This window comes from Colletotrichum godetiae (genome assembly GCF_030913485.1).
Source record: "Colletotrichum godetiae strain CBS 193.32 chromosome Unknown BDP55scaffold_88, whole genome shotgun sequence".
NCBI lineage: Eukaryota > Fungi > Ascomycota > Sordariomycetes > Glomerellales > Glomerellaceae > Colletotrichum > Colletotrichum godetiae.
The window spans coordinates 1-131,686 of record NW_026851336.1 but is presented as its reverse complement, the minus strand read 5'-3'; the positions used below and the strand labels follow the sequence as shown (position 1 = coordinate 131,686).

Here is a 131,686-nt window from a genome sequence, read left to right as displayed (position 1 = left end):
ATTTTAAATTTTAAAGTAGCTATTATTTTATCTAATATAAATTATATATATATAATATCTTTATTACTTTTTTTTTAAATAATAATTAAATAAGCGGTATTATTATTAAAAAGCTTAATAAGTTCTTTATTACGTTTAATATTTTTATTAATAATACGCTTTATTTAAAAATAAATATCCTTATTAAATACCGCATCCTTATCTAAATTATAAATAATATTAAGTATTTCGTTATCTTTAATAGTAGCTAGTTCCTAAGCTAGGTTCTTTAGCTACTTTTTTTTAAAAAAAGAGGTAATAAGGGGTATATTATTAAAAAAAAGATATCGTTATTTATTATTAATCAGTTTTTAAAGAGTAAACTTATTAAATAAGAGCTATTAAAGTATTATAGCTAACTAATTATAATAAAGTAAATTTATAAAAGTTTAGGCTATAAGGACTAAATAATAATAAATAAGGTTTATTAAATAACTTCAAAAGAGGTTATATTTTATAAACCGTAAAGTAAAGTTTTAATAATTAATAATAATTTTATTAAAAGGTTCTTAATAAAGATAATTAAAAATAATCGTAAAATTTAATATAAAGTTAATAATTAAAAAAACTATAAAAAATCTATCTTTAAGCCCGGCTTAAATTTATCCTATATATAAATCTTAATCTTAAATATATTTTTTATCCTATATTATTTATAATTATTTAATTATTTATTAAACGGTCGTCTATCCTATTTATTTACGAATATCTATCTTATTTATTTATAAATATCCGTCCTATTTATTTATAAGCGTCCGTTTTTTATCTTATTATATAATTATAGTTATATAACTTGTTTATAGTTCTTTTATTCCGAGGGGAGTCTTCTTAAGTCCGTATTTATATATATATAGTATAGTAGCCGCCTCGGTCCTATAGGACAGGACCCTAGCTTCGCTATACGTATTAGGTCGTAATAGTCGTTTATGTAGATAATAATAAAGTTATATATATAATTTCTAAAAACATAGTTCGTTATTTTTTCAAATATAAGTAATATATTCATAAGTTTAAAAGGTATAACTGAATACTTAAAAAGCCCTTTATATATCTAGAATGATTATTTTTTAAAAAAGATATAATAGATAGAATTCAAGCTGTATCCTTTTTAAAATTCAATTTTTATAGTTTAGTTATTATATTTTAAAAGTCTTATAGAATTTCTTGTTAAAATAAATAATTTCATATATTTTTAATATTTTTTAAATATAGTTTAGAGGAAATTTAATTTTTAATTATTTATATTAGGTGTAATTACTTCAATCGGCTTTATTTTCTCAATATAAGCGAAGTATTTAGGTCGTTTTCATTTATTAAATATTATATAAAACTCGTTTAAACCCTTTTTTAAAAATTATTTAATAATTACGTTTATTTATTAAAAGTAACCTATACTCTAATCTATTTATAGATTATATTTTCTTAACTATATAATTCCTAGAATATATTTTAATTTATTTCTATTTCTATGATATTATAAATAATTTATGTTATTTAATTATTAATATTTATTTTAAAAGAATATAATATTAATAACCGCCTTATATATTTAATTTAAATTATTAAGAGTTTTTTTCTCTAGATATTTCCTTATTAAATTAATATGTTTATATATTATAATTAGTATTTTTATAAGGGAATTAATATACGGGCATGACTTTTATACGGGCATAATAGCTATATATTATTATTAATTTAAAAATATATATAAACTATAAAAACTTCGTCCTAAAAGCGATAAAAGCTCTCTTATTAATATATTTTTATCTTAACGAATTTATATAAAATAGATTTTTAGTAAATTATATTATATCTATTTTCAAGTTTTATTTTTTATATAAAAATATAAGAGTGCTAGTATACGGGTACCTAACCGAGCCTGGCTTAGCTATAAGGCTATAGTTAAGGCTCGACGTAGCCCAACTACAAGCGTAAAAATATTAAACTTAAATCTATATAATATATTAAATTTATTTTTTATATTTTTTTTAATTATAGTATTCAACTATATTTTTTATAATTTTTATATTTTTATAAATTAGTATAGTTAATATAGAATAGAAATATAAGACTAGTATGACGCGGGTAATTAAAATAAAAAAGAATATACTAATAATATACCGATATCTTTTAAAATAATAAATATTAATATAGATAAGCTATAAATATCTTTTATCGATTATAAATATAAAGCTTATTAACTTTTAGCCGATATTAAAATAATTAAGGCTTTAGTTCTACCTATTAAGGGCATATTGTACCCTATATTATATCTAGATTAAAGTCAAAAATAAAATTAAACTCTAGTATTAAATAGTAACGGTAGTTAATAATAATTTAAAAACCTGCCGATTTAGATATAAAAAGAAAGGTAAAAAGAAAGTAAAGAGAATAAAAGGGTATATATGCCGCTATTATATAGGGGAGGCGACCAATAGGATATTATAAATAAAAAGCCTAGCCCTATAATAATAGCTCTTTTTAATAACCTTATTAAACTATTTTACTTAAAATAACTAAAATATTAAAAAGAAATCGCCTATTTTTTTATTAAAAAGTCGGTAAAACCGGAAAGGGTATGGGAATATAAAAAACCCTTAAATTATAAGGGTATGGGAATATAAAAAACCCTTAAATTATAATTAGTAAATACTAAATAACGATATAGTAATAGCTTAAATAAACAATTAAATTAAAGTAGTTAAAAGAATAAGTAACCTCTGCCTAAAGGCCTTAAATAGATACCGAATTAGATAAACTCTCTTTAAAATAGCTCCGTTAATCTAAATATAATAAAAAAACTACCAAGTAAGTTTTAATAATAAAGTAAATTAAAAAGTCTTCTTCTTATTTATTTATTAAAAATATATCGACCTTAAAATATTAAAAAAAAAATATTAAAGAGTACTCTAAGGAATAAAGAAAAAAAAAAGTAACTCCCCTATAATTTTTTATTAATAAAGTATAATTTATAATAATTTAAAGTTACTTTTTAAAGATAGTAAAGAAAAGGCTTATAATTATTTTTTTAATTTACTAATAAAGCTATAAAAAAATAATCCGATATTAAATCGTTATTAATAAGCTAAGGATTATAACCTAAAAGATAGAACGCCTCTATATATTTTATTTAAACTATTAAAGTAACTATAATTATATTAAAAATAAAAAATAATCCGGTACTAAGTTAATAATATAAAAAAAGTCAGTATTTTTAAAACCTACTATAATTATTATAACGGCTCGACTATACTTAATAATATAAAAGTCCTTATAATTAAAGAACTATAATACCGAGTGGTTACCGATAAGGGTCCGGCTAAATAAGAACTCTAAAATATACTACTCCTATAAAAAAATAGGATATATAGCCCGGTAATATTATAATTTACTAAATAACGTACCGATAGGACTAAAGCTAGATATACTAAAAATATTTATAAATATAGTTTAAGAAAATTAAATAATAAAAATAAATAGTTTAAAAAATAAAGAAGCGTAAATATACTACCGGCGCTACCTATACTCTTTAAAAAATCGGTATATATTAAGGTTATTATTAAAAGGTATATTTTAATAATTCAAGGACTTATTAAAAAAAAGGTCCTCATAAATATAAATAGTTATTTTTAAGTGAACTTAATTAATATAAGGCTAATAAAAAAACTAGGTTTTTAATTAATATATACTAAAGTCCTTTCTTTATACGGATTTAATAATAAAAAATAAAAATAAGACCGGCCTTTTAATTAACGTTCTTTTTATTAAATTTAAGAGGGTACCCGAGGAAAATCCGGTAATTATTTATTAAAACCCTATATTTAAAAAGTATAAAGGACCGATTCCTATCCTAATACTCTATAGGATAGGAGGGTATAATAATTAATATAAAAACAAATATTTAATATTATAATCGGATCTCTATTACCGAACCGGCTATATTTATATAAGAAATTATTAAAAATAAGGAAAAGGTATATATATTTTATATTTATAAGGCCGTAACGGATATAGAGCCCTTAATAATATTACTTAAAAAAAAAACGAGGGTCTAATAATAACTATCTTTTAAAAACTATAAAATAAAATAGCTATATTTAATAAAAATATAATAATAAATCCGTTGAATTTAAAAAGAGCTAAGTATAAGATCGACCTTTAAAAAAGAGTAAAATTACTATATAGGCCAATATACCCTTTAAATAAATAATAATTTAATAAATTAAGAAGATATATTATTAAGAATTTTAAAAATAAGAAGATCGTCCTTTTAATAAGTAAGGTAGGAGCCCTAATAATATTCGTCCTTAAAAAAATAGATCCTTTAAACTATATATAGATTGTAAAGGGCTAAATAAAATTATATTAAAGAATAAATATCCCTTTCTTTTAATAAGTAAACTTCTAGATAGGCTTAAGGGGGCTTAGTAGATTTTAAAGGTCGATATTAAGGACGTATATTATTATATTATAATCCGATTAATAAATAAATAAAAAATAACATTTAAGACGAAATATAGTTATTTTAAATATATAGTAATACCGTTCGGCCTTATAAATATACTTATATCGTTCTAAATATATATTTATTAAGTATTTACTAGTTTATTAAATATATATTATATAGTATATATAAATAATATCCTAATTTATTTTAAAGATAGGGATTAATATATAAAGGACTTAAAAAAGGTCCTTAAAAGGTTAAAAATGTTTTATTTATATATTAAACTAAATAAATATAACTTTTATTAATAAAAATAAAATTCTTAAGATATATAATTACCTTAAAAAAAGTCTTAATAAACGAAGATCGAGTACGGTTTATTATTAAATAGGAACTATTATTTATATTTTAAGAAATATAGGTATTCTTAAGATTTTATAACTTTTATTATAAATTTATATTAAAATACTTAGGTATAATATTACCGATAATAAGCCTTTTAAAAGGGAATAAATTAAAAAAGAAAAATAGTAAGTTTATTTAGTTTAATAAAGCCTAGGCTATATTCAGTAAGTTAAAAAAGGCCTTTATATTAATAACGATATTATATTATTAGGACTTTATAAAGAATATTAAAGTAAAAACGGATATCTTTTAAGAAGCAATCTTAAGTATTCTATCCTAATTTATAAATATTAAATAGCGCCTTATAGCTTATTTTAATCAAAAATTTATTAAAATAAAATAAAAATAAGCTATAAAATAATAGGAACTTTTAATTATTATAAAGAGCCTAGACTATTAAATTAAATACCTTTAAAAAACCTTAAAGCGATTTATAGTTCTTATAGATTATTAAGTACTTAAAGGGGTTATTAATATATCGGTAAAAAACTTAAAAGGGCACTTTTTATACTAAGTATATAAATTATCGGTATTTAATTTTAATATTTAGTATCGGCCCGGATCTATAAACCTAGCCGATAGGCTATTTAAAAAGCTAAACTATATAAAGAGGGAGATAAGCTATAAGGATATACTCCCTATATTAATAAATAAATTTAATCCAATTAATAAACTCTTAATAAAAGTATAATAAAGTATAATATCCTTTAAAGAGAAAATAGAAACTTTAAAAGTTTATATAGCTATAATAAAAAGGGTTATAAATAAAGCCCTTATTATAAACGTTTTTATAATAATAATATAAAAATAGAAAAAGGTAAAGTTAATAACTTAAAGCGGATAAATAGAGACTTAAAAGGAATATATTTTAAAAAAAATTATAAAAGAACTATTTAAAAAAAAATGGTATTTTTATGAAGGCCCTTAGATATACTTAAATCCTTTATTAAAAAACTTTGAAACCTTAATAAAGAATACTAGATTTAGTTAAAAAAGTACTAAAAAGCTATAGCTAAATAAAGAGAATATTATTAAATTAATAAAGGTACCTTTTTTTATAAAAGATAATTAATAATCCTTAAAAAGACGGTATTATAAAGAAAAATCCTTTACTGATATTATAATAACCTAAAATTAGGATATATAAGGGTAAATAAAACGACGAAATTAATAATAAAGGAATTCTACTAGCTAAACTTTTTAGCAGATATACGGGACTATATAAATAATTATAATATATATTAGGATATTAAAGTCCCGAAATATAAGCTATATAGATAGCTATAACTATTACCGCTATTTATATATCTATTTTAGGAAATTAGTTTAGACTTTATTATTAAGTTATTATTGAATATATAGGACGATAGAATAAAGTATAATAATATTTTAATTATCGTCTATAAAATAACGAAATTTACCCTATTTTAGCTAATAAAAAAGAACCTTATAATAATATAATTAGCTAAGTATTTATATAAATAAATTAAATATAAGTTTAGAACGCCCGAGGGCATTATAAATAATAAAGATAAGCTTATTATTAATCTTTTTTAAAAAGAATTTATAAAGAAGAGGGTAATTAAGTACTAAATATCTACTATATATTATTTATAAATAGACGGATAAATAAAAAGGATATATTAAACTTTAAAAAAATACTTTTAAATATATACCGAAGGCTCGGTAAATTAATAATCTATATAGCTTATAAAGGTAGAGTTCGTATATAATAATAATAAATACTCTATAATAAGTATATTATTAATAGAAATAATATACGGATATTACCCTAAATATATCGAATACGTACCTATAACGTCGAGGGTTTTAATTTAAAGGGTACGAGAGTATATAAACTATATTATTACCCTAAAAAAAAAAGTATAAAAGTAATAATAAAAAGCTACTAAAGCCTAAACTAAGGAATATAATAAAAAATATTAAGTAAGAAAGTACTATCAAGGATAGGTTATTAGCTTATCGATAAAGAACTTTAAATTTAAAAATAAAAAACTAGTACCTAAGTTTATTAAAACAGTTATTATAGATAAAGTGAGATCTTAAATATACCGGGTCTATTTACTAAAATAATACTATAGGATATATAATATTTTTTTAATAGCGCTAATTAAACCTTAAAACCTAAGAGACGATAATAGTAAAAAGTCGGCCTTATTATCTAACTTAAAAGACGAGCTAGATAAATAAAAAATAAAAAAGATTGTTATATAATAAAAAGACGGTAAATAACTATATTATTTAATAAAATAAATAAGCTAACCGGTAGAATATGATATATAAAAATTAATAAAATATTTATAAAATAAATAAGTTAAAATTAAAAAATTTAAAATATAATTAAAAAAATATTATAAAAAATAAAATAATTAATCGGTAAAAGGCCGGCTACCGTAAAGTAAAAATAAAAATAATTATTATTCTATTTATATAAACACCTTACTTTAATAATTTATAACCTTTAAAAAAGTCAAGATCCTTTTTATAGGCTTAAATAAGTATATTATTAAATACTAAAAAGCAAAAAATAGCTAAATAAAGATTAGTCGGTAGGAGTTTAATAATAAAAGACGTAATCAAGATAAAAGTATATTTATTATCCTAATTTTCAATAAAAAAATACCTATTAACCTCGTTATAAATATAATAATAAATAAAAAAAATATGTATAACAAAATTACGGAAATTCTTAATAATATAGCTAGAAATAGGACGAATAAAAAATATAGTTATATCGTTATAAAAAACTAAAGTAATAACTTAATAAACGATATCATAAATAATTTAAACGTAAATTCTATTAGGAATATCTTTAAAAAGCTCGGTTTAATAAATAAACGGTATTTAGTAAAAAAAAAATTTTTTTAGTAAAATAAAGGGTTACTAAAATATTAATAATAAGGTTAAAAACTATAAAGGCCTTTTATATAATTTCGCTATTAGTTCCGAACTATAACTTATTTTTATAATAACGGTAATACTTCTATAAATTACCCTTATTAAACTTACTTTTTTCTTCCCGATTCTTATACCTCTCTTTCCTTCTTTTATACCTTTCCTTTTTAATCTCTTTTTATAAAGAAGAAGGACTAAAAATTGAAAAGAATAATGATTAATTAATTAGTAAACCGTTATAAAAAGATAAAATAAAAATAATAATTAAACTAAAAACATTAATAAAGAAACGCTTAATAACTTAATAATAGGGCCGTTTAAAGGATTAAGAGAACTAGTATTAGGAGGCTAAATAATAAATTAATAAATATGCTATAGGCTATTTTAAAAACTATAAATACTAAGACTTATATTAAAAATAATTAAAGAACCGTAAAAAATTAAAAAATAAAAAAACGATTAATAATCAATAGGTTAGAGATAGGTAGATTATAAATATCCTCTAAAATAATCTATAACTAATCGGTAATAATATTATTAAAAGTCATTAATAAAAAACTAATCGCTAAAAGGCCTAAAATAGATAATATAGGGATTATTATACCTAGATCAGCGGGTAGCTAGTTAGTAATAGTAATATTAAAAAATACTCTTAAAGAATTAATTACTAAGGAGCTAGGGATAAGCAACATAATAGTCGTCGTAATTAAATTAATAATAAGATTTTAAATAAAAAAGGCGAAATAACGATACTTTATAAAACGCTTGCTATTATTATTAATATCCTTAGGATTAACGGTAATAGCTTTAGGTATAATAACTAATAATATAATAATAGAGACTTTAAGGACGGACTCGTCGTTAATAGGTTCGTTATTATTATTAATAAGGTTATTATTATTACTAATAAGGTCGTTATCGTTATTAATAGGTTCGTTATTATTAAACCCCCTAGTTATAGAGCCTTTAGTAGTACTATCTTCCTTATGAGATATAATAAAGCTACCTTCCTTTTTACTCTCTTTTTTACCCTTAATATTATAGTTAGTTAAGGCCTTAAGGTTCTATTTAATAAGGGTTAATAATAAGGCTAAATATTTAATAAATATAAAGTTAATAAGGCCGATTATATATTAAAAAACGGAATTATTAAAATATTTAATAACGTTATAGTAAAACGTTACTTATTTAAAAAATACTCAAAAATTAATAATTTTACCCTTCTTTAACTCGGGGACCTAGCTCGCTATATCGTAATAAAATAGTTAGTTAATAATATTATAAAAATAAATAAAAAAACCATCATCGTAAAAATATAAAAACTTAAAGTTAACTAAACGATCTATAATATTAAAAAGATCTATAACTAGATAAGCCTAAAGGGAAAAGATTAATAAAAGAATATATAGAAAAAAAGTAACAAACGTGTAAAAACCAAAATTTAAAAATAAAAATATTTATAAATTATAATAAATTCTTATATTTAGATCCGGTTAAAGGCGCCTTTTATACCCTTAACCTGTAAAAAATCGGTAATAAGTTCACCTATATCTATTTAAATAATATTAATATAGCTAAAAATATTAAAAATAATCATTTAAAAATATAGAATATAATTACTATAGGTAGCGGCTTAATAACAAATAATAAAAGTATTTTAATATACTTAAGCGGTATTATAGAGCTCGATAGGAATTTATAAATATAAATTAATAAAAAATAATTCAGTAAGTTATTATAGAACTTATAATAATATACTTCTTCTTTAAAATTAAGTAGGTAATGTAAATATTAATATACTCGCCTATATAATAGATAAATTCGGTAATATTATAATAAATTTAAACAAAATAGCCTAAATAAAAGGCGCCTTTAATAAGGCTAATAAAACCTTGTTCTAGTGAATACTTACGGTTAATAAACAACGCTATTTAAAAAATAATATTTATAATAAATAGGTAGTAACTAATTAAATAAAGGGAGTATAGTAAAAAATAGAAAAATTATTATAAAAAAGTGTAAAAGTCCGTTATTAATAAAAAAAAATTTAATATGACGATTAAATAGCGAAGGGATAAAAAGATAAAAAGATAAGGAGATAAGAACGCTAAGGTAACGGCGTTACTTAAAAGAATATATAATATTAAAGCGGTTATTAACGACCCTTATATAATAGCGGTCGGTTACTAAATATCGGTAATAAATAATAATAAAACAATTACTATAATAAATTAATAATAAAAAAAAATATAAAAAAGTTAAACTAATATAATAAAACCTATACTGCTAGAATTATTAAGAATAGTATATAAAACTATTATTTTTATTATAAATAAAAAAAGCTAGCTTTAAAAATAAATAGATTATAAAAACTCGTTAATAATTGTTGGATTTACAATACCGGGCTTGCTATTAAGATAAGGCTATCTATTAATAATAGGTCGTATAGTAAAAGGGTATTTTAAGGGCTAAAACTTAGAAAAAAAGAGGTAATTATAAAAGTACTAATATACGGGTACCTAACCGAGCCTAGCTTAGCTATAATACTATAACTAAGGCTCGATATAGCCTAACTATAAGGCTACGGCTAAGGCTTAATAAATCTTTAATAAAGCCTAGCCTAAAAAAAAAAGCTAATTTTTATAATGGCCTTATAAAAATATTAAACTTAAGTTTATATAATATACTAGACCTACCTTTTATATCTTTCCTAGCTATAGCACTTAGCTACACCCTTTATAAAAAACCTTTATTTTTATTTAAAGCTCTTTATTAATAAACTATTAATTAGTATCTTAATAGTACGATATTCTATATTTAAGTTTTAGCTAGATATTTTTTCCTAAGCCCTTATATCTCTTATTAAGCCTATTTTAGATATATCTTTATATAATTGACTTTATTTATATATTATTTATTTTACTTTTCATATCCTTTTATTATAATATAAATATTTATAATATAGATATTTATAAATAAATAGGTAGTAGATAAATAATAGATCTTATTAAAGCCCTATCGAGATAATTACGTCTATTAAGGGATAGCGTTGTTACTATTATTAATTAACATTTTCTATCTATACCTTCTTTTTGAATATTTATTTATAATACTTATTTACTAACTTATATTTTTTAAAATTTCTTTATACTAAGTTTATTAGACTGACTTTTAATATATAAGTATAATGAGGTTATAAATTAGCTATTCTTTTATTACCCTTCTTTTTATATAAGCTTTATAATAATTATTTTATTACGACTTTTTAATAGACGGCCTTATTAAATTATTTTTAAAGTTATTAATAAAGGTTTTTTATACTAGTCCCCTAGATTATTATTCTTTTATACAGTAAATTAAATAGGGATAGGTTATACTATATTCTTTGGCCTATTATAGAGGGAGGTAATAATTTTAAGGTCTAAAACCCGATAGTACGGATTTTTAGAGGATATTTCCCTTAGTTTTTAATAAAGATAGACGTCCTATTTTATTAAAGACGTCCTAGTTATAAGCTTTATATATAGATTATATAATAATAAAGAATACTTAATTCTACCGAAATAAGATAGTCGTTTATATAATCTTTAATAAAAAGGGGCCGTAAATAATTATCGGTCGGTAATATTATTTTTATTATTTAGTATTATTCTATAATTAACTTTAAGTATTTTAAAGAAAGTATATTTTAAAGTTTATTTAAGTATTTTAAACTAGCTTTAATATATTAATGGGTAGTTAGTACTTTATTTTTTATATAAGATTACGTAAACCGTAATTTTTAGTTTCGAATTATATCTTATATAATATTAATAAGTTAGTATGAATGATTTAGGTTATTAAGAAGATAGCCTTTAATATTATTATTATTAAATTTGGTCCTTAAAGTAATATAAATATTAAAATTCTAATATTTTTTAGATATAATAGTAAGCTTATTAAGCTTTAATAGGAAGGTATATTTTATAAAGATAATATAATATTAGCTATTAATTATCGAACTCCTTATAGAGACTATTTTATATTTTCTTATATATTATCTCGGTCTTTATAAAAATGATAAGCTTCTATATTATAAGTAGTTTATAATATATATAAGGGATTAAATTATTAATAGGTATATAGATATATACCTAGTCCTTATTACTTAATTCTATTTTTAATATTTTTAAGGGCTTATTATCGTCTTTATAGTCTAAGCTATTACCGGTACCCTCTATTCATTTTCTTTTTATTTATTTCTATTTAGCCTCAGATATAATATTAAAGTTAATATAATAGATATAAAGTTATTACTATATATCGGCGAATTTATAAATTAAGGCGGCCTTTATTTATTTATTAAAGTTAATAATAATAATATTTAGTATGTAAATTAAATATTAATTAAATAATTAACGGATACTCTTTATAAGGAACTAGAACCTTTTTAATTTTTTATTATTAACGAGGCCGAATATTATACTAAAGATAGATCTAATATACGTCTAGTTAGTAGCTTAAAATAGTAAAAATTTAAAGTAATTTATATTATATATATTATTAAAGCTAATTACTTTTAAGAAGTACCTTTATATTAAAAGATAAAATAGGAATATCTATATTAAATCAATAAGCCGGTCCGGTTTATTATTAATTTATTTTATAATATAGGGTACTTTTTATTTATTAATGAGTTTTATTAGAGCGGTTATTAATAAATAGCTATTTAGTTTCTTTCTATTTATAAAGGCTTTAGTATTATAAATATCCTATTAAATAAATATAGAATTTAAAAACTATTCTTAAATAATAATATAAATATTATAGGCCTTAATATTAACTAGGTGGCTAGTAACTTTAATAATATTTTTAATTAATAATATAAGTACCTAATATAAAAGATATATTAAAGAATTAAAATTTAGCCTATAGTTATATTAAATATACTCGGCTTTAATATAATATCGTAAAAACTAAATGCCCCCTTTTTTTATCTTAATAATAATTATTTATTTATAACTATACTTTTATAATTTTTGTTAGTATAACCCTAGACTTTTAATATAGCGTAGTTTATTAAAACGGTTATATAAAAACATACATCTTATTTTCTTATTTTTATATATATATATTTATATTAATACATAATATTAAACTTATTCTTTTTAATAAATACGTTAACTTGGTCGAATAAAATATCGATTATAGGCTCTAAGTTATTAGGAATTTATAGGTCTAGGATCGAGTTAAAAAGAAGTAAAGATAAATATTAACCTAGAGAATAAAAGCCTTATAAAAATAAAGTTAGTAAGTTTATTTAAGAATTAATAAAAGGATATTTTATATAGCGAAAAAGAGAATATAGTAGTAGAAATAATAATATAAATATATTAAATAGGTATAATAAATAACCTTATTTTCGTTATTATTATCAAATTTATCTAAAAGAATTAAGTAGTTTTATAGTTAGCTATCGGCCTTTTTTTATTATTATTTTTTATTAAATATAATATAAATATAAAATCTTATATAGAGGCTACTCATATAGGTTAATATTTTTTGTTTTATAAAGTAGATTTATAAATAAAATATAATAAGAATAAGCCGTATTTTAAACTAAATATTAATATAATTATCTAATAATTTTAAATAATATTCGTTAAAAATAACCGGTATGAAGAGATTTTATAATTATTTTATATTTTTATAGGTATTACGTTATTCCTATACGAGCCGTAAAGGCGAGTAATTTAATAAAACCGGTCTAGGTAGGAAATAAAGATATTCTCAAGAATATTATTATTATTAAGGCTATAATAGGTATCGATATTAATATCCGGATTATTAATAATAAGAAGTTACAAAGTAGAAAAAGACCTATTACGTCGTTATTTTAGGTCGGGCTTATTATTTAAAGTCGAGTTTTTAGCTCGATATTACGGATTATACTTTAATAATAATAAAACGGACTTAAATATAATAAATATTAATATAAATAATATAGTAATAGCACCTTAACTAGATAAATATATTACAATAATAAATTCCGAAAATTAATTCCTAAATATTTCAAGTAGAATCGGTAAAATTAGGACGAGTTAATAATAATTTTTAAGCTAATAATAATACGTAGCTATTATGCCCGTATAAGAGTCATGCCCGTATATCAATTCTTTATGCCCGTGTATTAATTTCCTCTTATAAATACTATATCGTCATTAGCCCGTCTTAATTTTTAATTAGCGATTATTATTTAATGCTTTTTTTTATTTAGGCTATAGCCTCTTTTTATAATTAAAGGTCCTCTCCCTTAATTATAATAAGACTTCTTTTTTATGAAGAATGGTTTTTTTAGCTCTTAATCATTAATTAAATAAATTATTTTCTTTTGAAAAGATTCAGTTTTCGGATTTTAATAAAGCGATTTAATATATAAACCTATAAGCCCTTTTAAATAGATATTTTATAATTTTAATAATTAAAATTATGGAGCTATTTTAATAACGGGCGATTTTGTTTTTAATAAATTATAATTATAAAGACGTTTTAGTTAGGTTATTTAATATTTAAAAACTTTATATTAAGGGCATTATCGAGAGGGATTTTTAAGACGTTAAAGTACGTAACTTTACGTTAAGCTTTAAGAGTATATTTTTTATATTTAAAGGTATAAACCTTACCCTTTTAAATCCTCTTTAAATATTCTTTTCTATGATTATTTATATTAAAGCCTTATGAAATACTAAAAAAGTCCTTTTTAATAGTATATATATTATTTTAACGTATTTTATTTTTAATCTCTTGACCATATACCGGTTTTAAAGGCCCAAAATATCTAATATTCAAAAGTTAAAATAAATAAAATAAATAAACCGGTATATATAGAGTAATAATATTATTCTGTTTATCAAAAAGCTTAAAATCTATAGAATAATGATTTTTATATCTATTAATAATAAAGAGGCAATATTAACCCTTTTTATATAGTCTTATATACCGTTTAAGAAACCAAGCCTAATTTAAGCCTTTTTTATTTATTATCTATTTATTTTTAAACGTTATAATAACCTAATTATATAAGAGACTAGATTCTATATATTAAATAGAAAGGTAAATTTAGCCCGTAATAATAATATATAATAGAACATTATAACCCGACGAGCTAATAGCCTAAATAACTATAAGTTATTTATAATTATTAAGCTATATTATTTTCGTATTTAAATATCTTTTAATATCAATTATAATTATATTAGTTAAGATCTAGTTTATTATAAAGCTAGTTTTATTAAAGTTATAAATACTTAAATCTATAATACTATATTTTATAATTATATTTATTATAAATAAGAATTATATATTTATTATAATTACATGGTCGTATTAGGTTTTTTTATAATTATATTTATAAAAATAATATATATATATAATTATAGTTATTATTTTGTAAAGTTTAAAGTTTATTATTTTTTAATATAGGGTATATTACGATTAATAAATAATCGATTTATTATTCTTTTCATATTATAAAGATAGGGAGGAAAAGATTTAGTATTTAGGTCGAGAATATATTTAATTAGTTTTTTTTTAATAGCGTTAAATTCCGTAAGTTAGGTATATTATTATATTATAATAATATTCTTTTTAATTTATAACTTAAAGTAATATAATTAATATTATAGATCTTTATTATAGCCCGAATATTAAGGTTTCGGTTTTTTTTAAATAGCCTAAACCGCTAAGTTTAATTAATTATTTTTAATATATATTATTATTGTTACTGATGGAGAAATGCGTATTATAATGATGTAGGTGGTATTATAGCGGCTGGGTAGCCTACTCGCTTGTCTGGCCTATTCGCTTATTATGTACGTTATTATAATATAATATTATAAAGTTAGTTTAAATTATAAGACGATTTTACCTTTTGATTTTTAGATATTATTATAATCTTATTAAGTTATTCAAAGTTTATTTCATTGTTTTTTATAATTAATTAGATATTTAAGAGTAAAAAAGTAACATTATTAGTTTTAATGGCGTCTTTTAGTTATTTATTAATGTTTTAAAGGAATTTAATATTAAGAGCTTATAAGATTATAGCTAAAGTTTTAATATTTTTCTTACCGTTTTAGATTTTTATTCTAATGAATATGTTAGGGGTTTTTTAAATATTAATTAATTAATTCTTTGTTATTTTAATAAATAAAGTAGGTGTTATTAAAGTATTTACTTTATAAAGGTTATTTATAAGGTACTTCAATATCTATTTTAAAGGTACCTTTGATAGTTATATTAATAATTTTAGCTTTCTTTTAAAACCTTTTAGGCTATTTATAGTCTTAGACTACAAATTTTAATTTATTATAATTATAATATTTTGAGCTTTTTATTAAGGGTTCTTTAATAATAGCGCTAAGGTTGATAGGATTATCATATCATTTGTAAAATATTAATTATTATTTGGATTTAAAAATTATTACCTTTAAATATTCTTTTTATTTCAAAAAGTTCGTTTAATAATACCTTTTTATATTAATTTAAAGCCGTTAACCATCTTTTTTCATTATTGTTTATAAAGTTGGATATTAATTTGAATAGTCTTTTTTATATAAAATAGGAATTTAATAAGTTAGTCTCTTTTAGTTAACTTACTTTTAACTTCGTTTCTTAATTTAAATTTTAAAATAAAAATATAAGTCTGTTTTCAATTAAATTAGGGTATATTAAGAGTCTTTCAAATTTAAGTATATAATAAAAGGCGAATTTAGTTCATTAAAAGTTAGTTAAATTATGTTTCATTTATTATTTATTATTCAGATTGAAAATAATAGTTTAAAGGAATTTATAATCCTATTATATTATTAACAAAAATCGGTTTTATAGTTATTAAAATAGCCATTATTATTCAAGAAATCTTTTTAATAAAGTTCGAATTATTTAAAAGCTTATTTTTATAAAAAGAAATAACTATATAGTAGGTTCTTTTTTAGCTTTATGATCGTAAAAAATCAACTTTAACGGGATTAGCTTTTAGAGGAAATTATATAGTATAGTATATAATATATATAGTATATAATATATCTATATATAGTATACCCTATATACATATTTAATTTAATACAATAATTTTAGTCTAAAAAATATAATATAATACAGGTAGTTAGATTACCTACTATTAAAGATATATAAAATAATATATTTATATAATAATATAGGTTATTAAGGTTAATAATAGAAGTCGATCGTTAAGATCGGTTATAAAAGTTAAAGGCGGATAGATAACAGAGACTTACTTATACTTACTAGAGACATTTCAAACTTTAATATCGACATAGAGGCTTTTAAAGAAAGGGCTAATATAGCTAGTTTTTTACTACTTATATCAGAGCTTATACGGATTCTTTTTATCTTTATTATATTTTATATTATACATAAAAATACGTACCTAGCCAAGTATATTATTCAATAACTAGTTAAACAGTAGGCTAGTTAGGTAACGATCTTAATATATATACCTAATCTATAAATAATATATAGTTGGTTCTCGGCGGGCTTATTTAATAATATTAATTAATAACTCGGCCCCTCTCGGGCTAGGCGCCCTCTTTAGCTAGCTTAACGCCGAGGTAATTATAATTAATAAAGGTAAGCCTAAAGATTAATATAGAGCCTTTTAATAATATAGAATCCGCTTGAATAAGACTACTAATATTATAAATGACCGGGCTAACATAAACTAAAGAATCTAATAGATGAATATTAAACTTAAAATTATATTTAAAGGAGTTTTTAATAAAAGGAAACGCTTTATTATAAGCTAGAAGATATTATTAAAAAGTTTATTAACCTATATAGAAAAAAGCTATTATATTAGATCTGGCTACTTATATAGGCTAATATTAAAAAGTCTTATATATAACGTATATAATAAGCGAGTGGGCTAGACAAGCGAGTGGGCCACCTAACCGTTATAATGCCACCTATATCATTATAATATGCATTTCTCTATTAAAAATAATAATAATATATATTAAAGATATTTAATTAAACTTAGCGGTTTAGGCTATTTAAAAAAAACTAAAATCTTAATATTCGGGCTATAATAAAGATTTATAATATTAATTATATTACTTTAGGCTATAGATTAAAGGGATCGTTATTATAATATAATAATATACTTAATTTATAGATTTTAAAATTATTAAAATCTATAAAAGCTAATTAAGTATATTCTCGATTTAAATACTACATCTTTTTTTTATCTTTATAATATTAAAAAAATAATAAATCGATTACTTGTTAATTATAATACGCCCTATATTAGGAAGCAATAGGCTTTAAACTTTATAAAGCGATAATTATAATTATAAATACGTCGTTTTCGTAAATATAATTATAAAAGAGCCTAATATAAAGATCTAGTTATCATAAATACGTAGTTCTTATTTATAATAAATATAATTATAAAATATAGTATCGTAGACTTAAATATTTATAACTTTAATAAGACTAGTTTTATAATAAGCTAGATTTTAATTAATATAGTCGTAATTAATATTAAAAAGTATTTAAATATAAAAATAATATAGGTTAATAATCGTAAATAGATTATAGTTATTTAGGTTATTAACTCGTTAAGTTATAGCGTTCTATTATATATTATCGTTATAGGCTAAAATTATCTTTCTATGTAATATATAGAATCTAGTTTTTATACAATTAAGTTATTATAATATTTAAAAATAGATAAATAATAAATAAAAGAGGCCTAAATTAGGCTCGGTATTTTAAATAGTATATAAGACCGTATAAAAAGGGTTAATATTACCTCTTTATTAATAACGGATATAAAAGTTATTACTCTATAGATTTTAAGCTTTTTTATAAAAAAGATAATATTATTATTTTATATATATTAGTTTATTTTTTTATTTATTTTAGCTTTTAAATATTAAATATTTTAGGCTTTTTAAGATAATATATAGTTAAGAAATTAAGGATAAAATACGTTAAAGTAATATATATATTATTAAAAAGGAGTTTTTCCCGGCGTTTTATAGGGCTTTTATATAAGCAATTATAGAAAAAAATATTTAAGGAGGATTTAAAAGGGTAAGGCTTATACTTTTAAATATAGAGAGTATACTTTTAAAGTTTAATATAAAGTTACATACTCCGACGCCTCTAGGATTCTTTTTTAATAATACCCCTAATATAAACTTTTTAAATATTAAAGAACTTAATTAAGGTATCTTTATAGTTATAATTTATTAAAAATAAAATTGCTTATTATTAAAATAGTTTCTTAATTTTAATTATCGAAGTTATAAAGTATTTATTTAAAGGGGCTTATAAGTTTATATATTAGATCGCTTTATTAAGATCTAAAAACTAGATCCTTATAAAAAAGAATAACTTATTTAATTAATATTACAAAGTTAAAAAAAAACTATTTTTAATAAAAAGGAAATCTTATTATAATTAAGGTAAAGGACTTTTAATTATAAAGAGAGGCTATAGCTTAAGTAAAAAAAGAAATATATTAAAGTAATAGTTATTAATTAAAAATTAAAACGGGTTAATAATAATATAGCGTTTATAAAAACATTAATTATAATATATAAATATACTAATTTGATAAGGAAATATTTAAAAAGGAGGACTCTAAATAGTTTAGATTAAATAAATAAGGTAGTTATTAATATTTATACCTTTATATTATATAGTCATGGTTAGGTGGCCTACTCGCTTGTCTGGCCTACTCGCTTATTATATACGTTATTAAAATAAGCAAAGTTAGTTATTTAGATATAGGGCTAGAATTATATAGTAGAAGGTCAGGCGGAAGTCGATAAAGGGGGGTAACAATCGGAGTTTAGTTAATTAATAGTTCGGAATATAGTGTAATATACCTAGTTTTCTAGTTATATAATATAATATATATATTAGTGCCCTAGCGGATGCCTCCGCCGAGAGGAGAAAAACAACTATATACAGAACATACTTGGCTTTATTTTAAAAGTTTATAATATAAAAGGTTTAATAAATCTTAATTTAAATTCAAAATTCTTCAAGTCTTTTAATAGCTTTATTAAAAGTAATCAAGATGTTAAATATTCTAAACTTACATTTGATTTATTTATATAGATACTTGATTAATTATACTACTATAATGTCCTTTTTTATTAACTAGAATAAAATAAACTTTATTATTTTATAAATAACGATTAAAATATTATTATATTTTATTCTATCGTCCTATATACTTAATAATGATCTAATAACAAAATCTAAACTAATTCTTAAAATAAATATATAAATAATAATAATAATCATAACTATCTATATAATTTATATTTCGGGACTTTAATACCCTAACACGTATCGTAGCTATTTATATAATCCTGTATATTTATTAGGAAGTTCGGTTAATAAAACTTCCTTATTATTAGTTCCGTTATTTTATTTACCTCTATATATTTTAACTTCCCCTCGGCGGAGGTATCCGCTAGAGCACCAATATGTACAATATATTATATAACGGGAAAACTGGGTATATTATACTATATTCTTAACTACTAACTAACCGAACTCCGATTATTACCCCCCTTTATCGACTTCTACCCGACCTTCCGCTCTATAATTCCAGCCCTACGCCCAGATAGCCAACTTCACCTACTTTAATATATATAAAACCTTTTAATATTAGCCTATATAGGTAGCTAGATTTAATATAATAATTTCTTTTTTTATTAAAGTCCGTAGACTTTTTAAATAATCTCTCCTTTTTATAATATAGAACGTTTTTATAAGGTTAGTTTTATAAAATATAATTTTACAATTAGCGTTAAATTACCGGATCTTAATATCGTACCCGGTATAGCTATTTATAACGTTTATAGTCTTATTTAATTAAATATTATACTTTTAGAAAGTATTATGTTATTCTGCCGGCGTACCTTCGTAGGTTATAATGGCTAGGGTGTTAAATAGGCCGATTTGATCGAGCCCGAGAGGGGTAGACGTGTCTAGGGCGATAGACATTATTGGCTGGCGGATTTTGTTGCTTAGTGGGTTTGTTTAGTAGTTATATTTTATCTATACTTATATATATAATGTAGAATATAATAAGAATGAAAAGAATCCTTGCAAGCTCTAGTACGGCAAAGTAGCAAGATATTAGCTATATTGGCCCTTTCTCTAAAAACCTCTACTTTGATATTAAAGTTTAAAATATCTCTAGCGGCCTTTAACTTTTAAGGCCGACCTTAGCGGTCGACCTTTACTATTAACCTTAACGGCCTATACCGCTATATAATCTACTTACCTATATTATATTATATTTTTTAAATCAAAATTATTATATTAAGTTAGGCATATATATAGGGTATATTATATATATTATATAGTTAAATTATATATTATATTATATGAATTTCCTTAAAAGCTAATCCCGTTAAGGTTAATCTTTTATGCCTATAAAGCTAAAAAAAAAACACTATATATATTTTAACTTTAAATCGTTATAATATCAATAAAGGATTTCTTTTTATAGTATTACTTTTTTTTAAAAATCATTAATTATCTTTTATCAAAAAGAATACCCTTACTAATTTAATAATACTCTTTTTATTTAGCCGTAACTCCTCAGTACTTCTCTAATCAAATCCGGTATTCTTCATTAAAATTTTAAAATTCTTTAATAAGGGACTTAAATATATTTAAGGGCCTTTATAAAAATACTATTTCTTTTTTAAGTAAATCTTTTATAATTCCTTTTAAAATATGTTCCCTTTAAGTCTCTATTTATCCGCTTTAAATTCCTAATTTTACCTTCTTTTATCTTTATATTATTATTATAAAAATACTTATAATAAAAGCTTTATTTATAGCCCCCCTTATTATAGCTATATAAGCTCTTAAGGTTTTTATTTTCCTTTTAAAAATAATTATATTCTATTATACCTTTATTGAAAGTTCGTTAATTAAGCTAAATTTATTTATTAATATAAAGAATATATCTTTATAATTTATTTCTCCCTTTATATAATCTAGCCTCTTGAATAGCCTATTAACTAGCTTTGTAAATCTAGGTTAATATTAAATATTAAAATCGAATACTAATAATTTATATACTTAATATAAAAAACGCCCTTTTAAGTCCCTTATTAGCATATTAACGACCCTATTAAATACTTAATAATCCGTAAAAGTTATAAATCGCTTTAAAGTCCTTCTTAAATATCTTACTTAATAATCAAGGCTCTTTATAATAACTAGGAGTTCTTATTATCTTATAGCCTACTTTTTTTCCGTTTTAATAAATTTCTAACTAACATAGGCTATAGGGCGCCATTTAATATCTATAGATTAGAATAAAATACCTAAAATCGCCTTTTAAGAGGCATCTATCTCTATTTTAATATCCTTTATAAAGTCCTAATAGTATAATATTATCGTTAATATAAAGGCCTCTTTTAACTTATTAAATATAGCCTAGGCTTTATTTAATTAAATAAATTTATTATTCTTCTTCTTTAATTTACTCCCCTTTAGAAAGTTTATTATTAATAATATTATACTTAAATATTTTAGGGAATTGATATATGGGTATAAAGAATTGATATACGGGTATGACTCTTATATGGGTATAATAGCTATGTACTGTTATTGGCCTAAAAATATGTATAGACTATAAATACTTCATTTTAAAGGTGGTAAAGGCTCCTTTATTAATATATTTTTATCTTAACGAATTTACGTAAAATAGATTTTTACTAAATTATATTATACCTATTTTTAGTTTTTATTTTTTATATAAAAACCTTTATTTTTATTTAAAGCTCTTTATTAATAAGCTATTAGCTGGTATTTTAATAGTACGGTATTTTATATCTGGGTTTTAGCTGGATGTTTCTTCCCGAGCCCTTATATCTTTTATTAAGCTTATTTTAAATATATTTTTATATAGGGAATTGATATACGGGCGTCGCAAATTGATACACGGGCGTCGCTCTTACACGGGCGTCGCTGTTCGACCTTTTGATTGGTCCAAAAAAACAGTACCTCCCCACAAAGGCGGTGAGGGTGACTGCACTAATATGGCTATTCCTACTATCCTCTCTAACCTAAGCTCTGGTTTGAGATTTATAAAAGCTGAATTATAGTAATATAAGCTTTTATAAATCTCAAATGGGCAAGGCTTCCTCTTGCTATGTACTTAAGATATATAGAGAGCAAATCATGGCGACGTTGGTACTATATAACCCCTAAAATGGCCTATTACCTAATTACCTCTTTCGACGTAGTTGCAAAGATTTATCGTCACTACAGACTACTTCCTACTGGCTCCGTTTCCTCCGAATACTAGGCTGTATTGGCCGTCTACTTGCATAATTCCCCGTTGTCCTCCCCTTACTAAGAACGCTAGACTAGCTCTTTGTTTGTCGCTGGGATGAGATTGATATCTGGCTTTGACTTGGTTGATTTGTTTCTTCTGTAAGCCTAGCTAGCGTCGACTTGTTCTTGCTCCTAGGTGGGCGGCCTTGCTTCTTACTACTTGCGCCTTGGCTGCTATAGGTAGTGCGGGCTTGATTGGCTAACCGGCCTTCTTTAGGTAAGGCTAGTTATAATAGAATAGGCTGTACTGTATTCTTTAGCCTACCGCGGAGGGATGCAGTAATCTTAGGGTCAAGGATCCGGCGGTATGGATCTAAGGAAGACGTCTCTCGAAGACGCTACCGAGGGTATACCTCCTACTTACTGAAAGTAGGCGAATCTAATATTTTAGAGTAGATCTTATGGCAGCATAGGATACCTAGCTTAATCAAAACAGTACAGTCTGGACCATAGTATCCGAGGGGGGCTGGGAATGGCCTCTTGCTAGACGGTATTACCTTCTTTACAAGCCGGCCTTACGTCCTAATTAAAGCAAGACATTTTGAGGAAAGCATTGTTCGAAGTTCGCTTAGGTACTTAAAGCAAGTACCTATATACTCCCGGCCTGTAAGCACCTCGTCCTCTGCATAGGCCTGGCGAAAGCATAGCTCCTGATTGCTAATTATGTCCTGCATGACGTCGATAAGCCGATATAGGTGATTAAGACTATTTAAGAGATAACCCTTAATGTTATTATTGCTTAACTCAGTGCCAGAGGTGACGCGAATACTAAAGTTCTGGTATTTTTGGATAGAGCAACGGGCCTACTATGCTCTTAAAGGTAGGTATGTTGCGTGGAGGTACTGGAGGATTAGGCGTTGGTCGTTAAACTCTTTATAGAGCTTGGTCTAGGCTTTCTCGAAAGTGTGCTCAGTCTTAGCGAAAACAATAAGCTTCTATATCATAAGGACCCCACGATACGTATGAGGGGGGGGCTTATCAACAGGCGTATTGATATAGGCCTTATCCTTATCACTTAGCGTAGCTATTGCTTGTGTTGGTAGCTGATATCCCTCGTTATTAGACCTACTGCTATTACTGCTATAGCTGCGGTCCTTAACCTACTTCTGCTTAGCCCTGAGTATAACGTTAGAGTTGATGTGGTGGATGTAGAGTTGTTGCTGAACGTCCGGGAACTGCTTATTTAGTGTAGCCTTTATCTGCTTGTCGTAGTCTGTAATAATAATAGTAGGGTAATGGACTGAGTGTTGGTCCATGAGTTGGCGGATGCTTACCGAGAGAAACCGGAAACCCTCCAGTTTCTCGTTATTAATAAGGCCGAACGCGGCGTTATAGATAGATCCGAGGTAGGTCTGCCTAGTAGCCTGGAAGAGAGGGAGCTTAAAGCGATTGGTATTGTAGGTATTGTCGAAGCTAATTACCTTAGGGAATCGCTTCCATATTTGGAGACAGTAAGGAAAGGTCCAGACAAGGCTAATAAGGCGGTTTGGCTCGTCGTCTGCCTATTTCACTACGTATGGGATGTCTCGCTTATTAAACAGCTTAATTAACGCTATAGTTGGCGAGTATTTAGCTAGTTTCTCTCGGCTTATACGAGCCCTGGCATTGTAGATATCTTGCTGGGTGAATGAGGACTCTAGGAACTGCTCTTGGATAATAGTACGCATATCGCAAGCCCGAATCCTAACTCGTCGGTTTGTAGTTTTAATAGTATCCTGAATTACCTTAGTAAGCCTGCGATGTGAAGGGTGCGCAGAGGCTTCAAGGCTAGGGCTATAATTATACTGATTGTGCTAGGGGTCTAGATGATAACGTAATAGCCACTTGTCCTCCTCTTGAGCCTCGGCAATAACTTGCCATTTATAACCGCATTTACGAGATTTACGCTATCGAATGCCAACGCCTTCTGTAGGCCTAGGCTCGCTAAACCGATCATATTAGAAGGTGTATCGAATGATTCGGCCTCGAACTTTATGCCTATTCCGCTTTATGATACTAAATCTATTAGCTTTTGCAAAGTTATTAACTCGGTCGAAGAGGGCATTATAAGTTTGCTCTAGATCGCCAGGAATCGGTGGGTTTAGAATTTAGGTTATAGGAGGAGAGGAGGATTGGTTGTTTAGAGTGTGGTAGGAGGCTGTAGTTCGGAAAGACGCTGCGCTTTAAGTGGAGGATGGCCGTGGGGGTGAATAGGGTGGTGGGTTGATTTGGGGACCCCATGTTTTTTGCTATTGACGGATATATTCTTGTTGTCGGAGTAGTGCCGTTATTAGTTGTTGATTAGTCCTAATAACCTGTTTAATAAGCTGAAGAATATTATTAAACTGCTCTGTTGTAGGATAGGAAGGTTGCTGGGACTGTTCGTTGGGGGGAGAGGGGTTATGTTCTAGATAAAGTCGTAGGAGGGTAGTCCGCTGGGTTTTTATTGTTCCCTTAGGGAAATGGCGAGTAAGGTATAATATAGGCTCTATATTAGGGTAATCGTTTGTAAGAGGTCACGTGTCTTGTAGTATGCCGGCTGGGAGCTCGGTGATAAGGTTGCGCTGCCCTTTAGGATCATTAACTCTATAGAATTGGCTGACGCTAGGGCGGCTGCTTTCTGAGGAGGGAGATGATGGTGGTTGGCCGGATGATGGTGGGAGGCCGTAATCAATTAATGGTCGCTCTCGTAGAGGGGGAAGTCTCTTAGTAGGGGTATTATTTTGAGATTGGCCTTGGGGAACGTCTCTGACTCTAATTATAGAAGCCATTATAGGTAAATACTATAAGTCAGATTTCGAGGCTTGATGATGTAACCTGAGCGTAAAGGGAGCAAAGGAACAAAGGCTTAGGATACTTTGTGGGCATCTGGTAGAATTTGACTGCACTAACAAATTTTTTTTAGACTAATTAAAAGGTCGAACAGCGACGCCCGTGTAAGAGCGACGCCCGTGTATTAATTTGCGACGCCCGTATATCAATTCCCTTTATATAATTAACTTTATTTATATATTATTTATTTTGCTTTTTATATCTTTTTATTATAATATAGATGTTTATAAATAATTAAATAGTGGATAAATAATAGATCCTATGAAAGCCCTACTTAGATAATTACGTTTGTTAAGGGACGGCCTCGTTATTATTATTAATTAATATCTTTTATTTATACTTTTTTAAAATATTTATTTATAATACCTGTTTATTAGTTTATATTCCTATAGATCTTTTTATGCTGAGTTTATTAAATTAACTTTTAGTATATGGGTATAATGAGGTTATGAATTGGTTATTTTTTTGTTACCCTCCTTTTTATATAAGCCTTATAATAATCGTTTTATTATGACTTCTTAATGGATAGCCTTATTAAGTTATTTTTAAGGTTATTAGTAGCGTTTTTTTATACTAGTCCCCTAGATTATTATCTTTTTATATAATAAATCGAATAGGGATAGGCTATATTATATTTTTTAGCCTGTTATAGAAAGAAATAATAATTTTAAGGTTTAGAATTTAATAGTATAGATTTTTAAAGGATGTTTTTTTTAGTCTTTAATAAGGATAGATATCCTACTTTATAAAAAACGTCCTAATTATAAGCTTTATATAGATTATATAATAATAAAGAATACTTAACTTTACCGAAAGAAAATAATTATTTATATAATCTTTAATAGGAGGGGGCTATAAATAATTGCTAGTCGGTAATGCTATTTTTATTATCCGGTATTATTTTATAATTAACCTTAAGTACTTTAAAGAAAATATACTTTAAAGTTTATTTAGGTATTCTAAACTAGCTTTAATATATTGACGGGTAGTTAATACTTTATCCTTTGTATAGGACTATATAAACCGTAACTTTTAGTTTTAAATTATATCTTATATAATATTAACGAATTAATATAAATAATTTAAGCTATTAAAAAGATAGCCTTTGATATTATTATTATTAAACTCAGTCCTTAAAGTAATATAAAAATTAAAATTCTAATATTTTTTAAATATAATAACGAGTTTATAAAGCTTTAACGGGAAACTATATCCTATAAAAATAACGTAATAATAATATTTAATAAGTAAATCGAATATTAGTTAAATAGTTAACGGATATTCTTTATAAGGAACTAGAACCTTTTTAATCTTTTATTATTAATAAGGCCGAATACTATATTAAAAAATAAATTTAATATATGTTTAGCTAATAGTTTAAAATAGCGGAAATTTAAAGCGATTTATATTATATATATTATTAAAATTGATTATCTCCGGGAAGTGCCTTTATATTAAAAAATAAAATAAGAATATCTATATTAAATTAATAAGCCGGTCCGGTTTATTATTAGCCTATTTTATAATATAAGGTATTTTTTATTTATTAAAGAGCTTTATTAGAGCGGCTATTAATAAGTAGTTATTTAGTTTTTATTTATTTATAAAGGCTTTAGTATTATAGATATCCTATTAAATAAATATAAAATTTAGGAATTATTCTTAAATAATAATACAAACATTATAGGCTTTAATATTAACCTAGCGGTTAATAGCCTTAATAATATTTTTAACTAATAATATAAACCCCCGATATAAAGAATATATTAAGGAATTAAGGCTTGGCCTATAGTTATATTAGGTATATTTAGCTTTAATATAGTATTATAAAAGCTAAGCGCCCCTTTCTTTTATTTTAGTAATAATTATCCACTTATAGCTACATTTTTACAATTTTCGTTAATATAATATAACCGCGTACCCTTAATAGGCCGTAGTTTATTAAAGTAGTCATATTAAAATATATATTTTATTTTTTTACTTTTACATATATATCTATATTAATATATATTATTAAACCCGTTTTTTTCAATAAATATATTAATTTAATCGAATAGGGTATCGATTATAGGCTCTAAGTTATTAAGAATTTATAAGTTTAGGATCAGGTTAGGTAAAAATAAAAATAAACGTTAATTTAGAGAGTAAGAACCTTATAAAAATAAAGTTAACAAGTTTATTTAAAAATTAATAAAAAGATATTTTATATAATGAGGAAGGGAATATAATAGTAAGGGTAATAATATAGATATATTAAATAGGTATAATAAATAACCTTATCTTTATCGCTATTATCGAACTTATTTAAAAGAATTAAGTAGTTTTATAGTTAATTATCGGCCTTTTCTTATTATTATTTTTATTAAATATAATATAAATATAAAATTTTATATAAAGGCTATTTATATAGGTCGATATTTTTTATCTTATAAAATAGATTTATAAGTAAGATATAATAAAAATAAGCCGTATTCTAGGCTAAATATTAATATAATTATTTAATAACTTTAAATAATATTTATTTTATTAAAAACGACCGTTATAAAAATTTCTTATAATTATTTTATATTTTTATAGGTATTATATTATTTTTATGTAAGTAATAAAGGTAAATAATTTAATAGAACCGGTCTAGGTAAGAAATAAAGATATTTTTAAGAGTATTATTATCGCTAAGGTTATAATAGTTATCGATATTAGTATCCGGATTATTAACGGTAAGAGGTTATAAAATAAAAAAAGACCTATTATATTATTATTTTAGGTCGGGCTTGTTATTTAAAGTCGAGCTTTTAGCTTAATATTATAGGTTATACTTTAGTAATAATAAAGTAAATTTAGATATAATAGATGTTAATATAAATAATATAATAATAGCGGCTTAACTAGATAAATACGTTATGATAATAAGTTCCGAAAATTAGTTCCTAGATATTTTAGGTAGAATCGGTAAAATTAGGACGAGTTAATAGTAGTTTTTAGGCTAATAATAGTACATAGCTATTATACCCGTATAAGAGTTATGCCCGTGTATTAATTCTTTATGCCCGTGTATTAATTTCTATTATTAAAACCGCCGGGAATAGTATATAAATCTTTATTATAAATAAAAAAGGCTATTTTTAAAGGTAAAAGAATTATAAATTTTTATTAATAATTATTAAAATTATAATACTAGGTTTATTAATAAAATAAGGCCATTAATTAAGAACAGATTGTATAATAAATAATTATTTTAAAAGCTAAAGTTTAAGAAAAGGGGGGTAATTATAAGAATATTTAATATATAAATACCTAAGTAGGGCTAGCTTAATTATAAGGCTATAGCTAAGGCTCGATATAGCCGAATTTTGAGGTTATAACTAAGGCTTAATGAATTTTTAATATAGCCTAGCTTAAAGAAAAAAGGTAATTTTTATAATAGCTTTATAAGAATGTTAACCTTAACTTTATTTAATATATTAGCCCTACTTTCTATATCTTTCTTAGTTATAGCACTTAGTTATACCTTTTATATTATAATTATTTGAGTATTAAGCTGGCCGAGGGCGCCTAGCCCGAGAGAGGCTAACTTATTAATTGATATTATTAAGTAAGCTTGCCGAGTGCTAACTATATATTATTTAAGTAGGTATACGCTAAGGTAGTTATCTAATTAGCCTGCCGTTTAACTGGTTATTAAGTAGTTGATTCAATTAATATACATTATAATCTATATAGTGATTTTTTCTAGCTTTATAGGCGTGGAAGATTAACCTTAACGGGATTAGCTTTTAAAGGAAATTATACAATATAATACGCAATTTAACTATATAATATATATAATATACCCTATATATATACGTAACTTAATATAGTAATTCTAATTTAAAAATATAATATAATATAAATAAATAGATTATATAGCGGCGTAGGTTATTAAGGTCGATAATAAAGGTCGACCGTTAAGGTCGGCCTTAAAGGTTAAAGGCTACCGGAGATATTCTCAACTCTAATATTAAAGTAGAAGCTTTTAGAGAAAAGGCTAATATAGTTAATACCTTATTACTTTATTATATTAGAGCTTATAAGGATTTTTTTTATTCTTATTATATTCTATATTATATATATAAGTATAAATACTTTATTATTTATAAATATAACTACTAAACAAACTTATTAAATAATAATATCCGCTAAATAATATATAGTCGTTATTTAGCGGGCTTATTTAATAATATCTATTACCTTAAATACATTTACCCCTCTCGGGCTCAATTGAATCTTTAGCCTATTCTATGCCCTAGCTATTATAATTTATAAAGATATACCGGTAAAATAATATAAATGTTTTTTAAAAATACGGTATTTAATTAGATAAAATTATAAATAGTATAAATAATTATACCGGGTATACTATTAAAATCCGATCATTTAATATTAGCTTTAAAATTATATTTTATAAAACTAATTTTATAAAAAATATTCTATATTATAAAAAAAAAGACTATTTAAAAAGTCTTAAGACCTTAATAAGGGAAAAAACTATTATACTAGATCTAGCTGTTTATATAGGCTAGTATTAAGAGGTTTTATATATATACATATATATTAGAGTAGGTAAAGTTAGCTATTCAGGTATAGGGGCGGCGGAAGGTCGGGCGGAAGTTAATAATTAAGAATATAATATAATATACCTAGTTTTCCCGTTATACAATATATTATATATATTGGTGCCCAGTTAAAGTTAGTCTTTTAATTTTTAATGTATTTATTTCTTCTTTTATATATTAATATATAAATTTAAAGTCCGACGATACCTTTTTTCAAAGTTTTTTTTAAATTTAAGCTGTATCTATTATTACCTTTATAATTTATAGTCTTTATTGTATTTCTTTATATATTATTAATTTAAATCTTTAATTTAAATAGAATGAGGATTCCTTTATATTTTTACTAACTATATTATTATATATAAATCAAGTTTTTAATAGTAATATTACCTAATTATTTCAATCGTAGTTTATATAATAACGGAAATATATTTAAAAGTCTAATTAATTCTTTTTATTTAATTATTAATTTATAGGTAAAAAAAGGTTAATAACTTATAGTTTATATTAAATTATGGAATTAAGGATCTCTGAAATTTCAAAATAACTAAAGAGCCTTTATTAAAAATAATCTTTTCTAATTTACTATAATTAGTAATAACGTTTTTAAAAAAACATATATACTAACTCCTTTACGCTATTAGCTTTTTGATAGGGTATAATGTCACGGAACTGGGCGCTAGGCCCCTGTGCGCTCGGGTTTCAGGCACCGAGCGGACCCCCCATAGGTCACGTGACCACTAGACCGCTAGACCTAAAAGCCTAGTACCCTAGATTCCGCCTACTAGTCTATTTTTTCCCTTTTTATGTTAAGTTACGTCTATTAGGTTAATATAGTAGCATTTCGACCTACCTTGAGTTCCTTTTTATAATATTACTTAATATTTATTATAATTCCTTCTCTAAAAATAGAATAAGAATATTTTAACCTATTAAACCTACTATAATAAATAACCACTTTTATTAAGAAAAAGTATAATATTAAGTAATAACCGACTAATTAACTATATAAAATACTTAATACCCCCTAAATATATATATACCCCCTTTATAAAATACTATAATTTAAGATAAGAGCTAAAGAGGATAGATATCCCTTTATATTAACGATTTTTAATAAGGCTATTACTTATATAAATAATATTAGAATATTATAAGTATTAATAAAAATACCGAGCTCCTTATATTCGACCCCGAGGTCGACTTTACCGACTAGCTTATTAAGTAACTTTTATCCTTTATTATATAAAATAACTAGTTTAACTTCCTTTATTATATTATTAATAAATATATATACCCTATTTAAATTTATAATAAAAACCTCTTTAATAATATTAAATAATACCCTATTAATTTTAATTTTATTTAGGAATTATATTAAAAAAAAATAGTAACGCTCTCTATATTTAGGTTAAAGACTAGTTAAAAATATATATTACTTAATATTACTTTAACTAAATATTAATCTTTATATTCGGCTAGCTAAATAAGAATACCGAGCGGCTTTATAAAATAATTAAAGAAAATATTAAGGTCTTTAGTAAAGCTATTATAAAACTTTAAAATACTAAAAAGTAGTTAAATAAGGCCCTTTATATTAACGCTATGCTCGATAAATATATTTAATAACTAGAAACCGGTTTTATATTTAGTATTGATAATAGTAAATATAATAATAATAATAAAGGCCTAAAGTTCCCCTCCTAGCTTTAATATATTATAAAGTATTTTAAAAAATATAAATTTTAATATTAACGGCTATTATTTAGAATATATTATTAATAAGATTAACGGTCTTATAGCTAAGTTTATCTACCCTATACTAACTATTAATAAGATTATTATTATTAACTCACTATTATATAAGCTTAAATCGGCCTATATCAGCCTAATTATTATAAATAATATTAGCTAAAAACTAGATATCTTCTTTATTACCTTTAAAAATATTTATTAAAAGCGCTTTATATTTATTAAGCTTACGTATATTAATAAACTTTTTAAATTTTGATAAAAACGCCGCTTTTATAATAAGCTCCTTATATACTTCTAGAACTAGGCTATTTTTAAATACTTAATAAGGACGCTACTTTTTAAAAGTATATTAAGTACGTTATTTAAATTACTAATATTTATAGCCCCTAGTGGTTAACAATAAGGTCTAGAAGAATACTATACCTACTTATATTACCCTTATTAAAAATAGAGGTAGAGAAAATAGTATTATTAAATAATATACTTATAGTTAAACTATTAATTATAAAACTATCCTTAAGGCCCTATATTAGAAGCTTAAGGATAACGGTATTTATTATATTTATAATAAGTTTGATTATATCTTTTAGGACTACCTTAAAAAGCTAGATATTATTATAATTATTATAAATACTACTATTAATAAATAATATATCTTAAATTTAGAAAATTAGGCCCTTTAATATAAATAATCTCTTAATTAAAAAATAAATATAAAAAAACGGAAAATTAATAATTTATTTAATAAACCTATAAAATCTTATAAAAGGGTAGCCTCTTAAGATTAAGCTTATAATGATATTTAATAAATATAAAATTCGCTTAAAAATCTTATTTAATATAGAAACTAATAAATATAAATTTATAAATAACCGTATAACCCTATTACTATAAAATTTTTATATAGCCCTATTTAATAAATTCTTATACCCTATTCTTATTACCGGATTTAATAGTAAGTAATTTAAAAATACTAATATAATATAGATTATTAACTTATATATTAACCGTTAAGTCCTTTTAAAATTACTCTTATTTTAATTTAATATAAAATACTATGACTTAATTTTTAGATAGAAGTAGTTCGAGTATTATAAAGTTAACTTGAATATATACCGTAAGTGCTTAATATAGCCTAAAGATCTATTGCTATAAAATACTCCTTTTATTATTATTAAGAATATAAAGGACCTAAGTACCCCTAAAATTATTAACATATCATACTAAATCGATACCGAACGGTAATAAAAAATATTTAAAATAAATATAGTATAGTATAATGAATAACTATAAAAGAAATAGGTACCGTTTAAGCCTATTAAGATACTCTATCGACTATAAGGCTTATAAGACCGAGATATATAATAATTTAATAATGCTAAAAAAACCTAAAAAATAATTTGTATATTTGCTAGTACGTTATCGATATCTATAAAGAAAACTAAACCTATATAAACCTCTACTTAGTATAAGGGTACTAATACCGTACTAAATATTACCTTTATTAGTACCCTAGTATTTCAAATTAACCTAAAGTAGGAAAATATAGAACTAAGTTTTATATTATTATATAAATTAAACTGTATAATTAAGAATACGTATAAAAAAAAAGACCCCTTAAAGGATAATAATTAAAAGACCTAAGACTTTATTATTATAAAGCTTTTAGAGGTATTAAGGCCTTAAGTAAATATATTTAGTAAAATAATAAGTAATATACTAATATCGTACCGTAATTATAATTATAAAATAAAGTTTATAAAAGGAGGTTAAAAAAAGCTTACTTATTACTCCTTTTATAAGTAATTAATACCCGAGTTAAAAGTAACTAGAGCTTACCTTTTAGAGTACTTTTATAAAAAATTTGTTAAACCTAGTAATATACCTTTTATATTATTAATACTATTTATTAAAAAAGATGGCGGTAGTTTATAATTCTATATTAACTTTAAAAAATTAAATAAGATTATAGAGAAGGATTAATATTTTTTATTTTTAATTAATAAAACGCTAACGTAACTAAACCGAGTTAAAGTATTTATTAAACTCGATATTAGATAAGCCTTATTTTATATCCGCCTCGACCTTATTTTAAAGGACCTTATAACCTCTTATACCCGTTATAAGATATATAAATATAAGATATTACTTTTTAGCTTTTATAATAAGCTAGCTATATATTAATAATATGTAAACGACATATTAATAAAATGTCTAGACGATTTTTATATTATATATATAAATAATATCTTAATTTTTCTAGACGACCCTTTATAATATTATAAATATATTATAAAAATATGAGATTGCTTATAAAAAGCTAGATTATAGGCCGATATTAAAAATATAAATTTAGTATTATTATTATCAAATACTCAAGTTTTATAATTAATATTAATAATATATAACCCGATAAAGATAAGTTCTTTGTTATATAAAACTAAAAGCCGCCTATATTATTTAAGGGTATTTAATTATTTTTTAGTTTTTATAGTTTTTATAAAAGGTTTATAAAGGACTATAAGTATATAACTAGATTATTAATAAAACTAACTAGTAAAAATATGCTTTTTTAATTTGATACCGATTACGATATTATATTTAAAGCGTTAAAGCTAGCCTTTATAACGGTGCTTGTATTCCGTTATTTGAGGCCTAAGCTACCTATATATTTAAAAAATAATATATTAGACTTAGTATGTATTAGATCCCTAATTTAATAATAAATAGATAATAGCTTATAGTAATTTACAATGCTTTATTTAAAGATTATAAATAGTATAGAGCTTAACTACGCTATATATAATAAGGAGATATTGATAATAATTATTTATTTAAAGGAGTAGCATACTAAATTAATTAGTTACTATTAAAAGTTCGATATTATTACGGACTATTAACTACTTTTATTTTATATAATAAAGTACCTTTTTAATTTATAATAGGCCTACTAGGCTAATACCTTAGCTAATTTTAATTTTTAAATTTAATATTACTTATGGTAGAAAAATATACTTATTAACGTATTATTAAAAAAAACAAGGATATTAAGACCTAATAGGTACTAAAAAAGGCTAACCGAACCCAGGTCTTATTATTATTAGAGCTATTATTATTAAATATTATTATTAAGTTACGAGTATTATTAAAGAACGTAGCGTAATAGCCCGAGTTCGTTATTAGATCCTTTATATTAAAAAATAAGCTTTAAGGGTATTTATTAATTAAAAAGGTATTAAAGCTTAATTACGACCTAACAATAGTATTATTTATTTTAATATAAGCGCTAATAGTTAAAGGCTATAAACGTTAAAGATTTAGAATAATAAATTATTTATAATAAATAATAAGCTCGTTATAACTAAAAAGAATAATTTCTATACTATAAATTATCTATAAAATCTATAAATAAAAACTCTTTATATACTTAGGGTATAATAAAGTAACGAAATCAATTAAATCATAATATTATTAGCCTAGCCTTAAAATAGATATATATTAGTATATTAACAACTATTATATATACCGTTACTTTCAAAAACCCTATAATAGGCCCCTAGGAGAGCTAAGGCCTTTATTTATACCTAACTATTTATAATAATATATTTTAATAAACTTTATAACGGTGCCACCCGACTAAAAAGGCTATAATATAATATATATTATAATTAATAAACTAAGTAAAAGAGCTATTTTAATACCTTACTATAAAACTATTACCATATAGAATATATATAGGATATTTTATAAATAAATATTATTAATTTTTAGGCTATTTAAAATTATTATTTTTTATTACGGTCTTTAGTTTATATCGGACCTTTAAAGAGAATTATATAAGCTTTATAGTATTAAATTATAATTATTAATAATAAACTACCTATAAATAGACGGTTAGACAAAGATTTTAAATTAGTATATTTTTTAATAGTTACGGCCCTTAATTAATTATTATTAAGATAATTAGAATAATACATTACTTATAAAAGACTTTGCTTATATAGCCTAACCTAATAAAATTATAGGATTATTACTTGATAAGGTAGAATTTAGCTGCTAGTTTTAATTATTTTTTAATTAAGCTATTAGAACCCGATATTTTAATTTAATTAAAGAGAAACTTAATTATATTAAAGCTTAATAGATAGTTTAGAATATTTATAAAGTTTAAGAAACTACTAGAAATAATATAAAGGTTGCTTAAATAAAAAACCGGAAATATATTAATTACTATTAACGGCCTAATAACTTAAAGATTAATAATAGGGTATTTATAGATATATTCTATTAAAAAATCTAAAATATTAATAAGCTATGATAATCCTAAGCTAGCCCCTAGTTTATTACTAATATTAGCCTAAATAGTATATAAATTATAAAACTACCTATAAAGAATAAAGTTTGTTCGGTTTTTTATTTAAATAAATTATAAAAGGCTATAAAAGACCCTTTATTTAAATAATATTAAGACCCCCTATTACCGATCTATTATAATATTAATAAATTTAAATATAACATCTTATAAATAATTAAATTACGGATATAATATAGTAAGTTAGAATATTAAATTGATTAAAAAAGGTATAATAACGACCTAATATAATACGACGCTAAAAGCTTCTATTATGTTTTAATAGTAATATAGGTTTTCTATAAATAATACTTTATAGCTATAGGATTACTATAAAACCTTTTATTATTAATAAAAATAGTAATTAATAATAACCTAGCCTTATAATATACCGACGATAACGGTATAATAGCCCTTATTATAATAAATTTATTAATAAATATTTGATGACCTATTAAACTCCTTTCTTTTATAGCTCTATTAAAAAACTATTATTAATAAAAAAGTTAAATATTAGGCCTTACTAACTAATAATTAAATAAAAAAAAGTAATAAATAATTAGTTAAGTTTTAATAGGTTATAAAAAAATAATCACGGAGGATTTAAATAAATAATTAAGTATTATAGATAGTACCTCTTATATTAAAAAGGGGGGTGATATTATAGTATTAGGCACTAGGCCCCTATATATTCGGGCCTTAAATATTAAACAGACCTTTTATAGGTTATATAAATACTAGACCGCTAGGCCTAAAAGCCCAGCGCCCTAGATTCTGCCTATTAGTTTATTTTTCCCCTCTTTACGTTGAGTTATATTTATTAAATTAATATAGTAGTATTTCGACCTACCTCGAGTTCCCTTTTGTAATAATAAAATGAGTAAATTTAATAAGTTAATTAATTATAATTAAGATATTGTTATATTATATATTTATAAATAGTTTTTTAAATTTTGATAATTTAATAATAAAGTCCTATAAAATCGATTATTATACTTTTATAAATAGTTATAATAATTATAGCTTATTATAAAGCTTATATAGGCTATTTTTATTTTTCTTATAGATCGTATAATCTTTAATTATGTTTATAGTTTTAGCGTATGTAGCGGATTTATTAAAATATTATTAAATCCGGTTTTATATTTTAGTAACTTTTTAATCGTTATATATAGGTATACTATAAACTTTTGTAATAAACTTAGGGGTTACTTTTTTAATTAAGCTAATATTAATCTTTTTAACTCATATAAAAAGCTTTATAGTTAATATAAGGCTATTATGCTTTTTTTATTTAAGGATAATTTATATTTCTTTGAGGACTATAACTTTATATATTATAGGATTTTATATTACTTCTATATACTATCTCTTCTATTCATTTAATCATATATACGCTTATATAATATTAATAAGTTTCCGGAATTACGGGTCCCTAATTAACCTGTAATATAGTTCTTTTTTTATCATATAATTACTTTATACCTATATCTAAGTAGTATTACTTAAAGTAACTAGTTCGGCCTATTTATTTATTTAATTACGATAATTAATTTAATTATTAATTTAATTACGTACACGTTATATTGCTTAATAATAGGTTATATAATGCGCTTATAGGGCCGGTATATAATATAGAATTGACGGTATATATATATATATATAAGGTAATAAATTAATGTTATTTAATTAGCCGTATATAGCCGCCCCTTACCGATGGGTTATAGGGTACGTATCTCCGTACTTCTATAGTCGCTAATTACGTAAGCGTAGAAAAACGTTAATTGCGGGCGGATTCGAACCGCCTCCTTTAGAATCGTATTAAAAATAACTATAACTTTATAGTTAGGCTTTTTATTAAAAGCGTCTATTTTATTATTTTTTAAATTCTTTTATAAATAATTAAGAAGTTATATTTTAATAAGAATTTACTTTATTTAATTCATTATTTATTTAGGGTTTTATTTATCATAAAGTTCGTAAGAATTTTATAGTATATATATAGTGGTTTTTTCTAGCTTTATAGGCGTAAAAGATTAACCTTAACGAGATCAGCTTTTAAAGAAAATTATATAATATAGTACGTAATTTAACTATATAATACGTATAATATGCCTTATATACGTACCTAACTTAATATAATAATTTCAATTTAAACAATATAATATAATACGGGTAAGTAAGTTATTTATATAGTGGTATAGGCCGTTAAGGTCGGCCTTAAAGGTCGAAGGCCGCTTATAGAGATATTCTGAATTTTAATATCGAAATAGAGGCTTTTAGAGAAAGGGCCAATATAGCTAATATCCTACTGTTTAGAGCTTGTACGGATTTTATTTATTTTTTTTATATTTTATATTATATATAGAAATATAGATATTAAAATATAACTACTAAATAAACCTAATAAATAACAATATCCGCTTGAGTTATTACTTAACAGGTTAATAATATTTATCGCCCTAGATACGTCTGCCGCTCTCGGGCTCGATCAAATTTTCGGTACATTTAACACCTTAGCTATCGTAGCTTATAAAGAAAGGTATACTAATAAAATAATATAATATTTTTTAAAGGTACGATTTTTAGTTAATAGATTATAAATATAATAAATAATTATATTAAATATAATATTAAGATCTAGTAATTTAATACCGGCCTTAAAATTATATTTTATAACACTAATTTTATAAAAATGCTTTATATTATAGAAAAGAAAGACTATTTAAGAGGTCTATAGACCTTAATAAAGAAAGAAGCTATTATACTAGATCTAGTTACCTATATAGGCTAGTATTAAGAGGTCTTATGTGTATTAGAGTGGGTGAAGTTGGCCGTTTAGGCGTAGGGTTATGTGGCGGAAGGTCAGGCGGAAGTTATTAATAAAGGGGGGTAATAATCGGAGTTCGGTTGGCTGTTAGTAGTTAGGAATGTAGTGTAATATACCTAGTTTTCCCGTTATATAATATATTGTATATATTAGTACCCCGGCGGATGCCTCCGCCAAGGGGTTTTATAGTCTATATAGCCTATAACTTTATATTTAATTCTAGATAATTATAGCCTTTATTTTCAAAATATTTCGATAATAATTATTAATTTTTATTCGTTATAGATTTATTAATTTAATTCTATTTTATAGAATAATTTAAAAATAAAATAATATAAATAAAGCTTTCTTTATTTATCTCATTATTTTAAAATAGCTTTTATAATAAAATCCAAAATATCGGTCTTAACTTTTAAAAAGTTTTTAAAGGTCCGGGATTATAGTTATTAGTTTAAAAATAACTATATTTTTAATTTTAATAAATACCTCTTTATATGTAGAATCTTAAATAAATAAGTTATTTATTTATATTAAGTTATTAAAAGGTCTAAAAATATTAATATAGGCTTTGAGGAATTATCAATAAAAATTAATTAAACTCAAAAATCTTTATATATTTTTAATATTTTATAATATAAGTTAGTCCTTAATTATCTTTATTTTTAAGGTTTATATATAAATTTATTTTAATATAATAATATATTTAAAGAAATCTACCTTTTATATATAGAATTTATATTTAATAAGTTCGATATATAATTTAATATTTTAGAAATTTTAAAATATTATATAAATATACTTTTTATATATTTCAGGGTCGGTAGAAAAAATAAGAACATCGTCGATATAAACAATAATAAAAATATTAACGTACTCCCGGAGTATATAATTAATTATTATTTAAAAAGTTATTAGTATATTAATAAGTCCGAAGGGTATAATACGGTATTTAAAAAGCCCCTTTTAAATTTAAAACGCCGTTTTTTATTTATTTATTTCCTTAATTTGAATTGAATTAAATATTTTTTTAAAGTTTATTATAATAAATTAGCTAGCTTTATATAGTAAATCTCTAAGTTTAGTAGTAAAAGGTAAAAGATAGTAATTTTGTTTTATAATTTTATTAAGTTTTTTATAATTAATAATAGGTTTTAGTTTCTTTTTTTTTTCTTTAATATAAAAAATAAAAGTATTATTACGGGAAAATTCAATAATTAAATATATGTTTTATTAAGTTTTTTATTAATATACTTATTATGGTATTCTTATTCTTCTTAATTTATATAGTATATTAGGAAGAACTTAGGTTATATTCTTTCCTTAAATTTAATTTCTATATTTTAATTATTATATTTTAATAATCCTATTTTTTAAGTTTTATAAATAGTTTTATATATTTCTAGTACTCTTTAAATACAATTAAAAGTTATTATAATCCTTAACTATAAATATTTAGTACGAGAATTTTATAATTCTTTATTACTTTAATAAAGGCTATATATTATATTTGTTTTCGTTTTTTAGGTATTATAATAAATCCGTTTAAATCTTTTTTTAAATCGTTTAATAACTAGATTTCTCTCTTGAATTTAGCTAATTATCTAGTCTATTTATAAATTATATTTTTATAATTATAAAATTCTTAAGATACTATCGATATTTCTAATCTCTATAATATTATATTATAGCTATTTTTAGTAATTATTAATAGTTATTAAGAGGTATATAGTCTCTTAATAAATATATTTATTATTATAATTGACTTTTTCTCCTTTTTCATATTTTATAATCGGTATAGGTTATTTTTATATATCTATAATATATTAAGTTTATTTATAATTTTAATAATATATAACTTTTTTATATACCGCTATTAATTATACTATATAATCTTTAACGTACATAATAAGCGAGTAGGCTAGATATGCGAGTAGGCTACCTAACCGCTATAATGCCACCTATATTATCATAATACGCATTTCTCTACTAAAAACAATAACAATATATATTAAAAATATTTAATTAAACTTAGCGGTTCAGGCTATCTAAAAAGACCAAACCCTTAATATTCGGACTATAAAAAAGATTTATAATATTAATTATATTATTTTAAACTATAGATTAAAGGGAACGTTATTACGACGTAATAATATACCTAACTTATAAAATTTAACGTTATTAAAAAAAAAGAAGTTAATTAAATAGATTCTCGATTTAAATATTAAATCTTTTATTTTTTATTTTTATAATATTAAAGAAATAACAAATTGATTATTTATTAATTATTATATACTTTATATTAAAAAATAATAAACTTTAAACTTTATAAAACGATAACTATAATTATAAATATATTATTTATATAAATACGACTATAAAAGGGCTTAATATAAAGATCTAGTTATAATAAATACATAGTTCTTATTTATAATAAATATAGTTATAAAATATAATATTATAAACTTAAATATTTATAATTTCAATAAAATTGGCTTTATAATAAGCTAGATCTTAATTAGTGTAATTATAATTAATATTAAAAAGTATTTAAATACGAAAATAATATAGCTTAATAATTATAAATAGGTTATAATTATTTAGGCTATTAGCTCGTTAGGTTATAGTATTCTACCGTATATTATCGTTACGGACTAATATTATCTTTTTATTTAATATACGGAATCTAATCTCCTATATAATTAAGTTATTATAATATTTAAAAATAGATAGATAATAAATAAAAGAGGCCTAGATTAGGTTTAATATTTTAAATAGTATATAAGATTATATAAAAAGGGTTAATATCGCCTCCTTATTATTAACGAATATAAAAGTTATTATTTTACGGATTTTAAGTTTTTTTATAAAAAGAATAATATTATTATTTTATATATATTAGCTTATTTATTTTATTTATTTTAGCTTTTAAATATTAGATATTTTGGGCCTTTTAAAACGGTATATAGTTAAGAAATTAAAGATAAGATACGTTAAGGTAATATATATATTATTAAAGAGGACTTTTGCCCGGCGTTTTATAGGGTTTTTATATAAGTAATTATAAAAAAAATATTTAAGGAGGACTTAGAGGGGTAGAGCTTATGCTTTTAAATATAGAAAATATACTTTTAAAACTTAATATAAAATTATATATTTTAATACTTTTACGATCCCTCTCGATAATATCCCCGGTATAGATTTTTTAAATATTAAATAACTTAATAAAAGCGTTTTTATAATTATAATTTATTAAGAATAGAATTGCCCGTTATTAAAATAGCTCTTTAATTTTAATTATCGAAGTTATAGAGTATTTATTTAAAAGGGTTTATAAGTTTATATATTAGATCGCCTTATTAAAATTCGAGAACTAGATCCTTTAAAAGGAAAATAACTTATTTAATCGATACCGGAGAATTAAAAAAACCCGTTTTTAATAAAAAAGAAGTTTTATTATAATTAAAAAAAAGGACCTTTAATTATAAAAAGAGGTTATAGCCTAAATAGAGGAGGAAATATACCGGAATAATAGTTACCGACCGAGGACTAAGATAGGCTAACGACGATATAATATCTATAAGAATATTAATAATAATATATAAATATATTAATTTAATAAGGAAATATTTAAAAAAGAGGATTTTAAATAGTTTAGATTAAATAAATAAGGCGGTTATTAATATTTATACCTTTATATTATATAGTTGTGGTTGGGTAGCCTACTTACTTGTCTGGCCTACTTGCTTATTATATACGTTATATTATATATATTATATAGTTATATTATATATTATATTATATAATTTCCTTTAAAAGCTAATCCCGTTAAAGTTAATCTTTTATATCTATAAAGCTAAAAAACCCCACTATATATTAAATCTATTTTTAATATAATATTCGGTCTTATTAATAACAAAAAATTAAAAGAGTTCTAGTTTTTTATAAAAAGTATCCATTAATTATTTAATTAATATTCAATTTATTTATTAAATATTATTATTACCGATTTTAATAAATAGATAAAGGCCGCTTTAGCTTATAAGTTTACTAATATATAATAATGACTTTATATTTATTATATTAATTTTAATATTATATTTAAGGTTAAATAAAAGTAAGTAAAGGGAAAATAAATGAAAGGTACCGGTAATAGCTCGGACTATAAAGATGATAATAAGCCCTTAAGAATATTAAAAATAAAATTAAATAATAAAGACTAAGTATATATCTATACGCCTATTAATAATTTAATCTTTTATATATATTACGAACTATTTATAATATAAAAGCTTATTATTTTTATAAAAACCGAAGTAATATATAAAAAAGTATAAAATAATCTTTATAAGGAGTTTAATAATTAATAGTTAATATCATATTATTTTTTATAAAAAATACCTTTTTATTAAAGCTTAATAGGCTCGCTATTATATTTAAAAATATTAGAATTTTAATATTTATATTACTTTAAAGACTAAGTCTAATAATAATAATATTAAAGGCTATCTTCTTAATAGCCTAAGTTATTTATACTGATTTATTAATATTATATAGGATATAATTTAAAATTAAGAGTTATAGTTTACATAATCCTATACAAAGGATAAAATATTAATTACCTATTAATATACTAAAGTTAATTTAAAATACTTAAATAAACTTCGTAATATACTATAAGGGTGCCTAGTGCACGGGCACCCAACTAGGCCTAGCTTAGCCATAAGGCTATAGCTAAAGCTTAGCAAATCTTTAGCAAAGCCTAGCCTAAAAAGAAAAACTAATTCTTATAATAACTTTATAAAAATATTAAACTTAAGTTTATATAATATACTAGACTTACCTTTTATATTTTTTCTAATTATAATACTTAACTATATTTTTAATAATTCTTAAACTTTTATAAACTAGTATAACTAATATAACATAAAAATATAGGACTAATATAATATAAATAATTAAAGTAAAAAAAAGTATATTAATAATATATTAATATCTCTTAACATAATAGATATTAATATAGACGAACTATAAGCATTTTTCGTTAATTATAAATATAAAGCTCGCCGACCTTTAGCCGATATTAAAATAATTAGGGCTTTAATTCTACCTATCGGGGGTATATTATACCTTATATTACGTTTAGGTTAAAACGAGAAGCGAAACTAAATTTTAGTATTAGATAATAACGGTAGTTAATAATAACTTAAGAATTTATTAATTTAGGTATAGGAAGAAGGGTGAAAGGGAAATAAGGAGAGTAAGAGGGTATATATACTACTATTATATAAGGGAGGTAATTAATAGGATATTATAAATAAGAAACTTAGCCCCATAATAATAACTCTTTTTAACGACCTTATCGAATATAACGACCCAACATACATAACTAAGACCAGGGCCTACCCTATAGGCTTACGGCGGCTACGGCATACTATATATATACAAAACTAAAAAATATAAGAATCACCTTATAGAATAAAAGAACTATAGAATAAGTTACGTATAAATAAAAAAAATAATTAAATAATAAAATAATCGCTATAATTACCTTAAATAAGTAATTACTTATATCTACCCTTAATTATTAATAAATAAAATAGAGTACTATAAAAAATATATTTAAAAACGAAACTTATATATAAAATAAATTTAAATTAGGCTTAAAAATAGATTTTTTATAGCTTCTTTAGTAATTAACTTAATATTAAATTTTATAATTATTTTTAACTATCTTTATTAAAAACCCTTTTAATAAGATTATAATTAATTATTAAAGCTTTATTTATTTTATGATTTATAGATATAGCTTTAAAGAAGCTATCTATAACTATAATATACTATTTATTTAATATTGTAACTTTAATTTTTATAAATATACTTACTATAACTAACTAACTATAATACTTTAATTACTTTTATTTAATAAATTCACTTTATAAAAGATTAATTAAATAGTATGAATATATTGACCGTTAATAATAATAATATTATATAGCTTATATAAATAGCTCCGCTAACTATTTAATAGCTATATAATATAATTTTTACTCTTAAAAATAAAAACAAGTAGCTTTATACTTAATTTTTAATATTACAACCTCTTTTTATATTTAAAGCTAAGTATTCTAAACCGGAACCCTATGATAAGTCCCCGAATACCCTTTAAAGATTTCTTATCTAAATTAGGGCCTATTTATACTATTATAGAACCTCTTTCTTTATTAAAATAGATAAAGTTCACTATATAGTTTTATTTTTTAGAAAGAATACCTTTACCTAATTCGAACCTTTTATAAAAGACTATTTAAAAAATATATATAAATTTTAAGATAACGATATTAAAAAGATTTTTAATAATTATAAAGAGTTCGAGAAGAGACTTAAAAAAACTTTTAATAACCCCGATAAAGAATAAATTGCTAAATAAAAACTTATAACTCTCACTTAAAAAGCCTTAATTAGTAAATATATTTCAGAATTCCGATAAATTATTTTTAAATTTAATTAAAGTAATAATATATTTATAATAATTTTTTATTATAGTTTAAAAAAGGAAGTTAAAGACGAACTTTCTTAATAAGATCGACCGGACGAACTTTATAAATATATTAATATAATAATTAAAATCGATAACCGCTTTTATAAACGACGTCTTAAATATAAAAGATAAAATACCTAGAATAATCGACCTAAACCTAATACTAAATATAAATATAGATTAATAATTATTATAAGTGGATATTATAACGGACTTATAGATTTTAGTATTATTAAAAAGGAGTAACCTTACTAAAAAAAGGAATTTAAATATTATAACTATAATAAAGCCAGATATATAATAAAAAATTATTAATAACCTAAATATATCTAATACTAACCTATTCTAGAAAAATAAGTTAATTTCGTAATTAAAAAAGTTCCTTATATATAACTATTATAGATAATATATTATAACGATAGCTATCTTATATATTAAAAAAGTAAAAAATAAATAGGATAGTACTTTAAAAAACTTAAGAATAAAGGACGATTAAGATATAATACTATATTATTATTAATTAAAACCCTAGCGGTAATAAGAAAAAAAAAATCCTAATTAAGTCTATCTATATAATAAAACGAGAATATAGAAATAAAAGATTTATTCGTAAAGTTAAAGAATAACTTAAAGACCTAATACGTAAAGAAAAAATTAAACTTATTAAAAGACTAGACCTTAATTTTAAAGAATTTAAAAGAAAAATCGATTTCTAAATTAATAAAGAATTATAAGCTAGTTCTAGTAGCTTTATCTTTAATAAAAACTTACCCTATAATTTAAATAAATTTTATAAAGTTATATGATAATATATTTAAACGGAAATTAGTTAAAGATCCTATTTTAATATTAATAATACTAGTTTTAAAAAAGATTCTAATAAAACTAAATATAAGAACATCGACCTACTTAATAACGAGTAAACCCTATAATTCTATAGAATAAGGGAACCTAAAAAAAAAATTAATAACCCCCCGAACTAAAAAAAATTATTTTTTATTCGATATTAAGGATATATTCTATAAAGAGTTATTTTAGGTAAAGTACCTAGATAATAAATACCTTTAGTACCTTTTATTTAAAAAGGATAATTAGTTTTACCTAAAAAGATATAATAATTAATTTATTAAAGACGTTTACGTTAACGATTAATTACTGAACTAAATATTTATCTACTTTAATAAAACCGATAGAGCGACCTTTAAACTAGACCCGAGTTTTCTTATAAGTTATTAATATAACTAGGATATAAACTAGTATAAATATAAATATAATTAATATTAAATCTATTATATCTATAAAATATAAATATAAAAAGAATGATAAGAACTAATTAAATAAAAAGACTAATTAAGGAAAAAATAATAAAAAACTAAAAAAGCTAATCGTAAAGGAATAACGAAAGGCAAATATTAAAAATAAGTTCCTATACATAACTAAATAACATAACGACGTATACTTATTAATTCTATTTAATATACGTAAATAAAGACTATATATTATAATTAATAGCGGCATATAAAAAAGTTATATATTACTAAAAATAATAAATAAACTCGATATACTATAGGTATATAAAAATAACCTATATTAATTATAAAACGTAAAAAAAAAAAGAGTTAGTTATAATAAAGGATATATTTATCAAGAGACTATATACCTCTTAATAATTATTAATAATTATTAAAAGTAATTACGATACGATATTATAGAGATTAGAGATATCGATATTATCTTAGAAATCTCGTAATTATAAAAATATAACTTATAAATAGACTAGATAATTAGCTAAATTTAGTAAGGAAACTTAATTATTAAACGATTTAAAAAAAAGAGTTTAAACGGATTTATTACGATATTTAAAGAACGAAAACGAATATAATATATAGCCTTTATTAAAATAATAAAAAACTATAAACATCTTATACCGGGTACCGACAATTAAAGATTATAATAATTCTAGATTATACTTAAAGAATATCGGAAATATACAAAACTATTTATAAAACTTAAAGAAATAGGATTACTAAAATATAATAGCTAGGATATAGAAATCGAACTTAAAGAAGGAATATAACCTAGATTCTTTCTAATATACCCTATAAATTAAGAGGAATAAGAATACCTTAATAAATATATTAATAAAAAATTTAATAAAGGATATATTTAATTATTAAATTCTCTTATAAGAGTACCCTTATTTTTTATATTAAAGAAAAGAAAAAAAAATTAAGACCTATTATTAATTATAAAAAACTTAATAAAATTATAAAAAAGAATTATTATCCTCTACCCCTTATTACTAAACTTAAAAACCTATTATATAAAGCTAGTTAATTTACTATAATAGACTTTGAAGAAGTATTTAACTAAATTCAAATTAAAAAAAAAGATAAATAAAAAATAGCGTTCCGAACTTATAAAGGACTTTTTAAATACCTCGTTATACCCTTTAAACTTATTAATATACTAACGACCTTTTAAATAATAATTAATTATATACTCCGGGAATATATTAATATTTTTATTATCGTTTATATTAACGATATCCTTATCTTTTTTCCCGACCTTAAAATATATAAAAAATATATCTATATAGTATTTTAAAAACTCTAAAATACTAAACTATATACCGAACTTATTAAGTATAAGTTCTATATATAAAAGGTAGATTTCCTTAAATATACTATTATACTAAAATAAATTTATATATAAGCTTTAAAAATAAAAGTAATTAAAAATTAACTTATACTATAAAACGTCAAGGACGTATAAGGATTCTTAGGATTCGTCAATTTTTATTAATAATTTTTTAGAAACTATACTAATATTATTAGACCTCTTAATAACTTAATATAAAAGGATAACCTATTTATTTAGAACTTTAAATATAAAAAGGTATTTATTGAAGTTAAGAATATAGTTATCTTCAAGCTAGTAATTATAATCCCGGACTTTTAAAAACCCTTTAAAATCGAAACTAACGCTTCGGACTTTATTATAAAAGCTATCTTAAAATAACAAGATAAATAAAGAAAACTTTACCTATACTACTTTTATTTTAAATTATTTTATAAAATAAAGCTAAACTAATAAATATATAATAAGGAATCAATAACTATTATTAAAATATTTTAAAAATAGAGGCTATAATTATCTAGAACTAAATATAAAATTATAATCTATATAGACTATAAGAATCTTATAAACTTTATAATAAATAAAAACTTAAATAAGCGATAAACTAAATAGAGCGAATTCCTATCGGAATATAACTTTTAAATTATTTATTAAAAAGGTTTAAAAAATAGTAAAATAAACGCTCTTAACAAAAGACCTAATTATGAAGTTACGGTCCCTAAGAAAATATAAATTATCTTTAACTAAAAAAAGAATAGTAGCCTTATATTAATTATAAAGCTTTTTATACTAGTTAAGAAGATTAATACTAGCCTAATTAAAAAAAAATAACCCCTAAATTTATTATAGAAATTTAAAATATACCCGTATATAGCTACTAAAGAGTTATTAAAATATAGAAATAGATTCGATAATATTATAATAAATCTATTATATATATTAAAATTATAAACGTAATTAAGGATTATATAATTTATAAAAAAAGTAAAAATAGCCTGTATAAACCTTATAATAAGCTATAATTATTATAACTACTTATAAAAATATAATAATTAATTATATAAGACTTTATTGTTAAATTATTAAAATCTAAAGAACCATTTATAAATATATAATATAATAGTATCTTAATTATAGTCGACCGACTTACTAAATTCGCCTACTTTATACCTTATAAAGAATCTAATAATATAAAGGAATTAATATATATATTCCTTAAAACCGTTATTATTAACTATAATAGGCCGAAAGAGATTATTTCTAATAAAAACTCTTTATTTATTTTAAAGTTTTAAAAATCTTTAATTTTATAACTTAATATAAATTATAAACTATTAACCTCTTTTTACCTACAAACCGATAATTAAATAAAAAGAATTAATTAAATTCTCGAAATATATTTTTATTATTATATAAATTACGATCAGAACAATTAAATAATATTATTACTAATAGCTTAATTCATATATAATAATATAATTAGCAAAAGCATAAAAGAATCTCTATTTTATTTAAATTACGGATTCTAACTAATAATATATAAAGAAATACGATAAAAATTATAAATTATAAAAGTAATAATAGATATAGTAAAACTTAAAAAAATCTAAAAAAAAGTATCTTTAGATCTCGAGTTTATATACTAATATAAAAAAAAACGTAAATAGATTAAGGATTAAAAGACTAATTTTAAAAAAGAGAGATAACGCTTATTTTTTTCGCTATAATATTAAAATAAAATAACTAAATGATAAATTAAATTATAAAAAACTTAGACCTTTTAAAATTATTTAGAAAGTCTTAAATGTTGATTATAAATTAAAACTCCTAGATATAATGAAGTATTATTTAGTCTTTTATATTTTACTTTTCGAACTAGTATTAAAAGGTTTATATATAAAAAATTATATTATCGTAAAATTTAATAAACTAAAATATAAAATCGAATAAATTATCGACTATAAAATTAAGAATAAAATACGGGAATTCTTCATTAAATAGAAAAATTACGGATATAAAGAAAATATATAAAAACTTATTATGAACCTTTAAAACTTTTAGTAGCTTTTTAAAGAGTATTAAAATTGAAGTTAAAATTAGAATTCCTAGCTATTATGGCATCTTAATTAATTACGTTAAAGGTATTAATAGATTATGCCTCTTATATTAATAAGGATTTGTTAGAAGAAGCTACCTTTTTAAAAAGATTAAGGATCGCCTTATCTTTTTTAAAAACTATCTTTTTTATTTTCCGTAAACGATTTAATTTTAATAAAAATTTATCTATTTTAGCTTATGTCCGATATAAAGCTTCCGCTTATTTTTAAAAAAAAAGATTCTTTTATTTCCTCTTTATATTTTAAATAATTAACCTTGGTTAAAAAACGATCTACTATATTTATATTAATAAAATAAAAATACCGCTACCTAAAGAAAACTTATAATTATAAATCGTATTAACTAACATATTATAAAAGCGATTACGATAAGTATATTCGTAATACTTTAACTTTTTTTTAAGTATTTTATATTTTTAACTTACTAAGTAATAAAATGAATAAGGTATTACGATTTTAAAACTATATTCTTTTATTTTGAGAGCTAGTTTAAGATGACGATAAGTTAAAGAACTAATAAATATTTTAATAAAAATATTTTTTAGGAAGCCCGAAGTAACTAAATAAGGGATTTTATCGATTTATTTATAGGTCTATGGGACTAGACCTTTAAAAGAAAGACCTAATATAATGACCTAATATATATAATTAAAACTAGGGCCTACCCTATAGGCTTATAGCGGCTATAGTATATTATATATATATAAGATTAAGGAATATAGGAGTTACCCTATAAAATAGAAGAACTATAAAATAAATTATATATAGATAAAAAAAGTAATTAAACGATAAGGTGATTATTATAATTACTTTAAGTAAGCGATTATTTATATCTACTTTTAATTATTAACGAATAGAGTAAAGTACTATAAAGGATATATTTAAGAACGAGATTTATATATAGAATATATTTAAGCCGGGTTTAAAGATAGACTTTCTATAGCTTTTTTAATAATTAATTTAATATTAGATTTTATAATTACTTTTAGCTATTTTTATTAAGAACCTTTTTAATAAAATTATAATTAATTACTAAAGTCTTATTTATTTTACGACTTATAAATATAGCTTTAAGGAAGCTATTTACGACTACGATATATTATTTATTTAGTATTATAGCCTTAACTTTTGCAAACATACTTACTATGACTAGCTAGCCGTAATATCGAACTACTTTATTTAAAATAATTAGAATATTAAAAAGAAATTATTTATTTTTTTATTAAAAGGTCGGTAAGGCTAGAAAGGGTATAAGAATATAAAAAACCTTTAAATTATAATTATTAAATATTAAATAACGATATAATAATAGTCTAGATAAATAATTAAATTAAAGCGGTTAAAAAAACGAATAACTTTTATTTAAGGGTTTTAAATAGATATTAAATCAAATAAGCCCTTTTTAAAATAGCTCCGTTAATCTAAATATAATAAAGAAACTATAAAATAAGTTTTAATAATAAAATAAATTAAGAGGTCTTTTTTTTATTTATTTATTAAAAATATATCGACCTTAAAATATAAAAAAGAAAATATTAAAGAGTATTTTAAGGAATAAAGAAGAAGAAAAAGGCAACTTCCTTATAATTCTTTATTAAATAGAGTATAATTTATAATAATCTAAAGTTATTTTTTAAAGATAATAAAAAAAAGGTTTATAATTACTTTTTTAATTTATTAATAAAGCTATAAAAAGAAATAATCCGATACTAAATTATTATCGATAAGCTAAGGATTATAGCTTAAAAAGTAGAATACCTTTATACGTTTTATTTAAATTATTAAGGTAATTATAACCGTATTAAGAATAAAAAGCGATCTAGTATTAAGTTAATAATATAAAAAAGATTAGTACTTTTAAGACTTATTACGACTAACTACTACTATAGCTTAATTATACCCGACGATATAGAAGTTATTATAGTTAAGGAACTATAATACCAAATAGCTACCGACGGGGGTCTAGCTAAATAAAAGCTCTATAATATATTATTTTTATAAAAAAATAGGATGTATAGCCTAATAATATTATAGCTTACTAAACGATATATTAATAGGATTAAAGTTAGATATATTAATGGTATTTATAAATATAATTTAAAGAAGTCGAATAATAAAAATAAATAGTTTAGAAAATAAGGAGGCGTAAGTATATTACCGGCACTATCTATATTCTTTAAATAGTCGGTATACGTTAGGGCTATTATTAAGGGGTATATTTTAGTGATTTAAGGATTTATTAAAGAAGAGGTCCTTATAAATATAAATAGTTATTTTTAAATAGACCTAATTAATACAAAGTTAGTAAAGAGACTAGGCCTTTAATTAATATATATTAAAGTCCTTTTTTTATATAGATTTAATAATAAAAAGATAAAAATAAGACCGGCCTTTTGATTAATATTTTTTTTATTAAATTCGGGAGGGCGTTTAAGAAAGATCTAGTAATTATTTATTAAAGCCTTATATTTAAAAAGTATAGGGGACCTATTTCTATCTTAATATTCTATAAAACAAGAAAGTATAATAATTAATATAAAAATAAATATTTAATATTATAATTAAACTTTTATTATTAAGCCGGCTATATTTATATAAAAGATTATTAAAAATAAAGAGAAGATATATATATTTTATATTTATAGGGCTATAGCGGATATAGAACCCTTAATAATATTATTTAAAAAAAAGGACGAAGGTTTAGTAATAATTATCCTTTAAGAACTATAAAATAAAGCGGCTATATTTAATAAAGGTACGGTAATAAATTTACTAGTTTTAAAAAGAATTAAATATAGGATCGATTTTTAAAAAAGAGTAAAATTACTATATAGGCCGATATACTCTTTAAATAAATAATAACTTAATAAATTAAAAATATATATTATTAAGAATTTTAAAAATAGGAAGATCGTCCTTTTAATAAGTAAGATAGGAGTTTTAATAATATTCGTTCTTAAGAAAGACGGATCCTTTGGATTATATATAGATTATAAAAGGCTAAATAAGATTATATTAAAGAATAAATATCCTCTCTTTTTAATTAATAAACTTCTATATAAGCTTAAAAGGGCTTAATAAATCTTAAAGGTCGATATTAAAGATATATATTATTATATTATAATCTAATTAATAAATAAATAAAAGATAGTATTTAGGACGAGATATGGTTATTTTAAGTATATAATAATATTATTCAGCCTTATAAATATACCTATATTATTTTAGATATATATTTATTAAGTACTTACCGACTTATTAAATACGTATTATATAGTATATATAGATAATATCCTAGTTTATTTTAAAGATAGAGATTAATATATAAAGGACCTAAAAAGGGTTTTTAAAAAGCTAAGAGCGTTTTATTTATATATTAAATTAAATAAATATAGTTTTTATTAATAAAAAGTAGAATTCTTAAGATATATAATTACTTTAAAAGGAGTTTTAATAAATAAGGACCGAATATAGTCTATTATTAAATAAAAGCTACTATTTATATTTTAAGAAATATAGGTATTTTTAAGATTTTATAACTTTTATTATAAATTTATATTAAAATATTTAGGTATAATATTACCGATAATAAGCCTTTTAAAGGCGAATAAGTTAAGGAAAAAAAGTAGCGAGTTTATTTAGCCTAATGAAGTCTAGGTTACGTTTAATAAGTTAAAAAAGGCCTTTATATTAGCAACGATATTATACTATTAGGACCTTATAAGGGATATTAGGGTAGAGACGGATACTTCTTAAAAGGCGAAGTTTTTATAAATTATTAAGTATTTAAGGGGGTTATTAATATATTAATAAGGGATTTAAGGGGGCGCTTTTTATATTAAGTATATAAATTATTGGTATTTAATTTTAATATTTAATATCGGCCCGGATCTATAAACCTAACTAATAGGCTATTTAAGAGGCTAAATTATATAAAGGGGGAAATAAACTATAAGGACGTACTCCTTATATTAATAAATAAATTTAGTTTAATTAGTAAATTCTTAATAAAGGTATAATAAAGTATAATATTTTTTAAAAAGAAAACGGAAGCTTCGAGAGTTTATATAGTTATAATAAAGGGGGTTATAAATAAAGCTTTTATTATAAATATCTTTATAATAATAATATAAAGGTAGAAGAAGGCGGAGTTAGTAATTTAGGACGGATAAATAAAGATTTAAAAAGAACGTATTTTAAAAAAAAATTATAAGAGAATTATTTAAAAGAAAAACGGTATTTTTATAAAGGCCTTTAAATGTATTTAAGTCCTTTATTAAGGAAGTTTAAAACTTTAATAAGGAATACCGGATTTAATTAGAGAAGTATTAAGGAGTTACGGTTAAGTAGAAAAGGTATTATTAAATTAATAAGGGTATCCTTTTTTATAAAGGATAATTAATAATCTTTAAAAAGGCGGCGTTATAGAGAAAAATCTTTTATTAATATTACGATGACTTAAGGTCGGGATATATAGGGGTAAATAAAACAATAGAATTAATAATAAAGAAGTTTTATTAGCTAAACTTTTTAATAAACGTATAGGACTATATAAACAATTACGATATATATTAAGGTATTAAAGTCCTAAGATATAAACTATATAGATAGTTATAATCGCTATTATTACTTATATATTTATTTTAAAAAATTAATTTAGATTTTATTACCGGATTATTATTAAATATATAGAACGATAGAATAGAACATGATAATATCTTAATTATTATTTATAAAATAATAAAGTTTATTTTATTTTAGCCGATAAAAAAGGACCTTATAGCGGTATAATTAACTAGGTATCTATATAAATAAATTAAATATAAGTTTAGAATATTTAAAGGTATTATAAACGATAAGAATAAGTTTATTATTAGCCTTTTTTAAAAAGAATTTATAAAGGAAAAGGCAATTTAATATTAAATATTTATTATATATTACCTATAAATAAATAGATAAATAAAGAGGATATATTAAACTTTAAAAAGATACTTTTAAATATATATTAAAGGCTTAGCGAATCGATAAGCTATATAGCTTATAAAAATAAAGTTTATATATAATTGTTACGGCACTAGGCGCCAGGCCCCTATACGCTCGGGCCTTAGGCACCGAGCGGACCCTCTATAAGTCACGTAACCACTAAACCGCTAGGCCTAAAAGCCTAACGCCCTAGATTCTACCTACTAATCTACTTTTTCCCTCTTTACATTAAATTACGTCTATTAGGTCAATATAGCAGCGTTCCGACCTACCTTAAATTCCCTATTATAACATTACTTAACGTTTATTATAATTCTTTCTCTAGAAACAGAACAATAATATTTTAACCTATTAAACCCGCTATAATAAATAATTACCCTTATTAAAAAAAAGTACAATACTAAGTAATAGTTAACCAATTAACTATATAAAGTAATTAATATCCCTTAAATACGTATATACCCCTTTTATTAAATACTATAATTTAAAATAAAAGCTAGGGAGGATAAATATCCCTTTATACTAACGACTTCTAATAAGGCTATCGTCTATATAAATAACGTTAAAATATTATAAGTATTAATAAGAATACCGAGCTCCTTATATTTAACCTTAAGCTCGACCTTATTAATTAGCTTATCAAGCAGCTTTTACCCTTTATTATATAAAATAACTAATTTAATTTTTTACGTTGTATTATTAATTAATATACGTCCCTTATCTAGATTTATAATAAGGGACTTTTTAATAATATTAAATAATACCTTACTAACTTTAAGTTTATTTAAGAGCTATATTAAAAAAACGACGGTACTATATTTTATACCTAAATTAAAAATTAATTAAAAATACATATTACCTAGTACTAGCTTAAATAAGTACTAATCTCTATAATCAGCTAACTAAATAATAATACCGAGCGGCTATATAAGATAATTAAAAAAAATATTAAGGTTTTTAATAAAGCTATTATAGAGCTTCAAAGTATTAAAAAATAGCTAAATAAAACTTTCCGTACTAACACTATACTTAATAAACGTATTTAATAATTAAAGAACGGCTTAATATCTAATATTTATAATAATAAATATAATAGTAATAGCGAGGTTTATTATACGTTTAAATAGCATTTTATTTAATTTAAAATATAAAAAAGCTATAAAGGTACCTTAGCCTTAGTTTATTAGCCCTTTAGTAAATTAAATAAGATACCCGACGTCCTTATCTTTATAGGTAACGATAATAATAAAGATTTAAAGTTCCTTTACTAGCTTTAGCATATTATAAAACGTTTTAAAAATATAAATTTTAATATTAACGGCTACCGCTTAAAGTATATTATTAATAAGATCGGTAGTTTTACGGCTAAGTTTATTTACCTTATATTGGCTATTAATAAGATTATTACTATTAATTAGCTATTATATAAGCTTAAATCGGCCTATATTAGCCCGACCGTTATAAATAATATTAGCTAAAAGCTAAATACCCTTTTTATTACCTTTAAAGATATCTATTAGAAGCGCTCTATGTTTACTAAGCTTATATACGTTAATAAACTCCCTAAATCTTAATAAAAGTGCTATTTTTATAATAAGCTCCCTATATATCTCCGGAACTAGGCTATTTCTAAATACCTAAATAAAGACGTTATTTTTTAAAAATATACTAAATATATCGCTTAGTTCGCTAACGCTATATAACCCCCAGCGGCTAATAATAAGGTCTAGAAAAATACCGTACCTACCTATACTACCTTTATTAAAAATAAAGGTAAAAGAGGTAGTACTACTAAATAATATATTTATAACTAAACTATTAACTATAAGATTATCTTCAAGGTCTTATATTAAAAGTTTAAAGATAACGGTACCTATTTTATTTATAATAAGTCTAGCTATATTTCCTAGGATTACCTTAAAAAGCTAGATATTATTATAATCGCTATAGATACTATTATTAACAAATAATATATCTTAAATTTAAAAAACTAGGCCCTTTAATATAAATAATCTTTTAATTAAAAGATAAATATAAAGAAAATAAAAGATTAGCAATTTATTTAATAAACTTATAAAATCTTATAAAAGGGTAGCCTCTTAAAATCAAGATTTTAATAATATTTAATAAATATAGAATTTACTTAAAAGCCTTACTTAATACGGAAGTTAATAAATATAGATTTATAAATAACTATATAACTTTATTATTATAAGATTTCTATATAGCCCTATTTAATAAATTATTATACCCTATCTTTATTACTAGATTTAATAGCGAGCAATTAAAGGATGTTAATATAATATAGACTATTAACCTATATATTAACCATTAAGTCCTTTTAAAAATACCCTTATTCTAACTTAATATAAAGTACTATAACCTAATTTTTAAATAGAAGTAGTTTAAGTATTATAAAGTTAATCTAAATATACGCTATAGGTACCTAATATAGCCTAAAGATCTACTACTATAAAATATCCCCTTTATTATTATTAAAGATATAAAGGACCTATATACCCCCGAAATTATCAATATATAATATTAAATTAATATTAAATAACAGTAGGAAATATTTAAAATAAATATAATACGGTATAATAAATAATTATAAAAAAAGCAAGTATTACCTAAGCCTATTAAAATACTCCGTCAACTATAAGGCTTATAAAACCGATATATATAACGGTCTAACAACGCTAAAAATACCTAGAAAATAAATCGCATACTTACCAGTACGCTATCGATATTTATAAAAAAAATTAAACCTATATAAACCTCTACCTAATATAAAGGTACTAATACCGTACTAAATATCGTCTTTATTAGCGCCCTAACATTCGAAATTAACTTAAAACGGGAGAATATAAAACTAAGCTTTATATTACTATATAAACTAAACTATATAATTAAAGATAAATACGAAAAAAAGGACCCTTTAAAGGACGATAACTAAAAGACCCGAGACCTTATTATTACAAAGCTCTTAAAGGTACTAAGGCCCTAAATAGATATATTTAATAAAGCAATAAGCAATATACTAATACCGTACCATAACTACGACTATAAAATAAAACTTATAAAAAAAGGCCGAAAAAAGTTTACCTACTACCCCCTTTATAAATAATTAATATCTAAACTAAAAGTAACTAAAACCTACCTTCTAAAATACCTTTATAAAGGATTTATTAAGCTTAATAATACACCCTTTACGTCGCTAATATTATTTATTAAAAAGTATAACGGTAACCTACGATTCTATATTAACTTTAAAAAACTAAAGAAATTATAAAAAAAGATCGGTACTCTCTACCTTTAATTAATAAAATACTAATATAACTAAGCCGAGCTAAGGTATTTATTAAGCTCGATATTAAATAAGCTTTTTATTATATCTACCTCAATCCTACTTTAAAAGACCTTACGATTTTCTATATCTATTATAAAATATATAAATATAAAATACTACCTTTCGGCCTTTATAATAGGCTAACTATATACTAATAATATATAAACGACGTATTAATAAAATATCTAGATAATTTTTATACTATATATATAAACAATATCTTAATTTTTTTAAATAACCCTTTATAATATTATAAATACGTTACGAAGGTACTAAACCGCTTATAAAAAGCTAAATTATAGACCGATATTAAAAAATACGAATTTAATATTATTATTATAAAATACCTAGGCTTTATAGTTAGTACTAGCAGTATATAACCTAATAAAAATAAGGTCTTTATTATATAAAACTAGAAACCGCTTATATTATTTAAAGGTATTTAATTATTCCTTAACTTTTATAATTTCTATAAAAGATTTATAAAAGATTATAGGTATTTAGCTAGATTATTAACGAAATTAATTAATAAGGGCATACCTTTTTAATTTAATACCGATTATAATACCGCATTCGAAGTACTAAAGCTAGCCTTTATAACGGTACCTATATTCTATTATTTTAAGCCTAAACTACCTATACACTTAAAGATTAATATATTAAACTCGGTATATACTAGAGCCTTAATTTAATAATAAATAAACGATAGCCTATAGTACCCTATAGCATTCTACTTAAAAACTATAAATAATATAAAATTTAATTACGCTATATATAATAAGAAAATACTAGCGATAATTATCTACTTAAAAAAGTAGCGCACTAAATTAATTAATTACTACTAAAAGTTCGATATTATTATAGACTATTAGCTACTTTTATTTTTTATAATAAAGCGCCTCTTTAACTTATAATAAGCCTATTAAGCTAGCACTCTAACCAACTTTAACTTTTAAATCCAGTATCGCCTAGGGCAGGAAAATATATTTACTAATATACTATTAGCAAAAAACGAGAATATTAAGACCTAATAAATGTTAAAAAAGGCTAACTAAACCTAGGTCCTACTACTACTAAAGCTATTATTATTAAATATCGCCGCCGAGCTATAAGTATTATTAAAGAATATAATATAATAACTAAAGCTTACCGTTAAAGCCTTTATACTAAAAAACGAACTTTAAGGGTACCTATTAGTCAAAAAGATACTAAAGCTTAATTACGATCTAATAATAATATCATTTATCCTAATATAAGTACTAATAACCAAGGACTATAAATATTAAAAGATTTAAAATAATAGATTATTTATAATAAATAATAAGCTCATTATACTTAAAGAGGATAATTTACATATTATAATTATCTATAAAATCTATAAATAAAAACTCTTTATATACCTAAGGTATAATAAAATAATTAAAATAATTAAATAATAATATTACTAGCCTAGCTTTACGGCGGATATATATTAGTACGTTAAGAACTACTATATATACTATTACTTTTAAAAACCCCGTAATAGGCCCCCCGGAGAGCTAAGGCCTTTACCTATACCCGACTACCTATAATAATATATTTTAATAAATTTTATAATAATACCCCCCGACCAAAAAGGATATAATATAATATATATTATAATCAATAAATTAAATAAAAAAGCTATTTTAATACCCTATTATAAAACTATTATTATATAGAATATAAGTAGGATATTCTATAAATAAGTATTATTAATTTTTAAATTACCTAAAACTATTACTTTTAACTGTGGTCTTTAATTTATATTAAACTTTTAAGGGGAGCTCTATATACTCTATAGTATTAAGGAATAGTTATTGATAATAGATTATCTATAAATAGACGGTTAAATTAAGATTTTAAACTAATATATCCTTTAACAGCTATAGCCCTTAATTAACTATTATTAAAATAATTAGAGTAATATATTACCTATAATAAACTTTATTTATACGGCCTAACTTAATAAAACCATAAAGCTATTACTTTATAAAGTTAAATTTAGCTATTAATTTTAACTATTTTTTAATTAATTTATTAAAACCTAATATTTTAATTTAATAAGAAAGAAGCTTAATTATACTAAAGCCTAATAAATAACCTAAAATATCTATAAGGCCTAAGAGATGGCTAAAAATAATATAAAGGTCGCTTAAATAAAATACTAGAAATATACTAACTACCGCCAGTAGCCTAATAACCTAAAAATTAATAATAAAATATTTATAAATATATCTTATTAAAAAACCTAAGATATTAATAAATTATAATAGCCCTAGGCTAGTCCCTAGCTTATTATTAATACTAGTTTAGGTAGTATATAGATTATAGAACTACCTATAAAAAATAAAACTTACCCGGTCTTTTACCTAAATAAATTATAAAAGGCTATAAAAGACCCCCTATTTAAATAATATTAAAACCCCCTACCGCTAATCCACTACGGCATTAACGAACCTAAATATAAGATCTTATAAATAATTAAATTATAAATATAATATAATAAACTATAATACTAAACCGACTAAAAGAGGTATAATAACGACCCGATATAATATAATGCTAAAAACTTCCGCTACGCTCTAATAGCACTATAAACTTTCTATAAATAATACCCTATAGCTATAAAACCGCTATAGAACCTCTTATTATAAATAAAAACGGCGGTTAATAATAACCCAGCTTTATTATATATTAATAATAACGCTATAATAACCCTTACTATAATAAATTTATATTAAGCCCTATTAACTAATAATAAAATAAAAGAAAGTAATAGATAATTAATTAAATTCTAATAGCTTACAAAGAGATAATTATAGAGGATTTAGATAAATAATTAAGTATTATAGATAATTCCTTTTATACCGAGAGGAGGGGGTAATATTATAATATTAAGTACTAGGCCCTTATACGCTCGGGCCTTAAGTACCGAGCGGACCTTCTATAGGTTATATAACTACTAGACTGCTAAGCCTAAAAACCTAGCGCCCTAGATTCTACCTACTAGTCTACTTTTTCCCTTTTTATATTAAGTTACGTCTATTAAGTCAATATAGCAGCGTTCCGACTTACCTCGAGTTCCCTATCGTAATATAATAATAATAGGTATTTTATAATAGGTATATTACTAATAGAAATAATATACGGATATTATTTTAAATATATTAAATATATATTTATAATATCGAAGGTTTTAATTTAAAGGGTATAAGAATATATAAATTATACTATTATTTAAAAAAAATATAAAAATAATAATAAAAAACTATTAAGGCCTAAATTAGGGAATATAATAAAAGATATTAAATAAAAAAATACCGTTAGGAATAAGTCGTCGGTTTATTAATAAAGAACTTTAAATTTATAAATAAGAAGTTAGTATTTAGGTTTATTAAGGTAGTTATTATAAATAGAGTAGGATTTTAAATATATTAGGTTTATTTATTAGAATAATATTATAGAATATATAACGTTTTTTTAATAATATTAATTAAGTTTTAGAACCCGAGAGATAATAACGGTAAGAGGTCGGCCTTATTATCTAACCTAAAAGACAAGTTAAATAAGTAAGAAGTAGAGAAGATTATTATATAGTAAAGGGATAATAAATAGCTATATTATTTAATAAAATAAATAGATTAGCTAATAGAATACAATATATAAGAATTAATAGAATATTTATAAAATATATAAGTTAAGGTTAGAAAGTTTAAAATATAATTAAAGAAATTTTATAAAAAGTAGGATAATTAGTTAGTAAAGGGCCAGCTATTATAAAATAAAAATAAAAAATAATTATTATTTTATTTATATAAATACTTTATTTTAATAGCTTATAACCTTTAAAGAAGTTAAGATCTTTTTTATAGGCCTAGGTAAGTATATTAATAAATATTAAAAAATAAAAAATAGTTAAATAAAGATTAGTTAGTGGGAGTTTAATAATAAAAAATATAATCGAGGTAAAGGCGTATTTATTATTTTAAATTTTAATAAGAAAATAGCTATTAACTTTATTATAAATATAATAGTAAATAAAAAGGATATATATAAAAAGATTATAGAAATTCTTAATAATATAATTAAAAATAAGATAAATAAGAAATATAGTTATATTATTATAAGGAATTAAAATAACGATTTAATAAATAATATTATAGGTAAGTTAAGCGCGAGTTTTATTAAAGATATTTTTAAAAGGTTTAGTTTAGTGAACGAGCGGTATTTAGTAAAAAAGAAAAATAAAATTAATAAAGTAAGGGGTTATTAAAATATTAATAATAAAGTTAAAAATTATAAAGGCCTCTTATATAACTTTATTATTAATTCCGAGCTATAGTTTATCTTTATAATAATAGCGATACTTTTATAAATTATTTTTACTAAACTTACTTTTCTTTTTTTAATTCTTATACCTTTCCTTTTTAATCTTTTTTTATAAAAAAAAGAGATTAAAAATTAAAAAAGAATAGCTACCGATTGATTAATAAACCGTTATAAAAGGAAAAGATAGAAGTAGTAATTAAATTAGGAATATTAATAAAAAAAACGTTCGGTAATTTAATAACGGGGCCGTTTAAAGGATTAAGGGAACTAATATTAAAGGGCTAAATAATAGATCGGTAAATATATTTTAAGTTATTTTAAAAGCTAAAAATATTAAGACTTATATTAAATATAATTAAGGAACTATAAAGGATAAATAACCAAAAAAGAAGATTAGTAACCAACAAGTTAAAAGTAAGTAGATTATGAATATCTTTTAAAATAATATATAGTTAATTAATAATAATATTATTAGAAGTTATTTATAAAAGATTAATTATTAAGGAACTTAAAATAAATAATATAATAATTATCATACCTAAATTAACGATAAGATTTTAAATAGGGGAGGTAAAATGGTAATATTTTATAGGATATTCGTTATCGTTATTAATATCTTTAAGATTAATAATAGTGGTTTTAAATATAATAACCGATTATATAATAATAAAAACTTTAAAAATAGACTCGTTATTAATAGGGTTATTATTATTATTAATAAGTTCGTTATCGTTATTAGTAGGCTTATTATCATTAGATCCCTTAATTATTAAGCCCTTAGCGGCGCTATCTTCCTTATTAAATATAATAAAGCTACCCTCTTTCTTATTTACTTTATTATCTTTAATATTATAATTAGCTAAGGCCTTAAAGTTTTATTTAATAGGGGTCGATAATAAATAAGGCCGACCGTTTAATAAATACGGAATTAATAAGGCTAATTACGTATTAAAAAACGGGATTATTAAAATATTTAATAATATTATAATAAAATATTATTTATTTAGGGAATATTTAAAGGTTAGTAATTTTACTTTTCTCTAATTTAGGGACCTAGCTTATTATATTATTATAAAATAATCGGCTAATAATATTATAAAGGTAAATAAAAAGACTATCGTTATGAAAATAAAGGGGCTTAAGGTTAATTAAGCGATCTATAATATTAAAAAATCTATAATTAAATAAACTTAAAAAGAAAAAATTAATAAAAAAATATATAAAAGAAAGAGCGGTAAATATATAAAAACTAGAATTTAAAAATAGAAGTACTTATAGATTATAGTAAGTTTTTATATTTAAATATAATTAAAAACGCCTTTTATACCCTTAGCCCGTAAAAGGTCGGTAATAAGTTTATTTATATTTACTTAAATAATATTAATATAGCTAAGGGTATTAAAAATAATTTCTCTAAAGTACGGAGTATAATTACTATAAATAATAACTTAATAAAAAATAATAAAGGTATTTTAGTATACCTAAATAGCGCTATAAAACTTAATAGGAATTTATAAATATAAATTAATAAAAGATAATTTAATAAGCTATTACAGAATTTATAATAATATATTTTTTTAAAAAAATTAAATAGGTAATATAAATATTAATATACTTACCTATATAATAAATGAATTAAATAGTATTATAATAAATCTAAGTAAGATAGCCTAAATAGAGAGTATTTTTAATAAGGCTAATGAAGCTTTTTTTTAATAAATATTTATAATTAACGAATAATACTATTTAAAAAATAATATTTATAGTAAATAGGTAATAACTAGTTAGATAAAGGGAGTATAATAGAAGATAAAAAAATTATTATAAAAAAATATAGAAGTCTGTTATTAATAAAGGAAAATTTAGTATAATAATTGAGTAATAAAGGAATAAGAAGATAAGAAGATAAGGAGATAGGAACGTTAAGGTAACGGTATTATTTAAGGGAATATATAATATTAAGGCGGTCGTTAATAACCCTTATATAATAGTAGTTAGTTATTAAATATCGGTAATAAATAATAATAAAGCGGTTATTATAATACATTAATAATAAAAAGAAAATATAAAAAAGTTAAATTAATATAATAAAACCTATATTACTAAAACTACCGGGAATAATATATAAAGTTATTATTTTTATTATAAATAAAAAGGGCTAGCTTTAAAAATAAATAGACTATAAAGATTTATTAATAGCTATTAGACTTATAATGCCGGGCTTATTAATAGGGTAGGGCTATTTATTAACAATAGGTTATATAATAAACGGCTATTTTAAGGGCTAAAGTTTAGGGAGAGGGGGGTAATTATAAGGGTATTAATATATAGATACTTAACTAAGCCTAGCTTAATTATAAGGCTATAGCTAAGGCTTAATATAGCCTAATTACGAGGCTATAATTAAAATTTAATAAATTTTTAATAAAGCCTAACCTAAAGAAAAAAGCTAATTTTTATAATAACTTTATAAGAATATTAAGCTTAAATTCATATAATATATTGGACCTATCTTTTATATCTTTCCTAACTATAGCACTTAGCTATACTTTTTATAAAAAGAAAAAGAAAAATTATTATAAAAAGATATAAAAATACATTATTAATAAAGGAAAATTTAATATAATAATTGAATAATAAGGAGATAAAAAGTTAAGAAAATAAAAAAACGGGAATATTAAAGTAATAATATTACTTTTATATATATTTTCTTTATAATATTTAAGGTTAATTATAAAATAATACTAGATAATAAAGATAGTATTATTAACTAATAATTATTTACGGCCCCTTCTTATTAAAAATTATATAAATAACTATTTTATTTTAATAGAGTTAGGTATTTTTTATTATTATATAATCTATATAAGGCTTATAACTAGAACGTTTTTTATAAAATAAAATATTTATCTTTATTAAAGATTAAAAGAAATATTCTTTAAAGATCCGTACTATTAAATTCTAAACTTTAAAATTATTATCTTTTTTTATAATAAACTAAAAAGTATACTATAGCCTATCCCTATTCGATTTATTATATATAAAAAAATAATTTAAAGGACTAATATAAAAAAACGCTATTAATAGCCTTAAAGATAACTCGGTAAGGCTGTTTATTAAGAAATTATAATAAAATAACTATTATAAAGCTTATATAAAAAAAGGGTAATAAAAAAATAATTAATTTATAACCTTATTATACCTATATATTAAAAATTAATTTAATAAACTCGATATAGAGAGATCTATGAAAATATAAATTAATAAACGGGTATTATAAATAAGTATGTAAAGAAAAACAAAATTAAGAGATATTAATTAATAATAATAATAAAACCGTCCTTTAATAAATACAATTATTTAAATAGGGCTTTAATAAGATATATTCTTTTATTATAATATAGATATTTGTAAATAAATAGGTAGTAAATAAATAATAAAAAAACCGAAATAAATAGTATATAAATAAAATCAATTATATAAAGATATATTTAAAATAAGCTTAATAAAAAATATAAAGGCTCGGGAAGAAATATCTAGTTAAAACCTAAATATAAAATACTATGTTATTAGGATATTAATTAATAGCTCATTAATAAAGAACTTAAAATAAAAATAGGGGGTTTTATATAAAAAATAAAACTTAAAAATAAATATAATATAATCTAATAGAAATTTATTTTATATGAATTTATTAAAATAAGAATATATAAATAAAGGAGCCTTTACCGCTTTTAGGATAAAATATTTATAATCTATATATATTTTTAAATTAATAATAGTATATAGCTATTATACCTGTATAAGAGTCATACCCGTATATTAATTCTTTATGCCCGTATATTAATTACCCTTATTAAAGGGTTTTTAATAAAAATAGTTAAAAGTAATAATTAAGATTTATTATAAAATTAATAATTAAAGAAGCTATAAAGAGTCTATTTTTAAACTTAGCTTAAGTTTATATTATATATAAGTCCGATCTTAAAAAACTTTTTTTATATTATTTATTGTATATGTTAATAATCAAAGTATAGATCTTAATAATTACTTATTTAAAGTAATTATAATAATTAACTTACTACATAATTACTCTTTTTATTATTACGTAATTTATATTATAGTTCTTTTATTTTATAAATAATATCAAGTTCTCGATTATAGTATATACAGAGTATACCGTAGCTACTATAAGCCTATAGGGTAGGCCATGGTCTTAGTTATATATATTAGGTCGTAATAATATATTAGTGCCCCGGTAGATGCCTCCGCCGAGGGGATATAATATATTATATATTTTAATATCTTAATAAACACCTTTATTAAAAGAAGAAACAAAATTTGATATTAAATTTAATAATCTATACAAGGTTATGTTAAAAGGTTTTATATATATTAAAATAAATCAAGTTAATTATTTAAATATAAAGATAATCAAAGATCGGGTAAAAGGCCGGGTAAAAGTTAATAATAAAATAAAGAAATTAAGTTATTAAAAATAAAATTAGCTTTTAATTCAGTAGACTAGACCTTAAAAAAATATTCCTTACTTTAAAAGTTAAAATGTCGCTTATTTGTAAAGAAAACTAAAAAAATATATAACCCTATTAGACTATTTATCTTTTATATGCGTAATGTTTACGATCACGATTCTGTTGTTCCTGCACGATGCTTCCTGAACTACCTCCTCATGTATTCGTGAGGTGGTTTTATCAAGACCATTACTCCCACCAGCTTTGGCCTTATGACGTTTTGAGCGTATCGTATACAAATCACTCATCGGCAAAATCAACACTCCTAGAATTCCTAGTGTCGCATTCCGTCTTAGTTTAGTAAGTAGTAGTACAATGGCTCTCCTCAATCGTCGCAATGCTCAATCCTTTGTATGCTGTGTTTCACCACAAAAAAAAAAAACCGCTGCTCCCCTACAGAAGCATGCGTCTGGGATCCTCAATGTACTCCTTGACCTTGACTAAGAACTGGACGGCTTCCCTTCCATCAAGAAGGCGGTGATCATAAGTAAGCGCCAAGTACATCATGGGGCGAATCTCGATCTTGCCGTTGACGGCCACTGCGCGGTCCTTGACTGCGTGGAGTCCCAGGACGGCAGTCTGGGGAAGGTTGATGATAGGGGTGCCCATCAGAGAGCCAAAGACACCGCCGTTGCTGATAGTGAAGGTACCGCCAGCCATGTCCTCGATGGTGAGCTTGTTGTCGCGGGCCTGTGATAGCTCCATATTAGCGTTGAACCTTGATGACGTAGTAGGGACATCATACCTTCTTGCCCATGTCGGCAATGGCCTTCTCGATACCGAGCATGTCCAGCGATTCGGTGTTGCGCACAACAGGGGTGACGAGACCCTTCTCAGTAGCGACCGCAACGCTGATGTCGACGTAGTCGCGGTACACAATTGTATCGCCGCCGTTGGGGCCCTCGATGGAGGCATTGACGGCGGGACTATCGCGCATGGCCAGAACACAAGCGCGGGAGAAAGCGCTCATGAATCCAAGCTTGACGCCAGTCTTCTTGAGGACGTCATCGCGATAGAGCTTGCGGAACTCAATGAGGGAGGACATGTCAACCTCGTTGAAGGTGGTAAGCGAAGCCGCTGTGTTCTGCGACTGCTTGAGTCTTTCGGCGATTCGTAGGCGCATGCGGTTCATTTTCACCTGCGAAGAATTTCTGGTCAACTCTAATGCTCACGGGAAAGACTGCGCGCAGGGGCGCAGGGGCGCAGGGTTTGTGAGAGTAGACATACGCGACGTTCCTCACGGCTGCCAAACGCCGGAGCGGCGCTCGTTGCCGACTCCTTCTCAGGGGCGGGGGCAGGTTTTGATGTCTCCTTTGCCGGGGCAGCGGGCTTGCTGGCAGGCGCAGCATCCTTGGGCGCCTCCTTCTTGGGTTCCGGCTTCGATTCTGACTTGGATGGCTCTGATTTGGATTCGGGTTCCGACTTTTTCTCTTCGGCTGGCTTGGATTCGCTTGAGCTGGACTTCTCACCCCCGAGCTCCATCTTCACAATATCCTGGCCGACAGTGACGGTGTCCTCCTCGTTGACCAAGAACTCCTTAATCGTACCGGCCTCGGGAGCATTAACAGCGACATCGATCTATGCAACAAAAGAAAGAACTGCAGTCAGCAACTGTAACGTCATTTCACCCAAGGGTACTGAATGGGAAAAAAGCTACCTTGTCAGTCTCGATGGTGGCAATCTCCTCATCCTGCTCTACGAAGTCGCCGACCTGCTTCGACCACTGCTTCAGGGTACCTTCAGAAATGGACTCGGCCATCTGCGGCACTTGGACGATTTTGTCGGCATAGCTGCGGACATGTTGCATCATCTGGGGGAGCTGCAGCGGCAGCGAGCGCGGCTGGTACCGGCGCAGCGGCACGGAGCGCGCAGTCGCGACAAGTCTTCTCGAGAGCATCGTGACGGGTGCTCGATGAGGTCTGTGGGGAAAAGGAGAGAAGAGATGAGCGTGGTTGTGTTTTCTGTTTTTTGGGTGCACTCTGGTAGGCTGGTCACACTTCCCGTCTGCGAGAGACCCACAGGTTGGACGGGAAATCGAGGAGCATCGGTAACTGGTACAAAGGCTATGAGCAAAGTAGTACCTAGGTAGTAGGCGGGCTAAGGAATGGGAAGAAATATAGCTACGCCTCTGCCAGTAAGTACTTCGTAAAAATCTCTATGATAATTAGAGGTTATAAAAGTAGTAGCTGAGAATAAATATAATATAAAAATTAATGTAAGCTAATTAATAAGATATAAAAATGATTACAACTTATTATAATTAGCTTTCTAGTTATATAAATTCTAATTATAATAACTCTATATTTAATATTATAATAGCACTTAATTAAAAAATAAATAATAGAAAAAGAAAGATATTAATACTTTTTTTCTTTAGTTTTTTTGTTCTGAAAATAAAAAATACTTAAAGGGCCTTAAGCAGGAAACGACTTTCAACTCTCAGCTGCCATACACTCATTCACTAGGTACTTAAGCTATGTCGAACCTGGAACCCCCTATCGGCTAATGGCGCCTCAGTGCGGGAGATAACGGCACAATATCTTGGGGTAAGCGATGACCTAAGAGCGTTGGGGGTTGCCGCTGTAAGCAGAGGAAGGGTACGCAACGTCGGCCACACGCCGCTTTATCAGCACAAATGTAATACCGTAGGCCTTCTAACATGCCGGGTAGCAATCTTTAATCGAGCGTTACCAAATGTCTGGCAAAATTCTTCTACCACTTCATGCCTCAAAGCTGTCACGTTGAACGTGCGTATTTCTCAACGTGAAAAGCCCGGAGCCATGATGTTCCAAGCAAAAGCGGCGACTGACTTAAGCTGCTCCACCGAGGTGTGGCCCAACAGTGCCCGTCAGCCACGAAAAAATCATGCCCCGATGGCCGAGAGCTCCAATTCAATCCGAAGCTTGCACAGCCGTAGCCCATCCAAACTCATCCGCCCATCCACCCGTCGACCCTCGCTTGCCGTGAATCGCCGTTCATTAACAGCCCGGCGCATTCTCTCCCTCTCCATCATCACCGTCATCTTCCTCTCGTCACCACGTCCGAACATACATCGGAATAGGTCACCATGCTCTCCAGTCGATTGATACCGCGCGCTGCAGCCAAGTCGGCTTTCAGGAAACCCTCGTAAGGAACCATGATAGCAGAGGCTCATTCATCCTTTTGAAGCTGACAGCTATTTGTAGCCTCCCCGCCGTCGCACCCCAGCTCTCCAGATGGAGCCGTGCCTACGCCTCGGCCTCTGGTGTGTTGCCTATACCCCGAATATACTCCACGTGAAACCACTGACACGGTACCAGAGGAGAACGACCTCGTCGTCATTGGCGGCGGCGTTGCCGGCTATGTTGCTGCAATCAAAGCTGGTCAAGAGGGCCTGAAGGTTGCCTGTATTGAAAAACGAGGCACTCTTGGTGGAACATGCCTCAATGTCGGCTGCATTCCCTCGAAGGCACTTCTCAACAACTCCCACCTGTACCACACCATTAAACACGACACTAAGAACCGTGGAATCGATGTCTCGGACGTCAAGGTCAACCTGGAACAGTTCATGAAGGCCAAGGACACCGCTGTCGGCGGCCTGACCAAGGGTGTCGAATTCCTCTTCAAGAAGAACGGCGTCGAATACATCAAGGGTGCTGGCACTTTCGTCAACGAGAACGAGATCAAGGTTTCCCTCAACGACGGTGGCGAAACCTCTGTCAAGGGCAAGAACATTCTGATTGCGACTGGTAGCGAGGCCACCCCCTTCCCCGGCCTCGAGATCGACGAGAAGCGCGTCGTCACCAGCACTGGTGCGCTTTCTCTCGACAAGATTCCGGAGTCCCTCGTTGTCATTGGTGGCGGCATCATTGGTTTGGAAATGGCCTCTGTCTGGTCCCGTCTCGGCTCCAAGGTGACCGTTGTGGAGTTCCTCGGCCAGATCGGTGGCCCTGGAATGGACGCTGAGATTGCCAAGAGCTCTCAAAAGATCCTCAAGAAGCAGGGTATCAACTTCAAGACGGGCACCAAGGTTCTGAGCGGCGACAAGAGCGGCGACAAGGTCAAGCTGGAAGTTGACTCTGCCAAGGGTGGCAAGCCGGAGACGGTAAGAATTGGCCCGGAAACTGTTCTGACCCTATTAGATGTTGACTTTTTCACTAGCTCGATGCCGACGTCGTCCTTGTCGCAATTGGCCGTAGGCCCTATACTGGCGGACTGGGCCTCGAGAACATTGGTCTCGACCTCGACGAGAGAGGACGTGTCATTATCGATTCTGAGTACCGCACCAAGATCCCTCACATCCGCTGTGTTGGTGATGTCACCTTCGGCCCCATGCTGGCGCACAAGGCCGAGGAAGAAGCTGTTGCTGTTGTCGAGTACATCAAGAAGGGCCACGGTCACGTCAACTACGGCGTTATCCCCTCCGTCATGTACACCCATCCCGAGGTTGCCTGGGTTGGCCAGAGTGAACAGGACCTCAAGTCTCAGGACATCCCTTACCGAGTCGGCTCATTCCCCTTCAGCGCCAACTCCCGCGCCAAGACGAACCTGGACACCGAGGGCATGGTCAAGATGCTCGCCGACCCCGAAACGGACAGAATTTTGGGAGTTCACATCATCGGTCCCAATGCTGGCGAAATGATTGCAGAGGCCACCCTTGCTCTCGAATATGGAGCGTCCAGCGAAGACATCGCCAGAACTTGTCATGCCCACCCCACTCTGGCCGAGGCCTTCAAGGAGGCGGCTATGGCCACTTACTCCAAGCCAATCCACATGTAAGGCCGGCCACAGCGAGGTGATGGTGTGAGTGGTGGAAAGCTTTGGCGTCCTGAAATAACGACAATCGAAGCATGTAATTTGTATCACCTGAGGGACAGCGGATAGAAGTTCGAAGAGGTAGTTTGTAGCATAAGCATAAGTTTTACGCCAGCTGGGAGGTCATCACCCAAAAAAGGGACACGCTGTTACACCGAATATACTCTCCCGTGATTGAGGTCCTCTGAATAGGTATGTAGCACTAGGCATATAGATAGAGTGCTCTCTGCTGAGGCATGTTGTTTGATTGTACACCTACTCTGCTCGTTGCCGGCTGTGAGACGTTGCCAGCAGTACTAGAGAAGCTACATCTGAAGTCGGTCTCGGTATCTATCTGTTTAAGGTGCTTCCCGTAATATGATGAGTAGACAAGAAACTCTGGAAGATGTTGACTGTAACTGGCAGGGATGTAGCTGGAGACCACAAAGTAGCTTGCAGTTGTCACGTTTGCATGAGAGACCGCAGATGGTAATCATAGAGCTGCTTGGACTCATGCAAGGGCGCACCGGTGTTGTGTCATTCTAGACCATTGTAATTTTACTCATTGATGTTCGAGCTGTTGATCTATGCATCTTCACCCATATCTGGCTTTTCTAGCAACGCCTCCGCCACCTTACACGCCTCCTTGACTTTTCTAGTCTCTTTTTTGCCGCCCACAAGGTCTGTGACTCGTACCTTTTTGCGCAAGAAATAGCTTACGCTCCTTGCGAGGGCTGGCGTCAACCCGCTGCCGAAGCACACTCCAAGGGCCTCCTCCACGCTCTTGCCCTTCATGTGACTGCACTCCTGAAGTATAGTAATGAGCATTACCTCGACAAACAAGCTCGTCTTCTCCCTGACGTAAGCTAGATTGAGTGGCTTGAGGATCCCGAGACTGACAGAGCCATCGGCAACTAAGCTACCCATCATCTTGGCAGTGTTGATGAGACGCCGGTCGTCTAGCCCCTCCTCGTCTTCCTCCTCGGCCTCTTCCCCAAAAAGCGGCTCACCGAGCCTACGGAACAGGGTCCACAAGGTATCCTGAAATGCATGTTTAATCCGTGAATCGGTGCAGAACTTCTTGGATACTAGCGTGTAGAAAGGGTTGTAGTGTTGCTGTGCTCCTGAGCACTGGAGGAGCACGTTTGGCACCTCGCGTCTGTTGTATTTGTTGAGTCGTAGCTTGAGGATTCGCATGTATGCGTCCTGATAGTCGGCAGCTGCAACAAGCGCGATAAAGATGGCCCGTCGAACGTCAGTGTTCATGCCTTGCTCTCTTGCCAACTGCGTGTAATCTTGAGTCGCCAGGTCGTTAGCATCCGCAATCACCACGTCGTCAACATCTCCTGTGGCTGCGACCCCGTCATTATCCTTCTTTTCCTCTCGTGTACCCTGGCCTGCCCAGCTGGCTCCTACGAGCCACCATTTGCCCGTCTTGTCTGCGTTCTCAATATCCTTGAGACCGATGCGAAGGGGCTCTGATGCTTTGAGCTTTTGTGTATCAAGAGAACCCAGAACCTTTCTCATGCGCGTCACATGCTCGCCAAGAACAACCAGATCCTGCGCGCCGGCCTTGATCTTGTTATTCTTGAGGTCACTGATGGTCTCAATCATAAACCTGGTGCGAACCGTCAGGTTATTCTCCCCAATCTTGGCCACCGCAGGACGAATCAAGCTGACGATATCTTTCAGCGCCAACGGGTCGTCCTTGCGTAGTTGAGGCCCTGATACACGGACAGTTCGTAGTAAGAGCTCGGCATTCAGTTCTGATAAATCGCCGAGCAGGAGCCGCACAAAGTCGAATATCAGGTTGCTACCAATGACACGGAACATGTACATCTCCGCAAACACTGTGAGGAGGTTAGACGTCTCCTTCGTGGGTATGCGGCCTTCTTTGGACGCCACGATTGCTCGGTTCCTCTCCTCCTGAAAACGCTCAACAGCCGTGGTAAGGAAATGCGCGGCGAAATCGATACCGATGACCTTGTAGAGGGCAGCGACGAAACCAGCTGATAGGACGAGGAGCGTATCGGGCTTGCTTGAAGGATCGCAGACTTGAGCCATTAACAGGCTTGTCAAGATATCGTTGGTGTGACCCCTCGGATTGTCCTGATAAATTTTGTCGATCTCACCAACAATGGATATCAAGTTTGCTTCAGTGACTCTGTTGACAGGACCCTGCAGTTTCCTTCGGATCTGAGCCTCAAGATCCGCATCGCCGCCTGATCGTGCTCGCAACGATGGCGGGATGTACTTGGGAAGCTGCGTGCCAGCTGAGACTGGTGGAAGATATGGATTCTCTCTGACAGGCTTGGATTTTTGGACAGTCTCCTCATCTCCAGAGTCAAAATCTCCCATTGAGCCTTGGTCATCATAATCGTCCTGATCTTCCATGAGAATTTTATCGTCATCCTCATCATTTTCGTCATCCTCCTCGTCCGATGCTTCCTCGTCTGGAAAAAGCGAATCATCGTCATCTTCGTCGTCGCTTCCTGTTGTAGACCGGAACTTGGCTTGGTCGCGGGTCGCTTTCCTTCGTTTTGCCGCAAGCCATTCATCGGCCTCACTCTTGACTCTTCGGCTTCCTTCATCCGAATCATCGCCGTCGTTAAGATCGCCAAGCAAATCGTCGAGTCCGTCGTCCTTGAAAGCCTTTGGGATTGACTTCCGACCCTTTTTCAAACCCAGCTTACGCTCGAGCTGCTCGATTTCAGCGTCATCCTTGGCTAGCCTTTCTTGCACGGCACGGGAAGGCTGGTTCAACGCTGGATGCTGCTGCGAATTGTCGTCGTCGTCGTCGTCGTCGTCGTCGTCTTGGTCCTTGCTTATATGTCCTCGCTTGCGCTTTTTCGGGGCATGACTGTGTGACTCGTCCGGTTCGTCGAAACGACGTTTGACACCGTCACCCTTTCCGTGTTGGCTGACAGTACGTGGGTTCTGTACGAGGTGGTCCCGTTGCGCTGTTGTCTGTCGCTGCTTTTTTGACTGTCTGTCGGCTTTCCGTCGATCTTTTCTGTTCTGTCCCTGGCTCTTCCAACGAGGATTGGACCTAGAGGTGGCAGATGGCTCCGGCGCACCAATCTGTTTGAGCAGCTGTGTTGGTAAGGCGAGCGGCTTTGGAGGCATGTCGTCGGTTGGTGAGACGTAGAAACACGATCTCAGGATTTGCAGTAGCAACAGAACCAGGTCTCGTCGAATGATGCAGAATCTCTTGCGCCAATGCCGACTTCAAGAAACTTTTAAGTGGGGCAAATAGTCGAATAGGTACACTACGGATACCTGAGCACCGACTCACCGATACGCAAACGCGCCACACCCCGCTTCTTGTACCTAGGTAGTGGGCGAACAAGACCATTCTCAGATGGGGTTTCTGTGCTTTATTTTCACATAATACCACAACTTTCATTATCGTTAGACCTCGTGAATTGAGTTTGAAGAGAAACTTAGAAATAATTCAAGTTGGTTATAACTTCATATAATCTTTTGAAATAAATTTGTCTAGTAAAAAGTATTTAAATAATGAAAATATTGCTGTAAACTTGCAAATCTACAGGGCCATACTTTAGGTAAGAACCTTTCTCAATATTGCTTACTTCTTCTCATGGTTCCACTTATAGAGTTAAGACGTGATTCATTGCTCTGAAAAGCAAAATCCACCGCCCGGGGCCCATATACTTTAGGTAGCTTAGCCTTGCTGCGGGGGATGACCAAGGCCGCGCACAAGCACCCCAGCAGCCCGCTTCGCCGTCACCAAACAGACTGCACTTGTACATCGACATCCCACCATTCTCAGCGTCTTTGATGGGATAACACACCGCGCAGCTGCATTATCCTACTGTCGTGGTGCTTCGTCTGGCCGTAAACGACGCTAGATGCTCCGGTGACCATGTTAGCTCACCTCAGTCACGAAGAGGTATACTCCTTCCCATTCCGTGTCATGTCTGAAGCGTCCTTCTACTAGTCAATGGTCTCGCTAACCATCAAACTATAGTTCTTTGGCAAGTTGGCCGAGCTCTTCGAACAACGCAAGAGCAAGGGCCATGGCTCGATATTCCTCGTCCAGAAAAGATGTACGTCCACCACATCGTAGCCGCACCCCGAGACTTCCAAAGACTCATCGTGTCCTCTAGTAACCTACGGCCAAGAAACGTCCTTGACACCATCCGGCGATGGATCCTTCTCCGACCTCCACCCCGCAAACCCGCTCCCTGTGATTGTGCGCGCGACAAACGGCAAGTCGAAGAAACATAGAGACGACAAGATCAAGCTATCGACAATCGTTCAGCCCGATGCGCTGGAATCCTTCTACGCCAGCTACGCCGAGATCTGCAAGGGGGGTATGGCAGCACTTAAGCCCCGCGATCGGAGTAAAAAGAAGGCCAAGGCCAGGAAGAAGAAGGGAGGTGCAGTCACGGCCGTCGCTACGGCCTGAGGAGAGAGTACCTTGACACTATTGCGCCACCGATACAGTCAGGTTATATACCCAACGTTTGTCCCCGATAAGGCAGCGCAGGACTTACAGCGGGCCGAACGAGCTTACAACCAGACATCACGGACATTTCGTGTACGCTTCTGGCACAGGGCCTGGTACACATCGTTCTGCATTCGAGGGTACATGTGGGTGCATTCCCACCATACCACCTTCGTGTCCTCGGTCTCTATCGAAGGTTTACAGATGACAGCTAGGGGCTGTATGGAAAGAGTGGCTCAAGGGTGGAATACATGCCCTTGGTACCCATGATGACTGGTCAGTGTCTAGCCAGCAATCCACTTCATGTTATCAAATGTTATAAGGACTTGACTATCACTGTGCTGGCTGTCATGTTGTGCTTAACACTTGATATATGAGTCTCATACAAAATACAAGCCTTCCCCAAACCCCTCAATAGCCTCTCTCACACTGTTGCATTTCTCGCACTCCCCTCGTCTGGGCCTCTTCGGGTTTCCAACGTACATGCAGAGACTTTCTGGGCACTTGAAGGTTTGATCGCTGCCCTCGCAACTCGCTAGTCTCTTGCGTTTCTGCCACCTCAACCCGCACCCTGGGCACCGGTAAAGATGTAGTTCGCACATGTTTGTAGCATTCGTGTATGCTCGATGTAAATAACAGTGAAGATGATTTACCGTCTCCAAGTAGGGTTTTACTAATCACTTGAGAGTTGAAAGGTTGGATCCAAGGAACACCTGTTGCATGTGTAGAGATGTACAGCGATTCTTCATCATTTTATCAAAATTGAGTTGTATGCGTATGCAGATTCTCTCTGACTGGGAAATCTGATCTACTGTCGTTTCAGCTTGCACGGAGTTGCAAGACCAGGGTCGCCAGCCGTAGTTTGAACATCTGCGAAACCTGTGGTTTGCTGAAGCAAGCTGCTTGGTGGAATAAACACACTGGCCATGACACATTTGCTGTCAATGGGTCGCGCCCACCCCCTTCGAGGTATCACTCCTAACATTGGGCGCAGTCTAGATAAATGAGATGTCCCTTGTACCACACGTAGATTGTATCCCTCTTACCATCGCGACCAATGGCCTAGTACTTCATGTCTCAAGCGCTGTCAATGTGAATTTCGTTTGGCTGTATGCTGCTAAATCATCATGTCGGGGTCTTCTAGTCTCACACCGATCCGCCGTTCTTGAATCTGAGTTCTATTCGAAATACATTCAAGGTAGAGGAGTCTTATTCACCTCCTACCTGGCTGGCTGGCCTCGGAAAAAGGCGAAGAAACACATCCAAGGATAACTTTTTTCTCGCAGGCCCGCATCTACTTCGAGCAGAAGCTGCTGAAGTACCTGTCTGCGATGACTACACGACTGAGACAGATAGGACCCTCGTAGGTAACTGATAACAATGGCATTACGTGATGAGGAGCCGATGGAGAATGGTCGACGAGTTGTGCGCTGCAACCGATTATGACCGAGTCCATCCTGCCTTGAGAACCCGAAATGCAACTCGAAAAGAAAATTTTGCCATTTTGAAAGTGAGAGCAAACGGAAAGGAAAGTGTACCGTTTTATGAGAGTACAACAACAATTTTGCAGGCTGTTGAATGATGGCCTGCCATATCGAATGACCGGGCTGTCGCTCATGTGAAATGACGAACAAGCCAGGGCCCAGTCCTCCGAATGCCATGTTGATGGGGCATCACCTCATTCGAAACCCTTTACATGATCTGATCCTGCGTCAAGCCCGCGTGGACATCGGTATCCATGCTATCACCACCACCTTGAGCGTTGAGGTATCTGACGAAGCTCAGTCCCAACGGTCGGCCACCATATTGGTAGCCCTGGAACTTGGCGATTGCAGTTTCCGCAGTCTCTGCAGAGTCGAAACGGACCACGCCAGTTCCGCGAGAACGACCGCTCGGCTCGTACTGAATCTCGGCCTGTTCAACCTTTCCGATAGTCGTGAACAGTTCAACTAGATCCTCGTTGCTCGTGGACCAGGGAAGCTATCCAGTGTCAGTAGGGTTTTCCAAGAGGAGCGAGAACATGGACCTACGTTTCGTGTATAGATGACCTCGCTGCGATCGGTTCCAGCGGTTGCGTAGTCAGTAAAGGGGTTAGGAGGCACAGAAGGAGCGTTGCCGGCGTCAAAGCCGCCAGGACCACCGGGGCCGCCAGGACCGCCGGGGCCGCCAGGGCCGGGGCCGCCGCCGCCAAAGCCTCCACGACCGTACCCACCGCCGCCAAAACCACCACGACCACCGCCAAAGCCGCCTCGACCGTATCCGCCGCCGAAACCGCCTCGCATGCCGCCACCGAAGCCGCCTCGGCCTCCGAAGCCCATGGGGCCTCCTGCGCCAGCGAATCTGTCCTCACGGACTTCGAGGAGACGTCCTTGCCAGTCATAACCGTTGAATTGCTGAATCGCATTGCGGGCGTCGTCGGGGTTCTCGAACACGACAATTCCCGATCCCTTGGGGCGGCCATCAGGTCCTAGATGAACATCGGCGCGGATTACGACTCCGTTGCGAGCTAGCACATTCGACAATAAGTCTCCAGGTATCATTGCGACGGGGGCCAATAGGGTTTGTTGGCAAGGGAACTTGGAGTGTTCTACTTACCAGCCTGTCTGAACAGGTCCTTCAGGTCTTGCCAGCCTACGGTGTAGGGAAGCTACGAGCAACTTCAGTCAGTATCGAAAGCGCTGGGATCTGACGCCAAGACGAGGGGTAACAAACGTTGGCAACATAGATCTGTCGGCTGCCCCCGCCGGGATTGTAGCCGCCGCCGCCACCGCCGCCGCCGAAACCACCGGGGTTCATTCCACCACCACCACCGCCACCAAAGCCGCCGCGGTTGGCAGTGGCGCCGATGAAACGAGGTTCAGCTTCGCGATCCTGCGAGCCCATAGTTAGACGAGATTCGACGAACCACGAACTGGCATTCCACGACGTACCTCTCGAACGTAGACAAGTCGACCCATGAGGTTCTGGTTGCTGAGGGTAGCCACAGCGTTCTGGGCTTGGTCCCGCGTCGCATATTCCACAATTCTGCGAATTCGCCGTTAGCATCTGTCCCAGTTGGACCTGGGGGAACAAGTGAACTTACCCGCATCCCTACATACACCCATGGACACAAGTCCCAACCCGTCAATCCAACGATTCCATCAATAGCCAGAGGGAAGAGTCCACAAAAGAAAAAAACCAGCCATAGACTACGTGTAGAAGCCCACCTTCGACATTCCATTTGGAAGTAATAACACGTCGGCGAAGAGAACCTCTCCCGCTGCACCACCACCAGTCAGCTTACGCAACCCAGGCCACTTCGCCAAGAACCGCACTCACCCTGTCGCATGAAGTCCTTGAGATGATGCCACTTCACATCGTAGGAAAGGTTGCCGACGTAGACGCGGCGATCCTGCTGAGACGTTTCCCTAATATTGCTCATCATTTGCTCGCGGGCGGCTGCGCGCTCCTCATACGATCGGTGTGGCGGTGCCCCTCCGTAGCCAGTGCTAGATCCTCCAGACGGAGCGCCGGTTCCAGTCATGGGGGAACGGTCTCTCCTTCCGCGGTATTCGTCTCTACTACGGGATCGGCTCCGAGGAGAAAAGGAACGGCGTCTTGATGCGCGGTTGGGACTGCGCGAACGTCCACGTCGAGGCGATCGAGATCTCTCCCTCTGTTGCAAGTTAGCGATCAACGTCGCCATTGGCCGAAGCGTGTATTCCCAGAGGACTCTGCTGTTGTTTCGCAAATCACTTGACGTTGGTGAAAAGTAGTTGACGGGAGGCGTGGTTTGATGGCGTCAGGTTAGGTGAGGGGGGGTAGCTTTGGAGGCAGGGAGATGAACAGGGTTATGTCTGCAAAGCAGAGAAGGCGCACCCGGAAGGCCAGCCAAACAAGGTCAGGCAGGCGCTGCACCACCCTCGACACCTTCCTCTCCTAAATGCCCGGGTGGAAAGAAGCAAGGGTCGGTGAATCGCAGAACCAGCGCAACTGGAGAATGAGAGTGCGGTAATGATGAAGCGCCTGCTAGGCCTTCCGTCTTCTTCAAGATGGCGTGGCACGACTTGCGAGCATGAGGATGGTGGGAAGGGGGACCGCAGCGGAGGCACAGACACCGGCTCGGGCGGAGAGGAACGGGGAAAGCCTAGGGCCAGGTACCGGCTCGACAATGATTCCGGACGGTCGCTTTGAGTTTGGGACAACAGAAGGAATTGGGGTGATCTTACACTCACGGGTCGATAGGTGTCGCCGGAGTCAGCTACAAGAATTTGAGTTAGTTCGAATTACCGGAGAGCTAGGGGATTTCCCAGAGCATATGGGACAAAAAAGCAACAGTAACACGAGAAGATGGCTAAGGAGATAGGAGGAAAGGGAGAGAGGAGGAGGAGAGGAGGAGAAGCAAGAGAAGGAGGGTACCGGCGAGGATATTTGGATACCTTACTCGAAAGGTGGGCAGCAGCGAAGAGGGACGAGGGGGGTACGAGGCCAGTTGGTGGAGAAGGAGTGGAAAGGAAATGCAGCTGGCGGACGGTACGCAAGGAAGGAACGGTATTCGTTCAGTTTTTCGTGCTCTCTCTTTCTCTCACTCTCTGTAGAGGAGGGGGTGGGAAAGCGAGGGGGAAGCAGAAGGGAGGGGTGGGTGGGAGAAGGAGAATGGATGTGGCGGGGAGGGGGGGAGGAGGACCATCAAGCCTATGTAAGGCAAGAAAGATATGGGCTGGGCTGAGGTAGGTCGGTGTTCTTCTCACGCATGTATATGTAAGGCATGGCATGAATTGATGGATCAACGGATGGGGGGATGATTGGGATTGCACGGTTGGGTGGATGGAGGGATGTCCGCATGTGTCCCAAGTCAGGCATGCGCGTGTACGAAGGGTGTACAAAAGGCAGGTAGGCATGAGCGAGCGTACGTATATGTAAGGCTAGACATGGACAATACTGCCCCTACGTGCCTAGGACAGCGGCAGGAGGGAGTGTGAGGCGAGTGTAAGGTAGGGGAGGTGACAGGAGCTGCTTGGAAGATGCTAGCTGCAGGACCTGGGGGGGTAGGAGGAGGAGGAGGGGGGGGGGGGAGAAAGCGTTCATCACAGCAATGGACGTGGTTTCCAAGCTGGAGAGCTGTTGCGTCGTTTCGGATCAACATGAGGGATGGAGTCGGGCTGGGCTCCTACTCCCAGAAGAGCATGGAAAGCTCCAGCTCCAAACCTCAAGCCTGTGCTGGATCGGACCAAGGGAACATGAAAGGGTACATTCGGATCGAGAAGGTCCATGTAATAAAAGCGAATGGGGGTAAAGTAATGAGACAGGAGGGGGAAGCAGGTGAAGCCAGTGCCATTGCAGCTCAGAGACGGTACTTTGAGGCAAGGAAGACGCGGTGAAGTCGCGGTACACCGTACGTACGGTGGAGGCTCAATCATGGGAAGGAAATAGAACGGAAGGTAGGGAGAGTGACCATCCAAGGGTAGATGGCGAGCCGCAAGACGACGAGCCGGTGATGGTAGTGCTGGGGGACAACGGATGGTAACAAGTGAAGAGGGAGAAAGAAAATGAGAGATCCGATCAAGACTCACCCATTGTGACGGACGACTCGGGCGATGCGAGAGAGAGGGGGTGAGAGTGGTAAAGATTGGTCGGCAACTCGATACAGAGTATGTTGTGCCGTGTTGCGATGTGAGGCGTTGTTGGTTTGTTGCTGCTGTGCGTTGCTTGCCGTGATGCGATACGTTGTGAAGTGATGTGACGCGCGCGCGTTACTGTCCTGAAGAGATACCTGAGGTCGGGTCAGGCAAGGTAAGGTATCGGTGGATGGAGAAGGGTGTTGAGGTAATGTGGGCGGCAGGCGCAAGGCGACCAAGGTCAGGTAAGGTAAGGTCAGGTCCTGGCAGGGGAAAGAATGGATAGCGTGAAAACAAAGGACAACGGGTCCAGTCTCCCCGTGTGTTTGTGTGTGTGCGTGTACGAGGTGCGCGCGTGTGTGAGAGGTGAGAGAGAGGTTGGGCGGGTAAGGCAGTGAGGTGACAGGAGTGAATGCGCGTGTGGTATAAAGCTGTGTGTGTGAGTGGGCAGTGAGGTGGGCGGCGAAAGCAGAACGGAACGGAGTGATTTGACACGAGCTGGGTCGGAAGAACCTCAGCGACGCGGCTTTGAAAGCTGTGGCGCACGCGTGGGGGCGGCTTCACTGCCTAAAGTCCAGACGATACTGGCGACTGGAGCTGAGGAAAGATAACTACTTACCTGAGGTAAGCTACCTAATCTACCTCAAGGCAAGGTGAGGTCGGTAAAGGTCTGCTAGGTAAAGCAAGGTAGACCTCGGTCAGTATTCAGGTTCCAAGGTAAGGTAGGTAGTTTGTCCAAGGCTGCAGATGGCAACTGACAGAGGTGGGTTGCTGAGGAAGGTGTGATGCCAATGGAAGAAGTGCCTAGTTGTACGGAGGAGTATGGAGCACTGAATCAATGGATGGGGAACTGTTTGGCGAGGTGGTAAGGTAGGTAAGTGGTAGGAGGCACGGAGGATGTTGTGCCTTTCCGGTCAGCCAAAAAAAGAAGCGAAATGTAAGGCAGGCACGACAAGGTAGGTACGATGGGGGGGGGGGGGAATGGGTGAGGCGACTGAGGCCACCAGCCGCTCACCTCTCCTCTCGGCGCGACTACAGCCAATTAGAAGCCAGGATCTCGAGAGGAAAGGCTCCAAGGGCGCCAGGCATCATCAGGCATCCATCGTGTTGGGTCGTCAATGGAAGCTCGACAGCTGAGGTAGGCACGTTCGAACTTCGAGGCTTCTTGGTACGGCAAGGTAAGTGGAGGTACCTAGGTACCTAACGTATCTGAGATGATAAAACAAGCAGGCACGCAGGTGAGGGCACGGCGACTACTAATGGAAGGTAAGGTCAGGTGCCTTATGCATCTCATGATTCCCCCCTCATCAAGCCTACCGTTAGATACGGATTGCCGTAGGCACACCACGCATTGCCTACCTTATTCGGTGGCTTAGGTACACTAGGGTACGCAGTAGTGTCGTCGTCTTCAAGATAATCAAGGTACCTAAAAATTCTTGGAATTTACCTACTCACGTCGGATTCGACATTGCGCCCGTAGCTCCCATCCTGATCCGTGCATAACCCGTCGACGTTCCCGCGGAACGATTCTCCACGTTCATTGGTTACAGGTGAGCTGTGCTTGTGGAGAAGAGCTGCAGGTAATCATGTAATTAATGTGAACACTGAACAGGCACAGCAGACGGCGGAGCTCTAGCACCGTCAAATGACGAATCATGTTGGTGGAGAGAATGGTCCAATTCGTTACGAATGGGTACCGGGAACGCGGCATGCTCTTCACTTTTGCGCCTTGCTGCTGCAGGCCAGCTACGGCCTACCTACCTACCTGAGCTACGGCAAGGTAACATCTATTACTGATGCACTACCTACTCCGTCCACGGCATTGGCACCTCAGCGACGTCTGATTTGATGCCTACCTCAGCTAAGGCACACACCCCCACCCCTTGAGCATCGAGCGAGCACCGAGCAGTGAGGTCTGACTGTCCCGAAATGGCGGCAGAAATGAATATTTCCCAACACTCGACGTTGAAACCACCATTGTCGAGGTATTACCAGGATCTACATACGGATGCAAAGGAACGGTACCAGCAATACAAACAACGTGTCTAGCCAGCCGAGTACGGTATTCTGTGGACGAGAGGCAGTTGGCATTTCTCCCTACTGATTTTATTTCCGCAAGGAATATCTCAGCAGGGCTCCTTCAGCCTGCCTTATGCGTATACCGTATGAGGAGTCGAGAAACTAGACAGCATCGAGACTTGAGGGATGGTCAAAACCTTGCATACACGCGTCCAAGGTACAGCCCTACCTTGCCGTATGATGTTAGGTACCTACCTCCCCACTCTGTCCACCAAGGTGTCACATCCCCAGGAAGGTATTCCCGCTATCCTCCCTGTTCAGCTGTAACCTTGAGGGCCATAGTGGCCCTGCTGAGAGCCGGCGACCAGTCTTCCACGACTCATTCTTCACAGTCTTCACACCAAGGCAAGTAATAAATACAGTCCGTATCTTTGGCGTTTGCCGGCGGGAGGGCCCCGGTCTGAGTGTGGATCGAAAAGCCCGCCTACCTAGCTGTGCGGACTGCAGCCCCCAACCACTGATAGACATACCATCAGCTGGACTAGTACCTCAACCGTTCCGTTGGCTAAGGTAGAAGTCCCGAATATTCCCACACTGCTCCGTAGATATGAGGACATTTCCTCGGCCCGTTGATTTCGTGGAGTATCAATAACTATACCCGACGTACCTCAAGCAGTATCGGCAGATACGTCCTTGTTTATGGCTCCGAGCTAAGGTATTGCTCACCAAGATGCACATATCAGTTGAGAGATTGATACGGAATAACTTGAAGCATGTTATAGTGCTCAAACTAAGTCGTCACATTGATGTAAGTGCGTAAATATGACCTGAATCACAGCATCTGGAAAGCAACCCAATCAATATCATTGCTTGAACCGACCATCAGATTGGCGCAGATGTCGTGTCACCGCGGTGAGAAAAATGAGGCGTCCCGCAGTAAGCCTCTCAATCGTCTACCTATACCGAAGGCAACCCAGGTGAGGGAGGTAGTTAGGTAGTCATAAAAAGTCGACTCCATTTCCGGTGTATTATATTACCATAGATAAACTCCAATCACGATGTATTCTTCCTCACTTTTCATATTCTCTGGTGGTGCACACTGCCCTTGATTGCGTAGTTATAATTCATCAACCTTCTCGCTTGAGGTTGATGTATTAATAGTTCTTCTCATTGAAGTACGAATAGGCATGCCGACTCAAGGGCACAGGGCAAGAGGTACCGGGGCAGCTCAGCGCAATCCCTGGAGAAATTGGCCGATCCGAAGAGCCATTGCGCGCGCGTGTATGACGCCCGGGCGGGTTCACCCGAACGATTCGGGATGGCTTAGCCCGGGGGAAGGACGGGCAAAAAAAAAAAAAAAAAAAAAAAAAAGGCCTTCTGGAATCAGCCAACGTTCGTCGAAGCCACAGACGTAGCAATCCCCATTTGTCAAAAAGCTCGCCTTCTTCTTGCTTGCTCGTCGCCATGTCCATTCCTTGCCGTCCAGCTGCCAGATTGGCATTCCGCTCCCTGCGCCAGTGCCCGAGAGCTCCCGCCGGCGCGCCCCGGGAGACTCGTGCATACCACTCCTACGACCACCCGGATCCGACAACGACCTTCCACCCCCACGAATCAACGATCCTCTCCGCCGCGTATAAGCATGTCCCAGAGCATGGCTTCTCACAAAAGGCCCTTGCTCTTGGTGCCAAGGACGCTGGGTACCTTGACATTAGCAGCAGCGTGCTGCCGGATGGCCCCTTTAGCTTGATCCGCTACCATCTCGTCACAAAGCGCGAAGGCATGGCCGCAAAGGAGAAGGAGTTATTCGAAGAGAGCTCGCAGGTCGGTGTCAGCGAGAAGGTGGAACTACTCACCTGGGAGCGGCTATTAGAGAACAAGGCCGTCATCGACCGGTGGCAAGAGGTGAGCACCGCTCCTGTGTAGATTCTGCACGAAAGACTGTATTGGCTTTAATACTTACGATGGATGCAACAGGCCCTGGCGATCATGGCGCAACCGAGCTATGTGCCCGCTTCTTTCAAGGAACTCGCCAAGTTGGTCGACGAGATCTGGTTCCTTTCCGGCGACACTGCCGTCGACCCTTCGTGGTATACCAAGCGCGCTAGCCTATCCATGATCTACGCGTCGAGCGAGCTGTTCATGACCAACGACAAGTCGGCCGGTTTCAAAGATACCAGAGACTTCCTGAGGCGGCGACTGAGTGAGGTCAAAGAAGCCGGCGGTGTCATGGGTTCTCTGGGACAGTGGGTTGGTTTCACGGCTAGCGCGGGTGTAAACGTTCTGAGGAGCAAGGGATTGCGAATCTAAACCTCCTCAGCGACAACGATTTGTGTATAACAGGAACCACCGAGGTCGAGTTCTCGCTGTGTGTGCTATTGTATAATATTGTGTGTAGTACGCGGACTTTGTCGCCCGCTAATAATGTCCCTGACGCCCTTCCATCCAGCCGTCTCACTAGATACAGTCCCGGCACATGCTACCGTAGGTAGATGAGCCCTTGTCCATGACTATGAGGGGTATGTTGCCCAAACGCCGGCCAATGCCAAAGGACAAACCATTTGTCCCTCCACCCGCGCCTTTTAATTGTACGAAACCTGATTGACCAGAACGCCGTTGCTATTGAAATGGTGTATAAAAGCTGGCCAGCTGGAGCGTTAAACCAACGTCCGTTGCCGGGGGTCGGTCAGACTGTCACATGTGTTAGCCGGAATTCAGACAGGAGCAAAGCGAGGATTGTCCTCCAACATGAGACGACGTACCGGATGATCTTGACGTCCTTGTCGAGCGTGGCTCGTCCTTCGATCGCGTTTGGTGTAATCATGATGTACTGACGTGACACGGAGCGTCTAGCAGCGGTAATCTGAGCAGGACAGTCCTTATTAGCATACCAACTCTATTTGGGTGAATGGAAACCAGACTTACAAGCATATTTGTGCTGATGGTACGGTTGACGTTGTCCATGAAGACGTCAAACTCGTCCAGACATCGCAGGGGTGAGCCCATGGCCTCCCAAATAGCTAGCAGCATGCAGATGGATGAGAATGACTTCTCACCACCCGACAACGTCTTTGTGCTCCGGCCTGCAGTACCCTTACGGGTTTCATCTGGTTCCACAAAGAGTTGCAGCCGACGCTGCGGATGGTCAATGGCAAGCTTGCCCCTGAAACCACGCTCGCTCAACAGGTATTGGAAGCAGATGCGAGCACGCGCCGAGATATGTCGCTGGAATAGTCGCCACCTGTTCAGTCGGTCTTCCAGATTGAGCTTGCCTGCCGCTTGCTCCTCCTGCTGGCCCTTGTAGAGTTGCTGTGAAGCTTCGTATGCAGCCTCAGCCCTGGCCGCCCGTTCCTTAATCTCCTCATCCGACGCTCCCAATCTTTGAGCCCTCTTCTCCAGCTGTTGGTGGATGACAGCGTACTTGCTCTCGATACTCCTGTGAGTCTCGCCTTCCTCGATGTACACCCTCTGCGGCGCCTTGTCCATGGCTTGTGCAGTAAAGTTGGCGACAACTTCGGCTTGTTCATCACGCCTCGATTCTGATCGCTCTTTCTCGAGAACGGCATCGTCACGCTCTTGGAACGCGCGGTTTTTCTCGAGAACTGCCATTTTCCGCAGGTCTTCTGCTTTCTGAACTGCGAGTTGCAACTTCGTAATTCGTGCCTGAAAGTCTTTCATTCTTCCCTTCTCCTCGGCAAGCGTCCTCTTGCACTCTTCGCATCTCTTGTTGAGTTCATCTTGTCGCAGTCGCATTTCGCCATATTGAGTTCCATGGTGCTCTCGCTCGGCTTTGGTCTTCTCCAACTCTTCCCGAAGTGAAATAAGCCGGCCATCTGCTCCTTCGTATTGGTCCAGTTCTGCAGAGATGTCTTCAATCCTGGCCTGAACCCGCCTCAGCTTCCGCTCGAGGGACTGCCCCTGTTGCTGCTGGCTATTCAGAGCAGTGTTGCATTTTGCGACCGTCTGGTCAAGCTCTCGCCGCTTCAGCTCGATAGAGCGCAGGTCTCCACGTAGATGAGTTAGTGATTCCTTTGCCAAACTGATTTGGGTCTGGTCGTCAGACTTCATCCTTGGCGCTCGAGGGAAGGGGTTGATGGTTCCTGTGTTGTATCCCGCACCGCTTGATCGGGCCATGCGAAGGCCAAAACCTCTCTTACCCGCGCCATCGTGGAGAGAGATACAAGCTTGGACGTTTGGTGGAGGCGAATCACTCATCATAACATCTTCTGCCTTGGTCCTTTCTCTTATCAGGACGATCTTGTCAATGGTGTGCGCCACGATGAGCTGACTGCGGACCCAATCATTGTCGAACTTGAGCACCCGGAGGACAGTGTCAAAAGCTGGGTCCGGCTCTCTAAGGTGAGTGTTGGGCGGCAGCCGCTTACTGATGATAATGGGAGGAAAGCGTTGCAAGTTGACTTGGTTCATCAGTTTTGTTAGACGTTGTTGATCGGACTTGTTGGACACAAGGAAGCCATCCAGCGTTGCACCAAAAACTGTCTCCAAAATGGGTGACCACTCGGGTTGAGTGAGCTGGACGTGGGCTCCAAGAGGCCCGACGGGCTTTTCGTGAAATCCACTCTCTCGCTCGATTGCTTGAAGAAGGAGAGGTATCTTCTTATCATAGGCAGCCCAAACAGAGCCTCTATTTTGCTCCAGGCTGCGCAAACGTCCCTCTGCTGAGTTGATTTCGGCCCTCTTCCTGTCGATATCAGCCTTGCCCCCTTGTAAGGCAGCCTGAGCCTGGTTCAGCTCCGCTCTGAGTTGCGGGACTGTATCGTTCTCGTCTACGATTTGTTGTTTGATCGTAGATTCTTCAGTTCTTGCTTCGTTCAGGAGACTCTCCTGTTCCTGGCGAGCGCTTCCAGCTCCAGCGCCCAATCGCTGCTCCTCGGCTTCAATTTTGGTCTCAAACTCGGCCACTCCTTGCCCGGCGCTTTTGAGCCGTTGTTGAACATCTCTGAGTTGGTGGTGTATGTCGGTGACGGATTGCTTGGCGTTATGATACGCTTCTTCAGCAATGGCGATACTTTCCTGAATAGCACCGGCATCCTGTGATTCGGATTCAACTGCACCTTGAGCACGCTCCAGGTACTCATCGCGCTGGTTTAGAGCTTGTGTTGTGCCTTCAATGAGCATAGTGGTGCGTTGAATTTCCTCGTCCAGAGCAGCGACTTCCTCATTGCACTTGACGAGCCCATCTTCTTGCTCAGCTACCTGTGACCAGTAAAGCTGATTGCGGAGACGGCGATAAGTCTTTCTCATTTCTTCGTTCTTCTGAGCAATGTCCTTGAGCTTCTGTGCCTCCGAATGCTCTCTCTTCGCACGACGGACATGTTCCTCTAGGCTTGGAAGCTTCGCCTCATGGCTCTCAAGGATCTCCGTTAAGAGTTTGTAGTCGTTGTCAAGCTGTTCGAGCTGGACACCTCGAACAAAAAACTTGTATTTCATCGAAGGCGAGGACGAGTTGAGGAATTGACGGGCGTTGTCTTGCGACAGGACGTTCAGTGGGTTATCGACTTGCAAAGCCCAGTACTCGGAGATCTCGTCAACGTCTGCCTTCTTTGTAGAAATTGTTTTTCCAGTCACACTCTTGAGCTTGAAACCGCTGGCGCCAGCCCTGGAGAAATGTCGTTCGACTCTGATGGTTTCGCCGTATAGATCGGGTTGATAGGCGTCTATACCCTGGTTCTTAATCCTCACAATGATGACTGAATTGTCTCTGCCTTCTTTGATGAAGCTCTTGAGACTTCCACCTCTGTTGGTAGAGCTAGCCTTGCCGCCAAGACACAATGTCAAAGCCGTGAGAACCGCACTTTTGCCACTTCCATTCTCGCCGACGATGAAGTTGATCAGGGGACCGAGCTCAACAAAGAGGCGTTCGTGGCACATGAAGTTGATGCACTCGACACTCTCAATAATGCCGTTTTCGGCAGCATGGTTGTCGCCGATGCGCTGCGGGCGGCTCTTGATTTTCTGCGTAGCACGTTGATCGTCTTGGTCTTCGTACTGCAAGTGCCTGAAGCCATCATCTCGGGCAATTTCATATTGGGTTCTGGGAGGTGAGTCACGGCCGACTCGTCCATCCTCCTCTTCCTCGTCCGCACCGTCTTCGCTTCCGGAACTTGGGGACTCGTCCCTCTTTGGGTTTGGCTTAGTCGGCTGAGCGGTGTGTGATAGTCGGACTCTCTTTGACTACGGAATTTGAGAAGTGTCAGTTGATATCATGGATATTCCTGGCATCATCTTCTTGGAGAAACATACGGGCGCATCCTGACCGAGGTTAGACCTTCCATGCCGCACCTCAACCAGCTCCTCCTCCTCTCCAGTGCCTGCTTCCGAGACGGCGTGGGGTCTTTTGGCGGGCGCCATGGCGAGTACCTCGGAAAATGCGCCTGCAATTGCGCCTGCCTCGAAGCTTCGCGCAATGGTAACTCGATTTGCCTGTCGCACTATGCGTCGAGAAAGGTAGTCGTGGATGTCGGGTACGTTGGTTATATTGAGCTGGGCGGCCTTCCAGATTGAAGGAGCATAAAAGCTTCGTGCGACGCGTCGAATGGATGGAGGAACGCGACTGGGTAATTGTCCGCGCTGGGGGCTGCGGTAAGGTAGTTCTGCATGCACCTTCCGTTAATCGAGCACTTAACGCGCACAGTGTTTTTGGGCAGGCACACTCGAAAATAACTGTACAGGCAAGACGACTATTTATGGGGCACTCTTCTGAACCACAATGACGGGATACGCCAGCAGCCAGTAACTCCAGTCTCCCGAGTTTGAGATGTAATTATTGAAGGAATTCTATCGATCAGTCCAAGACGATTAGTCGCTGCCGGCAAGTCAAGCCCAAAAACTCTGTCACTGGGGTATTCTGAAATACGTATTCACGAACACCCACACGTTGATACCCAAAAAAAAAAAAAAAAAAAAAAAAAAAAAAAAAAAAACCCTCTTCGGATTTCTGAACTAGCTTGGTGTGAAAGAAGCTCAGCTGAACTCCACTCAAATTAATCGACCGTGTCTGCAAACTGAGCCAAAGCTTACGATTCTGCCATTAAAGGACCACGACAGCGGCCGTCGTCTGCGTGCAGTTCCACAGTCATCTGGCGAGCTTGATCATCTCGAAGTGATCTATCATGGATGGTTCACGAGGAGGGACAGGAGATGGAGAGGACAACCACGAAAAGAACACCCCCAACTTACAGGAGAATTGCGTCGAATATAGTATCTTCCCTGTTGACCCCAAAGCCGCAAGTGATCCACTAAAGCAACTTTCCCGACTCGAAGATCTACGAAAATCTGCTTTGCAACTCGCGAGCTCCCTGACTGCAGATTATATTTGGCAAAAGGGCCTGTTTACTCTCGACGTGGTCACGGAACAAGGTTCGTCCAACTCCAGGATGATCTCGTCTTTCGATTTGAGTGCTAAGACGTCGACAGGCAACTCGTTTCTACGAGGAACGACGGACTACGGGGATGCGATCGAGGACGAATGGCTGATTGTCTTCATCCTCAGGGAGCTTTCCAAAGCTCACCCCACGGCATGGATCCGAGTCTTTGACGCTGATGGGGAGTTTCTTCTCATAGAGGCGGCCAACGTTCTTCCCAAATGGTTGAGTCCTGAGACGGACCACAACCGCGTCTGGATCAACAATGGTCGTCTGCGAATCATCCCTCACACACCCGAGGACGGCGCTAAAATCCGGCTGCTGCCGTTGTCAGATGCTTTGCGGGTCATCAAATCAACCGCTGAATCTCTTTTGCACTCCGAATTCATAGAGGCCGAGGCCTTTTACCGCCTTGAAAAGTACCCTGACCAGATTCGCAAGTCTATACACCACTCGCTCGTGACGATTCCTCGAAGACTTGTCCATGTCCTGCGCCAAACTCCCAAAGCCGTTGCACCAGCTGTAGAGTCATTCTACCTCCGCGATGCGCTAGACCTGAACGCACTCCTGTCCAGCAAGAAGAGTCTCACTTTCCCCCCGGTTGATCTTGTCACAGTGAGCGTCAGGTTTTCCAGGGTGTTGTTCGCTCAACTCAGATCGCAAAGGTTCGAGCCTCCTGCACCTTGGACTGACATTATCCAACGGGCCAAGGGGGTTGAGCATACACGTCTGGAGATTGGCATGAAACTTGCATGTGGATTCGAAATCATGCTCAACAACGTTGAGAAGGCTGATAGCCGTGAAGCCAGGGCGGCTAGCATTGTTGTCGAGGACCTCGAGGAGGATGGAGACTCAGTGCTCCCTACGGACGAACAAATCCTCAGCTGGAAGGATGCAGGTCGCAACGATGACGAGTCCTGGATGGACATCAACTACGAAGACTTTGAAAGGGAGCTGTCGGGACGTCAAGGCGGCTCTCAGTCTCAGCCAAAATCAAGCTTCGGGGATGCTACGACACAAGCAGACCTGCGCAAAATCGTCTCCCGGTTCGAGGCCTTCCTCAACGATGAGAATGCAGGACTAGACGGTGCCGAGATCGATGAAATGGACATTGATGACGACGACGAAGAATCCGAGGGAGGGGAGACAGACGAAGATGATGAGGATGAAGACAAGGCGGTCAGCTTTGACGAGGCGGAGTTTTCTCGTATGATGAGAGAAATGATGGGACTCGCACCCGCAGAGTCCGACTTTCGTGATGCTCCGGGCAAATCACCTGCGGCGACAGAAAACGCTAAGCCCGTCGGGCGGGGCGAGGAATCTGATGACGATGACCTTCGGAAGCTTACCGCTGCGTTGGAAGCAGAGCTCAATGAGCACGGTGCTCTAAAGTTGGATCAACCTCAAAACAGGGCCCTCAAACAGAAAAACCAAGGAAAGAAGGAGACATCTGGCCAGGAAGGCAGTGGACATGAAACGAGCAATGATGAGGAGGCAGACGACGAAGTTGACATTGACTACAATCTGGCCAAGAACCTCCTCGAAAGCTTCAAGGGCCAGAGTGGTATGCCGGGTCCGGCTGGGAATATTCTAGGCATGATGGGACTACAGCTACCGCGAGACGAGGACGACAACTCAGGGCAAGGCAAATAGGAGCGATAAAGCTAGACGGCTGAGATCCTCTAGATCATTAATCATTCTTCATTGAAACGATGATTGCATCTTCCTCCCGGAAGCAACCGTGCGCCAGGCTCTAGACGTGTCTTTCCCCCAAGTATGTTCTAAGAATGTTCGTTCATCATGAGCATCATTGTTCAATACACGACCGCCGTCTACTATTCAGACGATTCCCCGCTCTTCGACCGTTTCTTCGCCGGGCTTGATTCGCCGCTTGGTCTTCTCCCTCTCCGTGCGCCAGCATCATCGAGAGCGTCAAGCTGCGCCAATATAGTGTTCAGCCTCTTCCGTGCCTCCAACTCGCGCTCGTTGATGTCCTTTTGCGGGCGAAAGTATGTCCTGGCAATATGCGTGATTGTATGGTAGCAGTCGTACAGCAAAAGGCGAACGTGCGCCCTCTCCTTGTCTTCAATCAGATCCGAAGAAAACATCGACATGATGGTGTGTCGATTGTTCGAATCTCCGTTGAATCCCGCAAGAAAATCACCACTAGGCTCACGACCGATATTGAGAGCAAACAGCGGGTCTCCAAAGATGAAGTTGCTCCAATCCTTCATGCCAGCCATGACGACTCCATCGTCGTGTTGCAGAGCGAGTGCCGTACTGTCTCCCGAATCCGAACCGGTGTCATACTCATCGCCGACTTCGCTACTTGCGTCACTGCCGCGGCGGTCTGCGTCTTGTAGTCTACCCCGTGGCCTATCCTCAATCAGGGATGAGTCCTCTCCGGAGCTTCTTTTTCTGAATACCAGGGTGTTCACATCTTTCCCGACATCGACGGCCACCAGCCGGGGTGTTTTGATTCCATCCAGCACGTGTTCGAAACGCTTGAACTGCCGTCGGATGGCGCTGTAACCCAGCATCACTTGCATATCCTCCCCATCACGAAGCACAGCCTCTAGCATTGAGTGGAAGGCCATAGTCCAGGAGTGGACTCCTCTTGACTCCATCAATCTTGCGGTGATATCTCGCCTAGCGGGCTTCATGGGATCTGTAGCGGGTGATGGCGCACATGTAGGTAGAACAGCAAACGCAGGCCCAAATCGCCCAGTGGGTGATACATGCTCGCAGAGCTGCCGGTACAGTTGGCCAATCTGAAAATCGATCGTTCTTCGTTCGGACGGTGAGAGTGGTGGACTGAGTTCGGGGATGGGCATGCCTATTGTTGGCTTGACGAGGTTATATTCGAGGCCCAGCTCGTTGGATGCGGCCGTATGTGATATAAGGGTTGGAACCAACGCCCGCAATTCTTGCACCGCAACGTCAGAATGACTAGTGGTTCCGCTCTCAGAAGTAGCTATGGGAGAGGACGGCCTGAGTGAGACTTCCGGTTCCGTGATTTCCTCATGGAGAAGAGGCGTCTCGACAGTTTTGCCAGCAAGCCATCTCAACACGGCAGCCTCCGAGATGACGGAGGCTCGTTCAGATCGCAGGAGCTTGACCATGGGCGGCGGGGGAACGACGAGAACCAGGCTCGCTCCGGTGGAGACTTTGACTCCATAGACGCGTTGGCAATGGACCGATGGCATCACCTGGACTTGTTGGACGGTGGCCTTGGGTACCAAACGGCTTATAACGGTCTGTATGGGCTTTGCCGGAGGAGGAGGCGGCGCGCACATGGACGTCGTCGACACTGTATTGTGGTACAGGTTCTGCCCTATGGAAGGTCGATACGTGACGGGCGGGATGCTGCAGGTTTGCGAAACGCTTTGGCAGGCGAATGGTATGCAAGGTGAAGTCGAGGTGTGAGTGCGGTGACACCGACCAGGAGCCATGTGGTAGGGGTTGGGCGAAGTAGCTAGATATAGCGAGCCCTCTACGGCTTTCCAGGCGAAGGTGTCAGGATTTGCAAGGTCGTGTTGCGGCGTGATATGGACACATGGAGTGGTCCGGCCGGGGACTTTGGACGTTTTCATGCCAACAAGGGCAACACCAAGAGGTCACTCCAATAGAAACGGGGTGTCTAGCGAGGCGGATTCGAAAGGGTGAGCCGGCAAGTGAGGTTTACGGGGAGTATTCGCTTATCTCATCCGGGCCGGATGATGAGGATGATGATGGTAGCGCACCAGGTATGTGCATGAAATCACGGTAAGATGAGTCGACCACAAGCGAAAGGATGTTCGGCGATGAACAGGGCAGAGGGTGAGGGCGTTTGAGAAGCCAGGGGTGTGAAGGTCTGAGTGGGCAGGGCAATGCCAACGATGGAGTGTGTGAAGCTGATCCACACACGAACCCTTGTTGGCGAGAAGAGACGGTGGTCTTCCGAGTAGAGGTCGGGGCGGCAGCTGTTTGAGCTGGCAGGAGTGTCTTCGTACGCCTCAGACGAGAAGACAAGACAGATGAGAGGCACAGGGTAAGCTAAGCTACGCAGTTGCATTGCAGCGGTCGAGGCGAGAAGCGAGACATGGTGAGCGGGCGGCACAAAGACCAGGCTCGAGAACACAAGCTTGATGAGGTAGCCAAGCATTGAGGATGACCTTGAGCTGTTCCAGTACAAGCGAGATCGGTCGAGAATAAGCCAACGCACGAGATGAACTAATGAGAAGGCGCAACAGGCGAGAGAGCAAGAGATTGATAGACTAAGGCCCGATGGCTCGGTGGTGACGGGCGAGGCGTCGTGCAAGGAGCATCACTGGCTGAGTGGGTGGGAAGAGGGAAAGGCGCTCAATGAGCGTGTGAGGAATAAGCGAGAGAGACAACACTAAGAAGCGACGACGTATAAGCTGTCTACTAACATCCTACCTTGAGCCATGTACCTACTTTGCCCATGAGGTGCGCAAGGGAGGGAACAAGCGCGCAAAGGTACCAACGAGCACATTATGGACCTCTATGAGCGTGTGTGTGTGTGTGTGTGTGTGTGTGAGAGAGAGAGAGAGAGAGAGTGACACACAAGCGTGCACGTACACATACAGCAGGAAGACGGAAAGAGAGAAGGAGAGGGAGGACCGAAAATTTGACTGAAGAGTGTGTGAATGGATCTCACGGACATAGACCGAGAAGAGAGATGAGGTACCGTAGTGTAGGTGAAAAAATGTCGGAAAAGGAGAAGACAGGCAGGGGGCCAGAGAGGGACTCTACAACGCAGGATGCCAACAATATACGAAGGAATGTGCCACTTGGGGTCAAGTCAAGCGAGGTTGCAGATGATGGCCTTTAACTCCCCATGGGAGAGAGAGAAGAAGCGTCGTAGTCTTGGCTATTCGTGCAGTGAACCATCTCCACATGCGCATTGGTACGGAGTAGCTTACCTATGCAGGCACTGGCAAGTGAGGCAGATAGGTATTCCTGCAACAAGTCAAGGGGAAGAGCAAAGTGTGCGTGAGCCAGGGACATCCAAGCTTGTCAGTTTTCATCGCGGTGTGAAAAAGGTTGGATGGTCCGCGATCTGGGGAGGTGAGGTTGGTGAAGAAGTGGAATGGATGGAGGAAATCTATTCGCAGGGTTCTCATCATGATGAGATGGGGGCTAGCCTCCAGGGAGCGGGGCGACAGGGAACCCCCAGCGAGACTCTGCATCGTCAAGCGAGCCGGGGATTTTTTGATTGGCCGCAATTAAGCGAAACTGGCGGGTCTCGGATCCCCGCCCGCAGCGTCGGGGCAGCCACCACCCACTCACCCACTCGTTCCTCATCTCACATTCTCACTGCTTCCCACGGATACAGATCCATGCCAACGGATAAACACCCTCAAGATTCAAGGACAGCCATGCCCGGTAAGGTACGATACGGTGTACCTAAAGATGAGATGAAAGCTTTGATACCCCAGGTTAGGGCCAAATGCCAAGTATCTACTATGTACGGCGCCTAAGTTTAGGATGGGTATCTTCAATTGACTATCGTGTCCTCTGCCAATACCAATATCTCATGTATTGAGCGTGCTGCAGACCATTGAAAGATCTGCCATTTTCGAGTTTCTCGCAGCAACGCTGGCCATATTGGGTTGAAAAGGCATCAGATATGATGTCTGCCTCGACGCTTGCGCAATACGTCGGAAATGCAAGCCTGAGATCCAGCCCGCCAGCGCAGGAACTTTTGCTAGCGTCAAGCCGATTTGGCGAAGCATGCTGATGCAAGTCATACTTGAACTACGGAGTACTGTTTCCTCAATCTCTACTTCGTAGTTGCTGTCACCAGTACTCCGTGCACCTCACACCTCAACGTAGAGGTAGAATGTTTTTACGGGGCCGCTGAAATAGGCGTATACCGGTCGCATTATGCAAATGTCAAATCACGCTCGTAATACAAAGGTACCTTGGCACCCATCTAAGTCAGAGCTGGCCAAGTGAGGTACGTAGCCTACCTAGCTGTAGGTAACTAAAAAGACGGGCAATCTAGAAGTTCTGCATCAGACATTTCAAATTCCCCTCGCCCAGCCAGGCGGAATCCACTCGCAAAAGGGCTATGCTGCAAAAGCTTGATATTTACATGCACCAGGTTCGTAATAGTAGCCAATGCTGGCATTCCGGATCGACCTCACGAGGGGGTGGCGCCGACCCCGAGCTCCCACATAATTACCAAGGGCCAGCTGACATGATATGGTGGAAGCGGCCCAAGGGACGGATCTGGATCCCAAATAGAAGTTTTGGAACGTTCCATATGCTGGAGACTCGTCAAAATTATACTGATAAGGCTTAGCGCCGTCATGGTCGCAGATGCGCGCACTCCACACGGCTTACTCCTCGCTCCACCCCGGGCGCTCGTCTTTCAGCTGCCACTTTTCCACCAACACGACACATCGGTGACCGCATTGCACCCATGTCTGCATCGGTCTCCCCATATTCCATATCACGTTGCAGAAACATCTTGCCAAGTTGTCATCGAGCACTTGGTAGAGCTTGGGTAATTGATTGCTCATCCTACATTCAAGATCTCTCAAGTACGAAAGAACCCTATTTTGTTTAAACTACAGCTATGAAGCCCTGAGATTGTGAGTGTTGATAGCAACTCGGCCCGGATAGCATCTGTGCTGGGAAGTATCCCAATTTGTATGACGAGATTCGGATTCAACAATGATCGCAGGCTACTTCGAAGTTATTGCGTACTGTAGGTAGGGCCAGGAGCCTTCATCAAGGCCAAGGTGCCTAACCAAGATTAATCGAAGAGCCAGTGCACAAAGGGTCTACACAGTACAACATCGAGAGTCTCTAATAATCTATATCTCGGTGAACTGGAGGGCACGCATCGGCTTCCTTGCTACACGATGACTTTACAGGGAACCAAAGTGAGCCCAAAATCCACCATTTTCACATGACTTTGCCACGCAAAAGGGTCATCCCAAGCAGCAAGAGGCGGAAAGCATCATGCATCTACATGAGAAGAATAGGTGGAAGAGTAAGGGGCACATTTCCCAACAATATGCAATTAGGTGAACCGCACTCTTCCTCAACTCCTGTCATATAGTATTCGCAAAGATCAACCGCCTGTTTCGCTTGGGTTCTCACCAATGCTATACGATAAGTGGTTTCGTCGCTTGGATGATTCATGTTCTCGAATGTATCCCTCACGGCCCTGTACACTACTCACGCTGTCTTCTCTTCACCCTCCTTTGGCGCCGGGCGATTTGCCTTTGCTCCAGGAGACGCCTTGTACAGTTCGTTGACGTTGAGCTTCTTCAAATCATCCCAGTCACTGCGCTCAATAACACTCATGCCGCAGAAACTCTGCAAATCAGTCAGTTGACGCTCGCCAGCTCTACCCTACTAGTCTCGACTGACCTGGAAAACATCAACAAGTATGACCTTGTCAGCATTGGTGAGATCGACCTTGTGCCGCGGGCTGACGACGCTGGCGATTTGCTTAATGAGCGTATCGCGATCAAGCGAGTTATTGCTGCGTATGGAAGGTCGAATAGCGTACTGCCAATGTGTCAGCCTGGGTCACACAGCCATGGTCTGCCGTCAATGAACTTACCGTGCACGCCGGCTTCTCGACCTGGGCGTCACTTTCCCCCTCAACCTTCTCGGCATCGCCTTCTGCGGCGTGGGATGCCTCCTCTACGAGATCAAAATGCGCAGCCAGAGCCTTTCTCGCTGCTCGCGCCACACCGTTCTCAGATGCCTTGTCCACAGAGGTGACCGGCGTCAGTCGGTTGATGTACTTGGTCTTTCGCTCCTTGAGATCAGTGCAGACGCTGGCGTCTAAGCACATCTTACGGCAAAGCTCCAAGGGGTCGACGGGGTCTCTTGTCTTCATGAAGAAGACACACTCGATGCCAGCCTTGATGGCCTTGAAGGTACGCTTAGTCTTGCCTTTGTTGACATCGCTGATACCATCGAGCTCCTTTTTGATAGAGGCCTCAATGTCCTCGTCTTCCTCATCTGATTCGACTTCTTCCCCTGGAGGAACGATACCGTAGATTGTCTTTGCGTACTACAGGACGTCCAGCCATGTCAGTGAGCGCAAAATGGAAAAGACCGGCAGAATCAACAAACCTCGTCGCAAAGTGCGCTGAATTCGCTAATGGACTTTCCATCCATGCCTCTGGCAAAGGTGACCCAGATACCCTTGTCTCCGACTCCAAGGGCGACGCCCTTATCCTGAAGACTGGCGACCTTTGCCTTGTGTTGCGGCGTCTGCCATTTACCGGAGCCTTGTCCACCCTAGTTCCTCATTAGCTATGAACTTATATTCAAGGATGCAGGCTCTTCTTATTAGCTTGACAAGCCAGGGCCGGGAAGAATGAATGCGCATTGCACTCTGCAGAAATCATATGTAAACATACCTTGCTTCTCTTCGCGGGATGACCACCGCCACCACCCGACTGTTTCCTCTTTGCGTCTGTCATTCTGTACGAACTTTGCGAGCTGCCGCCTTAAAAATAAAAAATAAAATACTGCTAGGCAATGAATTGCTGCGCCTGCGCCTTTATGAGTCGTAAGGATGGAAATTGTGGCTCGTAGGATGGCTGAAAAAGAAGCTTGGTGTGTTGTGCAAGATAGCTAGAAGAGGTAAAAATTGTCACACCGCCCTGAGGCAAGAAACCAGACGAGCTGGACCCGCTATGCCTTCTGGCTTCTTACTGCACCTCAGCTTGCAGAGTATTTCCTCGGCAACCAGGCGACGGCAATGCCCATCAAATGAATGTCCATTGATTAAAGCTTATATGTTACCATGATGAACTCGGCGTCAAAGGTCTCTGGAACGGCTTGCATGTTGTTTAAACTTTATGGCCGAACCATTGCTAGGATACGCTATGAAAATCGTACCTTGCAAGCTAACATGCGATTTGGGCGTATTTTCTAAGACTTCATTTTACAATATCTCACTTAAGCACCGTGACGATAGCATTCATCCGATATCACCTGTCGCAAAACTTGACTGTGCCGCATCCAAAGTTGGGTGACTTGCTAGGTAGGTAGCTGAGGCTCGGGAACGCGGAACAATGCCACCTGCCACCTGCCCATATATCAAGTTACGTCAACTTCACCCCGTCTACTTTCCGATAACCAGAGACAGAGCTGCTAGAAAGAGGTGTCGCGCCCGTAATCCAATTGCTGGCTATAATCTAGCATCGATAATCAGGCAAGCCAAAATGACAATAAAGAGACAAAACTTGCATAGGTCACTGTAACCTTGGGACGCAGACCAGAGATCGACGTGTGCTAGTACTATCACATTTGTTATTATTCTCTACCTTATTGCTGATTGCTCGGGCGCAAAGCGGTGCTCGATACAACAAACCCTCTTTCGTCCTTTTCTTCTGGCCATCTTCAATATTTGGGCCCGGATTCGGCGGAAGCAAGGACTTAAATCGCAACATATGGACAAGGTGATATACTGGAAGAGTGCGTTCAATGTCTGTAAACGACGGAGTGGAAATCTACCTCAACTTACTGATAGCGGGTGCACGAGAATAACCAAATATTCATCTAGTTCATGTATACTCTAGTAGTAGTTTCACTACGTTTAAACAACCAAAAATCTAACACCATAAACAATCATAGAACCAAAACAGTACTTCTAGCCATACGCCGGGAAACCCTTTTCCTGCGCCAAGGAAACAAAAACCCTATTCTATGACAGCATCGTTGCGATCTCTTACTCGACCTTTGCATTATTTCTGGCGCTGGCCTCGGCAGTCATGATCAACGCTCTCGGCGCATCCTCCTTGGGGAGGTAGAGTTCGACGAACTGCAGTGTTGTGGGGTTGTTGAACTCCTTGTCGGTCAAGAGCTTCTCGAGTTCGTCCTTTGTCTTGACCACGAACTTCTTGGCTGTCTGCTCGGTGCCGCCGAACACTGTCGCAAGTTCCTTGTACTGCCACTGGACAATGTCGTTGTACTCAGCCTCCATGCCGTGGATGAAGCGCTCGATGGTGTATCCATCATTGCAGATGACGAAGCTATGATGTAACGTTAGCATGGAACCCTTACAATTGGTACAAGGGAATGGCAGGTTTCAACTCACATTGTCGTCTTCAAGCCATGGCGTAGCATGGTAGTGACCTCCTGGGCCGTAAGCTGGAATGATCCGTCGCCGACGAAGAGAATCGTCCTGCGATCCTCTCCCGCGTCCTTGGCAGCGAGAGCCGCACCTTGAGCAGCACCGACAGACCAGCCGATACTTCCCCAAAAGACCTGACTCAAGGCCGTAACTCCAGCGGGGAACTTGGTGTCCCAGATACCGAAGTTGGCCGTTCCTGTCTCGGTGACGACGATATCGTTCTCGCGAAGGTAGTTGCCAACGCGAGGCCACAGGTATGCCTGAGTGATGGTTTGCGACGGGTCCGAATTGGGGCTAGGCACTCTGTTGATGACCTCGGGTGATGTGACGACGGAAAGCTGGCCCAAGTCGAGACGCTCAGTGACCTTGCGGAGGACTCCGCGCATGGTGATGCCAGGGTACTCAGAGTATCTGACTCTCATGTGTGTGCTGTGGAAGTCGATAGTGTTCAGCTGTGATGTCCTGTAAGAGAATCCAGCGGTGTTGAAGTCGCTCTGTAATACTGTTAGTGGGCTGTCTTTGAATATTGGTAGTGTGTGAATTAATTTACCTTAAGGCCACCAATGGACAAGATCAAGTCTGAAGACTCGAGTCGCTCACCCACGTCGGGCTGCGAAGCGGTACCGGCGTAAACACCACCGTAGTTGGGATGAGTCTCGTTAACGGCACCCTTTCCCATGGGTGTTACGAAGACAGGAATCTTTGTCTTCTCGAGAAGGGCGTGAACCTCAGGGAGAACGCGGTGGCGGATGGCGCAGGCGTCAATCAACATGACGGGCTTCTTGGCGCTGTGAAGGGACTTGAGGATAACGTCAACGACGTAGTCCTCTCTGTCGGGATCGTTGGTGGCCTCCTCGAGGTCAATGGGCGTGGTCAGGCGCTGGCCCTCGATCTTCTTCTGAACCATGTCGGTGGGAAGCATAATGTAGACGGGACGACTGCGGATCCAGCACTCTCGGAGAGCATGATCGATCTGGTTGGCGATCTCGGCGGGGTTGTTGAGGCGAGCAACATCGCATGAAATTTGAGAGCTCATGTTGGAGAAGACGTTGAAGTCGCCATTGCCGAGGGTGTGGTGCAGGAGCATGCCGTTCTTCTGGGAGATGGTGGAGGGGCAGCCGACAATGTGTACGACGGGGATGTGTTCTGAGTAGGCACCGGCAAGAGCGTTGATGGCGGAAAGCTCACCAACACCAAAGGTGGTGATGATGGCAGAGATGCCCTTGACACGGGCGTAACCATCGGCAGCGTAGCCTTGAAGGATGTTAGCTCGTCGAAGCTTACTTGGTATCTTGCTAGATTATAGGATGGTTGCTAACCGGCGTTGAGCTCGTTGACATTGCCAACCCATTTCAAGTCGCACTGGGGAAGATAGTCGAGGGCAACGAGGTTGAAGTCACCGGGGAGACCGTGAACGGAGCGGACTCCGAGCTCGTGAAGCCTCTTGAAAAGGTATTCGACGACGTCAACAGGCTCTATGAGCCCTTGAGTTCTGATATCAGCCATTGTTGAATTGGTGTGTGAGCAGCTGATAGTGTATGAGGGGTAGCTCTGAATGCTGCCTCGAGTGTTTGTTGGAGGGATGCTTTGTATGTGTAGATCTGGAATGAAGAAGGAGAGAATAGTTCCAAGTCAAAGCCAGAGGCGTATAGACTTATATCAAAGTCAACGACCTGCGGGAATGGCGATGTTATTGATGTTCCCAGTCGGACTCGGACTCACTCGAGTCTCGGCATCAGTGCATGGGTCGGCCAGGATCGTCAAGTCAGACCACTGGCCATTGCAGATGGAAACGACAGGGCTATCGGCGATGGGCGACAGCTCATGTAGCTCCATTTTCGTATAAGTGACAAGATACTAAGAGCTACCAAGGCGGCTGAAGCGCAGTGGGTACCGGGTCTCGGCATGCCACGGGCTCTATCAAGATTTGGGTGAAAGGGGACCAAGATTGGGTCCTGGCACCAGACGGAAAAAGACGCGAGATGATAGCGTTGTTACCCATCATAGTGCGGCTCAGAATAGAGTGGAAGGCGAGCAGACAACTGTGGATTGCACCGAGTAAGGAGACACAGTCAACGGTGATGTAATGGAACACGCCACAGGTTGCGGTCACCAATACACCGGGCTCAAGCCGGACTAGGCCGGGGGGCTCCGGATGTGAGGTGAGGTGAGGTGAGGTCCCAGATATCTGAGGGAAAAAAGGATTTATTTTGGTACCCTTGCACTATTCGACGTAAGGGAACATTTTACGGATAGTGAGACAATGGAATGGGACGATAATAAAGTTGCCCGCGTTCAGGGCAGAACAGGGAAGAATGTGTGCGTATCCTTACTGTGCATCCGTATCCGTACGTGGTTTGTGGGTTTTTGGGTCCTTTCGCAGAGAGAGTGCAGAAGAGAAAAGTGACAGTTCTGGGCAGTATAAGGCCTAGAACACGCCAGGACCAACCGACCCTTGTCCCTGTCTGTGAGGCAAGCCCGCTGCCCGGCTGGCAACTTGGCTAGGTACGCAACCGTTAACAGCATGGGATCTGCGCCCATCTCGTCGGGATTCTGCGGCGTGCCATGCTGTCTCCCACCCTCCCACGCTCCATATCCGTACGAATTCATATCTTAGCCGAACTTGGAACCTTCGCATCCTGTTTTGAGCCAACATAAGACCATGACATGAGCTTGGAACCTTGAGGATCAGCGACGATGCACTGCTACGACTCAGACAATTCCATGGGGGTTGTAGCTTCGCTTCCGGTTTTTCCTGACCGCTCCTTCTTGTTGTTATCGTACGCAAAAGGGGGGAGGGGAGGGAAAGTGAAGGAAAGAGGCGCACCATTCGACATGATCTGATGTTGGGCCCAGCCTATCGGCCCTGCTACGGCGCAACGGCCCAAATAAACCGCAAGTACATAGTGCATCGTGCGCCTGTAAGCTGCGGAGCCGGGCCCGGGACCCGCTGCGCTTGACTTCGGGCCGCCGCTCGAAGACCGAATTATATTGCGGCGCCATTCGGAGGAATCACTTGAGTCCAAGGCCCGAAGCTGAGGGCGGCCGAATAGAACGACTGACTTCCTCCCTTATTCTCAATGGTTTTTTTTTTTTTTTTTTTTGAGCAAGTTTCGCCAACGAAATACTTGATCAACTATCAATCTGACAGACCAGCTCTAACACTGGCCTATTCCTCCTGCCGGGCAGAATTCTGCAAATATCAGATCATATTTTGAGGATCAGCAATGGCCAATCGGAGAAGCACGGCGAAGATCTGCATGCATAAGTTTCTCCAAAGACAGGAATCCGTCATTCGTGATCTCAACCAACTGCAAGCAACGACGCCCAATTCTTGGCAAGGGGTGTGCCGCAATAGTAAAGTCTTACAAGCAACCTCTTACGGGCAATCCATTACAGATAGTCTGCTTATTTCACTTTTGTTCTATGTGGAGGGTATAGTATTCTACATGCGGTTCAGCATGCTGTCTTGCTCTGCTGCCGCTGGGAGAGTAGCATCGTCTATCAAAGTCCAACACCAGTAGCCATGTTCGCGATCTTACTGCGTGTGCCCGTCGCCTTTGGTCGTTTTGTTTTGTACACATTTGTACATTTCGGAGTTTCGAACAGCGTCGCTTTCAATCACAGCGACCGTCTTTCCAGCCTGTCCGCCATCGCTCTTCCCATTTGCTGCAGTCAAACTCCTTCTTGCCCAGCTTCCGATTGACCTCGTTGTGCGCCTCGCACAGCCAGTTTCCAAACTCGTTCCGCCCCTCAACTCGAATCTGTTCCTTTTGTATGTATGTTTGGAAATCTTCGGCGCAGACCCAGCAAGGGTACAGCTTGGAAAATAATCTCATGAAGCCTCGGAGATCGTCTTTCTGGCTGGGAGAAGGCTTTTCGGGGTATGTCGCGGCGATCGAGTGAAGCAGTTGCCAAGTGCCCCGTCCGAGGGCTTCGACGTCCGGGGGACAGTCGTCAATAGGCGCCGAGGTCACCGGAGTTGCTTTCTTCACCGAGCCGCCCATCTGGGAAGCCCAGCTCGAAAAAGCGCTCTTGGACGAGCAAGACCGACACCTGAAGGTAACCCATATCAGCTGCAACTCTGCAAAAGGAGCACGCACGGATCGGGCCAATGCCGACACATCACCGCTGAAGTTGACTTGGGAACTTACGGCTTGCCATCTGGGCCCAAGACCATTCCCTTTGGTAAAGGCTTGGGCTGCTCAGCTGCCGCCGTCACCACGGGGGTAGTGACGCTGCTTAATTGAGGGTCTCGCTCGGCGTCGGCCATGATGATAACGCTGCGCGAGATTTTCGCCCTTGTCGCGAGAAGCGAAACCACTATCGACGGGCCCTATAGAAAGAGAATGGATGCGACAAGGGACTTGAATGGGGTGATCTACCAAGTGCGCGCGATCTCGGACAGTCTACAAGTTTCGGTTGGGAGGAATTTGTAAACTGGTGGACTGTGACGATTGAATGTTCACAGCGGACCGTTATCGATAAGCCATCAATTTGCGAGGTGCCTGAGCGCCTCAAGTCAGATAAGCCACTAAAGGTACGGAGTAAGGTACCAAGATCGTAAGGCACTAGGTGTTCTCGATCTGAAATCCCAAAGTGATGATGCCGGGTCCATGGGTGGCCGGCTCCCGTCGGCAAGCGCCGGGAGAGCTCCGAAGTGTGACACCCGGTACCTGCAATGGGAATTTGGTCTGCGTAGATTTGGAACTTGGTGTGGTGTGAGGCGAGAGTCTCACGGTTTACGGATACCAAGTGCTGCAATCGGCGCCTTACCGGAGGATCCGCCGCTCAATCGATTCCACGCCATCCGCAAGGTACCGAAGAGATGAGGTGGGGTGTTTCTTGTCTCTGAGCCGCATGGCAGTCCAAGGTCAACCCATTAGTGTAGGTAACCCTAGCAGCTGTCTTTTCGGACCGTCGAAATGCATCCATGACCCGGGAGTTCTTGCAGGAGTATCCGTAAGGCAAGGTGTGAATAGATCCACTTGATCCTAGCCACTGGGTGCTCTCTACTCATTGCGACTCGGGAGCAGGCCATGTGTCTGGTATTCCCCGACAACCCCCATTTAAATCCCCCGAGCGGGTGATTTGGTTAAATGTACGCATACTTGGCCGCGTTTCGTACATCTCATACGAGGGACTCGCCTAGATGCTGTGGTGCTGCGTTGAATATGCGTTGGACCTGAGGTCGGCCTTGGAGTTAAGAATGGCGTTGAAGGCGAGTCGCTGAAGGGGAAGATTTGTATAAGTGAACTGGCATTGACTTACCTAAGACAGTACGTAACTCTATTCTAGCTCCGCCTGCGAAAATTCACCCTTCAGCGGGGCATCATCGCTCAATGCGATAATGCGATAAACGTTGTGCCAGCGAAGTCAATTCCGAGGAAGCGTACCTAGCTGAGCGGCAGATCGCCACCCTTGGTATTCAATGAATTCGAGACGACCAACTGTTTAATTCACCTGATCACTTGATGGGTGACGCATAAGACCGCAACGATATCCGCCATGGCTCAGAACCCCTCATCAACTCCCGTGGTCAAGGTGCCCGTCCTGCTTCTCAAGACCAAATCAACCCCGGGCGATTCATATGAGGACCTACTCTCACGTAAAAACGACGGGTATGCCTTTGAACCAGCTTTTGTCCCGGTCTTACACCACACCTTCCAGGAACAGGGCATGGCGACGGTGAGGGACGTCTTGCAGCACCGTGGCATCAATGCTGGCACCGACGCCTCTTATGGTGGTCTCATTTTCACCTCGCAGCGAGCGGTGGAGGCATTTGCCAGCCTGGTAGATGAAAAAAAGGGTCAGTCCGTGTCGTAGATGAGCATGAAGGGCAGAGCTGACCAGATTTGACAGGCACCGAAGAAGACTGGCCTCACCTCCAGAATGTGCCAGTCTACAGCGTCGGCCCAGCCACCACACGAGCTCTCCAGTCCATCTCACAGCATGCCCCGTTGCAGATCTTCGGCGAGCACACGGGCAATGGCGATGCCCTGGCCAAGTACATCTTGGACCATTACGGTCAATGGTACCTAGGACGGCCGACGAAGCCACCGCTTCTCTTCCTCGTTGGCGAGCAGAGACGGGATGTCATCCCCAAAACCCTCATGAACACCAACTTGCCCAGCGAACAAAGTATCCAAGTAGAAGAGGTCGTGGTCTACGGCACAGGCGTCATGGAATCCTTCCCTCAAGACTTTGAGAATCACCTGAAAGCCACCGAGGACCGGCCGACGCGGTGGGTGGTTGTCTTCTCCCCGACTGGATGCGAAGGCATGCTGCGCGGGCTCGGAATGCTGGACGAGTCGACGGGCAAGGTCAAGAAAGACGAGCTGGAGGGGCGCAGAACATTCATTGCAACGATTGGCCCGACGACGAGGGACTACCTGAGACGAACATTCGACTTGGATCCAGATGTTTGTGCAGAAGAGCCAAGTCCAGCAGGTGTTCAGCGAGGCATCCTTGACTTCATGGGAAAGCATACATGACATCTTCCCGGAAATATTTAAGAAATGTTAAATGAACCTCCCCGAGAGAGAATCGAGGTGTGCGCCGCGGCCACTGCCTACGATCATCCGATTTCAAGTGTGAATACTTGGTGACCTAAGCCCGTTTTCTCCCTCGAAAGCCGCCAGCGCATACAGATAGCCTCAGCTAATTGAGACGTCTTGAACTCTCACACCGGCAGTTAACAATTAGCCAGAGGCCATTAGGAGTTCAAACGCAGGCTGAGTGAGGTGCATGAACAGACTGTTAGACGTTACACGGACGCACACGATGAAGCGGACGGAACCTGGCATGGAGCTGAAAGTACGTTTTGATTGGCTGCATGTCCATTAGAATTGAGACGCGACCCACGCGCGTCTTACGCGCTCTCCCAAGCTTTCAACGCGTCGCAAACCAGGACGCGTTGAATGCTACACGGTCCACAACCCCCAACCTGGGGGCCTTTTGGATCCATTCTTAACCAAGAGATAAAAGTGACAAAAAAGTTGGTCAAAAAGACACAGAAAAACAGGCTCCTACATGTGAAGCATTTGCTGAGACGGAAACATACAATTGCCTCACACTCATTCCGATTTGGCGCTCTCAACGCCTCAAGTTCCTGCGTGGTCCTACGCGTGAAATGAATATCAAAGGCTCAAAAGAATTTTTTCGTAATGCCGTCTCCTTGTCGAGGTGATGTTGCTTATAATGAAGCTGTCCTTGTCCCTCGGGAAAGAAATTGCGGAAAGAGACGGGGGTCAGATCTCCGCTTTTTGCGTAGGTTACGCCGGACCGACATGGCCAGCGTTTGGTATCATTCAAATATAAAGTGTTGGTGATAATGGTGACGAGGAGAGAGCCACAAGGCGCGTCTGTTGTGCATCTCGCTTTAAGCCAGGGGCTCATCGAACGTCAATCGTCTCCTAGCTAGACTGACGGGAGTCCTTGCCGAGGAGAGAGCGACGGGTGTCTTCCATGCCTTTTGGGCAGGACTCGGGGTGATGTTGACAAAATCTGCGAAGTCAAAGCCTTGCCCGGGTGTGTTGGGAAACATGTTGCCGCCGCCTGGAGTGGTCATGTGAGACGAAGGCAAAGTCATGTCCCGACTGACCTTCGAAGGAGGCGTCGAAGGAGGCTCCATCCTGGTCTTGGCCGAAGGGACGGCGGGTGACGGAGAAGCAGCCAGGTACAGCAAAAGGTCGGCACCTTCTTGGCCGGATTTGACGGGCTCACCGTTGGCACCTTGGTCTCTAGTGCGGCGATTGGGCAACACCCGGTTGCGCATTGGTGGTGTTGTAGGAGGTGAAGACCGAATATTCGTGGCCCTGAATGACTGCACGGGGAGGAGATCGTCTTCGTCGTCCGAGGCTGCCGCAAAATTTGGCGATACCAGGTCGTCTGCCAGTCTTCGAGCCCCTTGAAAGAATGAAACATCGGGACCAGTGGATGTGGTGAAGTGCTGCTGTCTCCTAGGCTTAATCGGAGACGACTGCGCCAGCTGATGGCTCTCTTTCCACGAGGTATGACCGTGCAGCGACTTGATGGGGGTAGGGGAAGAACGATAGCGTTTGCTCGGACTAGACGATGGACAATCGAAAGAGGCCATGTAAGTGCGCTTGCGATGACCGGTGCTTCCGTTGCTAGAGCCGATGGCGTCGGAAAAGAGGGGGGCTTTCAGAGGAGAGCTCATGAGGGTTCTCGTGGGATATGGAAGATCGGAGGCGCTCGAAGAGGAGTCGGACAAGAGGTCGCCCTCGGCTAAACGCTTCCGTCGCAGTTCCTCCTCATACTTTGGTTCGATGGTATCGAGTGTCAGGTCTTCCCAACCATGCTTGGTTTTGAACTGGGCCAGCGCGAGTCGGTTCTGTAATCTTCGGGCTATCTGGAATATTGTTAGGATCAGCGACTTATTGCATTGCGAGATATGCTGCGGCCTTTGCCACAGCCCTTTGTCGACATACCTTGCTGACCTCCACCCGCTTCAAGACCTTGTCCGCCACCTCTTCGGGCTGTTGCTTCCACACAGAAGACATAACTTGGAGGCTGGGCATGCAGTATTCCGTGGATGATGTTGATCGTATTGTTGGATGAGAACAGGCCCTTCTTCTCTAATCAATGCGATCCGAGGGCAGAGTGTAGGAAGACGAAGCGTCGTAGCCGTCGGTTGCCGTCTGCTATGGGTAAAGCGGGGGAAAGGAGGATGTTGGGTGACGGGAGTCAAGTGCAAAGGTCCGATCGTTGACCGGTGAGACCTTGAGAAGCCCGTAGCAACCAACGGTCAAAGGAATGGTGAATGAGGGGTTGGATCGTTTCTTCTGGAATGCGTGGGAGGAGGGAGTGTGTGCAACAGCAGAAGAAGAATAAGGATGTATGCGTGTGTCTTCAAGACAGAATCAAGGTAGGGAGTATGAAGTTTTCCAAAGTCGAAGTCATGCACTGCGTCGTTGAGATTTTGCGGTGGTGGAGGATGGCAACGAAAGAACCTGGCCGGACGGGGAGCAAGAGGAAAGTTCAGATTGAGTGGTGTTTCCACCGGGTCAGCTGGCAAACGTAGCGCAGTGAGTGGCCCGGCCTCAGCGGACAGAGGACCCAGACGGGAAGTAAAATTCACCTACAGCCCAGGGCAGTGGAGGACACTGGACCCAACCAGACCCGTGGGCCACCTGCCGCTGCCGCTGGGCCCCTCTGAGTCTGCAGTCTGCCCGGGCACCCAGGTTTTCCATCCCATTGACGTGGAAACGAAGCGCCAAACGCCGGATCCAGGGCACCTCATCCTACCTTACCCATCTACCTGCCTACCTTACCTCTTGCTCTGGAAAGTGCCTCCTACGGTAAGGTATCGCTAGTGGAGTGCTGTTTCGTGAGGTCGCCCGGACCTGCCCGTTCCTAAGGTACTTACCTCAAAGTAAAGCCAGGTAAGGCACCTTAGGGAGGAGGCAATCTATCCGCACCATGCTCAGTATACCTTATTTGCATTCGATCTTGACTTCCTAGGCAAGAGTGGCAAGTTAGATAGTGCACCTTGGGTAGGAGAGCACACCCCCGTCGAGCTGAATACCGATAAGGTAGGTGGCCTGTATTGCCTCTTACGGCCAGCCAGAACAAGGTGCAGGCGCCTTGAGACGGGGAGGTCACGCTGAACTTCAGGTCTACGGATAGGTTCTACCACCAAATCAGTCCTATCCTTCGGGAGGTACCTAAGGTAGGTAGGAATCTTGGCACCTACCTGAGTTAGCTGTTCGTTGTCGAGGCCCGGGCAGAAGCGAGTGCGCGTGGATCAGAAACGCCTTACCACAAACGGATGCCAGGTTTCCCTATGGCGGGTTTGCTCATCTAACTTGCACTTGTCACGGCAACTGAGGCGAGGGCGGGACCAAAGAATATTTCGTCCTGGTTGCCGACCTTATACTACCAGTACCTAGAAGCTTATTCAGAAACCGAGTTCGTGCTCGCCTTTTCGGTTCTTCGAAAAGCTCATCTAAAGTCTGATTTGATGTCCTATACTGATGCATTGGTCATGTAGCGCGCAAGCAGGACCAAACACTTGGCTGACCAAGACTGCAAGTCTTGATGATACGCCTCACCAAACGTTGCTCCGTACCCTTATTCAGTCGAATTGTTGGTTACTAGTACTGCTGTCCGAAAGCCATGGAGGGCATGGGACTCATTGTTGGCCTTATGAGTATCCGTAAGTCGTGGTCACTGGAATGGATGTCACTGGATACGTCGCTGCGTTCCAGGCCTTCAGGCCTTGTATGGGCATGAGACTGTCCAGCATTCCCATCCGTGGATTCCTCCAAGATACCGTTGGCAGGTCACTTATCTACCAATCACACATGCGGGCAATACATGCAGTAGAGGCGCCCATGTGCCGAAGCGGGCAGCCTCTATCCGAATAGTGAAAAGTAGTCGGTCATTTCCCCATTACTCCAGGAGCCCAGGGGCAGAAAGGAAAAATCAATTAAGACCCCTGTCGTTGCTAACAGTTCCTTGGGCGCATACCCACGCACACCACGCGCAAGCTAGTGAGTTCACTCTGCATCCCAGGCTCGTCAATCTCTCCCTGCCACCCCGTTTACGACACCAAGTTAAGACATGCGTGGTGCTCGAGCCTCGAGGGACCAACGAGCGTCCCTCGCGGGGTGAAATCAACCGAGTCTTGGGGACGAGCTGGATGCCACTGAGAAGGGAAGTGACCGCGAGAAGCCAGTCTCAGCACACCATTGTTGCCTTCTCTACAACCGACAACCGAGAAGTGATGTTTGAACTCGCATCAGCCAACGTGTTTGTTCAACGACTGGATACCTTGGTAGCTGCAGCCTAACTGCAGAGACGATGACGGAAAAAAGTCGTTCGTGATAATAGACATCGCCAAACGCACATCGCTTTCTCGCGCTTTCAGGGTCAAGAGGCAGAACGCCATGCGGTACGCTGTCTGCTGATCATGAGAATACGAATGCCCGACGGACCTGATTCCGCATAATGTGCCTTCCAGTTGGTGGAGATAACTGGAGATCGAGACATGCGTAAGGTGATCTTGGGCGGATACGTAACTACTCTGTCATAAGGTACTGCGAATACTAAAACGGATGGTCGAACCCCTCTAAGCCAGTATCTATCTTAGGAGGACATCGCCTTCACTTATGCACCAGGTGGATGTAGCACCCGACTATCGAGGGTAGCGTATGGATATACGAATAGCCGCAAGCAATTGAATTCTTCACGGATGGAAATACACATCTTCCACATCCTATTGTGCTTTCGGCGATACGACAGGTATGCAGACTTGTAGAATAGTGCAGGGAGGAAGAGTCTAGGTGGTAACTGTAGCATGCGCCTGACAGGGGGCCACAACCAAGATAATTCAGAAAAGCAGGAGATTCTCTTTCTCTCTCTTTCTCTCTCTCAAGTCTCAACTGGTTTCTAAGTTCTCCCGCGCTGCCCACTTTGGCCAAAAATAACTACCAACAGGCGACGCAGTGGGCTTGCGAGCTGCGTGAGTCGGATCGACAATCAATGGCAATCGGCACAGCTAGTGGGTACCTATTGTCAGGTACCCGAAGCCACCATCAACTACTCCGTACGGAGACTCCTTACCAAACGTTGGTCTTTGCCGCCGTTCCAACCGAATTTGAATGCAAGAAAGGGAAGAGGAACCCTCACGAATACAGACTGAAGCCACACGTCCTTGCTAGGAGCTATCAGTGTGCCCCTTAACAGGTGCTGAGCGAGAGCGTCTGCAAAGAAGGAAGGCGGATGGAACAGATGACAAGACGCGAAGTACTGCAGTTCCACGTCTGCCCGGTATTTCCTTCGGCGGGCAACGGGCATGCGGCCACCGAGATGATACCTAGATCTAAACGCTACCTACATTCAGAGCTGCCAAGCAACCAACGTACAGATCAAGAGAACTGTTGTACCTACCCAGTGCCAACTAGGTCAAACTGGGCATCGACCACCGAGCCAAGATAAGATTTGGATACGTTAGCTTCCAGTGGCCGCCCATCCGTACCTTGCCGTGCTTGCGTGCTAGAGGTGTGTGTAGCATGTCGCAACGCTGCTGGTGGTGACTGGTGAGTGGTGGTGACTGAATTCCTCATCTCGATCACACCTTTCCATTTCAACAGGTGGTTCCACCCGCTCGGCGACACCCCGGTCCTTGCCGCCCGGGCCTGTCCAGTGCTTGCCCTGCTATGCTGATAGGGGGCCTGGCACAGCCACAGCCTGCAGTCAATCAGCCACTATCAGGTTCGCCAACCTGGCACGCCTGGCTGGTGTTCTGGAGGGGTTGTCTTCTGTCGACACTAGTGCATACCTTAGTACAAGACACCTATTGGTTTCCTGCTAAGGTAGCCGCACTTGTTTGCGTGGTGTTGACGAAGACCATGACGCTAGCCTCCAAATACAAATCCCATTGCAAGTCGCCCCCACTTCCGTTGGCTGGGCTTTCATCAAAGTGGATGTGAGAAACTTGAATGCGATGCGACAGCTGTGAGGTACGTACGGACACCGAGAACGACATGGAGGAAGATGCAAATGAGCGATACCATCTGCAAGGAGAAGAGACAAGGACACTACCTATTTCGTACATCGATACTCACGAGTAAGGTAATGAAGGTGCCTACCTCAGGCAATTGAGCACGTACCTTCAGTACCCGTACCTAGATAGGTACCCTGACCTTCAATGGAAGTTTCAAGCTTCGTTATCTGCCCAGTTTTGTTTTTTTACTCCATTTTCCTGGTCAACCAACCCCCCGGTCGCAATCTCAATTCGTACTCATGTTTCCCACCCTCGAAACACAGCAACGTCATCGACGAATTCGCTGCCGGTTATCTGCCGACCAGCATGACTACCTGGCTTGTTAGCAGGCCTCTTATGCAAATGTATGAATCCACACGCAAGTCTGGACATGGGCCCTGCCGTTGTGCTGCACCTCAATTTGCGCACCCGTTCGTGCTATGCTAGTGTACCTGCCTACAGCGCATCCGTATGCTGTCCCTCTTTGGACGCGCAAATCTGGATTTGCTCCATGTCTAGCTGCATCTGTCGCTTCTCGAATGGAGACGGCATCAAAACTACGGATACGCTTGTCAGGCCGGCCCGTGAGACGTGAAGTGTGCACGAAGACGTGGACACCGAATGGACCACACCTCACTCCTTCTGGAGCAAGCGTCCGGACCTTGGACATTGCATACGCAGTACCGGTATTGCACTCTTGCACACTTCCAATTAATTGTTGGACAACTTTTTTTTGGTCACCTCCGGAGTTCCTCCCCAAGCAACCTTCCCCCCCATCATCCCATCTCTCGTCCCGTCCTCTCTCATCCCATCCTTGGACCTTGGTCTGGTTCCCATACTTTCCCTGCAGAACACTTGCGCCCTTTTCCTTCTTACTTTCTTGCATGCTCTTCTGCGGCGCTGCCGATTCTACCTTACGCCTCGCATCCGTTGCTTGTCAATTGTTGCTTCATTGCAGCCGCACTCCTGCGGATCCGTCCACATCGCCTCCTTTCAAACGCCGCTCATCTTGCACCAAACACACACTCGTTGCAGATACCACTCGCTGATCAGTGACCCGATTCGAGGAAACCCCCATTCGGGTTCTACTGCCGTTGGGACTCTACCTGTCCTCAATAACCTGCCTATCTTCCTCTGCTCGTCTAGACAAACCCAATTCATCTCTCTGCTCCTCCATCCGTTGGACCCGAGCCAGCCCGACTCTACCAGTTCGCATAATCTGCTCCTCCAGGACGCTGCACATGCCAACCTATCTCTTGCTGGGTCTGTCACTCGTTTGCGGTTGACCTATCGAATGCTCTATAAGGCACAATGGCCCCGTCCATTCTCAACTTCAGAGGACTCCGGCGTCGTTCGAAAGCCAGCTTCAAGACCGACCGATCAAACACCGATGTTTCTAGCGATGCCAGCAACATGACCACTCCCACTGCCACAAGCGGTGCCTCGACCCCGCCATCCATGGCTCAAGCCTCTGATTCTGCTCTCGACCTCTCAGTGAAGGACTCTAATGGTGGTAATCCTCAAGCTCGTCCACCGCTGCAACCAGTACCCAACTCCCACCGACACAGCGTCTCTGGTATGGCTGGCCTTGGCTCTCCTGTTGTGGGCGGCAAGTCGGCGTTGCCAATTTCTCAATATGCGCCGCGAATTGCAAACATCACCGACAATGCCTGGGTAAGTGAAGTCAGCCATATGCATGGGTCGTGGCCCCGTGTGGTGTCACCTTTGCTTCTCCAATCATGCCATCCGCGGCTTCGCTCAGACAGTCAGCCACAGACGTCCGCAATCGCGGTTACCGAGTGCTAGCTGCAGCTTCCGAGCGCTCTGCTAACATTTGACAAGGTATACCAAAAGGTTCTCCTCGTACACGGGACAATCGGAGACTCCTCACAGCACTCACTCGACGGCACTGTTTCGGTCACACGACTCGACGACAACTTTCCACCAACATGTTGGCCCGCATGCAACTCCAACTTCAAGGCCCTCGTCTACCTGCAGCCAGGCCCCAATAAGATCCGCTTCGATTTCTCAAGTCCAAAGCTACCCAATAGCTCGTCATCTAATCCGATTCACGCATCTTACTTGACGATACACATGTTGCCAGCGAACAATGCACCGCCGCTGCAGCTCGCTATCGTGGTCGCCAAGGATTCTCCCGAGACCTTCGATGCTGTACCTACAAGGATCGAGCGGGAGGGCAACGATTTGGAGACGGCAGTTCGCAAATTCCGAATGGCCGCCTACCTCTGGCAAGCCTTTACAGCTGAGCAAATGTGGCGAAACAAACTTGGACGTCGTGTCTTCAGGTTTGAAGAGGAGTGGACCGCCGGCACATCGAACCAGCGGGATCGCGAAAACGGAAACTTGCGCTCCGAGGCCAGAATCCATATTATCAGATCAGACAAGACGGTCGCCGAAATCCGAGATCTCGAGCTGGCGCAACAGAATGAGAAGGCGACCAAGAAGGGAGACCTATTTGGGATAGCTGCCGAAGCGGTCAAACAGTACTTCAGGCCACTAGATGGCCAGAAGCAATACGTTTCCGCGTTGATGCTCGACACGCAATGGGATAAGGATGCCAATGTTGTAAGGGGCCACGCGGCACTGGGCGGAAATGCAGGCGATCTGCACTTGGCCATTTTCGGGTCCCATTGCCTGCAAAGCTATCCCACGAGCTTCGAAGAAGTCGTCCCTGCATTTACGGATTGCACTCCGACTGACCTGGCCTATGTCGCCAACGACTGCAACCAGGCTGGCAGCTCTTGGGAGGCCGCCAATATCGGAATCGGTGCGCATTTACACGAGACAGGTCACCTGTTCGGATGTCCCCACCAGGAATCTGGCGTGATGCTTCGCGACTACCTTACTCTCAACCGCAGCTTCGTGACCCGAGATGCATTTTGCACAAGGACCAAGTCCAAGGGGGCTTTGGTTCTTCAAGACGACGAGTGCGGTTGGCACCGCCTGGATTGCTTACGTTTCCGCGCGCATCCTTGCTTCAGGTTGCCAAACGATCCCCCCATGAACACTGACGACAGTGTCCATGCTTTTCCAGTTGAGAGCGGGAACGTGGTAGTAATGGCAGCGACCGGAATCGCGTTCATCGAGCTATTCGCAGAAGACGATGATCTCTGCCGAAAATGGATTGAATATCCCCTCGAGAACAATTCGGTACAACGTCAACTGACTTTGAACGACCGCGAGCTACGCGAGAAGCTCCCAGAGAACAAGCGGAAGGGGCGGCTTAGGGTGTCTGTCAAATCGCATGGCGGTGGTTCCTTGGATATTAACGACTTCAAAAAGCTGTGCTCCAAAGAGTCTTCATTCAAGTTGACCCCTGGTCCGCTCGGCAAGACAGCTTATAGAGGGAAGCCCCTGGGCAACTCAGCCATGGATGGCACTGAACCACAGGAGATCATTTTTGAGAGTGGCGGAAAACAGAACCGAGTGCTCTCTCGTATCATCTTCTACCATGGGTATGCAGTAGATGGCATGGAATTCGTATACGATGACGACACGACGCAATTGTTTGGGAAACGTGGAGGCAAAGAGGGTGGCGATACATTCGATTTTGGTACGTCCTTCTTATCAGGGCTAATCAGCAACCATATACTAATAGATGTTCAACAGATATCCGCCGGGGTGAATACATCTCGGGCTTTTACGTCCGCTCGGGTGCTTGGATTGATGCAATCCAGGTCCTCACGAGCTTGGGTAGACGGTCGCCTATATTTGGCAATGCTCAGGGCGGATCTACGTAAGTCTGAAAACGCAACTATCATCTATTCACCGAGTGTCGCTGACCACCCGGCAGACATACTTTGATACCCCCAAGAGGATACACCATTTGCGGTGTGGCAGGCTCCTGTGGCGCATGGGTCGACGGATTTTCGATCCTCATTGTTCGATGAAGGGAATCAGTGGCGTTTCTATCATTCTTACGAGCGGCAGCTGGAGATAAAACTTAATAGTATTTACGAAACAGGAGAAAGGATGGGAGGCTCAGCGCCATCCATGTAATTGGCATGGTTCCCTGGCTTGCGGCAAATCAACGACGGAAATCGCGCGTCGTTGCTACCACTTCCTGGCGAAGCATGCCGAGACATAACGCCTTATACTGGAGTATTGCGTCCCAGACTATGGCACGCCATCTTTGGTTGACGAGCATCAACATAGGGGAATACTGGCCTCGGAAGACCTAGCAAGCGAGACGCCTAGGACATGAACAAGACTACTGGACACGGTGAATGGGTTCGCTGGCCACTTCGACGCGACAAGCGAAGGTGGTGTCTATAGCAGATGAATAAGTGATCTGCCTCGTCGTTGTAAATAATACACGAAATGAATACACGGCTACATATATGAAGCTTAGACCTCGAAATAGCACGTGTCGCATTGACAGCTGCATTCCTATAAGTCTTCAACCTGCCAAAGTTGCCTTGACCATACGGGGTAAGGTATATGAGTACGTATCGTCACCCGTGCCAAGATTTCCCGGTTGCTGGCGGTGCCTGGACCGTGCGATCTTCTCATGCTATGGTGTAAGTCACGTGCAACGGGCCTCGTGAGCTGGACCAGCTTCCCCGCTAGTCGTCTTCAGGTCTAGAACGACAGGGCTATGACGGCATGTGCTTTCCCCAGCTATCCTAGTTGGCTTTGAGGCGGAAGAGTGTGACCGACTTACCTCATGCCTACCTACCTACCTTGCTTGCCCAGCACCTCCATTCACATTTCTTCCTGTACCTGCCTCCCACTCCACGAAACTGCTGCGTACAAAAAGTAGCTCAATCCCCTCGACCTCTTATCTCTCTGTCAACACCTTTCCCTTCAACGCCCACTGTCGAGATTCCCCAAGGACCGAGAAAAATCACGAAGCCAAAACGGCCATACCAACAACGTCTTCAAAGTTCACACTGCTAGCTCCAGGGAAAGCCCCGACCAAACATGTCGAAACGGACAAGCAGCGTAGCCACCAACGGCAAGGCAGCCAAAGATGCTGTTGATAGCTTTGCCGAGCCCAGTATGTTGCCCGCATCACCCTCTTGAGATGCGACCTGACCTAATCCATCGCTTTCAATGTAGCCTACGACAAGCAGAATCTCCTTCTCTCGTCCGATCCTGGTCACTTTTCTCTGATCCGCGCCCTCCACCTCGCCGACGCAATCACTCTCTGTAATGGTACGATCTTACATATCCCCAGCCTCTTCCGCATATTGTCCTAAGCGAAATACGTCTTACGAGACCGGTTGCCCTCCAAGGCGATAATAGTGTATCTCGAGGAGAATAGCAATGCTGACTTACTATGGAATAGGAGCTTGTGGTGTCATGTCAATTTTCACCTCTCTCCGCTACTGTCTCGGCGATCCCTCATCCACCAGCACGCTGTACCTCGCTCTCTCCTTCCTGCCATTCGGCCTTTTCTTCGACTTCATGGATGGCAAAGTTGCGCGGTGGAGAAAGAAGAGCGGCATGATGGGCCAAGAGCTTGATTCTCTGGCTGACCTGGTACGTTCCCGAGCGACTAAGTTCTTTTACTCTAGATCGATTGCCTACGTCTAGAACCCTAGGCAGACATTGAAGGATCTCTGCGGACGGAATTGCGTTGCAAAAAGCCATTGGAGACACGGCTAACGTATGGCATAGATCTCTTTCGGCGTCGCTCCTGCGTCTGTGGCCTTTGCCCTTGGCTTGCGCACACCCATCGACCACCTTTGCCTGACTTTCTTTGTCCTTTGCGGCCTCACTCGCCTCGCTCGCTTCAACGTAACCGTCGCCGCTCTTCCCAAGGACGCAACTGGAAAAAGCAAATACTTCGAAGGCACTCCCATCCCTACCAGTCTTGGCCTGGACGCTGTGATGGCGTACTTGGTGTCTCAGCGTTGGATTCTCCAGGACCTTCCTCTCGGAACATGGCTGTCGGGAACTGCTCTGGAATTCCACCCCATTGCTCTTGTGTTCATCGTGCACGGATGCCTCATGACCAGCAAGAGCATTCATATCCCTAAGCCTTGAGCGTGTGTCTCTTCGCTGTTGCGGACACACATAGAGCTAAGTAAGCGACAGCCTGTCCTAGTCCTGGAGACTTGCTTGCGCCCCCGATTCGTGTTCCAAAGAAGAAAAAAAAATGAGAATGAGGGGGGAGTGGGTATGATCTGTCTGTGCAGCGAGAACAAGAACCATGAACTAGCCTTTCGCTGCGGAAGTATACGAGGTGAGGCCATGGGTGAACAACATGGAGCGAAAACTACCAGTCAAGTAGACTAAAGAAACGAACGTCTGTAGTACAGAGATATACATCTAAGCGCGCACGCGAAAATACAATACGCATGATACCCCAAATTCTACAACCAATTGCTTTCCTTGTCACTCGATTGTAGTCCATTGCATGATTCGGAACTCAAGTTTTCGTATTTTGTTTCCGCACATCCAGGGATACGATTTGCGCCTCTAGTCTGGGCTACAAATTGCAAAATGTTTCACCATCCACCCAAACACCATCTTCAAAATTCATTTTGTCATGAAAAAAGCCATGCTCCGTCTCTTACGTTCATGCCTTGTCCTCCTTGGGCTTCACCACGGAGGGGAATGGGTTGTAGGTGCCGCGCTCTTCGCGCAGCTTCTTGATCTTCTCAACGGCCTCGGCAACGTCAACGGGCTTACCACGGTCCTGGCTCGAAGTGTCATCACGGTAGCGGATGTTGACCTGCTTGTTCTTCATCTCCTCGTCGCCAACGACGAAAATGAAGTTGTATTGGCTACGCATGTTAGTAAATTTCCCCTCCAATGGCAATGCAGGGTGATTGTTTGTACGTACCTCAACTGAGCGCTACGAATCTTCTTGGGCAACGTGTTGCCGGAAGTGTCGACATCGCTGGAGAGGTTTGAGTTAGCGAAAACATTCCACATCAATGCGGGGAGCGGAAGTCTACTTACACCCACATGCCCTGCTTCTTGAAAGTAGCTTGGACTTCCTCGGCGTACTCGACGAAGCCCTTGCCAACAGGGATGACCATGATTTGCCTAGGGCTGAGCCAGAAGGGCCACTTTCCGGCAAAGTGCTCGATGAGGATACCTGTGACACCGACATCAGCGATACTCAAGCGATATACCATCTGCAATTCTTACCTGTGAATCTCTCAATGGATCCAGCCATGGCACGGTGAATAATGACGGGGCGCTGGCAGCCATTTGTCAAAGGCTTGATGACGCGCTTCTTCTCCTTCTCCTCGCCAGTGCCGGCAGCTGAGTCGATAATGGCTTGAGGGTCCTTGGCCTTGAACTCGGGGACCTTGGGAGCGGCAGGGGCCTCCTCTTCCTTAGGCTTTGTGTTCACTTCCGCTGAGACGTACTCAAGACCGAAGCTCTGAGGAAGCTGGAAGTCCAGCTGAATGGTGGCACACTGCCACTCACGGTTCAAGACATCTAGGATCTTGATGTCAATCTTGGGGCCGTAGAAGGCGCCATCACCCTCATTAATAGTCCACGGCACACCGCCATCTGTCGCGGAGAATTCGTCAAGGGCCTGCTTCAGCATGTCTTCCGCCCTGTTCCATGTCTCAAGCTCTCCCAAGTACTTGTCTGGGCGAGTGGACAGACGGAGCTTGAAGGTAAAACCAAGCAGGCCGTACATCTCGCTGAGGAAGTCAAACAAGTCGCTGATCTCAGACTTGATCTGATCTTCTCTGCAGAAGATGTGAGCGTCGTCCTGCTGGAATCTGCGCACACGGGTGAGACCGGACAAGGCACCGCTGGCCTCGTTGCGGTGAAGGACTCCAAAGTCAGCAACACGCCACGGCAGCTGGTGGTACGCCTTGGGGGTGTGAGCGAACATAAGGCAGTGACCAGGGCAGTTCATGGGCTTCAAGCCGAACTTCTCCTTGTCGACATCGAGGACGAACATGTCATCCTTGTAGTGGTCCCAGTGGCCGGAGATCTTCCACAATTCTGCATTGTACATGTTGGGGGAGATAACCTCATGGTAGTCGCGCTTGAAGTATTGCTCCTTGATGTAAGCTAGGAGGGTGTTGTAGATACGCGCACCGTGGGGCAACCACATGGCACTGCCGGGGGAGAGCTCGTGGAAGAAGAAGAGTTGCTGGTCCTGGCCCAACTTGCGGTGATCACGAGCAGCTGCCTCCTCAAGCCACTTCTTGTGCGCAGTCAGCTCCTTTTTGCTGGGGAAACTGACACCATAGACTCGCTGCAGCGAGTCGTTCTCCTGGTTACCGAGGAAGTAGGAAGCACTGTTCTTCATGATGCTGAAAGCCTCGATACGGTCGGTGCTGGGAACGTGGGGTCCACGGCAAAGATCGATCAAAGGACCATTGCGGTAGACAGTGGTCTTGGTACCATCGGGAATCTTGTCGTTGATGATGTGTTGCTTATACTTGTTGTAGCTGAACATCTCCAGCAGCTGCTCCTTGGTAAGCTCAAGACGCTCGAACTTCTGCTTCTCCTTCACAATCGATCCAACAAGGGACTCGAGGGGCTTCCAGTCGCTAGCCTGGACAGAAGCGCCGCCGGGGAGCGCCATCTCGTAATAGAAACCGTTATCGACCGGGGGACCGATGCACAAAGAGCATCCGAATCTCCTCTCACAAGCCTCGCCAAGAATGTGTGCAGAGCTGTGCCAGAAGACCTGCTTGCCCTGCTCGTCGTCAAAGTTCACCAACTCCAACTTGCAGCTCTTCTCCAGGGGTCTATCCAAGTCCCACAACTGGTTCTGGTCGCCGTCAAGTCTCGCGACAACGGTGCGCTTGTACAGGCTGTTGGAGATGCTCTTCGCGATTTCGCCGGGGGTCGTCTCGTAGCTGGTGCCCTGGCGAATAGAGCCGTCGGGCATGGTGATGGTGATGGCCTCGCGTGGCCTGCTGGCGAGCTCTTCATCGTACTCTTTCTTCAACTTGTCGAAAAGGTCGAGTCTCTTCTGAAGGAAATCGGGAGGAGGGTTAAGTTCCAGGGGTCCGGCCGAGGCATCGCCTGCATCCTTCGCCTTCTTGTCCTTCTTTGGCGCCTTGTCCTTGTTAAGGGCGACCTTCTTAACGCCCTCGGTAACGGCCTCGACGGCCTGCTTCGCGGAATCCATAATGTCGTCCAATTGAGCGGTCGCGGTGGGCGTGAGAAGGGTGAGGGTTGGGAAGAATGAAGGCTCACGAAGGTCGGTTTTCGTGTCAAACAAATTTGGGCGAAACACAGCGAAGCAACCCCGCCAAAGCCTACGGTGAGTCAAACAAGGTGTTCGGACGACTTTTTGGTGGTGGTGTCTGGCCCGCACTCCCTGCAGTGGCAACCCACCACCCCGCCAATGGCCCTCAAGTGAGGCAGGTGGGTTGGAAGCAGTCGGGTGGCACTGGCCATTGGAAATTTTGGCGGGGTCACCCGGAAGGGATTATTCCGACCCGCCAGCTGTAGCCAATGAGGTAGCTCGATTGGCCTGCACCATAATTTGGTCGCTGGGAAATTTTCTGTCGGCTACCCGACGGCTTCGATTTTTCAATAGCAGCACGAAGCACTCAGTACACGAGCAGCTCCGAACGATAACCCGCCAATCCACATATCAACATGTCATTCGGACGAGGAGCTCCGCGCGGTCGCGGCGGTGGTGGTTTCGGTGGTCGCGGCGGCGGCGGTTTTGGAGGTATGCAATTACTTTTGCATTTCCTTCCAAAGCACTTGCAGATTGGCTCTGTCTGGTGACGGAAATTTCAAAGTACAATGCTAACTTGACTTCACAGGCCGTGGTGGCTTTCAGAACAGAGACATGGGGCCGCCCGCGACGATCCTTGGTATGCTCTCTCACCTTCCCGCTGTCTTGTACTACAACAGCACCCTAACCGTCATTTTTTGTGTAGAGATGGGCAAGTTCATGCACGCTTGCGAAGGCGAGATGATCTGCGAGAGCATCAACCCCAAGGTCCCTCACTTCAACGCTCAGATCTTCCTCGAGAACAAGGTGCGACATCTCCTCGGGCGATTTTAATCTCGAACCAATAAAGCGAAAGCAAAAAAGAAAAAATTCGACTAACATTTTCACAGACTGCCGTTGGCAAGGTCGACGAAGTCCTCGGACCTATCAACCAGGTTTACTTCACCATCAAGCCCTCCGAGGGTATCCAAGCCACTTCCTTCAAGGAGGGCGACAAGTTCTACATCGGATCCGAGAAGCTCCTGCCGCTGGAGAAGTTCCTGCCTAAGCCGAAGCCTCCCCCAGGTGCGCCCAAGGTCAAGCGTGCCGGCCGTGGTGGCCCAGCAAGAGGTGGTCGTGGCGGCCCCCGCGGTGGCTTTGGCGGCCGCGGAGGTGCTCCCAGAGGCCGTGGCGGCAGTGGTTTCGGTGGTCGTGGAGGCGGTCGCGGCGGCGGCGGCTTCAGCGGTGGCCGTGGTGCGCCGAGAGGAGGTGGTGGCTTCGGCGGCGGCCGTGGTCGGGGTGGCTTCAGCAGAGGAGGCCGGTAGGCCATGACTGGAGTTTTTAGCTTCAAAGTCTGAGTAGGGGAGGGTTTTATCTGTTGGACTACGACTCTGGCGTTCGGGTTTGCTTTGCTTTCATATCGGGCCTGGCGATAGGGGTTCGAGGCTACATGTACATCATCCACTGTGGTCAACCAAAAAATTAGAGAAAAGTCTTGATTGAAAGTGTCGGACAGTTCACGACGGTCACGGCCTCATATCTGCTATTGACTGTTTGAAGTCTCTGGGCCACTAATGCGACCTCTCTGACAAGTCTCGATCTCTGTGAGAAAGAAAGTCGATGAATAACTGAGGCTAGTAATGCTCATCTCTTCAAGTCAGGGCCGTCACTTTTCTAGCCAAGCTATCGCCAGTAAGTGTTCAGAACGCATCTCGCCTTTTCTTAGTTCAATGATCGTTTCCGTGCGACAACAACCGCAGATAGTACAAACAGCAAAGATGAGATTTAGTAGAGCAGCGAATGAAACAGTAGAAACATGAATGGCGGTGTAATCGCGTTCGTCATTGCGCCGTGCGCTTCATGATCAATAGGCGACAAGCCCAAGTTCACTACGGAAAAGGATTAGACTGCTAAGTTGTTAGCAGTGGATGCATATACCTTCCTTCGCCTCTAAGTGCGTCGTCAATTTCGATATGCTTGCTGCTCTTGCCGCGCGTTTCTCAACTGCCAGATCAAAGAAGACAAGTACTAAGTTAATATAAGAGAATGAGTGGCTTGGCTCCTACCTAGGCAGCCGGTCTAGGACGGAGAGCCTAAGCAACTTCCACAGCCCCGCTGCTACCTCTCTGCAATGAGGCTGAGTCTCTGACGGAATGTCATTTCCAAAAATATCACGTCTTTCATTCCAGTCGTCCCACCGGCAATGACTGTCTGTCAGATTTCGGGCACACGATTGACGACTGACCGTTTTTTGGAGATTCACGATTCGGATTGAGTTTCAATGCCACGTTCCCTTCTCCACTCATCTTCATATCCATAGTGTAGTCACTCGCAGCTCAGCCCCGAATTTCGTATAGCATCAATTCGTTCTGACAACTCTGACCCATTATCAGGACAGAGCTCGTTTCTCATGTCAGCTCAGCACGAAACAATGTGGACTTTGATCTCGGACCCGCCAATACGATGGCACTTGTCGTACTAGACCACGAACTCCGTCTCATTTGTACAGTATCACGGAAGTTCCCTCAAGCGGTCTGGGGCGTTCACGAAGGATCTCTGTTGGTGGCGCGGTTCTTTGACAAGTGGGGTCTGACTTACATCGTTGGCGCCAATCCCCCATCCTCCTTCGCATCAGCCTTGCTTGTTTACCGGGATCCTTGTCACAACGTCGTCTATCTATCCAGGATCCAAGGCAGTTGAAGCATTGCTGAACACCAAAAGCACATTTGGCGGTCTGCATACTGTCCCCCTCTGGCGTCTCTCTGGATGAATACCCAGCCTTCCGCAATCGTGGGTTCTGGGCACTAGCAGTAGCCCTGACAAACCGATGGAGTACATTGGATAGGACGTCACCGCGTGTGTCCATAAACTGCTGGTGCGATCCAAAGACGAGTGTCGATTTGATACACTAGTCCAATGCGCCGGCAAGATGCATATCTTGCATGCCGCCTACCGGTAGTCACCCGAAAGGAAGAGAGACATGCATCAAGATCCCCCCCCAACGTGTCTGCCTCGAGCAGCAAACACCTCAGCCCAGAAGAACAAGCATTGGCACTTTTCTTAGACAAGCTCCAGTAGCCTTGAACGGGCCCTTCGAGACGCGGGACCGCGGAGAGGCAGTGAACTGCTGCGGCGCCCTGATCAAGGCCCATACCCATTGCCAAAAGGATAATAACTGCCTACGCCAGCCCCCTTGCGAGTGCCATCGTCAGCATCCACCAGGGATCGGTAGCTCAAGCTTTGAAGTGGACACTCATTTGTTGAGTCGTTCAAGCTACCGAGGTGACCAAGTTGGGCAAGTGTGTCTCGTTCAATGCCCGATCCCGTGTTGTCTGTATCTCGGGCTGCTCTGCGTGCCCCTACAAGCAATTGTTCATCTCTCAAGGCCTACCCGCACCTGATTTGGACTGGTAATCGGCCTCCTCTGCTCCCTTTCTCCTTCTCCATCTTACTTTCTTTTCCATTTGTATTGGCGTTGCTTTCTATTAGCACACCTTTAACTACTCGTGCTTCACTATTCACTCTGTGTTGCCGCTGTTGCCGCCCATAATATAGAGTCCCGTCGAATATCGAATACTGGATGACCATATTCTACACGCAGCAGTCCTCGCCAATGAACATTCCTAATACATACCGACATGAGCAACTCAAGCACCACACACTTACCGTCTATTACTCGCACACCGACGACAGCATGGGAAACACGAAACGCAGACGAGGCCATGCAGAGGGTGGCGGACGTCATGATAGCAGTCACAGAGTCCTTTCGACAACAGTTCCGAGAAGAACATGCCAATGATAATAGGCCATTCGGGCCCAATGGGCCTGGGAACTTGAACTGGCGGACTTCGGCTCCCGTTCTCGTCTCCCCCATTCTTTCTGACGACGGCGTGAGCCCGACGAACTCTCACTACTCAAGGCCGAGCACAGCTCCCTCAGCTCTCGATATTTCGAGACACGATGCTGTGATGCCTGTATCGCCTACCTCCTCTCGTGACCCGACTACGTCGCCGCTATCACGGACCATGATGCTAGGAGCGCTGTCCGTTCCCCGACATCAGACTACAGATATCACATCCCCATCCAACGAACCGGAAACAAATGCCCAACAAACAGCGACTTCGACGCCGTTGGTAAAGCCTACCACACTACCGAGAGGGTTATGTCCAGAAGCGCTCGAGCATCCTTCAGAGTACCCAGACTTATTCGAGGCCGCCAGGAGGATAGTCTTCACACAACGATTCAGGTCCTCAACGGAGGGAACGCCCCTCAACAGACCCGGCGAGAAATCAAGGTACCCCGAAAACGAGAAACGCATCTCCTGGGCCCTACAGAACACAACGTACCCGGAAGAGCCTCTCCTCCGAGAAGGACCGCCAGAGCCTCTATCATCCGCAAAGGAGTCCTTCCTCGTAGCCGTCGTCAGCCTCTACCAACTCCTCATGTTCGCCAGTCTCGCCCAGGCCATGGCACCAGCCCTCGCCATCGCCGAGTCGTTCCCGGATCTACCGAGCGGCCAGCACTCGTGGTTCACCGCGGCCTATACACTCACCATAGGGGCCTTTGCCCTCCCGTCCGAACGCCTGGGCGACGTCTTTGGCCGCAAACCCGTCATTATTATAGGAAGTCTCTGGTTCGCGCTCTGGAGCCTCCTCGCCGGCTTCTCCGTTACTGTCCAGAACGGTGCGGCGAACGGCACCGCCTACTTCTGCTTCTGCCGTGCCATGCAGGGTCTCGGGCCCGCGCTCTGCATACCCAACGGCTTCTCCGTTCTCGAGACGACTCTGCTGCCGAGCCAGAGGAAGGACATGGCACTCGCGTTCTTCAGCGTCGCCGCACCCGTAGGCTTCGTAGTCGGCGCCGTAATGTCCTCCCTCTTCGCATACAACGATTCCTGGGAATGGTCCTTCTTCGCTCTCGCAGCCGTCAACATCTCCGCCGCAGGTCTCAGCCTCTTAGTCGTCCCACGACAAGCCCCCCGGAAACCCGCATACGCTCACACTGTCTGGGTCCAGCTCGACCTATCCGGAACCCTCCTCAGCAGCAGCGGCCTCATCCTATTCAGCTTCGCATGGAACCAGGCACCGGCCGTAGGCTGGCGCACACCATACACCTACTTCATCCTCATCATCGGCACCATGCTCCTCGCCGCCTTCCTCTACAATGAGACTGCTGCCGCGAACTCCTTACTCCCGCTGCGCGCCATGACCTCGAGGCCGAACCTGATCCTGGGCTGCACGGCAGCGGCGTGGGCTTGCTTCGTCATCTGGGCCTTTTACAGCTTCCAAGCCGTCGAGGTTCTCCGCAGTTGGAATCCGCTTCTCGCCAGCGCGGGCTTTGTGCCCATCGCCGTCGAGGCTGTAGCCGTGGGTTTGCTGCTGGCGTATCTGATGCCTGGAGACGAGGTATACTGGGCTTTCCTTGCAGCTGTTCTGTCCATTTTACTAGCGTCCATCCTTATGGCGACGGCACCTTTCAATCAAACGTATTGGGCAAATACGTTCGTCAGCACCTTGTTCGCTCCGCTTGGGATGGTCTTGACTACACCACTCGCTACCATCCTGCTTAGACAAAAACTGACAGAGGGGCAACAAGGAGTCGCGAGTGGTCTGGTTTTGGCCGTGTCGAGCTACGCCATGTCACTAGCTTTGGGAATGGCGAGAACCGTAGAGGTCCAAGTCAATCCAGGTGGCGCAGCCAGGCTGTCCGGGTTCCATGGAGCCCAATATTTTGGGATCGGACTAGGTGGCCTGGCAGTAATATGTGCAACAGCACTCCTAGTATCTGTAGTAAAGTTTAGGGGTAGATCTGATGCAGACGAATACGCCTAGAAAGAACAGATTTCAGCGTCTCGAAAGGTCTGGATATCATTTGCATTGTGCTGGAAATCGCCAAGTAGATGAATAAAGTAGCGTCAAAATGAAAAAGGGGGGTCGGCACCCTCATTGCTCTTCTAGCGCCTTGCTCCCCTGAGCACTCATTCTCCATCTTCCGTCACATAGGGGACAAGGAAATTCGACAAAAGAAACCCATACCATTGTAGTCACAAAGGATGGAAAGCGAACAGCCAGACCCATCTCCTATTCCAGTGCCCCAATCTCACGTCCGAGTCATTTTCCCTCCCAGCCGATCCTGTACTCCAGTTCCTTTGCCACGTCTTCTCCTCGACGTCTAGCTTCAACGTCTAGCCTCAACCCCTGGCGTACCCTTTGGGTATTCACCTGGGATATGCAAGTTGGAAATCGTCGGTACGCTGTCGGTTCTAATAGTGCCAGAAGTCGGGCGAATGGCAGACAACTGTTGATGCTGACGAGGCACATCCTGGCTTGTCGCCGTCGACGCTTTGTTAACGCCAGGGAACCCATTGTGATCAGCCTCCCTGGTCTGCATATGTCCATTGCCCAAGCCAACAATGGGAATCACATTGACGTGACCTGCAGATCGTTCACCTGACGCGTAGTACTCGCTCGTCTCTTGCTGGTCGATACCGCTGTTGGACAGGTCTGAGGAGGCTTTCCCGTTGCCATTCATCCATTGCCCATATTGGCTGTTGCCTCCTGGTGTCTCGAGGCCACGGTCATATCCACTGACATTGGAGACAGGCCTAGACTCGTCGTAGTTGCCAATAGCGCCAACTTGGCTCTGCACACGCTGTTCCTCAGCTCTAGGTACGAACACTGCCTGATGCCCGCGGCTGCCAGATTGAGATCGACGAATCGTTTCGCTGGTATAAGGGTTGACTCCATCTTCCTGAGCCTGCTGGGACAACTCGGCTGCATGGGAAGGCATTTCTTCCATGGGAGTCCGGTCTGAACCCCCGTAACCTGTAGGATGTTCAGGATGTTCATTCGATCCGTGATAAACGCCTAGCTTGCTTCCAGGGAGAGCATATGCTTGCGCAGCGGCGTCACGGTCAGAGTTGTCAAATCCAGAGCTTACACTAGATGGCGAAAGAGGTGCCTGTAAGCCTCGCTGTGCGTTGACTTGGATGTCGGATGGGAATCGCCCACCTGCTTCGGGACGGCGGACGTCTTGTCTCGAACTCGTGCTGGCTGCAACCGCTGTGTCGGCCGAGAATGGCTCGTCGTCGTCGTCGTCTTCTAAAACACCATCGCTGCTAGTAGAGCGTTGCGAAGACTGGCTGAGACTTCGAACATGGCCGCGTACAAATTCGCTTCTTTCTTGCGGCGACCTCTCGGTAAGAACCTTGATATCCTCGTACCAAGCCATCATTGTATCATGGCTCTCGGCACGGAAGACCCATGTGTGTCCACGGTGCATTGATCCCGTCTGGCGACCCTTGAGGATAAACTTGTTGGACGATCCTCCCTCGCTGGAGTGCGAACCTAATTTCTGCTCTGGAAGATATAAAGACATGACGGGGGCCTGGCCCTTGTCTGCGGACTTGAATTCATGAAGATGAGTCGATGAAAGTACATACCTGTGACCGAGAATATCAGTAACGCGTTCTTGGTGACAGTGTGAACGTACTTGGGGATCAACTTACCAGCCAGCTGTGTAGCTTTTGAGGTATTTGCTCTTGCGCTCGAGCAATCCAGCGCGGATCTCCTGGCACCCAACGTGCTCCCGGCCGGGATAATGGATGTGTTCGGCAGAGCGGATGGGGATGTTGGGGTCCACGAACTGATCGTC

General features: G+C 36.9%; 24 protein-coding genes across 24 annotated transcripts; 11 read left to right on the top strand and 13 right to left on the bottom strand.

Annotated features, from left to right (window-relative positions):
• Positions 1–68,024: 68,024 nt before the first annotated feature.
• BDP55DRAFT_685101 (dihydrolipoyllysine-residue succinyltransferase) lies at positions 68,025–70,230 on the bottom strand. The gene is made up of 4 exons (XM_060576433.1): positions 69,697–70,230; positions 69,267–69,617; positions 68,785–69,177; positions 68,025–68,729 (listed from the first exon to the last, which is right to left on the bottom strand). The coding sequence occupies exons 1-4, from the start codon at positions 69,934–69,936 to the stop codon at positions 68,433–68,435; spliced, it is 1,281 nt and encodes a 426-aa protein (XP_060422396.1). The 5' UTR covers positions 69,937–70,230; the 3' UTR covers positions 68,025–68,432.
• An 876-nt stretch (positions 70,231–71,106) lies between these two features.
• Positions 71,107–72,797, top strand: BDP55DRAFT_566835 (dihydrolipoyl dehydrogenase; the record flags this gene model as incomplete). The annotated part of the gene is made up of 4 exons (XM_060570541.1): positions 71,107–71,165; positions 71,225–71,283; positions 71,339–72,123; positions 72,180–72,797. 4 exons carry the CDS (start codon positions 71,107–71,109, stop codon positions 72,795–72,797), a joined length of 1,521 nt encoding a protein of 506 aa, XP_060422395.1.
• Positions 72,798–73,362: 565 nt separating this feature from the next.
• Positions 73,363–75,620, bottom strand: BDP55DRAFT_685094 (armadillo-type protein). The gene has a single exon (XM_060576432.1). The coding sequence runs from the start codon at positions 75,204–75,206 to the stop codon at positions 73,398–73,400; it is 1,809 nt and encodes a 602-aa protein (XP_060422394.1). The 5' UTR covers positions 75,207–75,620; the 3' UTR covers positions 73,363–73,397.
• A 1,078-nt stretch (positions 75,621–76,698) lies between these two features.
• BDP55DRAFT_734764 (signal recognition particle 14kD protein) lies at positions 76,699–77,244 on the top strand (the record flags this gene model as incomplete). Its single annotated transcript, XM_060580245.1, has 3 exons — positions 76,699–76,725; positions 76,804–76,882; positions 76,943–77,244. The coding sequence occupies 3 exons, from the start codon at positions 76,699–76,701 to the stop codon at positions 77,242–77,244; spliced, it is 408 nt and encodes a 135-aa protein (XP_060422393.1).
• Positions 77,245–77,319: 75 nt separating this feature from the next.
• On the bottom strand, positions 77,320–78,088 carry BDP55DRAFT_423654 (uncharacterized protein). Its single transcript, XM_060567472.1, has one exon. The coding sequence runs from the start codon at positions 77,883–77,885 to the stop codon at positions 77,664–77,666; it is 222 nt and encodes a 73-aa protein (XP_060422392.1). The 5' UTR covers positions 77,886–78,088; the 3' UTR covers positions 77,320–77,663.
• A 677-nt stretch (positions 78,089–78,765) lies between these two features.
• Positions 78,766–80,929, bottom strand: BDP55DRAFT_423663 (uncharacterized protein). The gene is made up of 8 exons (XM_060567473.1): positions 80,602–80,929; positions 80,490–80,542; positions 80,366–80,373; positions 80,214–80,307; positions 79,996–80,154; positions 79,879–79,930; positions 79,314–79,789; positions 78,766–79,263 (listed from the first exon to the last, which is right to left on the bottom strand). The coding sequence occupies exons 1-8, from the start codon at positions 80,804–80,806 to the stop codon at positions 78,976–78,978; spliced, it is 1,335 nt and encodes a 444-aa protein (XP_060422391.1). The 5' UTR covers positions 80,807–80,929; the 3' UTR covers positions 78,766–78,975.
• Positions 80,930–86,363: 5,434 nt separating this feature from the next.
• Positions 86,364–87,206, top strand: BDP55DRAFT_566817 (rpsU-divergently transcribed protein; the record flags this gene model as incomplete). The annotated part of the gene is made up of 2 exons (XM_060570539.1): positions 86,364–86,801; positions 86,874–87,206. 2 exons carry the CDS (start codon positions 86,364–86,366, stop codon positions 87,204–87,206), a joined length of 771 nt encoding a protein of 256 aa, XP_060422390.1.
• Positions 87,207–87,553: 347 nt separating this feature from the next.
• On the bottom strand, positions 87,554–91,268 carry BDP55DRAFT_734761 (RecF/RecN/SMC N terminal domain-containing protein; the record flags this gene model as incomplete). The annotated part of the gene is made up of 4 exons (XM_060580244.1): positions 87,554–87,587; positions 87,659–87,759; positions 87,822–91,091; positions 91,161–91,268. 4 exons carry the CDS (start codon positions 91,266–91,268, stop codon positions 87,554–87,556), a joined length of 3,513 nt encoding a protein of 1,170 aa, XP_060422389.1.
• A 326-nt stretch (positions 91,269–91,594) lies between these two features.
• On the top strand, positions 91,595–94,025 carry BDP55DRAFT_423615 (SGT1 protein-domain-containing protein). Its single transcript, XM_060567470.1, has 2 exons — positions 91,595–92,276; positions 92,334–94,025. The coding sequence occupies exons 1-2, from the start codon at positions 92,030–92,032 to the stop codon at positions 93,932–93,934; spliced, it is 1,848 nt and encodes a 615-aa protein (XP_060422388.1). The 5' UTR covers positions 91,595–92,029; the 3' UTR covers positions 93,935–94,025.
• Positions 94,026–94,116: 91 nt separating this feature from the next.
• Positions 94,117–95,577, bottom strand: BDP55DRAFT_566832 (uncharacterized protein; the record flags this gene model as incomplete). Its single annotated transcript, XM_060570540.1, has 1 exon — positions 94,117–95,577. One exon carries the CDS (start codon positions 95,575–95,577, stop codon positions 94,117–94,119), a length of 1,461 nt encoding a protein of 486 aa, XP_060422387.1.
• Positions 95,578–95,957: 380 nt separating this feature from the next.
• BDP55DRAFT_423626 (uncharacterized protein) lies at positions 95,958–96,764 on the bottom strand. The gene is made up of 2 exons (XM_060567471.1): positions 96,719–96,764; positions 95,958–96,659 (listed from the first exon to the last, which is right to left on the bottom strand). Exon 2 carries the CDS (start codon positions 96,423–96,425, stop codon positions 96,042–96,044), a length of 384 nt encoding a protein of 127 aa, XP_060422386.1. The 5' UTR covers positions 96,426–96,659; positions 96,719–96,764; the 3' UTR covers positions 95,958–96,041.
• Positions 96,765–96,793: 29 nt separating this feature from the next.
• On the top strand, positions 96,794–97,957 carry BDP55DRAFT_721283 (uncharacterized protein). The gene has a single exon (XM_060578508.1). It carries the CDS (start codon positions 97,045–97,047, stop codon positions 97,762–97,764), a length of 720 nt encoding a protein of 239 aa, XP_060422385.1. The 5' UTR covers positions 96,794–97,044; the 3' UTR covers positions 97,765–97,957.
• Positions 97,958–99,137: 1,180 nt separating this feature from the next.
• Positions 99,138–100,879, bottom strand: BDP55DRAFT_423557 (uncharacterized protein). The gene is made up of 5 exons (XM_060567469.1): positions 100,678–100,879; positions 100,388–100,555; positions 99,867–100,325; positions 99,671–99,811; positions 99,138–99,616 (listed from the first exon to the last, which is right to left on the bottom strand). The coding sequence occupies exons 1-5, from the start codon at positions 100,738–100,740 to the stop codon at positions 99,476–99,478; spliced, it is 972 nt and encodes a 323-aa protein (XP_060422384.1). The 5' UTR covers positions 100,741–100,879; the 3' UTR covers positions 99,138–99,475.
• A 1,114-nt stretch (positions 100,880–101,993) lies between these two features.
• Positions 101,994–103,904, bottom strand: BDP55DRAFT_566791 (thiamine pyrophosphate enzyme; the record flags this gene model as incomplete). The annotated part of the gene is made up of 4 exons (XM_060570538.1): positions 101,994–102,297; positions 102,363–102,892; positions 102,949–103,652; positions 103,718–103,904. 4 exons carry the CDS (start codon positions 103,902–103,904, stop codon positions 101,994–101,996), a joined length of 1,725 nt encoding a protein of 574 aa, XP_060422383.1.
• Positions 103,905–105,999: 2,095 nt separating this feature from the next.
• Positions 106,000–106,715, bottom strand: BDP55DRAFT_685048 (Erv1/Alr family protein). Its single transcript, XM_060576431.1, has 2 exons — positions 106,553–106,715; positions 106,000–106,454 (listed from the first exon to the last, which is right to left on the bottom strand). Exons 1-2 carry the CDS (start codon positions 106,669–106,671, stop codon positions 106,016–106,018), a joined length of 558 nt encoding a protein of 185 aa, XP_060422382.1. The 5' UTR covers positions 106,672–106,715; the 3' UTR covers positions 106,000–106,015.
• Positions 106,716–107,906: 1,191 nt separating this feature from the next.
• BDP55DRAFT_638576 (uroporphyrinogen-III synthase) lies at positions 107,907–108,892 on the top strand (the record flags this gene model as incomplete). The annotated part of the gene is made up of 2 exons (XM_060573133.1): positions 107,907–108,207; positions 108,261–108,892. The coding sequence occupies 2 exons, from the start codon at positions 107,907–107,909 to the stop codon at positions 108,890–108,892; spliced, it is 933 nt and encodes a 310-aa protein (XP_060422381.1).
• An 887-nt stretch (positions 108,893–109,779) lies between these two features.
• Positions 109,780–110,923, bottom strand: BDP55DRAFT_698858 (uncharacterized protein; the record flags this gene model as incomplete). Its single annotated transcript, XM_060577831.1, has 2 exons — positions 109,780–110,772; positions 110,852–110,923. 2 exons carry the CDS (start codon positions 110,921–110,923, stop codon positions 109,780–109,782), a joined length of 1,065 nt encoding a protein of 354 aa, XP_060422380.1.
• A 4,242-nt stretch (positions 110,924–115,165) lies between these two features.
• On the top strand, positions 115,166–116,089 carry BDP55DRAFT_423286 (uncharacterized protein). Its single transcript, XM_060567468.1, has one exon. It carries the CDS (start codon positions 115,350–115,352, stop codon positions 115,956–115,958), a length of 609 nt encoding a protein of 202 aa, XP_060422379.1. The 5' UTR covers positions 115,166–115,349; the 3' UTR covers positions 115,959–116,089.
• A 131-nt stretch (positions 116,090–116,220) lies between these two features.
• On the top strand, positions 116,221–118,820 carry BDP55DRAFT_566855 (metallopeptidase; the record flags this gene model as incomplete). The annotated part of the gene is made up of 4 exons (XM_060570542.1): positions 116,221–116,583; positions 116,752–118,483; positions 118,540–118,666; positions 118,724–118,820. 4 exons carry the CDS (start codon positions 116,221–116,223, stop codon positions 118,818–118,820), a joined length of 2,319 nt encoding a protein of 772 aa, XP_060422378.1.
• Positions 118,821–119,853: 1,033 nt separating this feature from the next.
• On the top strand, positions 119,854–120,921 carry BDP55DRAFT_566788 (CDP-diacylglycerol-serine O-phosphatidyltransferase; the record flags this gene model as incomplete). The annotated part of the gene is made up of 4 exons (XM_060570537.1): positions 119,854–119,929; positions 119,992–120,087; positions 120,221–120,414; positions 120,553–120,921. The coding sequence occupies 4 exons, from the start codon at positions 119,854–119,856 to the stop codon at positions 120,919–120,921; spliced, it is 735 nt and encodes a 244-aa protein (XP_060422377.1).
• Positions 120,922–121,181: 260 nt separating this feature from the next.
• On the bottom strand, positions 121,182–124,225 carry BDP55DRAFT_423236 (threonyl-tRNA synthetase). Its single transcript, XM_060567466.1, has 4 exons — positions 122,035–124,225; positions 121,843–121,981; positions 121,724–121,780; positions 121,182–121,664 (listed from the first exon to the last, which is right to left on the bottom strand). Exons 1-4 carry the CDS (start codon positions 123,992–123,994, stop codon positions 121,457–121,459), a joined length of 2,364 nt encoding a protein of 787 aa, XP_060422376.1. The 5' UTR covers positions 123,995–124,225; the 3' UTR covers positions 121,182–121,456.
• Positions 124,226–124,415: 190 nt separating this feature from the next.
• Positions 124,416–125,375, top strand: BDP55DRAFT_685031 (uncharacterized protein). The gene has a single exon (XM_060576430.1). The coding sequence runs from the start codon at positions 124,670–124,672 to the stop codon at positions 124,886–124,888; it is 219 nt and encodes a 72-aa protein (XP_060422375.1). The 5' UTR covers positions 124,416–124,669; the 3' UTR covers positions 124,889–125,375.
• Positions 125,376–128,475: 3,100 nt separating this feature from the next.
• BDP55DRAFT_698853 (major facilitator superfamily domain-containing protein) lies at positions 128,476–129,864 on the top strand (the record flags this gene model as incomplete). The annotated part of the gene is made up of 1 exon (XM_060577830.1): positions 128,476–129,864. One exon carries the CDS (start codon positions 128,476–128,478, stop codon positions 129,862–129,864), a length of 1,389 nt encoding a protein of 462 aa, XP_060422374.1.
• A 346-nt stretch (positions 129,865–130,210) lies between these two features.
• On the bottom strand, positions 130,211–131,686 carry BDP55DRAFT_638568 (uncharacterized protein; the record flags this gene model as incomplete). The annotated part of the gene is made up of 2 exons (XM_060573132.1): positions 130,211–131,474; positions 131,541–131,686. Coding segments are annotated over 2 exons (1,410 nt in total), but the record flags the coding sequence as incomplete, so codon positions are not given.

Bases quoted from the DNA above. Each gene is read 5' to 3' on its own strand.
- BDP55DRAFT_685101 (XM_060576433.1), bottom strand. From the start codon at position 69,936: ATGCTCTCGAGAAGACTTGTCGCGACTGCGCGCTCCGTGCCGCTGCGC. The intron at 69,618-69,696 runs GTAGCTTTTTTC...TTTGTTGCATAG, and splicing joins CCACCATCGAGACTGACAAG to ATCGATGTCGCTGTTAATGC. The intron at 69,178-69,266 runs GTATGTCTACTC...AATTCTTCGCAG, and splicing joins GCAGCCGTGAGGAACGTCGC to GTGAAAATGAACCGCATGCG.
- BDP55DRAFT_685094 (XM_060576432.1), bottom strand. From the start codon at position 75,206: ATGGAAGATCAGGACGATTATGATGACCAAGGCTCAATGGGAGATTTT.
- BDP55DRAFT_423654 (XM_060567472.1), bottom strand. From the start codon at position 77,885: ATGTGCGAACTACATCTTTACCGGTGCCCAGGGTGCGGGTTGAGGTGG.
- BDP55DRAFT_423663 (XM_060567473.1), bottom strand. From the start codon at position 80,806: ATGACTGGAACCGGCGCTCCGTCTGGAGGATCTAGCACTGGCTACGGA. The intron at 80,543-80,601 runs GTGAGTGCGGTT...GTGGTGGTGCAG, and splicing joins CAAGGACTTCATGCGACAGG to CGGGAGAGGTTCTCTTCGCC. The intron at 79,931-79,995 runs GTTTGTTACCCC...AGTTGCTCGTAG, and splicing joins GACAGATCTATGTTGCCAAC to CTTCCCTACACCGTAGGCTG.
- BDP55DRAFT_423615 (XM_060567470.1), top strand. From the start codon at position 92,030: ATGGATGGTTCACGAGGAGGGACAGGAGATGGAGAGGACAACCACGAA. The intron at 92,277-92,333 runs GTTCGTCCAACT...AGACGTCGACAG, and splicing joins CGACGTGGTCACGGAACAAG to GCAACTCGTTTCTACGAGGA.
- BDP55DRAFT_423626 (XM_060567471.1), bottom strand. From the start codon at position 96,425: ATGCTTGGCTACCTCATCAAGCTTGTGTTCTCGAGCCTGGTCTTTGTG.
- BDP55DRAFT_721283 (XM_060578508.1), top strand. From the start codon at position 97,045: ATGCCAACAATATACGAAGGAATGTGCCACTTGGGGTCAAGTCAAGCG.
- BDP55DRAFT_423557 (XM_060567469.1), bottom strand. From the start codon at position 100,740: ATGACAGACGCAAAGAGGAAACAGTCGGGTGGTGGCGGTGGTCATCCC. The intron at 100,326-100,387 runs GTTTGTTGATTC...GACGTCCTGTAG, and splicing joins TCAGCGCACTTTGCGACGAG to TACGCAAAGACAATCTACGG. The intron at 99,617-99,670 runs GTCAGTCGAGAC...ACTGATTTGCAG, and splicing joins TACTTGTTGATGTTTTCCAG to AGTTTCTGCGGCATGAGTGT.
- BDP55DRAFT_685048 (XM_060576431.1), bottom strand. From the start codon at position 106,671: ATGGCCGACGCCGAGCGAGACCCTCAATTAAGCAGCGTCACTACCCCC. The intron at 106,455-106,552 runs GTAAGTTCCCAA...GGTTACCTTCAG, and splicing joins TTGGGCCCAGATGGCAAGCC to GTGTCGGTCTTGCTCGTCCA.
- BDP55DRAFT_423286 (XM_060567468.1), top strand. From the start codon at position 115,350: ATGCTAGTGTACCTGCCTACAGCGCATCCGTATGCTGTCCCTCTTTGG.
- BDP55DRAFT_423236 (XM_060567466.1), bottom strand. From the start codon at position 123,994: ATGGATTCCGCGAAGCAGGCCGTCGAGGCCGTTACCGAGGGCGTTAAG. The intron at 121,982-122,034 runs GTAAGAATTGCA...TCGGTGTCACAG, and splicing joins ATCCATTGAGAGATTCACAG to GTATCCTCATCGAGCACTTT. The intron at 121,665-121,723 runs GTACGTACAAAC...TAACATGCGTAG, and splicing joins ATTCGTAGCGCTCAGTTGAG to CCAATACAACTTCATTTTCG.
- BDP55DRAFT_685031 (XM_060576430.1), top strand. From the start codon at position 124,670: ATGGGGCCGCCCGCGACGATCCTTGGTATGCTCTCTCACCTTCCCGCT.